Source organism: Pogoniulus pusillus, chromosome 15, assembly GCF_015220805.1.
Source record: "Pogoniulus pusillus isolate bPogPus1 chromosome 15, bPogPus1.pri, whole genome shotgun sequence".
Taxonomy (NCBI): domain Eukaryota; kingdom Metazoa; phylum Chordata; class Aves; order Piciformes; family Lybiidae; genus Pogoniulus; species Pogoniulus pusillus.
The window spans coordinates 1038112-1149773 of NC_087278.1; the positions used below are offsets into that span (position 1 = coordinate 1038112).

Consider the following 111662-nt stretch of genomic DNA (forward strand, 5'->3'; position numbering starts at 1 on the left):
GGCTGCCTGCAGAAGGCGTGAGAAGTGAGGGCACATCTGAGCAGCCTGTGCCCAGTCCGGTGTGTGAGGAGCAGCCGCGGCTCCAGCCTGGCTCACAGCTGCAGTCCTTCGGGAGCAGCTTCTTGAGCCGTTCGGTCGTGAGGTGGCAAATTCTGTCACAGGGTGGGGTGAATGGTTGGGGCTGAGAGTAGTAACTCCCTCAGCCATCTGATTTTAATCCCTTACCATATGACTCGAAGTCCTTAGATGCCCTCTGCCGCCGTACACCAGAATTAACAGATGGCTCTTTGTAACCAACTTCAGGTTTGCCCGAGTTTGTTATTATCTCTCTGCCTTTGTAAACGGATGGAGGAGGGGAGATAATACCCATGACTATGACACAGTGTGCCAGGTCCTTTACAGAGTGTGAGCTTGGGCTAGACATCCTTTCTGCCTTGCAGTGCCATTGCCCTCTATCCCCAGATTTTCACTCTGCTATTTTTAGCATTCCTCTCGGAGCTCACGTCTGATAAATTACCCCTCTGGGAATAAATCTCATCCAGAGAGATGCCTGAGGCACAGCAGAGCTCTTCCCCAGCACTTCAGCCCCCCTGGTGCAGTGGAGGAGAGCTGCAGAAGCTGCTGCTGTAGAGCAGTCTCTGTGCTGGGAGGGAACTAAAGGATGCCATCAGATCTGTCATTTGCCTGAGACAGAACAGCAGGCAAGAGCCAGTCTCTAGCACGGAACAAGAGTGAAATCTGTCCCCCGTTTGTCTCTGTTATGACAGGTTCTGTGTGCTGGCAGGCACAAAGCAATCTCAAGTCAAGCTGAGCTAATCCTGTAGGGAGTCACTGAAGGCTCTAAGAATCAAGTGTTGCTCTTGTGTTTGAATTTGAGCTGGGCTGGTTTTCTCAACTCCTTTTCCCTTCTCCTGGAACACCCAACAGAGCAATCCCACCCTTAATTCCTCTGCCCTAATGCTGACTGGACTGAGTGGGCACGAGTGGGCACGTTCTGGGTGTTTTGAAACACGTCTAACCTTTGCTGAGGACACTCTGTCACTGTTCATTTCACTCTAGGTGGTTGCCAGGGCTGAGGCAGAGAGAAGCAGGCAGGAGGGAAGCTGGCCAGTGGCACATGTGACAGCCAGATCTGCTCCAGGTAAGTCAGGGGCACACGTGGAGGGGACAGGGAGAAGGACCTCTGCCAGGCTGGTTAGAAGCTAAAGCCTGGGCTGGTGGAAGGGGTGAGCTTGTACACTGTGCTTGCTTTCCCCCAGCACAGCCCTCTGCTCCGAGGGACACTGCTCTAGAAAATGCTGCTCAGGTTTTCCAGGAGCTTTTGTAACTCCAAAGGAACACAAGCCCACGGCAAAGCCTTGCTGTGAATGGGAGCTTTGTTCCTGGAAACACCTGGCTCTTTGTTACCCGTTGCACAAAAGGCTGAAGCATGGATTTGTTCTTGTGCTCTTGTTTTCAGAGTCTTTACTCCTTCAACCTCTCCTTTCTCTTTCTCCAAGAGAGGCAGGGAGCTGTGCCAGTGCCCCTGGCAGGTGAGCTCTGCGTGCCTCTGGTGGCAAACCTGTGAAGCCCTTCCAGCCTGTGTGCCAGGCAGTGTGCTCCATTGCTTAGCTTCTTACTGGATCCATATTTCCCCAGCTTCAGGTTCTTTCCATGCCATTCCCCCCCCTATTCATCAGGGAGTGGAATCCTCTGTCCAGAGGATGTAAATAACAGCTGTTTCCACTCCATTTGCATTTCTATCCTTAACACTTCCAGATAGATTATTTCTAGCAGCTTTCACAATCCAGTTCAAACTCCTCCTTAGACAGAGGTACCAGTGAGATCTTAGCAGAAATGCCTTGGGGCTGCCCGATGGGAAAGAGGCAGCAACAGTGAAACTCTCCAGCTGTTAGACTACAGCAACAAATGGAAGCTTATCTTGGAAGCTCTTTGGGCGTTTTCAGGATCAGTTCCTTTGGCTGAGAGTGCACCAGGTAAGGAGGTGCACTGCTGAAAATGTCTGTGCTGAACTGGTGCTGGAATTCTAACACAGAATCACAGAATGCAGCAGGCTGGCAGAGAGCTCCAAGCTCAGCCAGCCCAACCTAGCACCCAGCCCTGCCCAACCAACCAGACCATGGCACTAAGTGCCCCAGCCAGGCTTGGCTTCAACACCTCCAGCCATGGGCACTGCACCACCTCCCTGGGCAGCCCATTCCAATGCCAATCACTCTCTCTGACAACAACTTCCTCATCACATCCAGCCTGGACCTGCCCTGGCACAGCTTGAGCCTCTGTCCCCTTGTTCTGTTGCTGCTTGCCTGGCAGCAGAGCCCAACCCCGCCTGGCTACAGCCTCCCTGCAGGCAGCTGCAGGCAGCAATGAGCTCTGCCCTGAGCCTCCTCTGCTGCAGGCTGCACCCCCCCAGCTCCCTCAGCCTCTCCTCACAGGGCTGTGCTCCAGGCCCCTCCCCAGCCTTTCTGCCCTTCTCCCAACACCTTCCAGCACCTCAACATCTCTCTGCAATGGAGGAGCCCAGAACTGGACACAGCACTGCAGGGGTGGCCTGAGCAGTGCTGAGCACAGGGGCACAAGAACCTCCCTTGTCCTGCTGCCCACACTGCTCCTGAGCCAGCCCAGGATGCCATTGGCTCTGCTGCCCACCTGGGCACTGCTGCCTCCTCTGCAGCTCCTCTCTGCCAGCACCCCCAGGGCCCTCTCTGCCTGGCTGCTCTCAGCCACTCTGGCCCCAGCCTGTAGTGCTGCTTGGGGTTGTTGTGGCCAAAGTGCAGAACCCTGCACTTGGCCTTGTTCAGTCTCACCCCATTGGCCTCTGCCCACCCATGCAGCCTGGCCAAGTCCCTCTGCAGGTCTCTCCTCCCCTCCAACAGCTCCACAGCTGCTCCTAGCTTGGTGTCATCTGCAAACTCACTGCTGCTGGACTCAATCCCCTGCTCCAGATCATCGAAATTCATTTACCATAGGAGTGCAGCTGAAAAGGGAAGCAACCCAAGCCATGGCAAGCTGTATGAGGTGCACAGCTTCTTTGCCAGGGTCATTTGGTTTGGAGTGCAGCTCTTGTGTCCTGAGAAGAACTGAGAGCCAGCTTCTTGGGGTTTTTATTTTTCCAGCACTGTTTTCTTTTGTGGGCATTTCACTAACCCCAAAATGGCAACACAACATTTTTATTTGGTGATGCCTAAAGCAAGCTTGTAAGGATTCTGCCCTGTTACTGTGTTGTTGTTGTGGGGTTTTCTCCCTCCCCCCAGAAACCTTTGGAAGCCTTTCACCTCCTTACTTTGCTAAATGACTCAACTGCTTTAGGTTTCTTTGATCCCCTGAAGGTTGAGAATTGCAGCACGTTGACATTTAGTGACCTTTGCTGTGGTTCGTTTGCTCCATGTGGACAGCTGAAGATACTTGCTCCTACATCCAGATTTTGTTTGAAGTTACAGAAATGCACTTTCTCCTCTGCCTGTTTGCTTATCCAGAAGAAAAGATCCTTTTCTTTTAACAGGAGTCTCAGCTGGGGCCTCTACCCAAGCTGGACTGGGACAAACTTGATGATTCAGATTGTTTAGAGAGCAGTAATTATGTGTGTGAGTTGCTGGGTTTGCATATCTGGACAAGCCTGCAGCAGACTGATCCAGGCTTGGTAGTCTGAACAAAGACAATCTGAGCTCAGAACATCTGTAGAAACTGTGGGCCCCAACTACCTGATTTCAGGGGGCAGGCTTGTGTTTGAACCCCAGACTGTGACACAAAGAGCTTTTGCTTGCATTCAGCCTAGCTGGGGCTAGTTCTTCCAGAGCAGACTCCTGTATTCACATCCCTCCTTCAGCTCCTTCTGAAGCCCTCCCAGACCTAACATGTCATCCTGTTTTTTTCTGTCTATCTTTCAGCTTCCATGGAACTGCCCTGCAGCCTGTGAGGATGCTGCTTGCCTAGCCTGAAAGTGAGGGTAGGTATTCCATGCTTGGGACTGTGGTGACACTTGAGAGTGCACAGCCAGCCTGACCAGTTCAGAGAGCATGCAGGTTACAGTCCATCGAGGTGTGATGCTGGAAGTGGTGCTGGTGCATGCTCTCCCTGCTGGGCTGGTGCTTTAAAAGAGGGCAGGGTGGAACAGCAGCAAGTAGCAGAGGTGTGGGCATCAGCAGCCAGAGCTTGAGCTTGCTCCCTAGCCTGCAGCAGGAAGGATGTGCTCAGAGGGACCCAGAGTGTCCCATCTGCTGCGCTCTTGGGAAGTAGCAAATGAATCACAGAATGGTTTAGGTTGGAAGGGACCTCAAAGCTCAGCCAGTTCCAACCTCCTGCCATAGGCAGGGACACCTCCCACTAGAACAGGTTGCTCAAGGCCTCATCCAACCTGGTCCTGAGCACCTCCCTGGGTAACCTGTGCCAGTGTCTCACCACCCTCACTGCAAACAAAACTCACAGAACTTCCTCACACCCAGTTCCAATCTCCCCTCTGCCACTTCAAACCCATTCCTCCTCCTCCTCCTCCTCCTCTCATCACCAGACCTTGTCAATAGTCCCTCCCCAGCACTCCTGCAGCCCCCTGCAGATCCTGCAAGGCCACTCCAAGCTCTCCTGGAAGCCTCCTCTGCAGGCTGCAGAGCCCCAACTCTCTCAGCCTGTGCTCACAGCAGAGCTGCTGCAGCCCTCTCAGCATCTTGGTGGCCTCCTCTGCACTGCCTCCAACACTTCCATGTCCTGCTTGTGCTGGGGGCTCCAGAGCTGCCCCCAGGACTGCAGGTGGGGTGTGAGGAGAGCAGAGCTAAGGGGCACAATCTCCTCCCTTGCCCTGTGCCCACACTGCTCTTGCTGCAGCCCAGCACAGGGTTGTGTCTGGGCTGTACTCACCCTGCAGGCTCCTGTGGAGCTTTGCATCAGCCCAGCCCCCCAGGGCCTGTTCCTCAGGGCTGCTCTCAGCCATTCCCCACCCACCCAGGTGCAGGACCTTATGCCACTGTACTCCAACTGGTAACTAATCCAGGTCAAGGAAGACTTTTCCAGGCATTAGGTTCATTATTTAGCTGAAATCCTCAGTGTGTCTCCACTGAAGCAGAAGGCAAAGAGCACTGCTGCAGCACAGCTCTGGTGCAGCAGAGCTCCTCAAGAGGCTGACTTCTGCAAACTGTTCACAGAAGTACATCAGAAATGGGAGTGATGAGTGATGAGAGAACCCAGCAGCATTTCAGAGACAAAGATCTTCACATGAAACTGTAAAAGTCCCTTCTGTGGCATTGGTGAGTAGGAAATCTGTCTGTACCCCAGGGTTACACTGTCATTAATCTGTCACTTAGGGCAGTTGTTGTTCTGCAGGATGCTGGCTTGATGCAGTAGCTGAAATTAAGTCACTTCTCACTGTTCATTTAGATTTCCCATGACACTTTTCCATGGTGACTAAACTCCTCTGCTCTGGCAGAGGAGATGCTAAAAACCAGCTCTTCCAGAATTCCTTTTTTTCCCTCCTGTGATACTTCACTTTTGCTGCTAGGGAGATTCTCTTGCTGAGGAACTGAGATATTTGAGAAGGGTTTGCTGGCCTCATTTCAAAGAGTTTGCTGCTGCTGCTGCCTCAGGAGTGGGTTTCATCCTGACAAGCAGTAAAGCTGACTATAAGCACAACTGTTTCCCTCTTGCTTGCTTGCTTCCTTTTTCAGGAAGACCAACAGGCAAAGTGTCTCAGTCCTGTTGGCCATTCCAACCTCCTCTGCTGCCTCCAGGTGTTGCAAAGCTTAGGGATGTATTATCATTTCTCACCTCTATCCTGACACTTAATAGAGTGGCACTCCAGGCCATAAACTTCAGCTTCTCTAGAACCCAGCCAATGCCCTGTTGCTGACCAAAGATGGCATTTGGGCCCTGCAGCTTCCATATAGCTCCCACCTTGTAAGGTGCTGTGTCCTAACTGCTGATGAGAGGGAATGGCTTTCAGCTGGAGGAAGGCAGATTTAGACTGGATATTGGGAAGAAATTCTTTCCAGTGAGGGTGAGGAGAGACTGGAACAGGTTGCCCAGGGAGGTTGTGGAGCACAGAGAGTGAAGAGACCCTGGCACAGGTTGCCCAGGGAGGTTGTGGAGCACAGAAGCACCCAATGTGATCAAAGATCACATTGGGTGCTTCTGTGCTCCACAACCTCCCTGGAGGTGTTCAAGACCAGGCTGGATGAGGCCTTGAGCAACCTGGGGCTGGTGGGAGGTGTCCCTGCCTATGGCAGGGGCTGGAATTGGATGATCCTGAAGGTCCCTTCCAACCTAAACCATTCTATGAACAGCTGCAATTATAGCCAGTGGAGCCAACAGAAATGCAGTAGTGGCTTTAAGTAGCAGCAAAGCACTGAGACCTGTAGTGGAGCTGCAGAAATGCAGTCAGAGCCAGCAGCTGAAAGCCAGAGCTGTTCCAGCAGTGAAGGGAGAAGGGAAGTCTCCTAGAGGTAGGGCTGGGTAACTAGGGAGCAGGAAGAGAGGGCTGGATGTGTGGGTGGGTGACTGCTCTCTCCCTGACAGGCATGAGGAACTGAAGCACAGGCAGGAAATGTGTCCCCCAGGTGCACCGGCAGTGGGGTCCTCCTCACAGCCCACTGCTGGCTCCTCCTTTCCCAGACAAGGAGGGTGCAGCTCTTTGTTTTATTCCTCGAATGGGCTGAGTTGGAAGGCAGCTTAAACATCATCTACTTACACCTCCCTGCCAGGGCAGGCACAGCTTCCCCAGTCCTGCAGAAGAACCTGGGCACTCCAACCGCTTTCAGACCTCTGAGGGAGTCCTTTTTCCGAAGGCCTTCCATGTTCCATTGGAGAGCAGCTAGGGCCTGTCCCTCTCAGCTGCAGCTGGAGCTTGTTTCAGCTGCAGCTCCCAGGGCCTGGCTGTGTTTCTGCTGCCTTCAGCCAGACGCAGTTGCTGCCGGGCAAGGTCGCCTCCTGGTGGCACTCCCGAGGAACTGCAGAGAGAAAAGGCAGCAAAGCTGCTTCTGGCACACTTAGAATCGTAGAAGGGTTTAGGTTGGAAGGGACCTCAAAGCTCAGCCAGTTCCAAGCCCCTGCCATAGGCAGGGACACCTCCCACTAGAACAGGTTGCTCAGGGCCTCATCCAGCCTTGAACACCTCCAGGGAGGTTGTGGAGCACAGAAGCACCCAACGTGATCTTTGATCACGTTGGGTGCTTCTGTGCTCCACAACCTCCCTGGGCAACCTGTGCCAGTGTCTCAGCACCCTCAACCTGTGCCAGTGTCTCAGCAGCCTCCCTGCAAAGAACCCTTTCCTAACACCTCGTTTGAATGGACATGAGGATGGGTTGAAGTGCAGTTGAAATGGTCACCATTTTAACAGCTGAGTGCATGGTGACAAGCAAAGCCCAAGAGGACTTTTAGTGAGATCAATCAGTGAGATCCAAAGTTTATACTACCCACAGCAGAGAGTTTGAAACTCTTCACTTTCAACACCCTTTCAGGTACTGGAAGGCCTCTAAGGTCTCTCCAGAGCCTTCTGCAGGCTAAGGAGCCCCAGCACTCAGCCTGTCCCTGCTGCAGAGCTGCTCCTCTGATCATCTTCATGGCCTCCTCCTCTGGACCCACTCCCACAGTTTGATGTCCTTGTGTTGGGCTACCAGAACTGGACGCAATGGTCCAGGTGGAGTCTCCCTCCTCCCCTATGGAGTAGCAGCTGAGGTTGCTCATTCCCACACCAAACTCCATGACCAGGTGGTCTCCATCAGCCTCCTTACCTCCTAGGTCTGGGCCACAGCAAGTGGAGGTGGTGTGAGAAAAACAGTTCAGAGATGTCCTCAGGGAGGTTTCCACTGGGGACACTCTGACTGGTTTCAACAGGCATGTAGAGGCCTTTCACACACATCCAGCAGGGATATTTTTTTTCCCCCCACAATTAAAGGGAATTGAAGGAATAAAAAAGTTGTTTGGTGATCACTTTGTTGAAACAAGTGTTCTTTAGACCACCTGTGAGCAGCCTTCCTGCCACTCAGCTGCTGGCACAGTCTGTAGGCAACACATGCTGGCAAATGGTGCTAACCTGACAGAAGAAACAAGACCCTTCCTAGCTTCCCCAGCTTGCCTTGCAAAGGAAAAGCACTCAGTGTGTGAGGGAGTTATTTTCTGAGTGTTAGGAGCTGCTAAGAAGCCTTACTGAAGGTCCCTGGGATCTCTGCAGGGGCAGTGTTCCAAGCTTGCTCCTCTGTCAGAAGCCTCATGCCTACAAGTGTAGACTAAAGAATGCTTTTCCTGAGGGCAGAAAAGCAGCTTGATGACATAGCAGGCTATAAAAGCACAAACTCTTAACCAGCAAAATGCTGAGCCCAGGAAGCAGAACCAAGCCACATTTCCTGAATTCAAAGCATTTTGTACTCTAAAGGGCAAATCCTCCCTGCTAGGTGTGCCAGAAAGAGCTGGGAGTCTTCTCAGCAATCCTCTTGCTGAGGCCAGGAACTCTTCCTGCCCTGAGTTACAGCTTTCCTCATTTCTGTGCTGCTATCACATCCTCACTGAAGTGCAGCTGAGGTGGGCTTAAAACAAAACCACAAAGCACCCCTCCAGGAACCACAAGTGCCCCCAGAAGTGCCCTCAGGTCTTTGGGAACGCTGGGTGATTCAGTTGGCATGCCTTGGAAGCTGCAGTTTAACCAAGCTGGCCAGGGTTCAATCCATGACAGCAGCCTCAAGTGCAAGCCCTTGGTTGATGCAGGATTGAACACGGACTCAGACACTTCAGCAGTGCAAGGGAAGTAAAACCATTGCCTTGTTTCCATGGACACCTCACAGTGTCCCAGCCATGCTGCTTGGGGACTTCCTCACTATTCAGCTGCATTTCAGTTAATAGATTGCTTTAAAATAACCCTCCTAAACCAGCCCATGAGCAGCCTCTGAGTTAAAGCAGAGTGCTCCAGCACCACTTCCATCCCGCTCTAAGGCCAGCACATGGGATCCTTGCTTCAGGGATGCAGTTTCTGGTCTTGCTGTCAGCGATTCGAGCAGAAACCAGCAGCCCAGTTCACCTGTGGCTGTTTTAGTGACAGCACTGACACAGAGCTGCCAAATCTCTCTGGGTTTTATTTCCAGTCAGGTGGGAGAGCAGAGTGCTGCCAGGAAGTCCTCTCAACTAGCGGTCTTTAGGAGGATTCAGATTCCTGCGTCTTCTGTGGTACCTGGAAGAGAAAAAAGGCTGCAGTGAGTGCAAGCTTTGGAGTCTTTGATTCTCATATCTCCCCCCCTGCCCGGGTGAGTGGTCTGGAGGTGACTCCTCAATAGAGGCCATCCCTGTTGTTCACGGGGTTACATAACGCTGCTTGCTCCCCTTGCTGTAATCCAGTCAGTGCTCCAGCTGAAGGGGTACAAAGGCTGCTGTTTGTTCCTGGTCCTTTGTCTGAAGTTAATTTCATTACATGGGCAGCTTTTCCTTTGGCTAAAGTGATTGCTACAGAACAAAAGAGACTTGATGTTTCAAGGAGTTCTGCCAGCCTCTACATTAAACAGTTTGTAGGCAAACCAATCCCCAAACTGATCCCTATTTTCCTCCTAATTGCACACCCTAAACCAATGAAGATCTTGTTTCATGCTCATTCCACTGACAGCTCCCCTTTGGCTAGAGAAGGTTCTACCACTTCATTCTTTGTATTTACAGAAAATAAAGCCATTAACAAGTTTTCTGTGGACAAAGCAACTCCCAAACGTTCTGCCTGTACTGAATCTCCAAGGCTACAAATTAGCAGCTACCAAGTGGCGTAACACCAGGGACTGGACACGAACCAGGAGGCCATTGGTTTGCAGCAGTGGATCTGGAGGCATCCAGCTCCTCTTCTAGGCTCAGTCTCACATCTTTGTACCTCTCCTCCCAGCTTTTGCATGCTGAAGTCTGCTGCAGCTTTAATAAATCACCTACAGAGGCAGCTAAGGAGGTGGTATGGAAGGTTCCTACTCTTCACAACTGCAAACTGCTGAAAGACACTGAGGGGCTGCAGCATGTCAAAGAAGGGCAGTGAAGCTGGTGAAGGGTCTGGAGGACAGAGCTGGGGGCAGCAGCTGAAGGAACTGGGGCTGTTTAGTCTGGAGAAGAGGAGCCTGAGTGGGACTCTGTACAACTCCCTGAAAGGAGGCTGCAGCCAGGTGGGGGGTTGGGCTCTTCTCCCTGGTATCAGGTGATAGGAGAGGAAATGGCCTGAAATTGTGCCAGGGCAGGGTTAGGTTGGAGATGAGGAAAACCTTCTTTGCTGCAAGAATGGTCAGGGATTGGCACAGGCTGCCCAGGGAGGTGGTGGAGTGCCCATCCCTGGAAGTGTTCAGCAAAGGTGTGGCCATGGCTTAGTGGCCCTGGTGGTGGTGGGCTGATGGGTAGAATCTTATCTTGGAGGGTAGAATCTTATCTTGGAGGCATCTTCCAACCAAACCAACGACCACCACCTGCAGAGGCTATCAGAGGAGCAGCACCACAAAAGCTTTCCCAATCCACCTTCCCTTTCTACAGCACTGCACTGAACAGTTCACATAGGAGCCCAGGTGCTAGCAGTGTCTTGTCTCCTACACTTATCCTAGGCTGCATCTAGTCCTCAGCTCGCTCCTGCTCCTGCTGCCTCCCCCAGGAAGAAGCACTGCAGACACTTACTGCCCCACAGGGTACCAGCGATGCTTTGTGGTGTAGAACATTTTGCTGAGCTCTTCCATCGTGGGACCTGTGCTGTTCTTCAGCTCATCTGCGTTCAGTCGAGCTTTCAGGACTTGATCAAGGCTTTCCTCTTTATTGTCCACTGGGTCTGGCCTTGGGATGGGCTATGGAAAGAGTACTGTGTGATTCTTTTTCTCCCAAAGCCAAGCTCCACAGACAGCATTACCACTGACTCTGATCAGCTGAAATCAAAGGAATACAGGAGAGTGACTAACTGCTGTTCACTGCCCTCCCACCTCCTCCAGCCCAAACAGGCACTGGGGAGCAGCTGGCCAATTACCACAGGTGCTACAGCTGACCACCTGCCCCTACAACCAGCACTGCTGCCCTCATCATAGCTGATCTCATCTTTATCACTCAGCAGCTGAATCATGAGCTTCAGCTCTGCAATTCCACAAGCCCTCAAGTCATTCCTGCTCAGAAATGTACTGAGTGACAACCAGCACCACTATAAAAAGCTTAAAGCCAATTTATACCTGGCACAAGAATGTCACTTCCTAATTGTGCATCTGTGAAGACCAAGATGATGCTTCTCAACCTGAAACTCTTTGCACTGCCACAAACCTTTCCTGGTTTAGTTGCTGACCCCTGTTTTTCCTGACCAATTTAAATATACTCCCTAGGCACAGAGTGCTAAAATATTAAGCAGAGGAAGAAGCAGAACTGTGTGGTTTTGGCCATACCTTTGTATGCTCATATGGAATCTCCAGTGAAGGGTGGTAGCAGACAATTGTCTTCAGATCTGATGTCACTGCCAGCTCCACTTTGCTATAAAAATGAAGAACCCAGACTCTTAAATCATAACCAATTTCAAATGCCATTGTAAACACCATCTGCAGAAGTTCTGAGCAACTGAGCAGTCTTAGTCCCAAGAAAACCAGATTTGACCCTGCAGTTTTGAGTCCTTAACTGTCTTCTATGAAATAAACCATTACAAACTAAAGGCCACAAATAGATGATCTTAAATTTCTCTGCCATCATCTTCAGAGCTGCTGCTTGGGTTTTCTGACTGAGGGGGGGAAAAAAGGACTGAAATAGCATCCCACCAGCCCAGGTTGTTCAAGGTCTCATCCAGCTTGGCCTTGAGCACCTCCAGGGAGGTTGTGGAGCACAGAATGTGATCAAATCACATTTGGTGATTCTGTGCTCCACAGGCTCCCTGGGCAGCCTGTGCCAGTGTCTCCTCACCCTCACTGGAAAGATGATGAACACAATGAACAAAAAGTCCTCCTGAGAGAGCAGAATATGTGCATGGTGAGTGCCAAGAGGCTGCAGCCAGGCCCTGCTGGCTGATGCCCAGTGACAGGCCAAGGGGCAATGGGTGGAAGCTGAGGCATATAGAGTTCCATGTGAACCTGAGGAAGAATTTTTTCACTATGAGGGTGCCAGAACCCTGGCACAGACTGCCCAGGAGGGCTGTGGAGTCTCCCTCTCTGGAGATACTCAGACCCTGCCTGGATGTGTTCCGGTGTGATCTGCTCTGGGTGACCCTGCTCTGGCAGGGGGGCTGGACTAGATGAGCTTTGGGGGTTCCAGACCCTGACATTCTATGATTCTCCAAGTCCTTCCTAAATTCCATGAGACAGTACCCTCCTAAAACCCTGTACTAGACAGCTGCTGAGTTCCTCACTACATTGGGATCACCTTTTCTGCTTCCAAACCTCCCATGCAGCAGCACGAGAACACCTGGACATTGTCATAGCAAGCATCAGCAAAAGTGAGTGCTCTTAGCTACTTCTGCTCCTCCACAAACAGAAGTGGAGGGGTGCTGGGACCATCACATTTAAAATGAGTCCTGACTGACTTTTAATTCTGCTTGGTTTAAAAACCCTTCTCACTGGAAATGGCACTTCAGTTAAAACTGGCAGAGGACGCATCTGATGCCATTACATGACCACATCAAGACACAGAAAGTCCCAGGCACCAGCAAGACATGAGAAGGACACACATCAAAGCAGTCTGAAGTACCAGTTGTAGTCTTCAGGGAGAACAGAGTAGGTAGATTTATGGCAAGCATGGCCCACAGCTTCACCTGCAAAACAGGAAGCAGCAAAACCCCATGAAACACACAGTAATGTGAAAACAAACCTCATCCTGCCTGGCTGTGAACACCCCAGGGAGGGAGCATCCACAGCCTCCCTAGGCAGCCTGTGCCAGGGACTCACCACCACTGCAAATCATTTCTTCCTCATCTCTAGCCTCAACCTCCCCCCTTCCAGCTCCAAGCCATTGCCTCTCATCCTGTCACTCCCAGCCCTTGTCAAAAGTCCCTCCCCAGATCTCCTATTGCCCACTTCACGCACTGAAAGGTTGCTCTAAGGTCTCCCTGGAGCCTTCTCCAGGCTAAACAGCCCCAACTCTCCCAGCCTGTCCTCACAGGAGAGGTGCTCCAGGCCTCTATCATCTCTGTGGCCTCTCCAGTTGATGTTAAGCAATGAGATTTCACTGCAGCCTTTCCTCACTACTGTTTCTAAGTCTGAAATGTTTAATCTTCCAATCTCCTCAGTGGTAAGAGGGGCAGAATTAACTGCCTGATTCATTAGAGGAGCATCATATGTGGGCCATGGAAGCTTTAAAGGCAAAAATCCCAACCCAAGGCATCCTTTAATTATTAGCAGAGAACACAGAGTATCAGACTTGATTCTGATCAAATCAAATTCACCTCCATGCTTCCCATCCTTTAAACAACAGGAGAAAGAGGCTCTCAAAGAGCAGCCTCAATGCAGAGCTTGTCACAGCTACTCACTCTGCAGCAGAGCCTGCTTGCAGCTTGCCACTGAGCGCATCCGCAGGCAGCTGGACTGCACAGCTCGAAGTGATGCTGCCATGCTGGCAGCAGAGAGCAAACCAGGCCTGGGCAAGGCAGAGCTCAGACAGATCCCACAGCTGCAGCACACCCCCTGGAAGAAAGCAGATTGATAGTTGTTCATGGTAAGGCCTGGCAATGTCATCTCCTGAACAACTTAAGGATCAATAAAAGTGGAGCAGTAAATTCTTCATCACTTGCCAGCTGTTTGGAAGGCCTTAAGAAGGTTGGACCAGAGGATCCTTGGGGTCACTTCCAACCTGCCATTCTGTGACTCTTATTATTTGAGATAGTAGCACTTTGATAGTCAAACATGGTACAAGATTTTATTTCCTGAGACATTCTTTAAACCAACACAGGATCAAGCAGGCTGGCAGAGAGCTCCAAGCTCCCCCAGCCCAGCCTAGCACCCAGCCCTGCCCAACCAACCAGACCATGGCACTAAGTGCTCCAGCCAGGCTTGGCTGCAACACCTCCTGCCATGGGCACTCCACCACCTCCCTGGGCAGCCCATTCCAATGCCAATCACTCTCTCTGACAACAACTTCCTCCTCACATCCAGCCCGAGCCTGCCCTGGCACAGCTTGAGGCTGTGTCCCCTTGTTCTGGTGCTGCTTGCCTGGCAGCAGAGCCCAACCCCACCTGGCTACAGCCTCCCTGCAGGCAGCTGCAGGCAGCAATGAGCTCTGCCCTGGGCCTCCTCTGCTGCAGGCTGCACCCCCCCAGCTCCCTCAGCCTCTCCTCACAGGGCTGTGCTCCAGGCCCCTCCCCACCCTTGCTGCCCTGCTCTGGACACACAGCATCTACAGGGCTGCTCCTAACCGTCCTTTAGGCCCCCTTCAGGTACTGGCAGGCTTCTATTCGGACCCCCCGGAGCCTCCTCATCTCCAGACCGAACAACCTCAACTTCCCTTCCTCTGACCTGGCTCGGAGGCCTCGATGTGTGGTTTCCTTACATCAGCCCGGCTTAAGCTCTCGTTAGCTACGAAGAGAAGCTGGGGTGGCTGCGGGGCTGCGGGACGCGGCCGTTCCGCGAAGCAGCGCTGGCGCTCGGCGGCCTGGCTGTGGGCTGCCCGGGACCGCCTGCCGACACCAGGCCTTCCGCGGCGCACGGGCCCGCCTGCGGCCGCTACCGGCAGGGAACCGCCACGGCCCACGGCCCACGGCCCGCCTCCCTTCTCCCCTCCTTCCTTTGCTTCTCTCCTCCTTTCCCCCGTCCTTCTCCGCAGCGCTCACCTGTGCAGGTGTCCCCACGCCCCGCTGGTGTCCCCGCTCCGCTCCGCTCAGCGCTCCGCCCCGCTCAGCGCTCCGCCAGCGGCCCGGACACCGGAGCGGCACACAGCAGCTTCCGCTTCCGGCGGCTGCCCGGCCCGCGGCACGCCGGGACCTGCAGTGCGAGACTATGGGGCCTGCCCCGCCCCGCCTCCCGCCACGCCCCGCCCCCCGCCACGCCTCTCCCTCCAGCCCCGCCTCTCCCCAGCCCCGCCTCTCCCTAGCCCCGCCTCCCGTCCCCCGCCCCGCCTCTCCCCCGCCCCGACTCTCCCCAGCCCCGCCTCCCCCCAGACCCGCCTCTCCCCAGACCCGCCCCCGCCCCGCCTCCCCCCAGCCCCGCCTCTCCCCAGCCCCGCCTGCCCCTGCCCTGCCCGGCCCCGCCCCGGCGGCAAACCCTGAGGCGCTTCAGGGGCGGCTGCGGTACCGCATCTTAGCTGGAGGCAGCGCCGAGGAGCGATCTAGGCTGAGCAGTGCCTGGCCTGAGAGCAGCCCTGGGGGTGTGGGGGTGCTGGCGGATGCGGAGCGCAGCAGGAGCCCTCAGCCTGCCCTGGCGGCCCGCGGCGCGACCGAGCCTGGGCTGTAGCCAGAGTAGTGTGGGCAGCAGGGCCAGGGAGGTGATCCTGCCCCTCTGCTCCGCACTGCTGGGACCCCACCTGCAGTACTGCATCCAGCGCTGGGGTCCCTGGGACAAGAGGGATGTGGAGGTGCTGGAAGGGGTCCAGAGCAGGGCCAGGAGGATGCTCAGAGGCTGCAGCAGCTCTGCTGTGAGCACAGCCTGAAAGAGTTGGGGCTGTGCAGGCTGGAGCAGAGGAGGCTCCCAGGGGACCTTCTTGTGGCCTTCCAGCATCTGAAGGAGGCTACAAAAAAGCTGGGGAGGGACTTTTTAGGCTGTGAGGGAGTGACAGGACTTGGGGGAATGGAGCAAAGCTGGAGGTGGGGAGAGTCAGGCTGGAGGTGAGGAGGAAGTTGTTCAGCAGGAGGGTGGTGAGAGGCTGGCAGGGGTTGCCCAGGGAGGTGGTGGAAGCCTGATCCCTGGAGGTGTTTGAGGCCAGGCTGGCTGAGGCTGTGGGCAGCCTGCTCTAGGGTGAGGTGTCCTTCACACCACAGATCACATTGGGTGCTTCTGTGCTCCACAACCTCCCTGGAGGTGTTCAGGACCAGGCTGGATGAGGCCTTGAGCAACCTGTTCTAGTGGAAGGTGTCTGCCTGTGGCAGGGGGTCAGAACTGGATGATCCTTGAGGTCCCTTCCAACCTAAACCATTCTATGAACTCTGAGTGTCCCCCTGATGATGATGATGATGATGATGATGTCCATTTGGTCAGCTGGGTCAGCTCTCCTAACTTCTCGTGCTCCCCAACCTACTCACTGGTGGGGTGAAGTGAGAAGCAGAGAAGGCCTTGACTCTGTTAGCACTGCTCAGCAGGAACCAGAACAGCCCTGCCTTGCCAACACTGTTTGCAGCACAGATCCAAAGCGTGGCCCTGCCCTGGGCTGAAGGAAATGAACTGTGCCAGCCCCCAGCAGCAGGTGATGTAACCATTTCTTGTGCTGCTAACCCACCAGTGCCATGGCCCAGGTTGTAACTTAAATCCTGCTTCTAAAAGCTTGCAGCTGAAGGCACTGCAGACCTGTCACTGTTGTCGGTTCAAAACTAACCCAATTCCCCTGCCAGAGCCTCCAGACTATTTTTAGCTGGTTTCTATAAGAAGGGTTTTTAGCAGACAGTAGATGAGGTCTACCTCTTCCCTGACACTTAATGTTCTGCAAGCCTATTCTTAGAAGCATGCTCTGACAGATTACAGCTGTCTGGTAGGGAGAGGGGAATTGCTTCAGGACAGCTCAGGAGCGTGGCTGCACACTTGTGTGTGTCTGCAGAGAGGGTTATTAATAACTGCCAAGGGCCCTGCTTGCTTCAGCACACTGTAGGCAGCAAGCAGCAGAGCTGCTCGCCCTGTGCTGGCTCAACAGAAAGGAGCTGCTGCTCTGTGTGCTGCAGAGGCACTCATGGTGCAAGCACAGGGCTCAGACAGCTGGGATCAGTGGGGCAGAGCCTAGTCAGGCCTGTGGCTAGTGGTGCCCCCCCGGGGTTGGTGCTGGGCCCAGCTCTGTTCAGTGCATTCAGTAGTAACCTGGATGAGGGGACAGAGTGGACCCTCAGCACATTTGCTGGTGGCACAAAGCTGTGCTGCTGACATGCCAGGAGGCTGTGCTGCATCCAGCATGACCTGGACAGGCTGCAGAGCTGGGCAGGGGGAAATAAGTGGCATTGGGTAAGGACAAGTGCAGGCTGCTGCACCTGGGGAATAACCTCATGGATCAGCACAGGATGGGGGCTGAGCTGTTGCAGAGCAGCTCTGGGAGAAAGGACCTGGGAGTCCTGGTGGACAACAGGGTGGCCATGAGCCAGCAATGCCCCTGTGGCTGAGAAGGCCAAGGGCATCCTGGGGTGCAGCAAGAAGAGTGTGGCCAGCAGGGCCAGGGAGGTACTTCTGCCCCTCTGTCCTGTTCAATGTTTCTGGGCAAGGCATTATTGAATAAAGACCAACAAATCAAAACTTATTTGCCACAGTGAAGGCTCCTCCCCACAGCAGCCCATTCTGCTGCCTCCCTGCAATTACAGCTCTGCTTCAAACCTCAGACTGCAGAGTGCTGTGAGGAGGAAGGGAGATTAGTCAGCCACAGGCTCAGCTGGCCGGGGTGCTCCCACTCAGTGAGCAACTCAGTGGCAGCCAAAGCTGTCACAGGAAGCTGGTCAGCAGCTGTGCTGAATTGTCCTGGCAGTAGTCATTGCATCACTGTCACTATTTCATTACCTTTTGTGCCTGGGGTAAGGCTGCAGAGCACTTTGTTGGCAACGGGATGGGTGCTTCAGTTTGTTCTCAGAACTGCTGTAATCCCAGCTAGGATGTGATGCTCCTGGGTTTGTGGGGAGGGGGATTCATAAAATCATGGGATGGTTTAGGTTGGAAAGGACCATAAAGATCATCCAGTTCCAACCCCCTAAAACAGGCAAGGGACACCTCCCACCAGCCCAGGTTGTTCACTCAACCTGGCCTCGAGCACCTACAGAGAGGTTGTGGAGCACAGAAGCACAGAATGTGATCAAAGATCACATCAAAGATCACATTGGGTGCTTCTGTGCTCCACAGCCTCCCTGGGCAGCCTGTGCCAGTGTCTCCTCACCCTCACTCTCTGTGCTCCACAGCCTCCCTGGGCAGCCTATGCCAGTGTCTCACCACCCTCACTGTCAAGAATTTCTTCCTAATCTCCAGTCTCAATCTCCCCTCTCCCAGCTCAAAGCCACTGCCCCTTGTCCTGGCACTCCAAGCCCTTGTCGAAAGTCCCTCCCCAGCTCTCCTGTAGCTCACTTCAGGCGGCTCTGAGGTTCCCTGGAGCCTTCTCATCTCTAAGCTGAGAAACCCCAAACTCTCCCAGCCTGTCCCAACAGGTGAGATGCTCCAGGCCTTTGTGCCCCGCCTTGGGTCCACCAGGTCCAGGTCCTTCTTGTGCTGTGGGCCCCAGCACTGGAGGCAGCGCTGCAGCTGTGGTCTCAGCCCGCACTGCCCGGCGGAGCGGAGCGGCTCCCATCGCCCGGCGGAGTGGAGCGCAGGAGCGCAGGAGCGCAGCGGCTCCCATCGCCTGGCGGAGTGGAGCGCAGGAGCGCAGGAGCGCAGGAGTGCAGTGGCTCCCATGGCCCGGCGGAGCGCAGGAGCGCAGGAGCGCAGCGGCTCCCATCACCCGGCAGAGCGCAGCAGCGCAGGAGTGCAGCGGCTCCCATCGGCCGGCGGAGCGGAGCGCAGCAGCACAGTAGTGCAGGAGCGCAGCGGCTCCCATCGCCCGGCGGAGCGGAGCGCAGCAGCGCAGCAGCGCAGGAGCGCAGCGGCTCCCATCACCCGGCGGAGCGCAGGAGCGCAGGAGCGCAGGAGCGCAGCGGCTCCCATCGCCTGGCGGAGCACAGGAGCGCAGGAGCGCAGCGGCTCCCATTGCCCGTCAGAGCGCAGCAGCACAGGAGCGCAGGAGCGCAGCGGCTCCCATCGCCCGGCGGAGCGCAGCAGCACAGGAGCGCAGGAGCGCAGCGGCTCCCATGGCCCGGCAGAGCACAGGAGTGCAGGAGCGCAGCGGCTCCCGTCGGCCGGCGGAGCAGAGCGCAGGAGCGCAGGAGCGCAGGAGCGCAGCGGCTCCCATGGCCCGGCGGAGCACAGGAGCGCAGGAGCGCAGCGGCTCCCATGGCCCGGCGGAGCGCAGGAGCGCAGGAGCGCAGCGGCTCCCATGGCCCGGCAGAGCGCAGGAGTGCAGGAGCGCAGCGGCTCCAGTCGGCCGGCGGAGCAGAGCGCAGGAGCGCAGGAGCGCAGCGGCTCCCATGGCCCGGCGGAGCACAGGAGCGCAGCGGCTCCCATGGCCCGGCGGAGCACAGGAGCGCAGCGGCTCCCATTGCCCAGCGGAGCGCAGGAGCGGAGCGCAGGAGCGCAGGAGCGCAGCGGCTCCCATCGCCCGGCGGAGCACAGGAGCTCAGGAGCGCAGCGGCTCCCATGGCCCGGCGGAGCGCAGGAGCGCAGCGGCTCCCATCGCCCGTCAGAGCGGAGCGCAGGAGCGCAGCGGCTCCCATGGCCCGGCGGAGCGCAGCAGCACAGGAGCGCAGGAGCGCAGCGGCTCCCATGGCCCGGCGGAGCGCAGCAGCACAGGAGCGCAGCGGCTCCCATGGCCCGGCGGAGCGCAGGAGCGCAGCGGCTCCCATGGCCCGGCGGAGCGCAGGAGCGCAGGGGCTCCCATGGCCCGGTGGAGCGCAGGAGCGCAGGAGCGCAGCAGCTCCCATGGCCCGGCGGAGCGCAGCAGCACAGGAGCGCAGCGGCTCCCATGGCCCGGCGGAGCGCAGGAGCGCAGGGGCTCCCATGGCCCGGTGGAGCGCAGGAGCGCAGGAGCGCAGCAGCTCCCATGGCCCGGCGGAGCGCAGCAGCACAGGAGCGCAGCGGCTCCCATGGCCCGGCGGAGCACAGGAGCGCAGCGGCTCCCATGGCCCGGCGGAGCACAGGAGCGCAGCGGCTCCCATGGCCCGGCGGAGCGCAGCAGCACAGGAGCGCAGCGGCTCCCATGGCCCGGCGGAGCACAGGAGCGCAGCGGCTCCCATGGCCCGGCGGAGCGCAGGAGCGCAGCGGCTCCCATCGCCCGTCAGAGCGGAGCGCAGGAGCGCAGGGGCTCCCATGGCCCGGCGGAGCGCAGGAGCGCAGCGGCTCCCATCGCCCGTCAGAGCGGAGCACAGGAGCGCAGCGGCTCCCATGGCCCGGCGGAGCGCAGGAGCGCAGCGGCTCCCATGGCCCGGCGGAGCGCAGGAGCGCAGCGGCTCCCATCGCCCGTCAGAGCGGAGCGCAGGAGCGCAGGGGCTCCCATGGCCCGGCGGAGCGCAGGAGCGCAGGAGCGCAGCGGCTCCCATGGCCCGGCGGAGCGCAGGAGCGCAGGAGCGGAGCGCAGGAGCGCAGCGGCTCCCATCGCCCGGCGGAGCGCAGGAGCGCAGGAGCGGAGCGCAGGAGCGCAGCGGCTCCCATCGCCCGGCGGAGCACAGGAGCGCAGGAGCGCAGGAGCGCAGCGGCTCCCATGGCCCGGCGGAGCGCAGGAGCGCAGGAGCGCAGCGGCTCCCATGGCCCGGCGGAGCGCAGGAGCGCAGGAGCGCAGCGGCTCCCATCGCCCGGCGGAGCGCAGGAGCGCAGCGGCTCCCATGGCCCGGCGGAGCGCAGGAGCGCAGGAGCGCAGCGGCTCCCATCGCCCGGCGGAGCGCAGGAGGGCAGGAGCGCAGCGGCTCCCATGGCCCGGCGGAGCGCAGGAGCGCAGGAGCGCAGCGGCTCCCATCGCCCGGCGGAGCGGAGCGCAGCAGCACAGCAGCGCAGGAGCGCAGCGGCTGCCATCGCCCGGCGGAGCGGAGCGCAGGAGCGCAGCGGCTGCCATCGCCCGGCGGAGCGGAGCGCAGGAGCGCAGCGGCTGCCATCGCCCGGCGGAGCGGAGCGCGGAGGGGGTGTGGGCGGTGCCGCCCCCGGAAGCGCCGCGGGGCTGCTTCCGGCCGCGCGCCCCGCCCGAGCCGCAGCGCGAGGAGACAAGATGGCAGGGCTGCCCCGCAGGATCATCAAGGTACCCCCGCACGGCCCCGCACCGCCCCGCACCGCCCCGGCACGGCCCCGCACCGCCCCGCGACCGCCGCCGCACCGCCACCGCTCCCCTGCGGCGGCCACGGCCGGGCCGGCTCGGGCGCCGCTTCCGGTGCCCGCGATCAGGGCCGCGCGGGGGCAGGGCCGCTCCAGGCCTCCTTGGCTGGCCGAGGGGGGGGCGGCTGCGGGAGGCGCTGAGGCGAGCGGGCCGCGCCGGGCCTGGCCTCCTCATCTCCGCTTCCCGCTGCCGCTGGCGGAGGTTCCTCGGCCCGGCGGCGGCGTGCGCGGGCGGTGGGGAGCGGCCGGGCCCTGCCGGCGAGCGGGAGCGGGCCCGCGTCTGTGGCGGTAGCCGCCCGGGCGACTCCGGCGCTTCGCAGCGCTCAGTGCCGCCGACCGCCGGGTGCTTGGCGCGCCCGCTCCTCGCCCCGCAGCTCGGAAGGGCGGCGGGCACGCACCCCCGCCCGGTTCCGCCAGCGCTGTGGATCCTCGGCGCTCTGCCCTGCCCGGCCCCGGCTCCCTGGCTCCGCTCTCGCAGCGCTGGGGCGGAGGAGCGCGGCGGTGGCCGTGCGGTGTGCGGGTCCCGCCTTCTGTGCGAGAAGGGACGAAGCACAGCGAGGCCTCGCCCGGGGCTCCAGCCGCACGGCAGGGACATCCGTACCGGCGCGCACCAGGCCGGGCCGGTGACTGCTTCCTGCGCCCTGAGCAGGCCACTCCGCATTTACCTGGTGGTTCAGTGTCCTGCTTCGGCTTTCGTTCACCAAGCTTTGCATAGGGACTCTTAACCTTGGGGTCCTTTCAGCTGACTCTCCCATTGCAGTTTCAGCTCCAGTCTTGAGTGCTTTGGAGTGGCTCAGCAGAGCTGCCTCTGCAGAGGAAGCTATGAACAGAGCTTGGTTCTGTAGCTAGCCTGCTGATTTGCAGTAAGGTGACTTGAAGGCCCCAAATTGGTGATGGCTCCTTTTGTAGAAGTCGCTAAGTAGGGTTTGTCAGCCTTCAGCAAGCAAGGAGCATCCTGTGGAGGCAGCAAATGTCGCAAGTGGTGTCTGGCACCGCAGGGCTCCCCTGGCTGAACATGCGACGGTGGCAACCCTTGGAATGCACCTGGGGACAGAATGTCACCGAGGGCATGGAAAAGAGAGCCAGATGTCTCAGAGAAGGATGCAGTGCTGTCTGGAGCCGGGGTAGCATGGCAGGAGCAGTGTTTATCGTGCGTGAGACAGGCTGAAACATGATCACTGCTCAGAGCTGTAAGCGGCACTGAGTAACGAGGACAGATCTTCCGGCGTGAGTCTGAGGCTCGTCTGGCTGCTGGAGTGCACAGCATGCAAAGCTGGGTGCGTTTCAGGTGTGAGAGGGAGCACTGATTCGTGATTCAGCACAGAGCTGTGCTGAGAGCTCAGTCGTGATGCTGCTGGCTGTTACTTCTGGGGTTAAGAGCTCTGGACAGTTCCCCTGAATACAGCCAAGGAGTGCACCCACCTGTGTGTGCATTTCCTCCTTGGCAGTTCTGGGATTTTCATGCTTTTCTAGGGAAAACCTGGAGCAGTTCACACTGCTCGCCTCAAAAAATGGAAGGTTTCTTCTCCTGGAGGAGAGGAGGTGGAGGGCAGCAGGAGGAGACACATAGAAACTCCAGATTTCCTCTGGCCAAGCACCCTGAAGGGTTTTGGGGATCATTTTCTGCTAGAGGGTGGGGGTGTGGTGGGTTGTGTATCCGTGTGTGCACGGAAGGGCAGCTGTCTGCAGCTGCTCTCTGGCTTTTAAGTCTTGGTTGGGTTGTGTTAGGTGGTCAGGCCTTGAGCTGTTGGATCTTGGGTGGGTTGTGTTAGGTGGTCAGGCCTTGAGCTGTTGGATCTTGGGTGGGTTGTGTTAGGTGGTCAGGCCTTGAGCTGTTGGATCTTGGGTGGGCTGTGTTAGGCGGCCAGGCCTTGAGCTGTTGGATCTTGGGTGGGTTGTGTTAGGTGGCCAGTTCTCTGTCTCCTCTGCTGTGCCTGCCCTGCCAGATGTTCCCATGGCCCAGGACTTGAATCTGACTTGTTACTGCAGCCTGAACGTGCAGAGTCGTACTTGGAAATCTTGCAGGTGCAGAGGTGCAGACCTAGAGAGGCCTACTCGAGTCTTCAGGAGCCTTAAGTGAGAACAGTTTTGACCTCTTCTGACCTGGCAATCTTGATGTTAAGAGTTAAGTCTCCTCTTGCTGGTTGTCTTGGAGGGAGTGAACTCTTGTTAGTGAGAGGCTGATAGAAAAGCGAAGTGGGAGATGGAGGTAGGAAGGAGCTGTAGAAGGATGAGACAACTCCAGTAACAGGGAGATCTGATTTTCTGATGCCCTGATGAACAAGTGGCTTGGGTTACTGGTAGGAAAAGACCTTCTCCACATGCAGCCTTTGTGTTGTGCTCAGCCAGGCCTGCCAGGGGCTGGCTGGGGACAGCAGGGCCTATCTGGACTGTAATGAAGTACAGAATCCAGTCAACTGCTCAAAATGCAGCTGGCGTTCCTCGTCGTGACCGGCTGCTGGCAGATGGCCTGGCTCTCAGGTTGACTAGCAGCCCTGCCTCTGTGCAGCCTGTCATCTAGCTCAGCAGGAGAGCAGTAGCTTTCCTTGTCTGGGCAGAGAGCTCTGCCTGCTATTTCCAGTACTTCCCCTAAATTCAAAGTTTTGCCCTCAGATTACTCTGCTTAGAAACAGAGACCTGGAGCAAGCAGAGGGAGAGGATGTGTAAGCTCAAGACATGACAGGACAGCAGGGCTGGCTCCCAGGAGGATGGGAGCCCCATGGAAAAGACAAGGAGTGATGGGGGCAGGTTACTGCTGGGGAGATTCCCATTGGGCTCCAGAAGAAAATGTTCCCCATGAGTACAGTCAGACACTGGAGTCGTCCCCCAGGGGCAGTGCTGGAGTCCCCTGCACTGGGCAGTTTGAAGACTCAGCTCAGCAGGCTGCTGGGGCAGCTCAGTGCAACTCCAGCCTCACCTAGAAAGGTTGGAACAGATGATCCTTGGGGTCCCTTCAACCTGGCATCCTGGGATTCTTCTTCAGGGTTATGGCTTGGCACAGCACAAATGGTGAGTAGAATATGATAGTTTTGGGTCTCTAAAGACCCAACTGGAAAGCCTTCTGTCTTGTGAACAGAGAGCAGGTATTCTTGTTCAATTGAGTAGCCCCAACGACCAGGGGTCCTTTGAGAATCCCTTCAGTGCATGGATGTGTTAATGCAGCTAACTCAAAGCTGTGGTGTGGCACAGTTAGGTAGGTGTCTGGGTTTGATGCTGTAGGCTCTGTTCTCCCCAGGCAGCCTTCCAGAGCGAGCCCTTGCAGCATGCACAGTAAATAGCCCCAGCGATTCACTCTTCTCTTGCCCCCCTGGTTCCCTCCAGCCTTGCAGAGTCACGTAGTGCCAGTTGAGGAAGGAGTTGAATTGCATCTGAATTCCTTTTTTTTCCTCTGGCTGACATTCAAACCTCCTCCTTGCTGTGTCAAGTGCAGTTGGTGCCTCTGAATGGGACGGGCAGTGCTTCTTAGTGTCAGCCTTGCAAATCCTTTCTCTGCCCCTGCTGCTTTCACTGCTGCAGTGATCTCATCATTCATGATTTCGTGTCCAGGTCTGTATGTTGGCTGCAGCCAGCTGCTAAGGAGCATTTGTGTTACAGTCACTGCAGCTGCTCACATAGTAAAGTAAACCATCTGAGGCAGGAGCTGAGACTGCTTTCTTTTGCTTGCCTTTTTTTTAGATGAGTTTGTCAGTGTTGAGTTATTGAGGCATTGAGTTCTTCCTCCACAGGGCAGTGTTTGCTCTCTGAGAGCTTTCTGTGCTGTTGAGAGGGGGGATTCTCTCCCTCTGTTCTGGTGAGACCTCACCTGCAGTACTCTATCCAGCTGTGGGACTCCCATCACATGGAGATGGAGCTGGCAAAGCAGGTCCAGAGGAGGGCCACAAAGAGAATCAGAAGAGGGCTGGAGCATCTCTGCTGTGAGGACAGGCTGAGAGACTTTGAGGCTGTTCAGCCTGGAGAAGAGAAGGCTCCAGGCAGACTTTAGAGCTTCATTTCAGACTCCAAAGGGGACCTGCAGGCAGGCTGGGGAGGGACTGTTCAGAAGGGCCTGTGGGGGTAGGCTGAGGGCAGTGGTTTGAAACCGGAGCAGGGCAGAGTTAGGTTAGGAGGGAGTTGTGCACAGTGAGGGTGGGGAGAGACCAGGACAGGTTGCCCAGGAACGTGGCTGAGGCTCCATCTTTGGAGACATTCAGGATCAGAGTTGATGTGTCCCTGGGCAGCCTGCTCTAGTTCGAGGTGTCCCTGCTGAGTGCAGGAGATTAGCCAAGATGCCCTTGGAGGGTCTCTTCCAACCCGGTGCAGTCTGTGGGTGTTTACTGTGGGCTATTCCCACGTTGCTGCCAGTGAGCTCCTGCATGCAGCAGTGTGCAGGAATCTGGGTATCATCTGAACTGCTGACTCATAAAATGCTCCTTCAAAGAGTGGAATTTCCAGGAGGATTTCTGGTGGTGTGAGTGGTGATAAGTGCCTCCTGCACTCTGCTAGAGCTCAGTATAACCAGCATTTAATGCTTTAAAAGTTAGGAACCAGCCATATAGTCTGCAGCTCCTGGAAGGTTCTGGATGGTTTTAATCAGTATTACTGGCAGTAGACTTGAACTTTCTTGAAAGTTCCATCTTGGAAGCTATGGGCTTCTGGGACATGGACATCTGTCTCCAGGGGAAGATTGAAGTCACCATCACTTTTTGATTTCTCTGCCTCTTCTGTGTTTTAGCTTCCTGGATTAAAAACAACCCAACAAAAAAAGTCTGGCTACAAACTCAGCACCTCCCTCTGCTGTTCTGCATTTCTTTGGTGCTTAGGCATGAACCCCATTCCTCCTGGACACTGCTGTCCCTTGGCACTTGCCAGAGGAGCTGTATTTTGGTCTCTGTAATGTCACTGCCCCTCGTGTGATGTCTGAATCTAGTGGGTACCTAGAAGGCAGGACACTCTGGGAATTTTTGGAGAGGTTTTTGGGCTCTTAAACCACCTTACTCATAGATTGGTTGGAAGGGACCTTGAAGGTCTAGTTCCAGCCTTTGCTGGCATTTCTTCCCCTTTCCTCCACAATAAATGTAGGAAGATACCACATAGACTCTGCAGCCCTCTTGGAGTTTCCTTGCCAGGCAGCTTGTATGGCATAGGCTGGCTGTGGTGGCAGCAGGGATGAACAGGCAGGGGCTGGAAGCCTGAAGTTTGGCAGGGCAGGTCTTGTGTGGAGGTGTAGGATGGAGTCTGAGGAGGAGGCTTGGGCCTGGAGGACAAGAACACTCTTCACAGAGTCACAGAAGTGTTTGGGTTGGAAAAGCTCTCTAAGATCATCCAGTCCAACCCAACACCATTGCAGTTAAACCATGTCCCCAAGGGCCATAGCCACAGGTTTCCTGAACACATCCAGGGATGGGATGGGGACTCCACCACCTCCCTGCGCAGCCTTTTCCAACCTGTTCCTCACTATGGGCTGCAGAGGAATTTTCTCCAGTGCTTGGAGCACCTCCTTCTGCCTTCCCTGGCCCTGGTGTCTGCAGGCTTGTTTTCTCATGTACTTTAACTCCTCTCTGCTCTTCTTCACAGAGAGAGTGATTGGCGTTGCAATGGGCTGCCCGGGGAGGTGGTGGAGTGCCCATGGCTGGAGGTGTTGAAGCAAAGCTTGGATGGGGCACTTAGTGCCATGGTCTGGTTGACCGGACAGGGCTGGGTGCTAGCCTGGACTGGATGATCTTGGAGGTCTCTTCCAACCTGTCTGATTCTGTGATTCTGTGTCTGCTGTATTGAGAAGGGACAAAAACTGCTCAGCAACCGCAGAGGTGCTGTTACTGATGGGCTCAGCCCTGGCCAGTGGTGGGTCCACCTTGAAACCAGCTAGCATTGGCTCTGTAGGACATGGGAGGAAGATTGTAGCCATTGTGGGTGCCCACTCCCTGGAGGTGCTCAAGGCTAGATTGAGCAGCCTGGGCTAGTGGGAGATATCCCTGCCCATGGCAGGGGGTTTGCCTAGATGATCTTTAAAGTGGCTTGCAACCCATTCTCTGATCCTGTGACTGTAATGCCAGTGTGCTCCACCAGTGTAATTGCAGGAATGGTTTCTGCTGGTAGTGAATTCAGTTGTGCCTCACTTCCCTGTGGCTGGAGATGCACCATGAAAAAGCCTGATCTGTGCCAGTACATAGATAATCCTCTAGGAATTTGCATCCAATCTCAGCTTCACACTTCCAAGCTCCTGTAACCTGTGAAAATTGAAGAGTGAGGTCATTCCTGAGGGAGAGTGATGCTGACCTTAAAAATGCTCCTCTTAACCTATTACTGTTGCTTGGCAGCTTCCAGGAGTTGGGTTGATGATGGATTTTAATTGTTTCCTTCTGGGAACTCGCTGTTACCTGGAGTGCATTTGGCCTTCTCTCACTGTAAATGACTTTGCAAGGGTTAAAATTCATGGAATGGTTTGGCTTGGAAGGGACCTTGAAGGCCATCTGCTTCCAACCTCCCCCTCACCGTGGGCAAGGACACATCCCACCAGCCCAGGCCTCATCCAGCCTGGGCTTGAACACCTCCAGAGAGATTGTGGAGCACAGAAGCACCCAGTGTAATCTTTGATCACATTGGGTGCTTCTGTGCTCCACAACCTCCCTGGGCAACCTGTGCCAGTGTCTCCTCACCCTCACACTCTGTGCTCCACAACCTCCCTGGGCAACCTGTGCCAGTGTCTCCTCACCCTCCCTCTCTGTGCTCCACAACCTCCCTGGGCAACCTGTGCCAGTGTCTCCTCACTCTCCCTCTCAGGAATTTCTTCCTATCTCCAGTCTCAGATCTCTTCCAGCTTCAACCCTTTGTCTTATCACTACAAACCTGTTCCTTACGTGCTCATAGCTAATGAATTGGTAGACCCTGGAGAAAACAAATCTCTGCCAAAATCACCGAGCTGTTTGGATTGGAAAAGCCCTCTGAGCTCAGCAAGTCCATGGCCATTAAACCATGTCCCCAGGTGCCACAGCCACCCATTTCTTGAACACCTCCAGTTAGGAAAAAGAAAGTTTTGAATGAAACCTTTGTGGCTTTTTTGGAGACAGTTTTATCTCTGTAGGTAGAAGACAGTTTTGACTGATGTTTCACTTTCTCCTACTGCCTCCCCCTCAGAAATCAAAGCTAACACATGCCTGTGGCTTACCTTCTTGTGTGTAACTGAGCCCTTCTTGGTGGAGGAGATAAGTGTGAGCTTCCTCCTTATCCTGCTCTGACAGAATAGGAAGGAATTCTGGCTTGGCCTTGTGCTGGTACCCTGCTTTTAAGTTTCTCCCTTTACTTGGTATTTCATACCTCAAAATTAATCCTTCCTGTTAAGATGTGGCCAGACTAGAACAGCACTGGTGGCTGCAAGGGTTTGCTGCAGGCAGAAGGAGGACGTGAACCAAATGCTTGTGACCAGCAGGAGTGAAGTGAGTCCAGTTCTGGGGCTTCCAGCATAAGAAGGACATTGAAGTGTTGGAGGTGATCCAGAGCGGGTCACAAAGATGATCAGAGGGCTGCAGCAGCTCTGCTGTAGGGACAGGCTGAGAGAGTTGGGGCTGTTTGAGCTGGAGAAGAGAAGGCTCTGGGGAGACCTTAGAGCTGCCTTCCAGAACCTGAAGGGGGGCACAGGAGAGCTGGCGAGGGACTTGTGACAAGGGCTGGGAGTGATAGGATGTGGGGGGAATGGCTTTGAGCTGGAAGAGGGGGGATTCAAACTGGAGATCAGGAAGAAATCTCTTTTCCTGTGTGTCTGGGGAGACACTGGAACAGGTTGCCCAGAGAGGTCATGGATACCTTTCCTGGGAGGTGCTCAAGGCCAGATTGGATGAGGCCCTGAACAACCTGGGCTAGTGGGAGGTGTCCTTGCCCGTGGCAGGAGAGCTGAAACTAGATGGTCTCTAATGGATGGAAATGCTGAAGTTGCAGAGAGCCAGCACAAGGCACAGAGGCAGCACCTGTACGGTAGAGCAGGGAGAAGATCTCAAGGTGATGAGGCTGCAGTCCCTGCTGAGCAGCCTTACTGCAGAAGCAGATGTAGCCTGGGCTGTGCTGGCACGCAGGGGGTTGTGCTGCTGTGTTAAACTTGGACCAGGGAGCTGGTCTGGCTCAGGACTCTGCAGTGCAGGTTATTGCTTAAGCCAGACCAGCTCTGCGATCTCCTTTGTTGTTTGGCTTTGCGAACGGTAGGGGTGCGTGGAACAGCAGCAGCACAGATCGGTGCTGCTGCTGCTGCCGAGGGGTAAACCTTGTGTTTTGTGGGGAAAGGGAGAGGTGGAGGGAGGTACCTATGGAGGTGAGGTTGCTCAGGAAGGACTGAGAGCCATGCTGGAATGGTGTGCAGGAAAGCATTTTGATTCAGCTGTAAATTCAATAGCTTAAGCCCCTGGAGAGTGAGCTAAAGGCTTGCACTGACTTTGGGTCCTTGAGAGTGGAGTATCAGGTGCAGCTTGTTCTTAAAGACTCTTTGCTTTTGGTGGTGACCTTTCATCTGCTTCAGAAGTCTTCCTGGAGAGGGAATGGATTTGAGCTTGAGGAGGGTAGATTTAGACTGGACAGGAGGGGGTAATCCTTTCAGTGAGGGTGGGGAGACACTAGCACAGGTTGCCCGGAGAGGCTGTGGATGTCCTCTCCCCAGAGGTGTTCAGGGCTGGGTTGGACAAGACTTTGAGCCTCTTGGGCTAGTGGGAGGTGTCCCTGCCCATGACAGGAGGTTGGAGCTGGATGATGTTTAATTTCCCTTCCAAACCAGACCTCTTTATGAACCTGTGACTTGACAGCAAGTGTCTGATCTCCTCTGGGAAGCAAGTAGTGAGCAGACTGATGAGCGCTGAGTTGACCTGAAAGAGACCTGTTCCCATCACATCAGCTCCCACACAGATGGGGGCTGTGGTACCCTCCAAGTTCACAGAACCATGGAGCTGTGTAACTGAAGCTGGGGCTTCCCTTGTAAGTCTCATTTCTTTTGGAGAATCTGTAACCTGCAACATCATCTGTGGAGTCTGAAACTGTCTGCCACATCCTCTCTAGAAGTGCCTCTGGGGTGTAACCTCTGTGGTAGCAGGTGATGCTGAAGGTAGATTGCTCCAGTGCTGCAGAGAGAACTGAGCTAGTAAAAGAGCTGCTCAGAGTACCAGGGAGGAGCCATTCCCCTGAGGCTTTGTGGAAAGATGCAGTGTTGTGCCTTTTAACATGTGCCTTTGAAAGATTTAATGAGGAAGGAGGAGCTAGGCTGCTCTCACTGGTGTCCTGGGACAGGGCAAGGGGCAGTGGGTACAAGCTGGAACCCAGGAAGTTCCACTTCGGTGCTGGGAAGACTCCTTTGCTGTGAGGATGACAGAGCCCTGGAGCAGGCTGCCCAAAGAGATTGGGCTCATCTGGATGTGTTCCCGTGTGACCTGCCCTGGGTGGTCCTGCTTTGGCCAAGGGGGTTGGACTGGATGATCTCCAGAGGTGTCCCCCAACCCCTACCGGTCTGTGTTTCTGTGTTCTCTCTTTTTAAGGTAGCAGCATAAAGCTGCTGGTCACAGAGATGCTTTTCTGTAGTCTCACCACTACAGAAGGTTGCCAGATGACTATTCTAGCAAGAAGGAAGATAGACAGACTCTTTTGGTGGTTAAAACCTGTACCCCCAAATGCTTTCCTGCAGGGCTGCTCTGTCTCATCAGCCCCAGCCTGATTTTGAGGCTTGCCCTTACTCAGGTGCTGCACCTTGCACTTTGCCATATTGAACCTCATGCGATTCTCCTCAGCCACCTCTCTGACTTGTCCAGATCTGTGTGGCTGGCTCCCCTCCTTAAGCACAGCACTCTCTTTTCTGGAGGCTTCTTGTCCTCACAGCTTGCAGTAAAAACAGGTTGGGAGCTTCTCCTCCCTTGGATACAATTATTTTTCAGTGTAATGTCTTCATAGAAGAGCAAGAATGCAGCCTGTCAGCTGCACCATCTGTCCCATCCCTATCAGCTGTCATCCTGCTTCAGGCCACCTGTGGTAATAAGAGGAGATTTGCTTTTGCTTGTCAAAACACCTTCAGCACTTCTGTGCTTTGTGACCACTTCCTCAGAAATGAGAAAGCTGAACTGGAGGGGGGATACAGCCAGTAGTAAATGGCAGTGATGTGGTGGGGCTGTACCTTCAGCTGGGCTTTAGGAACTTCCTTTAGCCACTGGGAATGCTGACATCAGCTGGGAAAACGTGGAGTAAAAGCAGGAGCAAGAAGAGGTCTCAATCTGTAAACACTGCAGCGTGACAAGGAGAGATAACTGCTTAAGGCAGCAGGAGATAGTTCACTGAAGGCTTTAGAGGTCGAAATATGTCCTGAAATCTCTTCTGTGAGGCTGAGTTCAGACTGCTGGAGGAGAGCTAATAAGGAGCACTGTGGGATCCTCTTCTGGAGCAGGGTTAGTGGATAGGAGTTTGAGTTCCCATAGAGGAGAGCTAATAAGGAGCACTGTGGGATCCTCTTCTGGAGCAGGGTTAGTGGATAGGAGTTTGTGTTCCCATAGAGGAGAGCTAATAAGGAGCACTGTGGGATCCTCTTTTGGAGCAGGGTTAGTGGATAGGAGTTTGAGTTCCCATGAGGACAAAATGAATTGCTCTCTTACAAAAGCATTTACTGCAAACAAATACATTTAAACGTAAAATAATAAACAAAGGCTCCTGCAAGTGCTCTGCTTTTCAAGAGCAGGTGGCCAAGAGGGCCAGCTGCATCCTGGCCTGGATCAGCGGTGGTGTGGCTGCATTAGCTCCTGGCAGGTCCCTCGCTGATACCTTGCAAGTGGTGTTCATCATCTCCCCTGGAAAACAGCTTCCATTATGTGGTGGAGTTGCGTGCTGAGGGCAGGCAGTGAAGCATCCTTGCTTTTAAAGCAGTTTTCATCCAATATTCATGTTCCCCAGGGGCTGCTGAGCAGCCTCAGCATTTGTGCAGCTGTGTTCAGCAGAACTGCTGTCTGCCCTCCCCCTTGCTGAGGGGTTTTATAGCAAGGTGACCACAGCCAGGTCACGAAGAGCTGTCTGAAGGTGCTGAGGTGCTAGCAGTGGTGTAGCCCCCTCGGTGCCTCAGTTAGGAGATCATTTCCTTCCTCGTTCGTGGGTGCTCTCATTGTTTGTTGTCCAGTGGCAGGATGTGCAGCCTGCAGCCAGGCTCTGCTCCCGCAGCCAGGCTGGCAGGCAGCAGTGCTGCTGCCAGGGGACTGCTGAGCGTGGGGCGTTTGGAGCCAGAACTGGCTGCCTGCTGTGCTCGCAGCGTGCTGGTGGTGCTGGGGGCCAGAGTGACTGATGGGAGCCGGGGGCTGCTGAGATCAGCCCGACCATTAGGATGTGTTACTCGGAGAAGGAAGCATTTAGATTGGGAAAGACCTTCAGGATGGTTGAAGGAGTGAAGCTTGGGGAGGGCAGATTGAGAGTGGAGAAGGAAGAAATTCTTGCCAGTGAAGGGGGTGAGACATTGGACCAGGCTGCCCAGGGAAGCTGTGGATGTGTCCTCCCTGGAAGCATGATGCCTTGAGCAACCTGAGCTAGTAGAGCTGTACCTGCCTATGGCAAGGGCTTGGAACTAGATGATCTTGAAGGTCCCGTTGGAGCCAGCCCATGCTGTGATTCTCGCAGCAAAGGTCCTTTAACACAGCCAGTGTTGCTGTGGATGCAGGCAAGCAGCTCCGAGTGAGGTTGAAAAGGGTTTGTGCCTGTTTGTCAGACAGTTGGTGCTTGCTTTTAAAGCGGTTGGAACGTGTCTGTACGAGGGGCTGAGTTTGTTCCGTGGCTGCTTCTCCCCTTAGGAGACCCAGCGCCTGCTGGCAGAGCCTGTCCCCGGGATCAAGGCGGAGCCGGATGAGAGCAACGCGCGTTACTTCCACGTGGTGATCGCAGGGCCGCAGGACTCCCCCTTTGAGGGTGGGACATTTAAACTTGAACTATTCCTTCCTGAAGAATACCCCATGGCAGCTCCAAAAGTACGTTTCATGACCAAAATTTACCACCCTAACGTAGACAAGCTGGGAAGAATATGTTTAGATATCTTGAAAGGTAAGTGCTGCCTCCTCCTCTTTCTTATGATCTTACTGAGAGCAAGAGACTTGTAATTGACCCTAAAGAGAGCTGTCGTTAACGAGTCCTTTGCTGCTGCTACTCTAGCCGGGGAGAGGGAGGCTTGCTGGCTGTGTGGCTGATGCTGCCCCTGGTGTTTCACCCTGCTGTAAATGTCTCCTTAGATAAATGGTCCCCAGCCTTGCAGATCCGTACAGTTCTGCTATCAATCCAGGCTTTGTTAAGTGCTCCAAATCCAGATGATCCTCTAGCAAATGATGTAGCTGAGCAGTGGAAGACCAATGAAGCCCAAGCCATAGAAACAGGTGATGTATCTTGCACTACTTTTTCTTTGCCTCCCCTCCTTTTAGGAAGTAGCTGATTGCTAATTGGTGACAGTTACTGCATCCAGGCACAGTCCAGGTAACCTACACACATGTGCCTGCAGTGCTCTCTTGAGGTCCTAGAGCTCCTGGAAGTCATAGAATGGTTTTGGGTGGAAAAAGCCCTTTGAGGTCATCCAGTCCAACCATTCTCTGCCTCTACCAAGGCTGCTGCTAAAGCTTGTCCCTGAGCACCACAGCTCTGCCTCTTCTAAGCACTTCCAGGGATGGGGATTTGGTCACCTCCCCAGGCAGCCTGGGCCAGCCTTTGGGAACCTTTTCAGTCAGGACATTTCTTCTCATATCCAACCTACACCTCTCCTGGGGCAACTTGAGGCCATTTCCTCTTGTCACATCCCTTGTCTGGAGGAGAGACAAGCCCCCAGTTGGCATCAGCTTCCTCTTGGGGAGCTGCAGAGAGCAGTGAGGTCTCCTCTTCCCCAGACTGAGCAATCTCATTTCCCTCAGCTGCTCCTCACCAGCTCTGTTCTCCAGACCCCTCACAAGCTTCATTGCCCCTCTCTGGACCTGTGCCAGCACCTCAATGTCTGCAAGTCACTGCCCATGCCAGTGCTCAGTATGTGACTACTTCTTATGTGCCTCTAAGGAAACAGAAATCTCAGAAACTGCCCTGATAAACAACAAATCAAACCAACCCAGGATGTCAGCAACTGCCCTGATAAGACAAACAACAAATGAAACCAAACACAAAACCTGGGAGACTGCCCTGAAAATAAAAAGAAACAAATCAACCTAAAATCAACCCAGAAGCTCAGAAACTGCCCTAAAAAAAAACTCCCAACAAATCAAATCAAACCAAAGCTCTAAGAAACTGCCCTGAAATAAAAAACCAAATCAAACCAACCTAAAATCTGAGGAACTGCCTTGAAAAAAAACCAAATCAAACCAAACAAAAAAACTGAGAAACTGCCCTGAAAATAAGCAACCCAAATCAAACCAACCCTAAAGGCTCAGAAACTGCCCTGACAAAAAAAAGCCCAAATCAACTCAAACCAAAACCCAAATCAAATCAAACAAAAAAACCTGAGGAACTGCCCTGGGGAAAAAAAAAAAATCAAACTAACCTAAAATCTCAGAAACTGCCCTGCCTAAAAACCCAAATCAAATCAAACCAAAAACCTGAGGAACTGCCCTGGAAAAAAAAAACAACAAATCAAACTAACCTAAAATCTCAGAAACTGCCCTGACAAAAAGGAAAATCAAATCAAAAATCCCTGAGAAACTGCCCTGAAAAAGAAGCCAAAGCAAAAATCTGAGACATGGCCCTGAAGAAAGGGAAAAGAACACCAAAAAGCCAAACAAAGTCAGAAACTGCTCTGAAAAAACTCTGAGTGCCAGCAAGTGCCCTGGACAAAGCAAACCAGAGCAAGCTGCTGAGCCCAGAGCTGTGGGCAGTGCCCCTGTGCTCTGCCAGCTGCTGTGTCCCAGGGATCTCTCAGCACTGCAGACTGCTTGAGCACTGCCAAATGCACCTTTGCCTAAACCTGTTTCCTCTTCCTTTGCAGCCAGAGCATGGACTAGGCTATATGCCATGAATAATATTTAAACCTGCTTTCAACATCAAGTGTGCATCACTTCTCCTCTTCTGCCAAGACCTCTTCCTTGTTTTTTGGGGTTTTGTTCTGATTTCCTTTATTTTTTGGTGTTTTGTTTGCATTTAATGGACACAGTCTTAGAAAACCATGACAGAATAAAAGCCCAGCCATCTCCAGTCCTTTGGTGATTAAATGCACATTAGCAACCCTGTGTCTTGTCCTAATTCACTGTTGTACCGCATGAGCAGAGGCTAGAAGCAGCATCTGGATTGTCGTGAAGTCGTTTGAAAGCAGCAGCAGCACATCTCTGCTTTTGATCAGTTTCGGTCTCCCTGCCCCCCTGCCCTTGGTCTCAGTATAAGCACTGTGAATGACGGTAGGCAAGGGTTAGCTGCAGGGCTTTGTTTTGATTTCGTGGGCTCCTCCTTCCCCCCCCCCCCCCCTTTTTATGGTGATGCTAATTGCATTGGTAAAAGCAGCTAACCAGTTCTAGACTATTCCCTCTAGCCCAGTCTAACTTAGCCGCTGTAGGTGGAGAAGCTTCACTGTCTGAGCGCCCGGCTGGGAGCGCGAAACCATCCATCACCCTCCCTGATAACGTCGTGGTTCTGCTGTTGAGTGTAGAGAAACAACCCCCCGAGGAAAAGCTTGTGAGCATTCTGTATGGCTTGTCTGGAAACAGCCCCTCCTGTACATCTTCTGTTCTAGTAAAACGTTGGTTTGTAATTCTACTTTGGCCTTTGTACAGTCTCTTTTTGCTGTCTTCTCCCTGCTCTGGCAGTCACCGGAGGAGCAAAGGCGATGCCCTGACAGATCCAAGCCTCCAGAGGTGGAAGGAGCAAGCTTTCAGCTCTCTGTTCTCTGCTGCTTTCTTGGTTAGTTGGTGTTAGGTGGCTGACCTTGCCCTGGCCGAGCTGGCAGGGAGCTGTGTGTGCAGTGGCTTTTAGACCCCAGTCTCTGCTGGTTCTCACCAGCCCTTTAGCAGTCCTTGCGGTGCGTTCCCGGGGAGCTCCTCGGGGCGGGCGGAGGCTGAGGGCGGCGACCTGCACCGCTCCTCTCTGCTGCTCCTTGTCGCCTCTTAGGCTGCACACTTCTCTCCCTCCTTTAGTCCCTGCCCTCTACGAACACAAATCACCGGTGTGTAGAAGCAGTTGCCAGCAGCTTGTGTACCATCTGATGTGTGCTTAACCACTTACTACAGCCTCATGCCACTGGTTTTCTCTACAGCTCCTAGTAGCTACTTGCTTGAGCAACTGCTCCGCTTCCATAGCGACAAAGCTGCTTTAGTGCAGGGAAGGGAAGTGATGGAAGAACTTCCCTTTCATCCTTGGTTTTTTTGTGTCTGCATCTTGTCTGGGAGTCCAGCATCTTCCCTGAGCACCTCTCTTTTTGCTTCCTTCTAATTTTTTTTTATCCCTGTTCTCTTTATTCCTCTCCCCTCAGAAAAACAAACACAAAAGAGAGAGGAGAGGGGGGAAAAAAGGCTCAAAAAGCTTTTGTTGAGGCAGAGCTGAAGTGTGTGAGCTTGTAGTGGCTGCAGTAGGGAGTGTTTAGTCAGGCAGCTCAGGAGTGATGGTTCTGTGGTCTGTTGGTTTTCTCCCTCTTTTCCTTCAGTGTCATCTGAAATGTCTCTAGACTGTGGTGTATTTATTGTGCTCTAATGTAAGATGAAGAATATCTATTAAAACTACATTTTCCAACAGACAGTGCTCTCAGTGCTCACTAACTGCTCTTGTCCCTCCAGCTGCTCTTTGTGACACACTGCAAGCTTGGGTCAGAACTCAGCTTTTTCACCAGAGTGAGCTATAGAAGGATCACAGCATGGGAAGGGTTGGAAGAGACCACTGGAGATCATCCAGAGCAGGCTCACGCAGGGCAGGGCCCCCAGGAGCACAGCCAGAAGAGTCTTGGAAGTCTCCAGAGAAGGAGACTCCACAGCCTCCCTGGCAGCCTGCTCCAGGCCTCCAGCACCCTCCCAGTGACAAAAGTTCCCCTGGCACCTCATTTGCTCCAGATTGCCCCCAGTGCCCCTTGTGCTGTCCTTGGCCATCCCTGAGCAGAGCCTGGCTCCAGCCCTGCACATCTTTAGCACAGCAACGAGGGCAGCCTCAGGCTCCTCTGCTCCCAGCTCCCTCAGCTTGGCCTTACAGGAGATGCTCACTGCCTGCAGCAGCTTTGGGGCTCTGGGCTGGACTCTCAAGCAGTTCTCTGAGGTCCTTCTTGAAGCCAGAACTGGACACAGTTCCAGATGTGGCCTCAGCACAGCCCTTCTAATCCAGCCTAGGACATCCTTGGCCACAAGGGCACACTGCTGGTTCGTGGGCAGCCTTTTGGCCACCAAGACCCCTGGGGCCCTTTCCCCTGTGCTGCTCTCCAACATGTGAGTCCCCAGCCTGTACTGGTCCATGGGCTTGTTCTTCCCCAGCTGCCAGGCTCTACCCTTGGCCTTGTTGGATTCCATTTAGTTCCCACCCCTCCCTCCAGCCTGTTGAGGCCTGGCTGAATGGCAGCACAGCCTGAGGGGTGTGAGCCACTGCTCCCAGTTTGGTGCCATCAGCAAAGTGCCCTCAGCCAGGGCACTGATGAATGTATTGAATAGTCCTGAGGCACTCCACAGGCCTGCAGCTGGAACCTGCTCCACTGACCACAGCTCTGACTTCTCTCCTTCAAGCAGTTCACATCCACCTCACTGCTGCTTGTCCAGAGGATGCTGCCTCATGCTGTCAGATGCCCTCCTGAGATCAAGATAAACCTCAGCCACTGCTCTACCATCAGCTGCCCACCTGGTGATGTCCTCAGCAAAGGCTTGCAGGTTAGAATCATAGAATGGTTTAGGTTGGAAGGGACCTCAAAGCTCAGCCAGTTCCAACCCCCTGCCAAAGGCAGGGACACCTCCCACCAGAACAGGTTGCTAAGGGCCTCATCCAGCCTGGTCCTGAGCACCTCTAGGGAGGTTGTGGAACTTTCTCTTCTCCCTGAACCCCCTGGTGGTGTTCAGGGCCCGGATGGATGAGGCCTTGATCAACCAGTGGGAGGTGTCCCTGCCCATGGCAGGGGGATTGGCACCAGATGCTGTTTAGGTCCTTTCCAGCCCAGCCCATTCTGGGTTTTGTTGCTTCCTTGGGTTTGGTTTGTGTTGTTGTTGCTTTCCCCCTCCCTGTGTCTCAATGTGCCTGGTTTAGTACCAGAGTTTCCTCCTTGTGTGCAGGTTGGACACTTTCCAGCCCAGTCCAACTGATAGGTGGAGTCAGCTCTGGCAAACTTGCAGCATGAGTTGGCCCAAGCTGAGTCACTGCAGTCTGCTGTGCTGGGGCTAGCAGCAGGTATGGCAGCAGGGCATTCCAAGAGGGGCACCCAGCAGTGGTAGCTACCTCAGCTGGGTGGTGGATCTGTAAGCTCCCCTCAACACTCAGGACAAGGAGGAGGGGCTGAGCAAGTTGCCCAAGTCTCCATTTGTCTGCAGGGCAGACGAGGGTAAAACCTGCTCTGGTTTCAAGGGTGGTGGTGGAAGCTGGCAGCTGAACACCACCCACTGCATGACCTGTGCTAGGACAGGGGACTGCAGCCCGAGCTGACTCACCTCTGTTGCCAGGGAGGTGTCACTGTTGATCACCCTGACTACTCTAGGAGTCAGAGCCATGGAATGGCTTGGGTAGGAAGAGACCTTCAAGATCATCCAGTTCCAACGCCCCTGCCGTGGGCAGGGACACCTCCTGCCCACCCAGGTTGCTCAAGGCTTGGCCTTAAGCACCTCCAGTGAGGCAAGAGCCACTGGGAGGCAGAGAGCCCTGGTTTGTGTGTGGCACACCCTGTGGGCCTCCCCAGCCTAGGAGAGGGATGCAGGAGCTGACATGGACCAGGACTTTGCTTGCTTTTGTTTGTAGAGTAGGAATCACCTCACAGGAGGAACCAGCCCTGGCTGGAGCCCCTATTGTGGCTGTCACACAGCTGCAGGCTGGGCTCTTGCCTTCAGTTAGAGAATCATAGAAGGGTTTAGCTTGGAAGGGATCTCAAAGCTCAGCCAGGTTTGACCCCTGCCATAGGCAGGGACACCTCCCACTAGAACAGGTCACTCAAGGCCTCATCCAACCTGGTCCTGAACACCTCCCTGGGCAACCTGTGCCAGTGTCTCACCACCCTCAGCCTTCTCTCCAGGCTGCACAGCCCCAACTCTCTCAGCCTGTGCTCAGAGCAGAGCTGCTGCAGCCCTCTCAGCATCTTGGTGGCCTCCTCTGCACTGCCTCCAACACTTCCACGTCCTGCTTGTGTTGGGGACTCCAGAACTGCCCCCAGGACTGCAGGTGGGGTCCAAGGAGAGCAGAGTTGCTGTGAAGGAGTTTTGGTTTGGGCAAGCTGAGAAGTCCATGAGGGCTGCAGCCAGGCTTGCAAGGCCACCCAGACATGGAGAAGAGCTCCTGGCTGAGCTCTGGGAGGTGCTTGCTGCAGCAGTTCTGCTTCTCAGCCCAAATGCCTGCCCTGCCTTCAGAGGTGCTGCTGTGGTTCTAGCATCAGCTGCTCATTGTGATGGGCAGGTAGCACTCAGCCATTTCTGGAGGGGTGTCCATGGGCTTATGCCCCATGGACTGCTGTTAAAGGAGCTCAGAAGACACAGCAAGATGATTCCAGTGGCATTTTAATTCAGTTGCTGGGGCTGTTTGCCTGCCTTACTCAAAGGCAGGTTGTGCCAGAGGTGTACCCAGGGAAGCAGGCAGGCACTGTTTGCTGCCCACCCCTCAGAACCAGTGGTTTGGAAAGCAGAGCTGCCAGTGGGAGCTGGTGGAAGCTGAGTGTGGGCCCCCAGGCAGAGAGCAGCTGGTCAGAGAGCTGCTGCACACAGGACAAGAGCAGCAGCCACAGGACTAATCCAGCTTTTATTCTAGCACTTCTCAAATATAAAAAGTCAAAATTCTTACATCAATCTTGGAAGAAAATCCATGCAAGCAGCTCCAAATGTTTACAGCTTCAGCTGCCCTCCCACACCCCCCAGCCCCTTCCCTTCCCACCCTGCCGGTTAGAACCCAGTGTTTGCCTCGGGCTTCTGCCCAGCACCCTGCCAGGTGCTAACCCCAGGCTAAGCCAGGGCTGCAGGAGGCACCAAAAGGAGGAGTTTTCCTCTCCCTTTAACGGCCTCTCTGCCCCCCCTCAGTGTCTTTCGTGGTGTTCCAAAGCACTTCCTTCAGGCTCCACCTGATGTTCAGCTTCCAGGCTGCTTGTGTTTGCTGCCACCAGCATGGAGCAGCCAGCAAAAAGCAGAGCTGCAAAGCAGACCTGGTGAGAACTGACCACTGAGCACCTGCCCCTTCCCTTGCTTTGCTGGACAACTCAACCTGAACAGAGTAATGGCATGAGGAAGGAAAAACATCAACCCAACTCAACCCAAACGTGCTCTGTGTGGAAGAGGTTTGGCCCAGCTGAACAGAGATGCAGGTGGAAAGCAAACACAAGCCACCAAAATGCTTCCACTGAGGTTAAAACCCCAACTTGGAGCTCTCCTTTGGCCCAGCTGAACAGAGATGCAGGTGGAAAGCAAACACAAGCCAACAAGAAGCTTCCATTTCATTTGGTAGGTAAAGTAACCTCCAACCTATAGCACTCCTGAGCCTCTCTGTCACCACTTGCTGAGGACAGAAGCCACCCTGCATTTGCTCCCTGTAGCATACCTGAAGTGCTTTCAGTTTACCCTTTGAGAGGGAGGAGAAAACCAAACCAAGATGATCTCTGGAGGTCCCATCCAAACCCTCACACTCTGTGATCCTGAAAGGCTGCACAGAGACCGAAGAGGTTTTTACACAACAAATGCTGGTTAAAAAGACAAATGAAAAGTGAGAATAACAAAGGAAGACTCTGGCACTACTGAACAGCTCCCAAGTGTGTGTGGCCAGCAGGAAAACAGCCCCAGGAGCTATGGGCAATCAGCTCTCAGCTCGTTAGCAACAGCAATACTGTACAGAGTTTACATTGTCATCAAATACATCGTTCAGGAGTTACAAAAGGATCATGCAGGACAGCAGAGCTCAGGCAAGCCTGGCTTGCTTTCACTCCAAGGAGCTGGAATGGAGACAGAGGCAGTGAGAATGGGTTTGGTAAATGAGAACTCAACACTCTGGACTCACTCCTGGTTCAGCCTTCACAGGTTCTAGACCACCTTGGTTTACAAGCAAGCCTGCAGGTGTTTGCTCAATTGAAAGTGTTCCGAAAGGGAGCTCAAGGATTGACTCTTAAGGGCAGCTTTAGACCCAGAGCCACCCTGGCAGGCTCTGGGCAGGACTTCTACCAGCAGACGTTTTGCAGTGTGCCCAATTCCTCCTCCTCCTGTTTCATCTGGCAAAAAAGTGCTTTTGACAGCCCAGAGGTAAAGAAGTGAGCTGAGCAAGTGCTGCCTGCAGCAGGGGGGCTGGAATTGGGGGAGCATAAGGTCCCTTCTGAGCCAAGCCCCCCAGGGAGGTGCCAGTCTGGCTCAGGCAGCAAGCCCATGCTCACCTGCACCACTGCCATGCCAACACTTGAGCCTCCCAGCTCAGGGCTGAAGGCAGGAATGGAGCAGCTGTTGGCAACATTTCTACCTTCAGGTGCACCTGAGCAGGGAGCTCTCTTCTTTCCACCTGGGGAAGCGACCTGGGATGGGAGACAGAGGGATGGGCAGCAGCATCCTGCCCAGCACTCCAGGAGGCCTCAGCTTTTGTGGCTCATGCCTGCAGCATTCCTGCCTCTTCCAAGAGCTCAGCCTCTCTGTCTCCCTGCTTCACTGCACTTCCCTATGGCACAGGATTGGCTTTCCTGAGGAGGTTAACCTGTGGCAACATCTTTTGGTTGTTTGGTTGATTGGTTTGAATCCTCCTTCAGGAAAACAGAAGTGTAACAGCACACACACAGAAATCATAGCAGCATCTCACACAGTCTGTGTTAAAAAAGTAGAAGTTAACCATTTGTGTCTTGAGTAACAAAAGGTTTAAATTACATTTCTCTTCCATTTTACACCCACTATTTACTAGCTGGACTATGTACAAAAGGGTTAAGTCTTGTGGAAGGGGATGAGCTTCACCCAGAACTGATGGCAGGCAGGAGGGAAAAGGCCTACCTCGACCTCTGCTTTGGCTGGCTAGAGAGGAGGGGTACAGCTGGGAGTTGATCCTGGGGACTAATCAATGGGATCTGGATTGTGTTCTTGGAGGAGGAGAAACCACAGACACTGAGAGTGACCCCCACAGGAAAAACAGACCAACACTGGGGTTAGTGCTCAGCTCTGTGGCTGAAAAAGAGAGCAGAGAGACTGGAACAGGCTGAGACTGGAGAGGAGGAAGGAGTTCTTTGCAGTGAGGGTGGGGAGAGACTGACACAGGTTGGCCAGGGAGGTTGGGGAGCACAGAGAGTGAGGGTGGTGAGACACTGGCACAGGTTGTCCAGGGAGGTTGTGGAGCACAGAAGCACAGAACGTGATCAAAGATCACGTTCTGTGCTTCTGTGCTCCACAACCTCCCTGGAGGTGTTCAAGGCCAGGCTGGATGAGACCCTGAGCAACCTGGGGCTGGTGGGAGGTGTCCCTGCCTATGGTGGAGGGCTGGAAGTGGGCAAGCTTTAAGATTCCTTCCAAGCCAGCCCATTCCATGAATCTCCAAGCTATCAGCTGTACCTCCTGGCTTCCAGCTAAGCTTTTTCCTCAAGAGGCAGCTTTTGATTCCAGAATGAAATGAATTTTAAGAGATTAAATACCTATATATAATTAAGATTCAACTGACCTTAAATCAGTTAACAATGGTTAAGGATGAAGTTAAACCCAGAGCTTTCAGCACACCTTCTAAGACAAAGGAAAATCACTTCTCTGCTAGGGTAAGTTCCAGCCCAAGAGGTACCAGGAGCAGAAGACCTGAACCCATGCTTGCAACAAACACTTCTGCCACCTCCTGCAGCTGCTCCTTGGGCAAGTCCTGCTTCCCTCTGACCAGTGCTAAACCACAGCAGCCTGCAGGAACACTCCACCCAGGATGCTTCTCACTGCAGAGGAGGTGGTTTGGGAACTAAACACTGACCAAAAGGGGAAAAAAAAACTCAACAGAGTGGGGGGGTGAAGTCTCCAATGCTCTTCAGGCAGCTGTGCTGAAGCAAAAGGGTAGTGGAAAGTTTTGGCAGCTTCAAGATGAAGTTGTTCCTGCTCCAGTAATAAAGAGGAGGCTGAGGGAGACCTCATTGCTCTCCACAACTCCCTGAAAGGAGGCTGCAGCCAGGTGAGGGTTGGGCTCTGCTCCCTAGGCTCAGGGGATAGGAGAGAGGAAATGGCCTGGAATTGTGCCAGGAGAGGCTTAGGTTAGGGGTGAGGAAAAAAATGTTTGCTGCAGGAGTGGTCAGGGATTGGCACAGGCTGCCCAGGTTGGTGCTGGAGTGCCCATCCCTGGAGGCATTGCAGACAGGTGTGGCCATGGTGGGGTTGGATGATCTTAGAGGGCTTCTCCAACCCCCCCAAGCCCATGAATCTGGGACATGAAGAGAGCAGAGGACAAGGCAAGCTTTTGGAGAAGGGAGGCCAGCAGTGCTCAGCGTGGGGAGCCTTTGCCCTGCTGGGCTGAAGGTGCTTTAGTGCAGCCACACTTCTGCACCTCTGCCTCCAACAACAGCCACAACAGCCCCAGCCACTGCAGCTGTGGACCCTAAGGCAAGAGGCAAGCTAAGAGCAGCTGCTGAGATCCAGCCAAGCTCACTGAAAGGCCTTTCAGGTAGCACTTGAAGCAGGTGGAACTGGATGATCTCTGAATTCCCTCCCAACCTCAACCATCCTATGGATCTCTGCTGGGGAGAAGTTCTAGGACTGCTGATGTGCTCCAAAAATCACATCCAGTCTCTTCTAGGCAAGGACTGCAGTGGAGGTAGTGCCTACTCCTGCCAAGCCCTAAAGAAGCTGAGCAGCACTGAGATGTAGGTTTCATTTTAGCAGATGTGGAAATTTAGAGACTCAAATTTCCCTTTATTAAAAAAAAAAAAAAAGGCCTATTAAGGCATCTCAACAGAACAAAACAAATCCAGCTCTGGCTTTGGTTTGCTGCAAGACTATTTTACATGGGAGGGGGGGGAAGGAACAAACAAAGCCCATGGACACTGTGCCACACTGACAGCTCTCAGCTGGAAGGGACAGTGGAGGTGCCTGGGTGTGAGCACTGCTGTCTCCCCTCCTGATGGCAGCCAGCCAGAGGCAAGTCCCAAGGTTTATCTCACAGTGGAGGGCAGCCCAGAAGTCTGTGCAGAAGTGACATACAAGGAGTTAGTGTCTGGCAGAGGAGGAACCACGGAGTTGCCGTTGGTGGGGGAGCAGCTCAGTTTCAGTTTTTCCAGGTACTCTGCGTGAACAGGCTTGTGGCACTGCAGGACCTTGATTGCATCTTCCACCTTGAACCATTCTCTTTTCCTTCCTGGAGGAGGACAACCCACAGAGAAAAAACAGAGTTAGCAGCAGCAGGCCCTGGTAGCTGCTCATTCCCTTCACCTCCTGCTTTTCCCTTCAGGAGTTCTAAAGACAGGGTGAAAAGACCTGGAAAGGCCTGAAGGTGTCCCCTGCCTGTGGCAGGAGGCTGGAACTGGATGATCTCTGAGGTCCTCTCCGACTCAGACCATCACAGCACTGCGTGCTAGGCTGGGCTGGATGAGCTTGGAGCTCTCTTGCAACCTGCTGGACTCTATGACTCTCTACCCCACAGCTCAGCACTGAGCAGGCACAGCCCAGTGCTGCCCTCAGCTTCAAGAAGGGAAAGGAAATCCTAAGGTTATTGTTTTTCCCTAGGAGGAGAAGCAGTGGGAAGAGAGCCTCAAAGCTTGAGCTGTGCTGGAGAACCACTTCTACTACAGCTGTTATGCCCAAGAAGTGCCTGCAGGTGAGCCACACTCACTGCCAAGCTCTGCAGGGACACAGGCAGGAGACACAAGCAGAAAAGGTGTAGAAGGTAGGAAATGATTCCAGAGTTTGCTATCAAAATAGGTTAAGAGAAGAACCCCTAAACAGTTAAATAAGTGATGAAATAAAAACCACACAACATAAAAAAGAATTAACCTCAGGAAAAAATGAACCCCAAACTAAAGAATGAAAATAAACTCAAATCAATGGGAAAAACCCTAAGGAAAAAACCCAAACCAGCCAAATACACTGAAAAAATGAAAATGAACCTCCAAGAAATGAAAACAAACAGAAAAAAGGGAAAAAAAAACCCAAACCCAAAACCCCCAAATAAATGAAAAAGAAAAGGGGAAAAAATAAATGAAAATGAACCTAAAGTAAATGAAAATAAAGAAAAAAGGTTAAAATCTATTTACAAAACCCCAAAATATCCAAATGAAAAAGGAAAAAACAAATTACTCAAAAAAGCCCCAAAAATAAACCAAAAAAAGGATTAAAAACAAATTCAAAACCCAAATTAATGAAAGAAAAGGGAAAAAAATTAAGAAAAATGAACTCCAAATAAATGAAAATAAACAGAAAAGGGGAAAAAACCACAAATTAAAAAACATAAAAACCCAAATAAATGAAAAAGGGAAAAAAATGAAAATGAACCTCAGGTAAATGAAAACAAATAAAAAAAATCCAAGTAAGTGGAGGGGGAAAAGGAAAAAAAATCAAAATCAACCCCAAATAAACAAAAAAAGAGAAAAAAACCTAAATTAAACTCCAAAAAGCACAAATAAATGAAGCAGAAAAGGGGAAAAAATAAATGAAAGTGAACCTCAAAAGTAAATGGAAATAAAGAAAAAACCCAAAGAAATAAATGGGGGAAAAAAGGAAAAATGAATAAAAATGAACCCAGAGTAAATGAAAATAAAGTCCCAAATGAATGAGGGAAAAAAGGAAAAACAAATGAAAACGAACCTCAAGTAAATAAAAATGAACAAAAAGCCCAAAGAAATGGGGAAAAAAGGAAGAGGGAAGGAAAATGAACTCCAAATAAAACCCAAAGAAAGAAATGGGGGAAAAAGAGGGAGAGTAAATGAAAGTGAAGCCCAAAGAAAGAAAACTCCAAAGAAATGGGGAAAAAAAGGGTAAATGAAAATGAACTCCAAATAAACAAAACCCAAACAAATAAATGGGGAAAAAAAATCAAAATGAGCCCCAAATAAACAAATAAAACCCAAAGAAATAAAAGGGGAAAAGAAAAGAGAAAAGTAAATGAAAATGAACCCCAAATAAACAAAACCCAAAACAAATAAATGGGGAAAAAAGAAGGAAAATTAAATGAAAATGAACCTCAAATAAACAGATAAAACCCAAAGAAATAAATGGGGGAAAAATAGTAAGGGTAAAGGAAAATGAAGCCCAAAGAAAGAAAATCCCAAATAAATGGGGAAAGAATAGGAAGAATAAATGAAAATGAAGCCCAAAAGAAAGAAAATGCAAAGAAATAAATGGGGAAAAAGAGGAAGAGTAAATGAAAACGAAGCCCAAAGAAATAAGTGGGGAAAAAGAGGAAGAGTAAATGAAAATGAAGCCCAAAGAAAGAAAATCCAAATAAATAAATGGGGGAAAAAAAAGGAAGCTTAAATGAAAATGAAGCCCAAAGAAAGGAAACCCCAAATAAATGGGGGAAAAAAATAGGAATAAATGAAAATGAAGCCCAAAGAAACAAAACCCAAAGAAATAAATGGGGGGGGAAAAAGGGAAACTAAATGAAAATGATCCCCAAAGAACGAAAAGCCCAAATAAAACTAACCAATTAACTAAAAAAATCATTACCTTCCTTAAATGAGAAGCCCAATGAAAACCTAACAAAAGCCCCACCCACCCAAATGAGGAGCACTCCAACGAAAATGGAGCAACTCAACAACCCCAACCCAGTGTGAACCCTCACAGTTAAAGGAGAAAATTAAACGGGGACAGAATTAGATGGCAAAAAACCCAGACCCAAGTAAGTAACTGACACCAAAGCACCAACCCCCGCTGATTCAACAGGAGACATCAAGAGCTGAGCTGGAACGGAAGCAATCCGAGCCAAAGCCAAGGATGCAAACGAGCTGCAGAACGCCCCAGAGGCAAAGCCATCCCCGCGGGGGCTGCAGCCCAGCAGGGGCTCACCGATGTTGACGGAGTCCTCCCAGTCCTCCAGGATCTCGGTCACGGTCAGGACATAGACGTAGGTCCTGTGCTTGCGGTCTTGGTTCTGCTTGGGTAGGAGAAGGAGCTTTGAATTGCCACCCAAAGCCACCCTGCACGGGCAGGCTGGAGGAGGAGCTCCCACGGGAGGAGCTCTGCCAGCCGGACCTGGCGTGGTTGTCACCAGCTCAAGAGTCCAGCTGTGATGGACAAGAGTCCACCTTCAGCCCACAGCCTGTGCCAGTGTCTCACCACCCTCACTCTGTGCTCCACAGCCTCCCTGGGCAGCCTGTGCCAGTGTCTCACCACCCTCACTGCAAAGAATCTCTTCCTGTCACCAACTCAAGAGTTGAGCTGTGATGGGAACACCACAGAGCTGCTGTTTGGCTCAGCCAGAGCCTGCCCAGGCATGGCTGCAGCAAAGACTGGGGACCAAAGGATGCTCCTGGGCAGCCACTGAAAGTCAGCAGTGCTGCAGTGCTCAGCTTCTCCCTGTGTCACAGAATGGTTTAGGTTGGAAGGGACCTGAAAGCTCAGCCAGTTCCAACCCCCTGCCACAAGCAGGAACACCTCCCACCAGCATAGGATGCTCAAGGACTCATCTGACCTGGTACTGAACACCTCCAGGGAGGTTGTGGAGCACACAGGCACCCAATGTGATCTCCGATGTGATCTCCAATCACATTGGGTGCTTCTGTGCTCCACAACCTCCCTGCAGGTGTTCAAGGCCAGGCTGGATGAGGCCTTGAGCAACCTGGGCTGGTGGGAGGTGTCCCTGCCTGTGGCACTGGGAATTGGATGACCTTTGAGGTCCCTTCTAACCGAACCCATTCTGTGATTCCAGGCAAGCTGACAGATGACTCCAGTAAAGCCCAACCAAAGAGAGTCCAAAGAGTGTCCCCAGAAAGCCATGAGGGATACTTCAGAAACCCTCTGAGCTATCAGTGCTGGCTTCACTTCTCCCCCCCCCACACCTCTGGATGTGCTAATCTCATCTTTCCAGGAAAATCCCAAGCCCTTTGACATCCTCCTGTCCAAACCCTCACACATGATGGATGCAAACCAGAGGGAATCACCTCTCTGGAGTGGCATTTCCAGCAGCACAGCCAAGCCACAGGCAGCTAACAAGGACTGGAGTTTGGTGTGGATCAGCTCCCACAAGAACAGAACTGGGAAGGGTATTTTCCAAGTGAAAAAAGAAAGAGCTCACCTCAAAGATGCCAAGCAGCCTGCCCAGCTTGCCCTTGACTCCAGCCTACAAAGCAAAGAGGAGAGAGTTAGCATCTGCTCCTGGCTCTTACCCCACAGCCAGACCCAGCCTGCTCCTGCAGCAGGGTTAGCTACCCAGGGCTGCAGGCAGAGCTTTAAGGCAGCCTTGGTCTGGCTGCCCAGAGAGGCTGTGGAGCCTTCTCTTAAAGGCAAGGTTTTGGTCAAGGCTTTGAGACAAGGTTTGGCTGCCCAGAAAGGTTTTGGAGGTGTTGAGGGGGAACTGAAGGAGCTTGGGGGTGATCTGGGGGTATTTTGGGGAGCTCTTAGGCAGGATTTGGGTGCTTTGGTCAGGCTCTAACACTGAGGTGCTTTTAGAGCCTCTCCCACAGCCTGGGCAGTAAGGCTTAGCAATTGTCTGCTGCCCCCCAGCAGAGCACTGCTGTCCACTGGCTGCTGCCTCGCTGGGCTGCGGCAGGCAGGGGAAGGAGCTGGAGTAAGTGACCCCTGGGGGTCCCTGCCAAGCCCCTCCATGCTCCCCCCGGCCCGGAGGGGCTGCGGTGCTGGCAGCCTGCAGCAGCCTTGCCCTGTGTCTCCTGCAGATGGAGCAAGAGCTGTGCTGCAGCTGCCAGCCTGGCAGGGCAGAGGCTTGCCTGGCACCTGGACGAGTTCAGAGTTATTTTTAACCGGGGGCTCTGTTGCATGGACCTTTCATGGGCACAGTGCAAGCCTCTCCCTGCTCTGTCTTGCTCTTGCAGACCCAAGGGTTTTAGGAGCTCGACCTGCTGCCACCACTTCTCAGCTGAAAAGCCTCTGATCTGATCGTTCAACTACCCACTCCAGGCCTGCAGCACCCAGACACTGCTTAGAGGTTATCTGCTGACTGGAGCAGATTCCTCTCTCTCCTCCGAGGGGCCTTAGCCAATACCATTGCCATGTGCACACCTGCAGCACATGGACCTTCAGGGTCAGCCCCTTCCCTCTCAGGATCTCCATCCACACAGGTCTGGGGGCCAGGGGGTGGGTTCTGGTACCCATTTCACACACACACTACAGCTACAAACCAACCAAGATGCTCAACTCTTGGTGTGATGGAGGAAGAGGAGGGAGTGGGAAGGTGCTCCTGCTATTTAAGGGGATGGACATCTGGAATGTTATATCGTTCTGGACTCCTCAACTCAAGAAGGGCCTCAGGGAACTGCCTGAGAGAGTCCAGGACAGAGCCCCAAAGCTGCTGCAGGCAGTGAACATCTCCTGTGAGCACAAGCTGAAGGAGCTAGGAGCAGAGGAGCCTGAGGCTGCCCTCGTTGCTGTGCTAAAGATGTGCAGGGCTGGAGCCAGGCTCTGCTCAGGAATGCCCAAGGACAGCACAAGGGGCACTGGGTGCCAGCTGGAGCAGAGCAGGTGCCAGGGGAACAGCAGGGGAAACTTTGTCACTGTGAGGGTGCTGGAGCCTGGAGCAGGCTGCCCAGAGAGGCTGTGGAGTCTCCTCTAGAGCCATTCCAACCCCCCTGGCTGTGTTCCTGTGTGCCCTGCCCTGGGTGCTGCTGCTCTGGCAGGGGGGGTGGACAGGATGAGCTTCCAAGGTCCCTCCCATGCTGTGACTCTGTGACTCCATCAGCTTTTGCCAGCCTCACCACTTGTGCCATTTCTCTCTGACCACACCTGTGCAAACAACTCACTTCCATCTCTCAAAGGCTACCCAATTAAAAGGCCAACATCCCCATTAACTACCAGAGCAGCTCCTCATTTAGGAGAGGTTCAAGACCTTCCTGGGACTGCTTCATGCTGCAGTTGCTTGTGTTCTACAACCAGGTTTGTAAGAGCTCCCTGCACCTCAGGAACAGGCCAGGTTACCTTACTCAGGGATATGCACCAGAGTGGCTCAGGCTGGCAGGGGGCTTAGAGCTCAGCCCCTCCAACCTCCTGCCATGCCCTGGGACACCTCTCAGCTACACTCAGCTGCTCAAGGCCTCACCCAGCCTGGCCTGCAACACCCCCAGCAAGGAGGCAGCCACAGCCTCCCTGGGCAGCCTGGGCCAGGCTCTCACCTCCCTCACACTCAACAGCTTCTGCCTCAGCTCCACTCTCAGCCTGCTCTGCCTCAGCTCCAAACCATTGCCCCTTGGCCTGCCTCACACCCCCTCAGCACAGCTCCCTCTGCAGCCTTCCTGCAGGATGCCTTCAGCTCTTGGCAGCAGCTCTGAGGTGCCCTGGAGCCTTCTCCTCTGCAGGCTGCACCCCCCCAGCTCCCTCAGCCTGTGCTCACAGCAGAGCTGCTCCAGCCTTTGGGGCATCTCTGTGGCCTCCCCTGGCCTCACTCAGCAGCTCTGTGTCCTTGGGGACACCAGAACTGGAGGCAGTGCTCTGGGTAGTGTCTCCTAAGACATCTGTGAGCTGCCTGTTTGTAGTGCTGCAGCACAGGACCTGGACCACTGCTGGGGACACCATGTGTGAGGCACCAGCACTAACAATGCCACTGTCACCCTCAGCAGCAATAGCTCCATTTTAATGACTGAGTGGAACCTGAGGCCTAGTTTGTGGCTGAGCCAATCCTGCAGAGCCCCAGCTGCAGCCAGTGCCAGTCAACCTGCTCTGCCATGGATTCATTCACCAAACCAGCAGCTCACTTCCCTGACACTGGCCTTAGGGTAAAAATAGTAAGGACATCCATCTCTGGAAAGGTCAGCAGCACTCTGCAGGGCTCCAGGCACAGCCCTCACCCCCACACTGCCTTTCCCTTCAAAATGCCACACCCAGTCTCCTGGCAGCACAGCTGTACCTGAGCAATGCTTTAGTTTCAGGTAGCAGCTTTTAGAATCAAAGAATCAGTCAGGGCTGGAAGGGACCACAAGCACCATCCAGTTCCAACCCATGCCCAGGGACACCCTACCCTAGAGCAGGCTGCACACAGCCTCAGCCAGCCTGGCCTCAAACACCTCCAGGGAATGCTCCTCAGCTACACAAACTATCAAAGCCTTCCAAGTCTGAGCCTGCAGAATGACTTTCAACAAATGATTTCTTTTGCTTCTTAAACCCCTCAGAGTTTGGTGGAAAGAATAACACAAAAGCAAATCTTTCTACACCTGGCAGCAGAGCTGAGAGCTGAGCAGGGCTGGCAGCCTGGGTCTCAGTCCAGCAATCCATGAAAACCAACCCCACAGCACACAATAATGACAGCAAAGAAATGAAAGGGTGATTAAAAGCAACAAACATTAACAGGCCAATAGAACAGGAATCATCCACTGGGAAGAGGGGACTGGAATTTGCCCTAGCTTCTGAGCAAAATGCCCCTGCAAGCACCACTCAGCAGCTGTGTTTGAGGAGCTCTCCACCTTCAGAAACAGCTCCTCCTGTGGCCCAGCAGCAGCGAAGCTGCTGGCATTTGGAGTCACCCACAGGATGGCCACGAAGCCTCTCACTGCAGTGTGGCTGGCAGCAGATGTTCCAAGGAGCTCCAGCACAGCTTAACAGCAGCACACTGAGAGACACCCAAAGCATGTGCCTAAGCCACACAGAGTGCTACAGTGGCTCAGGTTCTGAGCAGGGAGCTCAGAGCTCAGCCCCTCCAGCCTCCTGCCATGCCCAGGGACCCCTCTCAGCTACACTCAGCTGCTCAAGGCCTCACCCAGCCTGGCCTGCAACACCCCCAGCAAGGAGGCAGCCACAGCCTCCCTGGGCAGCCTGGGCCAGGCTCTCACCACCCTCACACTCAACAGCTTCTGCCTCAGCTCCACTCTCAGCCTGCTCTGCCTCAGCTCCAAACCATTGCCCCTTGGCCTGCCTCACACCCCCTCAGCACAGCTCCCTCTGCAGCCTTCCTGCAGGATGCCTTCAGCTCTTGGCAGCAGCTCTGAGGTGCCCTGCAGCCCGAGGACAAGAACAAAAGAGCTCTGGCAGGGCTGCTCCACATCACAGCAGCAGGTACTCCTACTCTGCACTTCCAGTTTTGACCTCTCCCCCCTATTGCTGGTGTGAAAGCACATCCAGAGGAGAAGAGATCACTCAGAGGTGTCTCTGTTTGCTGTTGGCATGAAGTGCCCAGGCAGTGGGCAGTCTACTTGGACTTTCCCACTGACAGAGATGTCTGCACCAAGTTTATGATATAAGATACAACATCAGTAATGTTCTGTGCCCATTTCTTACCTATCTCCACTTAACCTTCTCCAACACTCATAGCACCACTGCAGAACTTTGCAAGCAGAGCTCCAGCAAAGCCAAGACTTGGAAGTGTTCCTCAGACCCATGTGTAATAGAGACCCAGGTCACAACTCCTACTGCTACACCAGCCTGGTGAGCAGAACTGCAAGCCAAGAGGGGAGAAGGCTTCCAGGAGAGCTTAGAGTGGCCTTGCAGGAGCTGAAAGGGGGTACAGGAGAGCTGGGGAGGGACTACTGACAAGGTCTGGTAATGAGAGGAGAGGGAGAAATGGGTTTGAACTGGCAGAGGGGAGATTGGAACTGGATGTGAGGAAGAAGTTGTTTGCAGTGAGGGTGGTGAGACACTGGCACAGGTGGAGGGTGGTGAGACACTGTCACAGGTTGCCCAGGGAGGTTGTGGAGCACAGAAGCAGCCAATGTGATCAAAGATCCCATTCTGTGCTTCTGTGCTCCACATCCTCCCTGGAGGTGTTCAGGACCAGGCTGGATGAGTCTTTGAGCAACCTGTTCTAGTGGGAGGTGTCCCTGCCTGTGGCAGGGGGTTGGAACTGGCTGATCCTTGAGGTCTCTTCTAACCTAACCCATTTGGAGCAGCTCTCAATAGTTGGTCTGGTCTGAGCTCCACAGCAGCTTTGGTGACATTACCTGCACACAGGTCACTCTCAGGACCATCCTTTCCTTACCACCAAGCACAGAGGTACAGTTCAGTCCAGCCTGACATGGGGCACAGTTTCCTCTCTAGTAGAGGTGAGATCTCAAATGAAGAGGTTTTCATGTACCCAGGGCTGTTAAGTGCTGCAGGCTACAGCATGAGGCAGTCAAAACCTTGGGACAAGAAGGCCTGCAAACCCCAGCACTGCTTCTGACATCCTGGGTGAAGAGGTTCAGAATTCCCTCTTTAATTCCCACCTGGAGACAGCAGCAGCAGCAGCAAGCAGCTGCATTTCTGGGGCTGTGTTTTGGTTACCTCTTCGTACACCTCTCTGACAGCTGCTCCTCCTGGCTCCTCTTCTGGCTCCATGCCTCCCCCTGGGACAATCCACTGGTCTGGGTACCGGCTACTGCTCACCAACAGCACCTGGAAACGATTGCAGACTGTTAAACAGAGCTCCCCAGGCAGGGAGCTGCCTGCTGCCTCAGCAACCAGCCCCCTCAGCTAGCCAGAAAGCAAACCTGGGGGGCAGCCAGCAGCGGGGAGGGGTGACAGGAAGGGAACTGTCCCCACCCAGCGTTTGATGCACAACAAAAACCTGCTAACGACTCCTCCGGTGTGCAGCAAAGAGGGGACTGTGCCCCTTGGCTCTGCTCAGCCCTCACCTCCAATCCTGCCTCCAGGGCTGCTGGCCCCAGCAGCAGGAGGACACAGAGCTGTGGAGAGAGCCCAGGGGAGGCCACAAAGGTGCTGGCAGGGCTGGAGCAGCTCTGCTGTGAGCACAGGCTGAGGGAGCTGGGGGGGTGCAGCCTGCAGAGGAGAAGGCTCCAGGGCACCTCAGAGCTGCTGCCAGGAGCTGAAGGCATCCTGCAGGAAGGCTGCAGAGGGAGCTGTGCTGAGGGGGTGTGAGGCAGGCCAAGGGGCAATGGTTTGGAGCTGAGGCAGAAGCTGTTGAGTGTGAGGGTGGTGAGAGCCTGGCCCAGGCTGCCCAGGGAGGCTGTGGCTGCCTCCTTGCTGGGGGTGTTGCAGGCCAGGCTGGGTGAGACCTTGAGCAGCTGAGTGTAGCTGAGAGGTGTCCCTGGGCATGGCAGGAGGACATGATATCTGAGGTCCCTTCCAGCCTAGGCCATGCTAGGACACAGATAAGCCTGAGCACTGAGGCACTTCCATCACACACAAGCTAAAAGGAGGCTTGCAGAAAGGTATCTTTTGGCCAGGCAAAAAAGGGACCTCTGAAAATAGTTCTGATCTCCAGTCCCAGCCAAGCAGCTTCACAGTTACTGGAGTGTGATGTTAGCACAGCAGGCTTGCAAGAGTGCAGAGCTAAGGCTTTGAGGAGAGTACTTCAGTGGCCACTGGCCAAGTTGGTTTCTTCTGTAAGAGCAAAAACTGCAGCACATTGAATTTGAAACTGCTTCTAAATTTAGCAGTTCGTTGGGTTCCCTCCCCAAGATACTTCAGTTCCACTTCACAGCAGTGACTGCAACCCTCCCTGACAGCCAGAGCTGAGGCTTCAGCCACTGCTCCAGCAGAGCAGCAGACCTCAAATCTGGGATGACTTGAGAGAGTGACTGGCACTGGAATGGGCTGCCCAGGGAGGTGCTGGAGCCAAGCCTGGCTGGGGCACTTAGTGCCATGGCCTGGCTGACTGGCCAGGGCTGGGTGAGCTTGGAGCTCTCTCCCAACCTGGCTGGTTCCATGAGAATGTGCAGCAGAATCACAGAATGGTGGAGGTTGGAAGGGACCTCTGGAGATCACTGAGCCCAACCCTCTGCCAAGGCAGATTTACCTTGAGAAGGTCACACAGGAACACGTCCAGGTGGGTTTGGGATGTCCCCAGAGAGGAAGACTCCAGCACCTCTCTGGGCAGCCTGCTCCAGCACTCTTAAAGCAAAGAAGTTCCTCCTCGTGTGTTGATGGCACTCTTGACATCCCAGTTTGTGCCCACTGCCCCTTGTGCTGTCACTGGGCACCACTGGGCATAGCCTGAGCCCATCCTCCTGACACCCACCCTAGTGAGCAGCGCTCAAGAGGTTTCCCTTTCAGGCTCTTTTGTCCAGGCTAAACAGCTCCAAGTTGCAGCGAGCTGCTCCAGGGTCCCCCCCCCAAAGCAGCGAGCTGCTCCAGGGTCCCCCCCCAAAGCAGCGAGCTGCTCCAGGGTCCCCCTCCAAAGCAGCGAGCTGCTCCAGGGTCCCCCTCCAAAGCAGTGAGATGCTCCAGGGTCCCCCTCCAAAGCAGCGAGCTGCTCCAGGGCCCCCCCCCAAAGCAGTGAGCTGCTCCAGGGCACCCCCCCAAAGCAGCGAGATGCTCCAGGGCCCCCCCCCAAAGCAGCGAGCTGCTCCAGGGTCCCCCCCCAAAGCAGCGAGCTGCTCCAGGGTCCCCCCCCAAAGCAGCGAGCTGCTCCAGGGCCCCCCCCCCAAAGCAGCGAGATGCTCCAGGGTCCCCCCCCAAAGCAGCGAGCTGCTCCAGGGTCCCCCCCCAAAGCAGCGAGCTGCTCCAGCCCCCAGGCCCAGCTCAGTGAAGCCTACTCAAGCAGCTGTGTAGGAACAAGCTTCACGTTCCAGGCAGTGCTTACACCAACCCCACCCTGAAGTCACAGGACAGCTGTGAGGAGCCGAGGGAGGGAGTCACTGCCCCAGCCTGTGCAGGCAACTGAAGCCCAGCAAGAGGTAGCTGAGTGGAAAAGGGGCAGCACGAACTGGTGCCAGCTGGCTGCAGTGACAATCCGACCCTCACCACCTACCCTTCTGCTCCCAGCGTCCCTCTGCAGCCCAAGTCGGTAGGGTCAGACACAAACACATCTCAACTTAGTCACTACAACCAAGGGCTGCAGCTCCTAAGGATGCTTTGCTATCAGCAAAGCCCCCAGAGAGAACACAACTCTGCTATGCCGCAGCATGGGAGGGGCTGGAAGGGACCAGTCCAACCCCTCTGCTAAAGCAGGATCACATCCAGGTGGGTCTGGAAAGTCTCCACAGCCTCTCTGGGCAGCCTGCTCCAGGCTCCAGCACCCTCACACCAAACAACTTTCTCCTCAGGCTGAGGTGCAGCCTCCTGGGTTCCAGCCTGTACCTGTTGTGCCTTGTCCTGTCCCTGGGCACCACCACACAGAGCCTGGCACCTTCACCCTGGCACCCACCCCTCAGGTATTCCTGGCCACTGCTCAGGTCCCCTCTCAGCCTTCTCCTCTGCAGGCTCAGCAGCCCCAGGGCTCTCAGCCTTTCTTCCCAGCAGAGCTGTTCCAGTCCCTTCAGCATCCTCGCAGCCTCCACTGGCCTCTCCCCAGTAGGTCTCTGTCTCTTGCACTGAGGAGCCCAGAACTGGGCACAGTATCCCAGGTGTGGTCTCAGCAGGGCAGAGTAGAGGAGGAGGAGAAACTCCCTAGACCTGCTTGCCACACTTTGGCTTATGCCCCCCAGCCTATTCCAGGCCCCACCATGCCAGCAGCTGCAGAGAGCTCCAGGCCTGGGGTGCTGCCAGCCACACACATCAGAGGCTCTGCTGCTGAGAGCAGCACTCAGAGCAGTGCTGTGGCAGCGAGCAGCAAAGCTGAACAAAGAGATGCTCACAGCCCAGTAAATCATCCCCAGTTGGTGGAATGGTTTCCATCAGCAGGCAGTGCTTAGTTAAGGCTAACCATAAAACTCTTCCTTACTACTAGGGGATAAATCAGGTTGCTGCTTCTGGCAGTGCAGCACAAGCCCAGGAACTCTGGAAGCATTCTATGAGTAGTTGATGCTTTTATGGAGAGCAGCTGAGTCCCTCTAACCTGATCAGTGGTTTGCTGGGCTGGGCTTGTGTCCCTCTGAGCTTGAGATTAGCCTTCTAGAAGAGAGCAGGAGCACGGACACTAACCCCCATGAAGGCACAGCAGCTCTGGTGGAGAGGACTTACAGCTACACACAGAATGAACTCTCCAGTGCTACAGCCTGGGAAGGTCACTCTGGCACCTCTCCCAACCTCCACCAACCCTAGGACAACAGCATCTGCCAAGCATCTTTCCCTATGTGCTTTACTGCAGAATGCATCTGGTTGGAGGAGCCCCCAAAGGTCATCCAGTCCAGCCCTCAGCCCAGCACTACACCGTGTCCCTGAGCACCAGGTCCACATGGTGCCTGAACAGCCCCTCAGGGCGTGGGGACTCCATCACCACCTTTGTGGCCCCCTCTGGGCCTACTCCAGCAGCTTTGTGTCCTCCTCCTGCTGGGGACAGCAGCACTGGAGGCAGGACTGGAGGTGAGGTCAGAGCAGAGCCAAGGGGCACAGTCCTCTCTCTTGCCCTGCTGCCCACACTGCTCTGGGTCATAACTTCACTAGGCTCAGAAGAACACAACCAAAGCACTTGTGCCAAAATCACTTCTTACTTGCAGTGAGGGTGGGGAGACACTGGAAAAGGCTCCCCAGGGAGGTCATGGATGCTCCCTCTCTGGAGGTGTTCAAGGTCAGGTGGGATGAGGCATTGAGCCACCTGGGCTGGTGAGAGGTGTCCCTGCCTATGGCAGGGGGCTGGAACTAGACAAGCTTTGAGGTCCCTTCTAACCCAGACCATTCCATGGCTCCATTTCCAGGGAGGGTGGTGGGACACTGGCCTCCAGCACCCTCACACCAGAGCCCTCCTGGGTTCCACTTAGTGACCACTGCCCCTTGTCCTACACTGGGCACCACCACACAGAGCCTGGGCCCTGCTTCTTGCCCCCACCCCTCAGGTATTTGTAACCACTGCTCAGGTCCCCTCTCAGCCTTCTCCTCTCCAGGCTCAGCAGCCCCAGGGCTCTCAGCCCCTCCTCATCACACAGAGCTCCCAGCCCCTGCAGCATCCTCAAGCCTCCATCCGTGCCCTGCAGTGGTTCCCTGCCCCTCTGGAACTGGAGAGCCCAGGGCTGGACACAACACTTCAGCTGTGCTCTCATGAGCAAGGAGCAGGCTTGGGCCTTCCTGAAAGCACTCTCAGTAGAGAGCCTGCTCACAGCCCACGCTCCTCCTGCAGCTCTTTCCTAGTCAGAGAAGGGGCTGGGAGGCACCTTCAGCATCACCCAGTTGCAGCCCCCTGCCCTGGACTGGGTGGAACACTCCAGCAAGGAGCAGACTCTGGCCTTCCTGAAAACAGCCTCAGTAGAGCTACTCCTTTCCACATCCCTTCCAGGTGAGCAAGGCCAGCTGAAGACTCCAGGGCAGAGGAAGAGCTACTGCTCCTGATGCCAGCCCTCCACCCTCCAGAACAACACCAAGTGCTTTAAACAGCCAGGGGAAGGGACTGAGCTGCTGCACCCCGACAGCACCACAGCAGCCGAGCAGGGATTCCCTGGGGCACTCAGCAGTGCCCAGCACCCAGCCACACCACCTCAGCCCAGCCCAGGAGCTTCTAGCACAGCATTTTACAGCCAGGAGAGCAAGCAGCAGCCCCCAGCTATGGCACAGGCCAGGAAGAGGAACTGGCCCAGCAGCAGAGAAGCAGGGGAACAACTAGCAGCACGTGGAGCCACACTCACTGGCTTCAGCACAGCATCTTGCTAGCAGCCCAGAAAGCTGGGTCCTCCCAGCTCTGGTGAAGCAGCACAGTGCTTGGCCAGCAGTCAGGGCCACTTCACCAGCACTGAACACGAAGGGTGACAAAATACACTCAGATGTCCTAATGGCACTTCAAAAAAGCCAGGCCTGCAAATGGCTTTTGCTTTGAGAGGTCCTGATTGTAAGGCCATGTGGTAAGAGAGAGAGAAAGATCAGCCTTTCCCAGCCTGCCTGCTGCAAAAAGGATGCAGGAAGGCTGTGAGGAGGAGGACCAGCAGCCCTGCCATGACAGGAGAGATGGGATCCTTCAGCAGAGAAGGCTCAGGCAGACCTTACCAGCATGCACCAGGATATGAAGGCTGCTCCCAGGAGGATGGAGACTCCCCCTGGAGAAGGAGCCCTATGGAAAAGGGCTGGGGACAGGTTACTGCTGGGGAGATTCCCACTGGGCTCCAGAAGGAAATGTTTCCTGTGAGCACAGTCAGACACTGGAATCATCTCCCAGGGCAGTGGTGGAGTCCCTGCACTGAGCAGCTTTAGTACTCAGCTTGGCAGGCAGCTGGAGCAGCTCAGTGCAACTCCATCCTCACCTGGAGAGGAGGAGACCGAGTGGAGACCTCAGCAATGGTTCTCAGTGTGTGCAGGTGAGGGCCAGGAGCTGGAGCCAGGCTCTGCTGGGGGATGCCAGTGCCAGCACAAGGGGCACTGGGGGAAGCTGAGGCAGAGGAGGTTCCAAGGAAACATGAGGAGGAATTTTTCCCTGTGAGGGTGCCAGATCCTGGCACAGGCTGCCCAGAGGGGTGTGGAGTCTCCCTCTCTGCAGATACTCCAACCCCACCTGGCTGTGTTGCTGTGTGATCTGCTCTGGGTGCTCCTGCTCTGGCAGGGGGCTTGGACTGGCTGAGCTTTGGAGCTCCCTTCCAGCCCCTGACATGGTTCTGTGAAACCCAAAGGACACAACCATTGTTAATAACACTTAAACACTGACCACCAGAACAAGGCAGAGGAGACAGGGAGCTCTTCAATGCTGATATCCTACAGCCCAGGAATTAACTTCCCTAAATCAGAACCACAGAATGGGTCAGGTTGGAAAAGACCTTAAAGACCACCCAGCTCCAACCCCCCTGCCATGGGCAGGGACACCTCCCACCAGCACAGGCTGCTCAAGACCTCATCCAGCCTAGGCTTGAACATCTCCAGGGAGGTTGTGGAGCAGAGAAGCACCCAAGGTGATCAAAGATCACCTTGGGTGCTTCTCTGCTCCACAACCTCCCTGGGAAACCTTTGCCAGTGTCTCTCCACCCTCAACCTGTGCCAGTGTCTCCCAAGTCCCATCCAACCTTGCCCTGTCAGCTGCAAACTCACTGCTGCTGGACTCAATCCCCTGCTCCAGATCATCAATAAAGATGTTGCACAGGGCTGTGCCCAGCACTGCTCCCTGGGGCACACCACTGGTGCCAGCTGCCAGCGGCACCATTCACCACCAGCCTCTGGGCCCTGCCCTCCAGCCAGTTCTTTGGTGGCTCTCCAGGCCACCAAATGCTGACAGGTTGGACTCAAGGATCCCAGAGCTCTTTCTCCCAACCCCAAGTCCTGGGTGTAGCATCTTTACCTCTCAAAGCAGAGAACAAGGCAAGCCTTGCAAGCAGCAACAACAAACAGCAGTAAACATGCATTAATTTTGGTTCCTAATAATTAGGCTCTCTTAAAGCCATTCCCAAAGCTAATTTGATTTTGCTGCTCCCAAGCCCATATTCTATGCACAAACGAAGGAGAAGCTATTTTTAAATGCCTTGAATATCAACCCCAAGTGCATCCCAGTTGTTTTGGCATCTGCCACACTGCTCTCTGTAATTGACTGTGGTGCTGAGAGCTCTGCCTCAGTGTTCAGCCAGCAGTGCCTGGTGGCAGACCTAAAAAAGGAGATCATTTAATGTGCAAAAGAAAAAGTTTTCAAGGATTTTAGTTGCAATTTTTTCCTCTTTAGTTGGGGATATGAGTCAAGAACTGGCAGGGGGCAGGGCCCAGAGGGTGGTGGTGGTGCCACATCCAGCTGGCAGCTGGCACCAGTGGTGTGCCCCAGGGATCAGTGCTGGGCACAGCCCTGTGCAACATCTTTATTGATGATCTGGAGCAGGGGATTGAGTCCAGCAGCAGTGAGTTTGCAGATGACACCAAGCTAGGAGCAGCTGTGGAGCTGTTGGGGGGTAGCAGAGCCCTGCAGAGGGACCTGGCCAGGCTGCATGGGTGGGCAGAGGCCAAGGGGATGAGACTGAACAAGGCCAAGGGCAGGGTTCTGCACTTTGGCCACAACAACCCCAAGCAGCACTGCAGGCTGGGGACAGAGTGGCTGAGAGCAGCCAGGCAGAGAGGGCCCTGGGGGTACTGGCAGAGAGGAGCTGCAGAGGAGGCAGCAGTGCCCAGGTGGGCAGCAGAGCCAATGGCATCCTGGGCTGGCTCAGGAGCAGTGTGGGCAGCAGGACAAGGGAGGTTCTTGTGCCCCTGTGCTCAGCACTGCTCAGGCCACACCTGCACTGCTGTGTCCAGGTCTGGGCTCCTCCATTGCAGAGAGCTGTTGAGGTGCTGGAAGGTGTTTGGAGAAGGGCAGCAAGGCTGGGGAGGGGCCTGGAGCACAGCCCTGTGAGGAGAGGCTGAGGGAGCTGGGGGGGTGCAGCCTGCAGCAGAGGAGGCTCAGGGCAGAGCTCATTGCTGCCTGCAGCTGCCTGCAGGGAGGCTGTAGCCAGGTGGGGTTGGGCTCTGCTGCCAGGCAGCCAGCAACAGAAGAAGGGGACACAGCCTGAAGCTGTGCCAGGGCAGGTCTAGGCTGGATGTGAGGAGGAAGTTGTTGTCAGAGAGAGTGATTGGCATTGGAATGGGCTGCCCAGGGAGGTGGTGCAGTGCCCATGGCTGGAGGTGCTGCAGCCAAGCCTGGCTGGGGCACTTAGTGCCATGGTCTTGTTGGTTGGGCAGGGCTGGGTGCTAGGTTGGGCTGGCTGAGCTTGGAGCTCTCTGCCAGCCTGCTGGATTCCATGATTCCAAGGGTGATGGCTGGACTCAATTGTTGAGATCTTCCCCCCAAGCCAAACAGTTCTATGGTTCCTCTCCAGCACCTGTTCTGCAGCTCAGAGGACAGACTGTGCCTGCCATTACTGTTTTCACTTCCAGCAGACACCAGCTCTGGAGCTCACCTCCAGCCATCTTCTCTCTTCAGCCCAAAAGACAGCACTGAGGCAGCAAAGCAGGCAACACTTCAGTGACAGTAATCTGAAAGATCTAAACCACTCAAAAACAATCCCTAATTCCAAAGCTACTTCCACACTCTTTGAACTTCTTCCAGGATATTTCTCATGTGAAATGTGGAGATCTCAGCAGACAGATCACAGCAGGAAGGCCACAAAAGCCAAGCCAAAATGGGATGCACAGCACTGAGGTGCTCCAAATAGAGTCTCTTCAGGATCCAGGAAGGAACAGGAAAGAAGTGGGAGCAGCCCTGCAGAAAAGGGCCTGAGGGTGCTGGTGGGTGAGAAACTGCACAGGAGCCTGCAAGGGGCACAGGCAGCCTGGGCTGCACCCAAAGCAGTGTAGGCAGAGCTGGAGAGAGGGGATCCCGCCCCTCTGTTCTGGGGAGACCTCATCTGCAGGGCTGGGACCCTCAACACAAGACAGACATGGACCTGATGGAAAGGGTCCATGGGCCAAGACAATGATCAGAGGGCTGGAGCAGCTCTGCTGTGGGGATAAGCTTAGAGAGCTGGGGTTGTTCAGCCTGGAAAAGAGAAGGCTCCAGGATGACCTTAGAGCTGCCTGCCAGTACCAGAAGGCTGTGGAGGGACTGTTCAGAAGAGCCTGTGAGGATGGGCCAAGGGCAATGGTTTGGAACTGGAGCAGGGCACAGTTAGCTTGGACATCAGGAGGGAGTTCTGCACAGTGAGGCTGGGGAGAGACAGGCACAGGCTGCCCAGGGATGTGGTTGAGGCTCCATCCCTGGACACATTCAAGATGAGAGCTGACGTGTCCCTGGGCAGCCTGCTCTAGCTGGAGGTATCCATGCTGAGTGCAGGACAAGATGCCCTTGGAGGATCCCTTCCAACCTGGTGCAATCTGCTCAGTCCTGCACAGTGCATCTGCACAGCCACCAGCCTCCTCTCAAGCAGATGCTTGCAGCTGCAGCAGCAGCTCTCCAGACAGGGCAGAAGCTTTTGACAGGCTGCAGGCACCCGAGACAGCTGACTCAGCAATCTCCAGTCTGGCAGCAAAGACTGTTGGTAGGTCTAACTGGGCAGGGTGCTGGAGCTGAAGAGCAGGAGTTCAGCAGCTGCATTTCAAACTGCCTGCTGGGATCAGAGAATTGTGTTGGCTGGAAGAGGCCTTGGAGATGATGGAATCCAAAACAACTGCACTGAACTTGGCTTCAGCAGTACTCTAGAGTCCATCTCTGGTTTAAGTGCAGAAATAAAGAAGTGAGCAGGAAATGAATGGAAATGCAACACAGGTTGATAATCTATCCTCTGTCACCACAGCTGACCTGCTGCTTCACTCAGCTCACAGAATGCCAGGCTGCAAGAGACCTCAAGGACCACCTGGTCCCACCTTCTCACATGTGTAATGTGTGGCTTCAAGGAGGCTGCAAAGGGAGCATGAGAAGGGCCACACAGAGAAGAAACAGACCAAGAAGCCACAGCGAGCAGATTTTGCCAGGTCATGCTTAGCCATGGAGATATGAAATGGTTTAGTGACTGGCCTGAGATTCAGGGGTGGCAGGCACAGAAAGCTGGCACTGAAATCTCTGTCTCCACATCCAGGCACAGAACCATGGAATGGTTTGAGCTGCAAAAGACTTCCAAGATCACTGAGCCCAAACATCAACTCAACATCACCATGGCCACTAAACCATGTCCCCAGGGGCCATGGCCACAGAGGTCTTCAGTACCTCCAGGGATAGGGACTCCAGCACCTCCCTGGGCAGCCTGTTCCCATCTCTGACCACTTCTTTAGTTAAGTAATTTTTTCCTCATCTCCAAGCTAACCCTCCCCTGGCACAACTCCAGGCCATTTCCTCTCCTTCTATCACCTAAGGAGCAGAGCCCAACCTCCACCTGGCTGCAGCCTCCTCTCAGGGAGCTGCAGAGAGCAATGAGGTCTCCCTCAGCCTCCTCTTCCCCACACTGCACACCCCCAGCTCCCTCAGCTGCTCCTGCCCAGCCCTGTTCTCCAGACCCTTCCCCAGCTGTGCTGCCCTTCTCTGGACTTGCTCCAGCTCCTCAATGTACTTCTTGGAGTGAGGGGCCCAGAACTGAACCCATTATTAGAGGTGTGGCCTCAGCAGTGCCCAGCACAAGGGCACCACCACATCTGATGACGTCAAGAGGGGATCTCAAGCTTAAGCTGGTGCAGGAGGATGAACATGATACAGAAAAGCAAATTGCCAGCCTCATATGCAGGGCACAAAGAACTTCTGGTAGGAGTTGAAAGCTCACAAGGTGGGAAACAGCTTAAGACACTTGGATAGCAGCACCAAATCCCAGGACAGCTGGGCTAGAGGCTTACAGCCAGAGATGGCTCCTGTCACTCTGCCCATACAAAGGCAGCTCCTTCCTCTCTCCTGCTGCAGCCAGAGAAGTATCAGCCACCTTTTACACAACACAACTCCATCTAAAGCACCACAGCTGTGTGACTGCAGGAGGCAGAAGGGACACCGTGGGGACCAGAAAAGAGCAGGCTGCTTAACCTGCATCCCAGACCCGAGCCAGTCTTAACCCTACCACTCTCAAGTGTCTACTTCACACTACCACGGAATGGGCTGGAAGGGACCTCCAAAGCTCATCCAGTCCAAGCCCCTCTGCAGTCAACAGGGACATCCTCCACTAGATAAGGCTGCCCAGAGCCTTGATCAGCCTCAACTTGACTATCTCCATGCATGGGGCCCCCAACCCTACCCACAAGATGCCAGAGCCCAGCCTGCAGCCAGCCTCATGCACAGCACCAAGGAGTGCTCCTGTGCAACAAGTGTCAGCCACTCTCCCACACAGCCCAGCAGAGCTGCTACCATCACCCTCAGCCTCCCAAAGGACTCTTGGTGGAAGCAGCCACTGGTTGGACAGGATGACCTTTGGGGGTCCCCTCCAACCCAGACCATTCTGATTCGTGTGGAGGCCAAGGCTGAGAGCGCAAGAAGCTGCAGCAGGAAATGAGCAGATGGAAATGTCTGAAGATGACCCCAACCATAGATTTCCAACTTGGATCCATGCAAAAAAAGCACAGCAGTGGCTCAGATATCTGAAGTTAAATCAAGTTTGAGCTGGAGGAGCATCCAAAACTAACTACCAAAGACATGTACATGGGAAAGAATGCTGCAGCATCAGAGGTGCTGGGGAAACCAAAGGTAAGCCAGGCAATAGCAAGAGGCACAGCATGGGAGGGGTTGGAAGGGATGTGCAGAGATCATCCAGTCCAAAACCCTGCCAAAAGCAGCATCACCTAGGGCAGGATACACAGGAATGCATCCAAGTGGGCTTGGAAACTCTCCAGAGGACACTCCACAGCCTCTCTGCAGCCTGCTCCAGGGCTCCAGCACCCCCCCACCAAAGAACTTTCTCCTCTTGTTGAGGTAGAACCTCCTGGGTTCCAGTTTGTGTCCCTTGGCCCTTGTCCTATCACAGGACAGCACCAAAAAGGGCCTGGCCCCTGCTTCTTGACCTCTACCCCTCAGATATTAATAAGCACTGCTCAGGTCCCCTCTCAGCCTTCTCCTCTCCAGGCTCAGCAGCCCCAGGGCTCTGAGCCTTTCTTCATCACACAGAGCTCCCAGTCCCTGCAGCATCCTCACAGCCTCTGCTGGACTCTCTGCAGCAGTCCCCCAGGCGAGGCAGGAAGCAGAGACACTGCTGGTGGGCACCTGTCCCCTTTGGAGAGCGAGGAAAAGAGACTCAGAGTGCCCCCGAGGCTGCAGGGACGCCAGGCAGGGAACGGCACGGGTGAGACCATCACACACAAACGTCTGCCTCCACTCTAGGGCCTCTGGTGACATCAGGCCTCTCCCTGCTGCCTTATCACAGAATGCCAGGTTGGAAGTGATTCCAAGGATCATCTGCTGCAACCTTTCTAGGTGATAGTGGAGTTGCACTGAGCTGAGCCTGCCAAGCTGAGCCTTCCAACTGCCCAGGGCAGGGGACTCCACCACTGCCCTGGGAGACAAATGGCTCAGGGCAGAGCTCATTGCTGCCTGTGGCTACCGGCAGGGAGGCTGTAGCCAGGTGGGGTTGGGCTCTGCTGCCAGGCAGCCAGCAACAGAAGAAGGGGACACAGCCTGAAGCTGTGCCAGGGCAGGTCTAGGCTCGATGTGAGGAGGAAGTTGCTGGCAGAGAGAGTGATTGGCATTGGAATGGGCTGTCCAGGGAGCTGGAGTTGCCATCCCTGGAGGTGTTGAAGCCAAGGCTGGCTGGGGCACTTAGTGCCATGGTCTGGTTGGTTGGGCAGGGCTGGGTGAGCTTGGAGCTCTCTGCCAGCCTGCTTGGTTCCACGATTCCAGTGTCTGTGCTCATGGGAAAGGTTTCCTTCTGGAGCCCAGTGGGAACCTCCCCTGCAGTAACCTGTCTCCACCACCCATCGTGGGTCTCCTGGTAGGGAGGGAGTCTCCATCCTCCCGGGAGCCAGCCCTGATGTGCTGCTAAGGTCTGCCTGAGCCTCCTCCTCCTCCTCCCGGGGCCGAACAGCCGCAGCTGCCTCAGCCTCTCCTCATGCGGCATTGCTGCCAGGCCTCTGACCTTCCTTGGCTGCTCAGCTGATGTTTAAGCAGAGCATTTGCCACACTGGCGGCTGGGACAGGCCACCAGCTTCTTCCAGCAGCGCAAGCGGGAGCAGAAAAGCCCCAAGTCTTAACCTCTGCAGCCGCCAAACGCACAAGCCGAGGGCCAAAGCCGGGCGCGGCTGCGCTCCCAGCCCAGACAGCCCACGGCGGCGCTGGGCAACGAAACCATCAGCAAAGGTGCAGCTAACGGCCGGGGCCAGTGACCTTGGCCGGGAGCACCGGGCAGCTTCACGGCACCTCCCGGCTCCGCTGCAGCCCCCGCCCCCGGCTCAGCCCCTCACGGCCACAGCGGCAACACTCCCCGCGCCCGGCCCCCGCCCCGAGCTCCGCGGCCAAACACCTATCGGTAAGCACCGCTTCGGTGCGGGCCCCCCCGGTTCCCCTCTCCCCCCCCCCCACACACGGCTAAGAGTGTTTATCTTAATGCCCCCCCGGCTGGCAAAGGCTCGCTCGGTCTTCAGGGCAAGCCCAGCCCTGCCCCGGCAGCGCCATTACACCTTCACCGCTGCTCTGCGGGCACACAAAGCACCGCCGGGGCTGCAGCCCGCCGGGCCCCGGGAGCCGCCGCCCCGCTCCCGCCGCCCCGCTCCCGCCGCCCGCCGCCGCCGCGCACAAAGGAGGGCGCCGCCGCGCACGTGGGCGCCGCCGCACCGCACCGCACCGCCCCAAGATGGTGGGCGAGAGGCACGGCCCGGCAGAGCCCAGCGCCGGCAGAGCCCAGCGCCGCTGCTCCGGGGTGCCCGCACGCCACCGCAGCGCCACCGCCTTGCCCCGGCTCGCTGGCAAGGGAACCTGGGCACAACGCGGGGTGCCCAGCGGGTGCCCCCCTCCCGGCAGGCCTCCGCTCACCCCTCCGGCCAGACAAAGGGCCCCGGCACGGCGGGCACGGAGGGTGACAGCAGAACGGGAGCTCCCGCCCGGCCCGGCGCCTCCTGCCCCAGCGTACCGCGGAGCTCACCTCGTCCTCCCGCTCGCTGCGGAAGCAGAGGCACGCCGCCCGCTTCTTGTAGCCTTCCCGGTCGTACGTCCGCGTCTGGTTCGCCTTGAATTTCATCATAGAGGCGGTGACACGCCGGCTGCCCCCGGCCGCCGCCGCCACGGCTCCGAGCGCCGCCGCGCCCCCCGGGACGCCGGTGCGGGCGCCCCCGCCCCGCTCAGGGGAGAGTGGGTCAGGAGGAAGCTCGGTCCCAGCCGCTCCTGTCACAGCCGCGCCGCGCCGCTGCCGCCGCCCCAGCAGCCGCGCCGCGCCATGGAGGCTCTCCCGCCTCGCCCCGCTCGGCCCGGCCCGGCCCGCTGCTGAGCCGCCGGCCCCGAGCGCCGCGGCGGCCGCCCCTGCGCCCACTATTTAACCGTAACGCACATTCCTGCGCCCGAGCGCGCCGCGCCGCACCGCGCAAGCGCCGCCGGGCCCGGGGGAGGCGGCTGCCGGCGGCGGGCGGAGCTGCAGAGGTAAAGGGCCGGTCACGGCCCGGCGGAGGCTGTGCTTAGTCACTGGCGGGGTCCCGCCGGCGGCTGTGCGGAAGGGGCTGGTACGAGGCAGGGCAGAGCTGACTCCTCCTCGGTCTCTTCCTAGTGCTGCGGGCTGGCAGGAGCGGCCTCGGGGCTGTGGCAGGGCCCCGGCTCGGTGTGGGCCCACGCCTGCCCCCGCCGCCCCTCCGGCCGAGGCGGGGCCGGGCCGGGCCGGGCGGGCGCTGCGGGGCAGGGCTGCCCCGGGGCAGGCGGGAGTGGGTCGGCTGCCGGAGGAGCCTGGCCGCGGGCGGGCCCCGGCACCCGCGGGGCTGCTGCGGTGCCCGCTGGCTCCAGTCCCCTCAGCATCCTCACTGCTCTCCCCTGGACCCTCTCCAGCAGATTCCCGTCCCTCTGCAACTGGAATTGTTCCTGGTAAGGTGCAAGTCCTGCACTTAAACACCAAAACCACCCCAAACCCCATCCCAAAAATTCAGAGTGAGGGCATTGCTGTTCTTGTCGGTCATGGAACCATAGAATGGTCTGGGTTGGAAGTGATCTCCAAAGCTCATCAGTCCAACCCCTTCTGCACTCAGCAGGGACATCCTCCAGTAGCTCATGGAATGGTTTAGGTTGGAAGGGATCTCGAGGACCATCCAATTCTAAGCTCCTGCCAGAGGCAGGGACACCTCCCACTTAGAACAGGTTGCTCAAGGCCACATCCAACCTGATCCTGGACACCTGCAGGGAGGTTGTGGAGCACAGAAGCACCCAATGTGATCAAAGAGCACAGTCTGTGCTTCTGTGCTCCACAACCTCCCTGGGCAACCTGTGCCAGGGTCTCAGCACCCTCCCTGCAAACAACTTCTTCCTCACATCCACCTTCAATCTCCCCTCTGCCACTTCAAACCCATTCCTCCTCCTCTTATCATCACCAGACCTTGTCAGTAGTCCCTCCCCAGCCCTCCTGCAGCCCCCTTCACATCCTGCAAGGCCACTCCAAGCTCTCCTGGAAGCCTTCTCCTCCCCAGGCTGCAGAGCCCCAACTCTCTCAGCCTGTGCTCAGAGCAGATTTGCTCTCGTGTGACTTGTACCTCCCACCCCTAAAAGGCAAACAAAACATTTGTCTGCCAGAGCAGAACACGACCCAAACCCTCTCCCTGTTGTGAAACTGGAGGGTTTGTTTTGCACGTATCAGGGAGGGGAGCGCGGGAAGACAGAGCTGCAGGAGCCAGGCTGCCCCTGGGCTTCACAGGGTCACAGGTGTCAGGGGTTGGAAGGGACCCAAAGGGACCATAGAGTCCAAGCCCCCTGCCAGAGCAGGACCACACAATCCAGCTCAGGGCACGCAGCAACACATCCAGACAGGCCTGGGAAGGCTCCAGGGAAGGAGACTCCACAGCCTCTCTGGGCAGCCTGTGCCAGGCTCTGGGAACCTTCCAGCCAAGAAGTTTGCCCTTGTGTTGAGCTGGAACCTCCTGTGCTGCAGCTTCCATCCATTGCTGCTTGTCCTGTGCCAGGCAGCAGTGAGCAGAGCCTGTCCCCCCCTCCTGACCCCCAGCCCTCAGAGATTTAGAGACATTGATTCAATCCCCTCTCAGCCTTCTCCACACTGAAAAGCTGCAGGAGCCAGGCTGCTCACAGGGCTGCCAGCTGCTCCGCTTGGAATCACAGAACCAAGCAGGCTGGAAGAGAGCTCCAAGCTCATCCAGCCCAACCTAGCACCCAGCCCTCCCCAGTCAACCAGACTGTAACAACTGCTCTCTGTTTTGTCCCTCTAGTGTGTGAATCCTGAGGAGCAACTGATGGCTATGGGATTTGTCGCTGGAAGGAGCTGCCACCAAAGGTCAGCTTCATTGAAAGGGCTTCTATTTGCTTGCTTTTCTCTGGATTTTGCATTTATCAGGCTGTTCCCTGGGGGCTCCACCAGGCTGTTCCCTAGGGGCTCTACAAGGCTGTTTTGCTCTGGAGAGCAGTGCATGGAGCAAGAGTTGATCACCTCAGACTTGCTCTAGAGAAGCCTCACTGAATAGTCTGCCTGGGTTGGTTTGGGAGGCTTTGTCTTAGGGGTTTCCTGTGAGTGTTCCAGTGTGGCTCTTCAAGAGTGATCCAGAGAGTCAAAGAGTGATAGTTTGGGTTGGAAGGGACCTTAAAGATCAGCCTGTTCCAGCCCCCTGCCAGGGGCAGGGACACCTCCCACCAGCCCAGGTTTCTCAAGGCTTCATCCAGCCTGGCCTCGAGCAGCTCTAGGGAGGGGACATCCATGCTTTCTCTGTGCAAGCTGTTCCAGTGTCTCCCCACCCTCATTGTAAGGAATTTCTGCTCCCCCTCTGCTCTGCCTTGCTGAGGCCACATCTGGAATGTTGTGTCCAGTTCTGGGCCACTCAGCTCAAGAAGGACCTCAGGGAACTTGGTTGAGAATCCAGGACAGAGCCCCAAAGCTGCTGCAGGCAGTGAACACCTCCTGTGAGCACAAGCTGAGGGAGCTGGGAGCAGAGGAGCCTGAGGCTGCCCTCATCCCTGGTGCTAAAGATGTGCAGGCTGGAGCAGAGGAGGTGCCAGGGGAACAGGAGGAAAAACTTTGTCACTGTGAGGGTGCTGGAGTCTGGAGCAGGCTGCCCAGAGAGGCTGTGGAGTCTCCTGCTCTGCAGACTGTCAAATCCCACCTGGCTGTGCTCCTGTGTGCCGAGCCCTGGGTGCCGCTGCTCTGGCAGGGGGCTTGGACTGGGTCATCCTTTCAGAATCACAGAATCAGTCAGGGTTGGAAAGGACCACAAGGATCATCTAGACCCAACCCCCCTGCCATAGGCAGGGACACCCTACCCTACAGCAGGTTGCCCAGAGCCTCAGGGTCCCTTCCAGCCCCTAACTTCTGCAGTTCTGGGGTTCTGGCTGTGCTCATTGTGAAGTGATGAATGAAAGTGAGCAGCAGAGCTGAGAGCACAATGTGAGGTGCAAAGACACTTGAGATGAAGTTCCAAAAGCTCTAGATTCAGACACAGCTTCCCATCTAGCTCTGGATGCACTTTGAGTGGAGCCTGCTTCAGTGCAGACCTATTTTTCCTTGAGACCAAAGAAACAGGTTTAAAAATTGACAGGGTAATTAGATTTACCACTTGCCTTGACCTACATTTATTGCTGAGATTAGAAACTGCAGTGTTCAATAACTGTGTTCTGGCAACTTTTATGTAACTTGCTTTTCCACTCTGAGTTTATTGTGGTTAATAAAAAAGAAGTGTTTGCTTTGGAGGGACTTGCAGTGCTCTGTTTAACATTTGCTCTGCAGAGAAATGGCTACTTAGGTACTCCCCCCCCCCCCACCTCTGCAAACAGCAGAACAAATTAATAGCTTTATGCTAGGGAAATCATAGAGTTAGAGAATCAAGCAGGGTGGAAGAGCTCAGCCAGCCCAACCTAGCACCCAGCCCTGCCCAACCAACCAGACCATGGCACTAAGTGCCCCAGCCAGCCTTGGCTCCAACACCTCCAGCCATGGGCACTCCACCACCTCCCTGGGCAGCCCATTCCAATGCCAATCACTCTCTCTGACAACAACTTCCTCCTAACATCCAGCCTAGACCTGCCCTGGCACAGCTTCAGGCTGTGTCCCCTTCTTCTGTCCCTGGCTGCCTGGCAGCAGAGCCCAACCCCACCTGGCTACAGCCTCCCTGCAGGCAGCTGCAGGCAGCAATGAGCTCTGCCCTGAGCCTCCTCTGCTGCAGGCTGCACCCCCCCAGCTCCCTCAGCCTCTCCTCACAGGGCTGTGCTCCAGGCCCCTCCCCAGCCTTGCTGCCCTTCTCCAAACACCTTCCAGCACCTCAGCATCTCTCTGCAATAGAGGAGCCCAGACCTGGACACAGCACTGCAGGGGTGGCCTGAGCAGTGCTGAGCACAGCACGTTCTCTGAATCCATAGCTCAGTCCATGTGCTGCTAAAGTTTAGGCTGCTAAAGCTGGACCTGGCTCAAGTGTGGTCTTAGCATTTAGCACAAGAGTTGGGGCTCTTCAGCCTGGAGAAGAGAAGGCTTCCAGGAGACCTTGGAGTGGCTGAGAGGACTTCAGAAGATGGAGCAGTTGTTTATTTATAAGTCATGCTCATGCATCAAGCAGCTTTTATATAGGAGTTCTCCCCCTTAGGGCCAGGTCTGCACCTCAATCTGCTGTAAAATACACCTGTCAGAGAGTCCCCTGACTCCAAATCCTGAAGAGAGGAAGGCTAGAGAGGGACTTTGCATCAGCGTGTCTAGCAATAGGACAAGGGGCAAGTCTACCTGTGGCTTTAGACACTTCCAGGTTTGGAGCCTCCACAGCTTTTCTAGGCAGGAAGCATCACCTACATCCTGCAGCATCACCTACATCCTGCAGCATCACCATCCTCATGGGGAAGAATTGCTTCCTAACATCCAAGCTAAATCCAGCTTCTTCTAGCCTGAAGCCATTACCTCTTGTCCTGTCACTTCCTGCCTGTCAAAAGTCCCTCTCCAGCTCTCCTGTTGTCCTGTTTGAACACTGGAAGGCCTCATTGCTACCTGCAGCTGCCTGCAGGGAGGCTGTAGCCAGGTGGGGTTGGGCTCTGCTGCCAGGCAGCCAGCAACAGAAGAAGGGGACACAGTCTCAAGCTGTGCCAGGGCAGGTCTAGGCTGGATGTTAGGAGGAAGTTGTTGTCAGAGAGAGTGATTGGCATTGGAATGGGCTGCCCAGGGAGGTGGTGGAGTGGCTGTGGCTGGAGGTGTTGAAGCCAAGGCTGGCTGGGGCACTTAGTGCCATGGTCTGGTTGGTTGGGCAGGGCTGGGTGCTAGGTTGGGCTGGCTGAGCTTGCAGCTCTCTGCCAACCTGCTGCATTCTGTGATTCTATGATTCCTTGTTCTGTTTGGGCACTACCACACAGAGCCTGGCTCCTTCCTCCTGACACCCACCCCCCAGGGATCTGTAGACACTGATCAGATCCCTTCTCAGCCTTCTGCCCTCCATGCTAACCAGCCCCAGGGCTCTCAGAGAGCCTTCCTTCACAGCAGAGCTGTTCCAGTCCCTTCATCATCCTTGTAGCCTCCGTTAGACCCTCCCCAGCAGGTCCCTGTCTCTCTTGAATTGAGGAGCCCAGAACTGGACACAATATTGCAGGTGTGGCCTCAGCAGGGCAGAGCAGAGGCACAGGAGAAGCTCCTTAGCCCTGCTGGCCACACTTTCCTTGATGCCCCACCAGGCTCCAAAGTGTTTGGTAGTTGCTTTGTACCATTAAGAGCTGCATCAAGGCTGGGAGCCTTGGTCCCATTTCTTCTGTCCCAGTCTGAGGGCAATCTGCTTGAATGGACTTGGCACTGCAGCCCCACGTTCGTTTATGATGTTGACTTGGGCATGTTTTGTAGCCAGGTTGCTATTTGAGCCTCTCTCCTGCTCTGGCACTGTGTATATCCAGCACAGAGCAGCTCTTCTGATAGTGCACCTCTTCCCTTGGCTATCAGCACCTGGTCATTTGTGGTAGGCAAAGATGGGAGGCTTGGCCAAGCCACCCTTTATCCTGTGCTAAACAGGGGGGGGGGGGGAGTTATTTTGTCCAGCTGTGGGCTCAGTGAGTACCTGAGATAATTACCAAAGGTAGTTCAGAGTGAGAAGTAAACAGTGATTAAATGTTATTCTTATGCCTGGTCGAGTTTAGAAGGGCAATCTTGGTGGCAGGGCACAGCTGAACAGCGTTTGGAGTGGAAAAAGTGATCGGTGCAAAGGTGTGGTGGCAGGGGTGGAGGGCAATAACCTCCCCCCCAGAGGTCCTCTCCACAGCTTTCAACCCAAGGCTTCCTTCCAAAGCGTTGGCTTTTGACCCTGCTGTGTTTAGTCAGGCTTAGCCTTGCTCATGCCCAGCAATCTCTGAGAGAGGATGGGTCAGGGCTGCAGGCCGGTCTGGGTGGAGTACCCACCCCAGGCTTTAGTCAGAGTTAGTCATTGTCACCTTTGTGACCCATTACAAGGGTGTCAGGCCGGTGATGGCTTACTCCAAGCCATCCTAGGCTCACCAACTGCTCACTGCTCCGTTTCCAAACAGGATGGGTGATGACTTGAGGGTGTTGCCAGCTTAGGAGCCAGTGGGCTATGAGCACCTCTATTGTCACGGCTTTGTTTCAGGCTGTGCTTTAGCTGCTCTTACACTAAGTGGAGTCGTCAGAGCTGTCTGCAGTTTAACACTTGAAGCTCTTAATGTTCAGAAGGTTGCCTTAAAGCTGTGCAAAAGGGCTCTGCTGGAGGCAGAGGGACCCTGAAAGGGCATCTTGTCCAGCCGCTGCACTCAGCAGGGACATCTCCAGCCAGAGCAGGCTGCCCAGGGCACATCAGGTCTGACCTTGGATGTCTCCAGGGATGGGGCCTCAACCACATCCCTGGGCAACCTATGCCAGCGTTACACCACTCTCATTGTGCAGAACTGCCTCCTGATGTGGCTGTGGCTGCCTCCCTGCTGGGGGTGTTGCAGGCCAGGCTGGGTGAGACCTTGAGCAGCTGAGTCCAGGTGAGCTCAGCTCCCACTGGAACCATCAGGGGTTGGGTGCTTAAGGGCAGTGACAAATGTGGGTCTGACTTCTGTCTGGGCTGCATAACAATGTCCCTGGGAGGAAGCAGGGATGGGATGGCGTCAGCAGCACGTTCTGGCCCCTTTGCCATTCTCATGCTGGTCCCACCCGTTGTTTGGGCAGTGCTGGTTGGCTCTCAGACCACCAGCAGTGAGGAGCTTGCTGACAGCTTGCTCCTTGTGCCAGGCCAGCTGAGCCTTCCTTTGCCAGCAGCCCCAGCAAGGCTTCCTCCGCTTCCTTGGGCCACCTTTCCCTGACTCCCCTGCCAGCCGCATGCTGTGCCTTGGCTCCCACCTCTGCACTGCCAGGAACGTGCCTCTGGCTAGGAAAGGGACAGCTTCCCTGCTTGGGAGAGCTCCTTCCCTCTGCAATGCTTCTGCTTGTGCCATGTTTGTGTGCAAGCAAACCTAAACGTCCTCCTTCCCCCAGTAAATAGGAGCAGGGGGGAGGGTGGAAAGGGGAGGGGAAAGGAAGGAAGAGGAGGGGGGAGGGAAAGTGAAGGGCAAGGGAAAGGCAAAGGGGAGAGGGAGAAGGAAAGAAAGGAAGGGAATGGAAAGGAAAGGGAAAAGAGAAAAAAGGGAAGGGAAGGGAAGGGGAGGGGAGGGAAGGGAAGAGAAGGGAAGGGAAGGGAAGTGGAGAGGAAGGGAAGTGGAGAGGAAGGGAAGTGGAGAGGAAGGGAAAGGAGAGGAGAGGAGAGGAGAGGAGAGGAGAGGAGAGGAGAGGAGAGGAGAGGAGAGGAGAGGAGAGGAGAGGAGAGGAGAGGAGAGGAGAGGAGAGGAGAGGAGAGGAGAGGAGAGGAGAGGAGAGGAGAGGAGAGGAGAGGAGAGAGGAGAGAGGAACTCCTCTGGACACAGCACTGCAGGTGTGGCCTGAGCAGTGCTGAGCACAGGGGCACAAGAACCTCCCTTGTCCTGCTGCCCACACTGCTCCTGAGCCAGCCCAGGATGCCATTGGCTTTGCTGCCCACCTGGGCACTGCTGCCTCCTCTGCAGCTCCTCTCTGCCAGCACCCCCAGCTCCCTCTCTGCCTGCCTGCTCTCAGCCACTCTGGCCCCAGCCTGCAGTGCTGCTTGGGGTTGAGCCTGGAGAGGAGAAAGCTCCAGGGAAACCACACAGCTGCCTTCCAGTATCTGAAAGGGAGCTCTGGGGGGGCTGGGGAAGGACTTTTGGCAAGGGCTGGGAGTGATAGGACAAAGAGAACAGCTTGAAGTTTGAGGATGGGAGATTTAGCCTGGAGCTTAGGTAGGAATTCTTCTCAGTGAAGACGCTGGAACAGGCTGCCCAAGGAGGTTTTGGATGCCCTCTCCCTGAGGCCTTGAGCAACCTGTGCTAGTGGGAGGTGTCCCTGCCCATGGCAGGAGGCTTGGAACTGGATGGTCTTGAAGGTCCCTTCCAGCCCAGCCTGTTCTGTGGGTCCATGTATCACAGATCTGTGAGTCCCCAGGCCTGGAAGCTCTCTCAGCTCCCAGTTGCTGAGGGCAGGCTCTGAAGCCTGTGTCTGCAGGGGAGGGGAACAGCTGGCAGGGCATTTTTCCGCACTGCTTTGGGACTTGCACTTCCCCCAGGACCAAAATAGTTGTGGGACAGGCTGCAGTGGCCCACTTGTTTTTCTTAGCAGTGAGGGGATGGGAGGGCTCTGCTGGAAGACTGTAAATAAATCTTTTCAGCTGTTGGGCTATGTTTATTAGCAGGGAAGAAGGGAGCTGCTGCTTCGGTAGAGCCTTAGAGCTGCCACGCTAAAAATAGCAGCTGCAGCAAAGGGTGAGTGTCCCTTCCTGGGGGGGCTCTGTCCATCTGGGTGCCACTGACAGATCACACCCAAAGGAGAAGACAAATCCATTTTGCTGAGGACCAGCAAGGTCTGTGGCCCCAGTGTGTGTTTCTCTCATGATGCTCAGGCTGAGAGAGCCAATGGCATCCTGGGCTGGCTCAGGAGCAGTGTGGGCAGCAGACCAAGGGAGGTTCTTGTGCCCCTGTGCTCAGCACTGCTCAGGCCACCCCTGAAGTGCTGTGTCCAGTTCTGGGCTCCTCCACTGCAGAGAGATGCTGAGGTGCTGGAAGGTGTTTGGAGCAGGGCAGCAAGGCTGGGGAGGGGCCTGGAGCACAGCCCTGTGAGGAGAGGCTGAGGGAGCTGGGGGGGTGCAGCCTGCAGCAGAGGAGGCTCAGGCCAGAGCTCATTGCTGCCTGCAGCTGCCTGCAGGGAGGCTGTAGCCAGGTGGGGTTGGGCTCTGCTGCCAGGCAGCCAGGGACAGAAGAAGGGGACCCAGCCTGAAGCTGTGCCAGGGGAGGTCTAGGCTGGATGTTAGGAGGAAGTTGTTGTCAGAGAGAGTGATTGGCATTGGAATGGGCTGCCCAGGGAGGTGGTGGAGTCACTGTCCCTTGCCCTGTGCCCACACTGCCCTTTCTGCAGCCCAGCACAGGGTTGTGTCTGGGCTGCACTCACACTGCAGACTCATGTTGAGCTTTTCATCACCTCAGACCCCCAGGTCCTGTTCCTCAGGGCTGCTCTCAGCCATTGCCCACCCAGCCTGGAGCTGTGATAGTGACAGTGGAGGTGAAAATAGCCCTTCACTTATTAATGGCACCAGGAAAGTCAGAGTGAGTCTTCCTGAGCACCATGTGGCTGCAAATAGCAGTGGAGAGCCCCAAAGTGCCAGTGGCTTGCTCAGTGTAAGAGTCCTTTCAGCCACTTTGGTAACTCTCTTACCTCCCTGCCCTTCAAAATGTTAGGGAGAGTGGGCAGAATAAAATGTGTTGTTACAAGGCTGTGGTAGCTCTAGATAGAAGATGATGAACTTGTACCTCACCAACAAATATATCCCAAGCTCCAAGCTGCCATGGGATCAGATTTCATTGACATCAGAAGTTATAAGTGAGCTCTGAATTAGCTTTTCCCCTCCTTCCACCTACCAAAGTTCTTCTAAACAGATTACATCTCTTTGGAGTTATATTTGCTCTGCTATAGGCTATTTTTGATCTGTGTCCATCTGCTGGAGGGTAGCAGAGCCCTGCAGAGGGACCTGGCCAGGCTGCATGGGTGGGCAGAGGCCAATGGGGTGAGACTGAACAAGGCCAAGGGCAGGGTTCTGCACTTTGGCCACAGCAACCCCAAGCAGCACTACAGGCTGGGGCCAGAGAGGCTGAGAGCAGCCAGGCAGAGAGGGAGCTGGGGGTGCTGGCAGAGAGGAGCTGCAGAGGAGGCAGCAGTGCCCAGGTGGGCAGCAGAGCCAATGGCATCCTGGGCTGGCTCAGGAGCAGTGTGGGCAGCAGCACAAGGGAGGTTCTTGTGCTCCTGTGCTCAGCACTGCTCAGGCCACCCCTGCAGTGCTGTGTCCAGTTCTGGGCTCCTCCATTGCAGAGAGATGCTGAGGTGCTGGAAGGTGTTTGGAGAAGGGCAGCAAGGCTGGGGAGGGGCCTGGAGCACAGCCCTGTGAGGAGAGGCTGAGGGAGCTGGGGGGGTGCAGCCTGCAGCAGAGGAGGCTCAGGGCAGAGCTCATTGCTGCCTGCAGCTGCCTGCAGGGAGGCTGTAGCCAGGTGGGGTTGGGCTCTGCTGCCAGGCAGCCAGCAACAGAAGAAGGGGACACAGTCTCAAGCTGTGCCAGGGCAGGTCTAGGCTGGATGTGAGGAGGAAGTTGTTGTCAGAGAGAGTGATTGGCATTGGAATGGGCTGCCCAGGGAGGTGGTGGAGTGCCCATGGCTGGAGGTGTTGGAGCCAAGGCTGGCTGGGGCACTTAGTGCCATGGTCTGGTTGGTTGGGCAGGGCTGGGTGCTAGGTTGGGCTGGCTGAGCTTGGAGCTCTCTTCCAGCCTGCTGGGTTCTATGATTCTATGAATGGACAGAGGAGAGGGGAAGACATTAATATGCTTTTTGTACACCCTTCTGTGTGCATGAAGGATGCATTGAACCTGGAGCAGGTGCAGAAGGAGGCTGTGAGGGTGGTCCCAGGCAAGGACAGCACATGCAAAAGCCCATAAAGGCTTGGGTTTGGTCTGTTCAATAAACCCACATCTCTCTAAATATATGGGAGAGGAGAATATATTTAGGCTGCAAAACAATGCAGGGCTAAGAACATGTGGGTGTGAAGCAGGCTAAAATAAAGCAGAGCAAGGCTTTTAAAACCACCTAACCTTGGAGTGGGAGGTGAGAGAATGGGAGCCCTGCCTTCATTTAGTACTGATCAGCTAAAAACAAAGCAGCACTTAAACACTGAGATGATGACGAGCTGGAGGTGATTCTTCTCCATTCCATCCCATGCAGGAGAAGTGAGAGTGATAATGAGAGCAGGATCCAGGGATTTGAAGCTTGAGGAGGGCAGACTGAGACTGGAGATGAGGAAGAAATTCTTTGCAGTGAGGGTGAGGAGACACTGGCACAAGTTGAGGGTGGTGAGACACTGGCACAGGTTGAGGGTGCTGAGACACTGGCACAGGTTTCCCAGGGATGTTGTGGAGCACAGAAGCACCCAATGGGATCAAAGATCACATTGGGTGCTTCTGTGCTCCACAACCTCCCTGGAGGTGTTCAGGACCAGGCTGGATGAGTCCCTGAGCAACCTGTGCTGTTGGGAGGCGTTTGGAACTGGCTGAGCTTTGAGGTTCCTTCCAACCCAACCCATTCTGTAAATCTCTGCTTTAGAATTGACAAAAGGATTGAGCTTGGGAGGAACCCGTGGGGATTATCTACTCCAACCCCTGCTGTAGCAGAGAGAACTCAAACAGGTGGCTTAGGTCTGTGTCCCAAGGATGGAGACTCCACAACCTCTTTTGGGAGGCTGCAGTGAGGGTAGGAGTAATGTGGCAGGCAGAAATCAAACCTTGGTGAGGATCAAAGTAAAGATTGGTCTCTTTTTGTCAGAGCAAGCTCATCCAGCCCAACCTAGCACCCAGTCCTGGGCAGTCAGACAGACCATGGCACTAAGTGCCCCAGCCAGGTTTGGCTTCAACACCTGCAGCAAGAGCAGTGTGGGCAGCAGGGCAAGGGAGGGGATTCTGCCCCTTGGCTCTGCTCTCCTCAGACCCCACCTGCAGTCCTGAGTGCAGCTCTGGAGCCCCCAGCACAAGCAGCACATGGAAGTGTTGGAGGCAGTGCAGAGGAGGCCACCAAGATGCTGAGAGGGCTGCAGCAGCTCTGCTCTGAGCACAGGCTGAGAGAGTTGGGGCTGTGCAGCCTGGAGAGGAGAAGGCTTCCAAGCAGCCCATTCCAATGCCAATCACTCTGCCCTGAGCCTCCTCTTCTCCATGGGGCACTTAGTGCCACGGTCTGGTTGATTGGCCAGGGCTGGGTGCTAGGTTGGGCTGGGTGATTTTGGAGCTCTCTTCCATCCTGCTGGATTCTATGTCTCTATGATTGCACTCATCCTTTAGTGCTCTTTGCACAAGAGCTTCTCCAGCAGCTGCTGCCTTTAAAGTTCTTGATGTGGAGAGAGCCAGAGCTCATTGATCCAAGTGTATCTCACAGTTACAAGGAATTAGGGGCAGTGTAAGCAGCAGCTGATCATTGTTAGTAGCTTAGGCTCTTTCAGGCAGTTGGGTGTGGTGAAACATAACCTCCCCCAAATCGCCACCATCACCACCCCTCTTTTTCCAGCTGGGTTTTGTATCCTGTCAGTGCTGCTCTTTGCACCATGAAAGAATGCTCTGTGCAGGGGATAAAGCTGACTTTTGGAAACAGGATTCCTGAGTATTCAAATGACAGGAAGAGAAATCACATGAGGAGAGGGAGTGATTGCAGTGAGGTCAAAGGGAGCAGAGCAATAATGCAGAGTTATATTTGGTTCTGCAGGCAGCTCAGACACAGCCTGAGGCTGTCAGTGTCCTGTACTCCTCTGGTAGCTCTGTCATCTCCTGATGACAACAAAGACACATCTCCATGCCTGAGTGTTTAGCCACACATCTATGCCTGTGGAAAGAAGCAGTGATAATGATCAGGGAATCATAGGATGGTTTAGGTTGGAAGGGACCTCAAAGATCATCCAGTTCTAAGCTCCTGCTATAGGCAGGGACATCTCCCACAAGAACAGGTTGCTCAGGGCCTCATCCAGCCTGGTCCTGAGCACCTTCAGGGAGGTTGTGGAGCACAGAAGCACCCAATGTGATTTTTGATCACATTGGGTGCTTCTGTGCTCCACAACCTCCCTGGGAAACCTGTGCCAGTGTCTCAGCACCCTCAACCTGTGCCAGTGTCTTAACACCCTCACTGCAAACAACTTCCTATCATCCAGTTTCAATCTCCCCTCTGCCACTTCAAACCCATTCCTCCTCCTCCTCCTCTCATTCCCAGACCTTGTCAATAGTCCCTCCCCAGCCCTCCTGGGCATCTGAAGATCCTGGAAAGCCACTCAAAGATCACATTCTGTGCTTCTGTGCCCCACAGCCTCCCTGAAGATGCTCAGGACCAGGCTGGATGAGGCCTTGAGCAACCTGTTCTAAGTGGGAGGTGTCCCTGCCCCTGGCAGGAGGGTTGGAGCTGTCTGAGCTTTGAGGTCCCTTCCAGCCTAACCCATTCTATGATTCTCTGCCCTAGAAATGCTGCTTTCAGAGCTGGTGCTGGGGCAGAGGTGAGACCATGGCCAGCAGGCACTGCAGAATGATCTGTGGGGAACACTCATCTGAAAGTGCCTCTTGGAGGACTAAGGTTTAGCAGGGCTGCAGAGCAGCTCCTTGCTGCTGTGGGTGGATATCAGAAATACCTCTTCACAGCAGTGGGGAAGTGGGAAGAAGAAGTAGGCGGGAAGAAGAATATCCCATCCCTATTGAGCTAAACAACACAAAGCTTGAGGAACCTGGGCTTTTGTTTCAACCAGAACTACCCCAAAGGTTAAGGACAGGAATGATCAGAGGGCTGGCTTGCCTGGGACTTGGATGGAATCTCTGTGTGATCCACAGGGATGGGTGCTCAGAGCTTCTGGAAGGAGAAAAACGTTGCAGTGAAGGAGAAAGGATGACTGAATGTGTCTGCAGCTCTGGCAGCTGCCTCCAGAGATGCCTCTTGCAAGTGACCTCACAGATCATCCAGTTCCAATGGCACCAGAGCCAATGGCATCCTGGGCTGGCTCAGGAGCAGTGTGGGCAGCAGGACAAGGGAGGTTCTTGTGCCCCTGTGCTCAGCACTGCTCAGGCCACCCCTGCAGTGCTGTGTCCAGTCCTGGGCTCCTCCATTGCAGAGAGCTGCTGAGGTGCTGGAAGGTGTTTGGAGAAGGGCAGCAAGGCTGGGGAGGGGCCTGGAGCACAGCCCTGTGAGGAGAGGCTGAGGGAGCTGGGGGGGTGCAGCCTGCAGCAGAGGAGGCTCAGGGCAGAGCTGATTGCTGCCTGCAGCTGCCTGCAGGGAGGCTGTAGCCAGGTGGGGTTGGGCTCTGCTGCCAGGCAGCCAGGGACAGAAGAAGGGGACAGAGTCTGAAGCTGTGCCAGGGCAGGTCTAGGCTGGCTGTGAGGAGGAAGTTGTTGTCAGAGAGAGTGATTGGCATTGGAATGGGCTGCCCAGGGAGGTGGTGGAGTCTCTGTGCCTGGGTGAGTTTAAGTCGTTTGGTTGTGGTGCTTAGGGATACAGTTTAGGGTGGAGCTTGTACAGAAGGGATATTGGTTGGATTTGGTGATCCTTCTTTCCTGGAAGGGTCCCAGAGCCTGGCACAGGCTGCCCAGAGAGGTTGTGGAGTCTCCTTCCCTGGAGCCTTCCCAGGCCTGTCTGGATGTGTTGCTGTGTGCCCTGAGCTGGATTGTGTGGTCCTGCTGTGGCAGGGAGCTTGGACTGGATGAGCTTTTTGGATCCCTTCCAGCCTCTGACACCTGTGAGCTGTGATCACAGATCTGGAAGGTGAGAGCTTTCACAGAGTGACAATGGTAGGGGCTGGAAGAGACCTCTGGAGATGACCCTGTCCCAGTCCCCCTGCCTGAGCTGCATCAGCCAGGGCAGGGCACACAGGAACACATCCAGGTGGCTCTTGGAAGTCTGCAGAGCAGGAGACTCCACAGCCTCTCTGGGCAGCCTGCTCCAGGCTCCAGCAGCCTCACACCAAAGAAGTTTCTCCTCATGTTGAGGTGCAACCTCCTGGCTTCCAGTTTGTGTCCATTGCCCCTGGTCCTACCACAGGACACCAGTGACAAGAGCCTGGCTTCTTCTTGGCCCCCACCCTGCAGAGCTGTGTCAGCATTGCTGGGATGCCCTCTCAGCCTTCTGCACAGCAGCTCTGGTTGCTCAGCTGTCTGGAATCAATGGGAACTGTAGCAGCTCTAACAAAAGCTCTCTGAGAGGAGTGAGTGCATGCCACAGGCTTGCTGGGTGGGATTCATCCCACCAAACACAGACAATTCCTCTTCTGGACTTCATTTGCTGTGTGTGGAGGGAGAGAAGCCTGTCTAGGGCTTGGGTCTTTTCATTTTGCAGCACCATTTATCTCATCCCAGTGTCACTGGCTAAAACAAACCAGATGAATCACTTGTTCAATGCCTGTTTTCTCTCCACTGCTTTCAAAGGAGGCCTGAGATGACTCTGCCAGCTCCAGCAGCCCATGCTGGAGCTGACTACAGCTGGTTCTGGTAGGTTACTTTAGAACTGTTTGAACTTTCCCAGCTTTTTTGCCCCTGCAACTCTCAGGGGGCTGAAAGCTGAGCAGGAATCCAGGCAGACTTGTGCTGTCTGGAAGTTGTTTTTCCTGACCATAGAGCAGAATCAGAACAGAGTGGCTGAGGCTGGAGGGGAGCTCAGAGATCATCTCCTGCAACCTCCCTGCCGTGGGCAGCGACACCTCTCAGCCAAACCTGCTTGCTCAAGGCCATAAAAGAGATTCACAGAATCATGGAATCATAGAACCCAGCAGGCTGGAAGAGAGCTCCAAGCTCAGCCAGCCCAACCTAGCACCCAGCCCTGCCCAACCAACCAGACCATGGCACTAAGTGCCCCAGCCAGGCTTGGCTTCAACACCTCCAGCCATGGGCACTCCACCACCTCCCTGGGCAGCCCAATCAAACCACCACATCCAAATCACCCTGAAACACATTCAGAGTGGGTGACTCCACCACCTCCCTGGGCAGCTCATTCCAGTGCCTCTTCCCCTGGGGAGCCAGAACTGGGCACAGCACTGTGGGAGAGAACATTGGGAGGGGATTCTGCCCCTTGGCTCTGCTCTCCTCAGCCCCCACCTGCAGTCCTGGGGGCAGCTCTGGAGCCCCCAGCACAAGCAGGACATGGAAGTGTTGGAGGCAGTGCAGAGGAGGCCACCAAGATGCTGAGAGGGCTGCAGCAGCTCTGCTCTGAGCACAGGCTGAGAGAGTTGGGGCTGTGCAGCCTGCAGAGGAGAAGGCTTCCAGGAGAGCTTGGAGTGGCCTTGCAGGATCTGAAGGGGGCTGCAGGAGGGCTGGGGAGGGACTATTGACAAGGTCTGGTGATGAGAGGAGGAGGAGGAGGAGGAATGGGTTTGAAGTGGCAGAGGGGAGATTGAAGGTGGATGTGAGGAAGAAGTTGCTTGCAGTGAGGGTGGTGAGACACTGGCACAGTTTTCCTAGGGATGTTGTGGAGCACAGAAGCACTCAATGTGATCTTTGATCTTTGATCACATTCTGTGCTTCTGTGCTCCACAACCTCCCTGGAGGTGTTCAGGACCAGGTTGAGCCCTTGAGCAACCTGTTCTAGTGAGAGATGTCCCTGCCTGTGTCAGGGCAGCTGCAACTGGCTGATCCTTGAGGTCCCTTCCAATCTAAACCACTCTGTTCTATTCTATGACCAGTCTCTGCTCCCTGCTCCAGAACTGTTGCCCCTTAGCTGCCTGGCACAGCTCTCCTCTTTATCTCTGGCATGAGGTCAGTGACCAGGGCAGCACCACTGGCTGCATTCAGCACTCTGCCCCTGTGCTCCCTGCCTCTGCTGCCCAAGGATTTCCTAACTGAGGGCTCTGCACTGCGCCAGCTGCTAGCACCAGGCTTGCCCTGCCTCTCAAGGGCTCCCTTCACACGTAGCTCTGCTGGCATCTCTGCTTTCCCCCTCCCTTCCTTTGCCTGACCTGTAAACAGTGTGGAGAACACTGTGGTGCTCTGGGGGGAGGGGGGGGGGGTGTCGATGTTTGCCCCTGCCTGTGCCTCGGAGCTGTGCTTGCACAGGTGTCTCTTGCAGCACTCATTCATGAGCAGAGCCACACAAGCTGACAAGTTAATCATTCCCCCTTGGCTGCCACAAGCCAGGGCAGCTCAGGCTGGGATGTGCACTGTGCTGGCAGAGCTGCTTTGGGATTGCTCATTGCAGCAGGGCAGATGGGGCTTGGACATCAGGAGGAGGTTGTGCAGTGAGAGTGGTGAAACACTGGAACAGGTTGTCCAGGGATGTGTTTGAGACCTCATCCCTGGAGAGATTCAAGGTCAGATCTGATGTGTCCCTGAGCAGCCTGATCTAGTTGGAAGTGTCCCTGCTGCCTGCAGGGGGGTTGGACCTGTTACAGGATCACAGCGTGAACCAGCCTGGAAAACACCTCTGAGGTCATCGAGCCCAACCTGTCACCTAACCCTTCTGATTAACTAACCCGTGGCACTGAGTGCCTCCTGCAGCCTCCTCTTAAGCAGCCTAGACCTCCCCTGGCACAACCTCAGGGCCAGTTTCTATCTCCTGAGACTAGGGAGCAGAGCCCAACCCCCATCTCTCTGCAGCCTCCTTTCAGGGAGTCAGCGACAGCGAGGAGGTGTCCCTGAGGCTCCTCTTCCTCACAGAGCTGCCTCTCAAGAAAGGTAGATAGGATAAGTGCTTCTGGCCAGCTAAGTTGTGCCAGGGCAGGCTCAGGCTGGATGTTAGGAGGAAGTTGTTGGCAGAGAGAGTGATTGGCATTGGAATGGGCTGCCCAGGGAGGTGGTGGAGTGCCCATGGCTGGAGGTGTTGCAGCCAAGCCTGGCTGGGGCACTTAGTGCCATGGTCTGGTTGGTTGGGCAGGGCTGGGTGCTAGGCTGGGCTGGAGGAGCTTGGAGCTCTCTGCCAGCCTGGCTGATTCCATGACTCCAAATGCAGCATGGTCACCCTGCCCTGTGCTCTGGAGGCTTTCACCCCAGTGAGGGAAATGCAGGCCTGAGCTTTCTCTCCTTGGCACTCCCTGGCTGTACATCATGTGTGAGGCTGAATGTGAGGCCCAAAGCCAAGCAGAGTTGTGAGCTCCACAGCTGGTGCAGATGTTAGGGTCTGCACTTCAGTTCCCCACCTCCAGAATGGGTGAGGTAGGACAGTGCTGGTGCACTCTTGCTGATGGCAGCATGCATGTTCCAAGGCAAGGCTGAAGCGCTCCAGTGGTGCAGTCTCCTGCACCGTTGCCTTGTAGCTGTGCTGCTTGTTGCCATAGCAACCTTCAGCCAAGCATCTCAAGGCTCTTCAGGAGCATCCATGAATTCAAGTGAGGAGGTGAGGGCTGCTGCTTGCCCTTGTTTACAAACAAGGAGAGGCAGAGGTTAAACTGCTCCATCAAGGTCGTGCCAATAAAAGCTGACTCTGTGCTCTGTGCTCCGGCCCCGGGCTGAGCTCTCCTGCTGGGAGGGCAGTGCAGGGCTGAGAGGGAAGCCTTGCACAAAGTCTGGTCCTTCCAAAAGGTACATTCCAGCTCCGATTGCCTCACTCAAGTGACCTTATTTTTATCTCTCTGCCTGCCTGAACTCTGCCCCTCTGGAAACATCAGATCCAGTCCCAGCAGGAGGAGCAGGATTTTGACAAGAGGTTTGCAAGTCTCTGACAGGGCAAAACTGAGCCTCTGCTAAAAAGGAAAACATTCTTTGCTTGGATGCTTGCTAATCCTTCAGGTGGTCAGATCTAGAGGGTGCCTACTTCACCCACCTGGATCTGCTCCAGTGTGGCCTGCCCTGGGTGACCCTGCTCAGGCAGAGGGAGTGGTCTGGGTGATCTCCAGAGGTCCCTTCCAACCCCTACCATTCTCTGATGCTGTGATTCTGTGATTCCAATGCCAATCACTCTCTCTGCCAACAACTTCCTCCTAACACCCAGCCTGGACCTCCCCTGGCACAGCTCGAGGCTGTGTCCCCTTCTTCTGGTGCTGGCTGCCTGGCAGCAGAGCCCAACCCCACCTGGCTACAGCCTCCCTGCAGGCAGCTGCAGGCAGCAATGAGCTCTGCCCTGAGCCTCCTCTGCTGCAGGCTGCACCCCCCCAGCTCCCTCAGTCTCTCCTCACAGGGCTGTGCTCCAGGCCCCTCCCCAGCCTTGCTGCCCTTCTCCAAACACCTTCCAGCACCTCAACATCTCTCTGCAATGGAGAGATGAACCTTTAAGGATCTCTTAAGGACAAATAAAAGAGCAAGACAGGAAGAGAATTAATTTCTGTCTGCAGGATCCACTTTTTTAACTCCTCTGTCCAGTGAGCCCAAACTCCTTTTCCTTTGGCTGCCTGAGGTGGGAGGCCCAGCAGAATTTCTGCCAACAGAGCATGGAGCCCAAAGCAGAAATGCAGAGCAGAGGAACATCCTGTTCTTGTCTGCCTTGCCTGCAACCAGAAATGCACAGAGCTTTGGGCACAGTTGGAAGCAGAAAACCTGTTGCCTGCCTTCCATCTGAGCAGCTGCTTGGTGGGGAAAGTTTCCACATGGGTCACTGCAAGAGAAAAAAGAGTCAGGTGGTGACAGCCTGATGGATGAGCTTGGCTGGCATGGTGCCCTGTGCCACTGCCACTTGCCTGCACAGTGGCTGTCAGGCACGTTTGGATTGCTGGTGCTGCCCATGCTCTGAAGTTCCAAACCCAGAAGGATCACCTGGGTTCCTGAAGAGCAAAAACCACTCAGCTCCTAAGTGCTCTGCCAAAGGAGTGGGGCAGGGGAAATTCAAACGAAGTGGATGGAAAGCTCTTGGTGAGAAAGGCTGCAGCTGCTGCTAGATGGAAAGGCTCCTGCTGCTCTAAGGAGCTGTAGCTGAAGTACCATCTCCAGGCATCACTGTGAAGCTGGGCTGGTTTGTTTCAAACAAGTGCCATCAAAACCCATACAGGACTCCTCCTAAACGTGGTGATGATCCCAGCACCCCTCCACTTCTGGGTGTGGAGGAGCAAAAGTAGTTCAGAGCAGTCACTTTGACTGGTGCTTGCTAAGACAACGCCCAGGTGGCTTTGTGCTGCTGCATGGGACACCTGGAAGAGAAAAGCTGATCCCAGTGTGCTGAGGGACTCAGCTCCTGTAAAGTACAGGGGCTGGATTTGGGAAAGCTCTGTTCTGTGCTTGTCTGCCAGGGCCTCACAGAGGAGACAGAATTGTGCTCCTCAGCTTCTCCAGCCCACTGCTGCCAGCTCTGTGAAGCTGCTCTTGTACCTGGTCCTTACCTGCTGCTGCAGTTGATCCTTACCTGCTGCTGCAGTTGGTCCTTACCTGCTGCTGTAGTTGGTCCTTACCTGCTGCTGCAGTTGGTCCTTACCTGCTGCTGCAGTTGTTCCTGTGAGAGAGGTCAGCTATTTTACAGCTGGTGACTAAGCCTGGCCCATCCCAAACCATGAGGAGAGAGCCAGTTGAGGTGCTTTGCCCCAGAAGATGCTGTCACTGCTTAGGTCAGATCCTTTTGCTAACGTCACACCCACAGAGCTATTTTTGCCCAGCTCTGTTCAGGATCATTCAGGAGCTCTGGGAGGGCCAAAGCTGTACTGAACAGGTGTGAGGACATTAGATGGGCAGAGATGAGCTCATGGATTTTATATGCTGCCATGCTCACACTTTTATTTATCAAATGAGTTCACTCCCCCTGGCATTTTGCTCACTCTGTTTCTCTCTGCTCTGTTGAGATGTGAAATGAAAGTAAGCAGCACCAACAGCAGAGTCACTGAGGCTGGAAAGACCTCTGAGATCACCAAGCCTTCACCATCAGGGTGGGGAGAGCCTTTTAGGGGTTGCCCAGGGAGGTGGTGGAAGCCTGATCCCTGAAAGTGTTTAAGGCCAGGCTGGATGAGGCTGTGCACAGCCTGATCTAGTGTGAGGTGTCCCTGGGCATGGCAGGGGGTTGGAACTGGCTGAGCCTTGTGGTGCCTTCCAACCTTGCCTGGTTCTGTGATTCTGTGGTTCTGTGATCTATGATTCTTGATTCTATGGTTCTGTGATTCTATGGTTCTTGATTCTATGGTTCTGTGGTTCTGTGATTCTCATCACCCCCCAGCCTGGTCTGATATCAAGGATTGCCCCAGCCTAGGTGCAGGACCTTGCACTTTGCGTTACTGAGCCTCATGAGACTGCTCGGAGCTGTCCAGAAGTGCCACTCCCAAGGTTTGGTTGTGTGGGTGGAGCAGGTGCTGAGGTGGAGGTGCAGCCCTGGCCGGGGAGCAGAAGAGGCAAGGACGAGCACTGAGCTCTCTGCCAGCCTGAGCCACTCTCTGGTTCTGTGATGAAGCCGCCCAAGTAATCACTGCTTGGTAGCTCGCTGCCTGCCCACATTTCAGGGAGGCTTTGGGAGGTGGTGCTGGGACTGGGCTGTGGCCTGAGAGCCCTGCTGGGCTTGCTGGGCTCAGCTCATGAGCTCACCACCAGCACCCACTCACCGGCTAGAACAGTACCCACTGGTGGCACTGGAAAGGCAGCGGTGAGGAGCGAAGCCGAAGAGCCTCCTTCAGCGAGCCCAGTGGGCAGCTCTGGGGCAGCGATGCTGCAGCCCTGAGCTTTGGAACAGCAACTGCTGCATGCCCTGCGGCTCCCAGGGCGTTTGCAAGTGGAACCTGCTGGCTGCAGCCACGCTGCAGGCTGCACAGCACAGCTCAGGACCTGTTGGCAAACACAGAGAGTTGCAGCGTTTGTTTCTGGTGTTAGGAGTGCAAACAGCTGTTCGGGAGCAGTGATACATCCAGGCTGTTGTGTAAGCAGAGGGAATGCCTGCCTGCTGCTGCCTGCTGCCTACCCATGCAGGGCACAGTGCCCAGGTTCTCCTGACAGGGGCACCCACTGTCAGTAGGGAACCCAAAGCCTGTCTGGTCCTTCCCTGCTTTCCTCTGCTCCTCTATTTCCCCCCCGGCTTCCTCTGGGCTACCTTAACCTGCTTTTTGCTGACCTGAATCTCAGCTTCTCTTGGCTCTTATGCAAAAAGCCTAAAAGCCACAGGAAGGTTTTGCTGCTCTGCAGCTGCTGGAGTCTCCTGGTTTTACTTGAGGCAGGTTTGGGAAAGACCATCAGAGACTGGGAAAGACATTCACAGGCTGCAGTCTCTTCTCCCAAAGAAGACAGAGGTCCTTGGAGCATCTTTGGGGCCTGCTCTGAGCTCTCTCCAGCAGTTTTGTGCTGGGGTGAGTGCAGCCTGAGGTGAGAAGCAGAGAGAGGCTCTGCAGTATCCAGAGCTGGAAGTTCTGGGGTGTTTGCATCAGACATCGCTCAGCAGGCTGCAGTGCTGTGCTCAGCTGCTGCTCAGAGGCCTGTCCCACCTGCTGCAGGGTGGCACCAGCTCTGCAGTGACCGAGAGGAGGCTCGGGTGGGGCAGGAGTGTGAGGCAGTTGCAGGAGCAGGTAGCTGGAGAGCACAACAGCTTTGCCTGGCCAGGTGGCGGAGCCTGCTTGGTTGTGCTGACAGCAGAGCAAAGCAGGATGATGCACTGCATAGTTTGTTCCAGTTACCAGATGGGACTGGTTAGCTCTGGCTGAGCAGACTGGGCTGTGACTGCACCTTCCCTCTCACCAGCTTTTATCCTAACTAATCTTACCTTGCCTTTGTTTACAAACAGCAAGCAACAGCTCCCTGAAACAGCTCCTTTCTACCTCTATGTGTGCTCTGCAGTGTGGTTTGCAGTGACTAGGAAGCTGCTGTGTCATGGCACAAGCACTTCTGGCCTCTTTAGGAGGAGAGACCAACCTCCACCTGGCTCCAAGCTCGTTTCAGGGAGCTGCAGGGAGCCAGAAGGTCTCCCCTCAGCCTTCTTTTTCCCAGGCTGAGCAGCCCTAGGTCCCTCAGCCACTCCTCCCTCGAGCTGCACCAGCTGAGGTTTACGGTGGCCACGAGGAACAATTTCTTCCCCCAAAGGGTTGCCAAGGCCTGGCCCAGGCTGCCCAGGACAGTGATGGAGTCCCCATCCCTGCAGGGGTTTCAGAGCCCTGTAGATGTGGTGCTGAGGGATATGGTTTAGTGGTGACCTGGCAGTGCTGGGGAAGGGTTGGACTTGACGAGCTTAAAGATCTCTTCCAACCAAAGCCATTCTGTGGTTTGTCCAGAAAATCAGAGGACAGGAGGAGCACCAAGCTGGCAGCAGGGCAGGACAGGCAGGTGAGGCTTAGGAAAGCTGTCCAGCAGCAGGTGCAACCAGGGCTGGAAGTCTGAGAACTCCAAGGAAAAGGGAAGCAGGACAGATGCCATAGGAGGCACTGCTAGTGGCAGTGGAGCTGCTAACGCTGGAGACAGCCTCTGCACTTTGCTAGGGGCAAGGAACAGGCAAGGGAGCTGTGGCTGCTTCCCTCTCTGCTCTTTTGGCCTGACTGCTGTGGAGGTGTCTGAGAGAGCAATGAAAGGGCTCTGCCAGTGTCCCAGATGCTCTGTTCTGTGGTCAGAATAAGCAATTGAGTTGCTCTTCTGGGAGGCCCCCTCCTTTTCGTTTGTTGCTATCATTCACATCAGCCAGGCCCTTGTTCATCCTCTGTCTTTGCAGAACTCTTGGATGCAAGTGCCAGAGCATGCAGGACTCTGCTGTCTGTGCCAGCTTGCACTGGCATATTGCTGACTAGTGCCACTGCAGGAATGATCAGACTGGGCTTGAAGCCTCCTCCCAGCCTTATGGGGGTTTATTCCATTGCTTTTCAAATCAGTTGCAGAAAGTGCCTGCAGATTAGGAGGAAGCTCCTCATAGAGAGAGTGATTGGCACTGGAATGGGCTGCCCAGGGAGGTGGTGGAGTGCCCATGGCTGGAGGTGTTGCAGCCAAGCCTGGCTGGGACACTTAGTGCCATGGTCTGGTTGGTTGGGCAGGGCTGGGTGCTAGGTTGGGCTGGCTGAGCTTGGAGCTCTCTTCCCACCTGGCTGATTCTGTGATTCTCTGGTTCTATGATTTGCCCTTGCATGGTCTGGGCACACTCAGTCCATGTTGCTGAGGCTCAGTGTCAGTGGTGAGAGAGGAATCAAACCCATGGGAGAAAGACAGAGTGAAACACGTGAAAGGAGAGGAAGAGTGAGGGGGGAAGGGGCCAGAATAAAAGCCCAGTCTGAGCAGTCTGTGCCTGCAGCTGGTTGGAAACATTCTGCTGTGATGAGGTCTGTGCTTGCAGATGCTGTACCTACCTGTGCATATCAACTCAGTGCAATCTTTGGTGGGGTTAAGAGCAGTAAATGATCAACTCACAGTTTCCAGATTGTCTGGAGGTTAATTTGGTTTGGTTTTTTTGGGGGGGAGGGAGTGCTTAGCTTGGGCTGTGTGCTGTGACCTGTGACAGGATCTTGCTGGAATATGCCAGCATGGGTGGCCTTCAGGAAGGCAGGCAGGCAGATGGTTAGTGATATGAGGGCAGTGCAAGGGGGAGCAGAGGGGAGCTTGAAAGTTAACCCCTCCGCTTTATCATCACAGAGGAGCAAGGTGGGGGTGGGCTCTGCTCCCTGCTCTCAGGTGATAGGAGGAGAGGCAATGGCCTGGAATTGTGCCAGGGCAGGGTTAGGTTGGAGAGGAGGAAAAACGTCTTTGCTGCAGGAGTCAGGGATTGGCACAGGCTGCCCAGGGAGGTGCTGGAATGCACATCCTTGCAGGTGCTCCAGAAAGGTGTGGCTGTGGTTTGTTGGCCGTGGTGGTGCTGGGCTGATGGTTGGACTGGGTGACCTTAGAGGCCTTTCCCAAGCCAAGCAGCTCCCTGACTCTGAGATTTGCTGGGTGTCATGGTTTGGGAGTTCCCTGCCCACCCACACTCATCAGGTCATCCAGGCTAGACTCATCTGGCTGGGAGTTAGGGAATGAAGCTTCATATTGACAGCTCAGCACAATACACAGGCAGATAGGTACAGCAGATCCCAGATACCTACAGCCACATACAGAAATGGACAAGTTAAAGGCCATGGGATCCTAGAATCAGTCAGGGCTGGAAGGGACCACAAGGATCAGCCAGTTCCAACCCCTGTGCCACAGACAGATCAGGCTGCCCAGAGCCTCATCCAGCCTGGCCTTAGACACCTCCTGGGCAGCCCATTCCAATGCCGATCACTCTCTTTGTGCACAGCTTCCTCCCAACCCGGGGATGTTTGCAGCCCAAGGGGACACAACTCGGTGTCCAAATCAGCGCAATTACATTTGCTACCTTCGGAGCGATTCTCCCTCTGACATCCCGCGTGAGGGATCCATTTTCACATCCTGCCTAATTCTGGCCAGCTGAGCAGTTTCCTGCAGCAGCAAAGAAGCCAAACTTGACACCACCCAAGGTGGAGCCATCCTGTAACACACTCTTACCTATCCTGAGAGCGAGGGGTGCAAAACAGCTGTCTGCTGTAACCGTACCCTGCTGCGAGCTGCGCCGCGCTGCTGGCACACTCTGAAGTCATCCATTCTTTTCAGGAGGCTTTGCTTGTCCCTTCTGCCTAACCACTCAGAAATAGATCCATATTAATAGCTTCTTGGTAGGCAGTTGATGCTGAAAGACATTCCTGCTATACTGGGGAGTTTGTCCATGCAATACATGTCCACTGTGGTAAGCAGGGGAAGGCAGAATTTAGAGGAGAGATTCTCAGCCTCGAATTATTCGCCTAAGCCTCGCCTATTTTTGTCACTGTCAGCTACTTCTTCAGCACTGCTGAGTAGATGTAGTGGTGTGGGAAAGGCATCAAGGGTTACAAACATCTGAAGGGTAGCTGGCAAGAAGGGGTCAGGCTCTCAGTGGTGGCCTGATAGCACCAGGGGCAATGGACACAAGCTGCAACCCAGGAGGTTCCATCTCAACACGGGGAAGAATTTAGCTGTGTGGGTGCTGGAGCCCTGGAGCAGGCTGCCCAGAGAGGTTGTGGAGTCTCCTTCTTTGGAGGCTTTCCAAACCTGCTTGGACATTGCATTCCTCTGTGTGTAGGTGATCCTGCTTTGGCAGGGGGGGTGGACTCAGGATGCCAGGTTGAAGGGACCCCAAGGATCATCTGTTCCAACCTTTCTAGGCGAGGCTGGAGTTGCACTGAGCTGCCCCAGCAGCCTGCTGAGCTGAGTCTTCAGACTGCTCAATGCAGGGGACTCCACCACTGCCCTGGGGAGATGATTCCAGTGTCTGTTCCCATGGGAAACATTTTCCTCTGGAGGCCAATGGGAATCTCCCCAGCAGTAACCTGTCCCCATCAGCCTTTGTCTTCTCCGTGGGACTCGTGTACAAAGGGAGTCTCCATCCTCCTGGGAGCCACCCTTGATGTGCTGGTCCATAGCAATAATGATCTCCAGAGGTCCCTTCACCCCCTACCGTTCTAGGACTCACTGATCTAAAGAGGAGCCTCTCAAGGTAGCTTCCTCGAGGGTGGGACTCCTGCAGAACCCGAGGAAGCCTTTCTCCAGGTGTCCCTCTCTGTCACGGAGGCTGCGGCAGGGCTGCCAATCACATCCTTGCTCTGCTGAGAGCTCTTGGCGGGGGAGAGGCGATGGCTGCGCTGCGGCATTGCCCCTGCTGGTGATGGCTTTTCATGGTTGCTTACTCAGGCTTCCTCTGCCGCCGATGTTAATCCCATCTGGAAGCAGAATGGCATAAGGTGGTGCCTGTGCTGGCACAGCCAGAAACCTCCTATGGCTGGACGAGGACAAAGTTGTCCTTTTCTAGCAGCTGAGGAAGCCATGAAGAGGAGCACAGGAGGCACTCCCTGAGCAGTTCAGACCAAGGGGAGGGTGTTGCCCAGGGCAGCACCGAGGAGGGAGTTGTTGCCCAGGGCAGGCCCCTCCCTGCCTGCAGTCCTTGCAGGCTCTGCCTGCAGGCAGATTCCCAGCAGGCAGGGATTAGGATGCGGTCCTTGGCCGAAGCTCTCCTGCTGACAGATTGCTGTGACCTTGCCGTGCCTCCTGTGCTGATCTCGGTGGCACTGCTGGAATGTGACACTGTGGAACCCGAGCTGCCGGCCGCATTATGCCACTAGCAGGCATCCAGAGCATTGTGTTCCGCCGGCGATGCGGGCGGCAGATAGCTCTGGCTGCTCTCCGCGGTGTCACTTAGAAGGCTGAGGTCTCAATCATCAGGCAGCCGATGCCATCACCCCCTCCCGGGGCTGCCTCGGGCAGGCGTGGAGCTGGGCACGGGCTCGCTGGGGCTGGCTGCTGCGCTCCGCAGCTCGGCTGCCGCCGCTGGCTCCTCTGCCGGCTGGAAGCGCCGCGGGGCGCAGGCAGGGGACGTTTTGCACCTGTGGCAGCAGAGCTGCGCGGATTGGCGCTCACGCCCGCGGGAGCGGGTCCGGGAACGTGCGCTTGGCTCAGCGGGTGCGCAGGGAGAGACCACTTCAGCCCTGCGAGGGCAGGGAAGCGCCGCGCTGCGGGCAGCGCCTGTTCGCTTGCGCTCCGCCAGCGCCGCGGCAGCTACCGCGGGCAGATGCCTCCCTGCCGGCCGAGCGCTGCACAGGCTGCTCCAAAGCCGACCTGCGGCTTCTGTAAAGGTCTCCTCTCTTCCTCTTCCCCCCTTGTTTTTGTTTAATGCCATTTTTAATTACCGGGGTTTTACGAACCTATTTTTATTTGCTATTTTGTCTTTTGTTATTTGTATTTTTTTGTTACTTTATTACTTCCCATTTTAATTTTTTAGCCAATTTCACTTTTGGTCATTTTTGTGTTTTCTTCTTTCCTTTTTTTTTTTTTCCCCCTTCCCCCTCCTCAATTTCACTTTTGGTCATTTTTGTGTTTCCTTCTTTCCTTTTTTTCCCCTTCTCCCTCCTCAATTTCACTTTTGGTCATTTTTATGTTTCCTTCTTTCCTTTTTTTTTCCCTCCTCCCCCTCCTCAATTTCACTTTTGGTCATTTTTATGTTTCCTTCTTTCCTTTTTTTTCCCCCCCTCCCCCTCCTCATTTTCACTTTTGGTCATTTTTGTGTTCCCTCCTTTCCTTTTTTTCCCTTTCCTCTCCTCAATTTCACTTTTGGTCACTTTCCTGTTTTGTTATTTTATTTGTTGTCAATCTCACTTTTTATCATTTTAATTTTTCATCAGCTTCAGTTTTTGCCTTGTTTTGGGGTCGATTTCATTTTTTGCTATTTTGATTCTTTTTTTTAGTCCATTTTCATTTTTGGCCCTGTTTATGTTTTATCAATTTTTTTTGGTCAATTTCCATTTTTGTCATTCTTATTTTGGGTCGATTTTTTTTTTTTTTGCTATTTTCATTTTTGTTATTTTCCTTTTTTTTTCCTCCTCCATTTCCCTTTTTTGGTAATTTTATTTTTTTCCTTACTTTTTTTGCCGCTTCCATTTTTTGTTGCTTTGATTTTTGTTATTTTCAAATTTTTTTGCCATTTTGACTTTTCTTCTATTTTGACTTTGTATTTTTTTTTCTTTCTCCTTGGTTTTATTTGCTTTGCTGCTACCATTTTTAGTTTGGGGTCACTTTGATTTTTGTGCAATAATCCCAAAGCTGAGCAAAAAAAACCCCAACAAACTGAAGGAGAAAACAACTCCAGCTGGAACGATGTCTGTAGCACTTTGTTGCCTCCCTTTATGGACAGCAGTTTCCCAACGTCACTCCTAGGAGCTGGAATTCTGTGCTGTGATGCCCTCATTAGGGCAGCTGATGACCTTCAGCACCTGCGAACTGCCTTGGAACCAAGAAGGAACAAAGAGCAAACCCGGCCCAGGGTGAGCACAGGTTGGAGCTGCCAGCATCAACCCACCCCACACAGTTCCTTTCGGATGGGTGCCTGCATGCCAGGCTGCCGCCAGGGAGCTTCGGCAGGGCCTGGGCACTGCCTGGCCCGCTGGAATTCACAGCCTGCTCCTGGCCTCCCAGGCAGGTGGCTCCGAGCCAGCTGCAAAGCAGCTGCGGCCACCTGCAGCGTCGCACACGAAGCGCTGCATTGCTCAGCAGCTTTGAACCCCCCCCGGGCCTCTTCTGCCCCCTGGCTCAGCCTAAGCTGTAGGAGCATGCTTGGGCTCCAGGAGAGAGCCACAGAAGGGCAGGGCTCGAAGGGAATTCCAAAGACCATCCAGTCTGACTGCCCTGCCAAAGCAGGGCCACCCAGGGCAGGTCACAGAGGAATGCAACCAGAGAGGTCTGAAAGGCTCCAGAGAAGGAGACTCCAGCACCTCTCCGGGCAGCCTGCTCCAGGCTCTGCCACCCTCACAGCCAAGAAGCAACTCCTCATGTTTAGATGGAACTTGCACGTGGATCCCATTACCTCTTGTCCTGGCACTGGGCACCACTGAGAAGAGTCTGGCCCCATCCTCCTGACACCTACCTCTTAGATATTCATAAGCATTAAGGACTTTTGTGTCTCCCCCCCAGATATTTTTGTTTTCCCTCCCAATTCTTTGTTTCCCCTCCCATTCTTTTTTGCTTTCCCCTTCCCAATTTTTTGTTTTCCCCTCCCATTCTTTTTTGTTTTCCTCTCATTTTTCTGTTTCCCCTCCCACTTTTGCCAAAGGAATTGTCCCAGGCAAGAGGCAGCTCTCCCACATCCCTGTAAATAGAAGGATTCTTCCCTAGGCTCCCTGCACACAGCAGGCTTTAGTAGCTACTAAGGTGCCACATTCAACCCTAGCAAGATGTCAGAAGCTGGCCTGGGTTTTGTTCTTAGAGGTTGGATAAACCTCCCTCCCCCAACGTTAGACCCCTCAGAGGTTAGGGCTTCAGGCTGTGCCCCAGAGTGAGAGGCAGTGCCAGATGAAGAGGTTCCTGCTTCCTTCTCCTGGCACCTCCCCATACTCTGTCCTTCCCCAGCAGTGCAAGGAGCTCCTCAGTCGGCTGGCACACAGGTCCTGAACCAGATCAAGAGACTCATCCAGGTTAAAAACTAACCTCTGGTTTGGTTTGAGCTCAAATTTCCTCCTGGCAGAGCTCATGGCAGGGTGTCAGAGGCAGCAGTGCAGGCGGCGCTTGGCCAAAGGCAGCTGAAGGTGGAGCACCAGGATGGGACAGCTCTGCTAGGGCTATGGCCTCAGATGTGCCTTCTGCCCTGGAAAGAGCACAGCCTTCTCCTTGCCTTGCTCCAAAGGGGCCTGAGACCTGCACAGCTGCTGTTTAACCACTACTTTATCTTGCCTTTTTCCCATGAGAGAGCGTTCTGGGGGCACTCTGTGAGCACCTCCAAGTCTCTCCTTCTGCTTGCAGACCCCTTAGATCTTGAGGCAGGCTGATTTTTCCCTCCTGCCTTATCTCCAGTCGATGCTGAAGCAGTCATTTTATGGAATTGCTTAAGCATAGCATGGCCAAAGGTTGGGGAAGTCATAAAACCACAGGCAGCTAAAGAGTCTCCAAGCCAAAGAGATGTCTGAGGAGTGATAACCTACTGGCAGCAGCTGTGCAAGTGGAGTGGCAGCCTCTGTTAATCATTGTGAGCTGTCTCCTCACAGCAGTTTAGATATTGGCACCAAGGAGTGGTCCAGTCCAGCACTCACAGAATGGTTTGGGTTGGAAAGGACCTCAGAGCTCAGCCAGTTCCAAGCCCCTGCCATAGGCAGGGACACCTCACACCAACTTGTGCTGTTGCTCAAGTCCTCATCCAACCTGGTCCTGAACACCTCCAAGGAGGCTGTGGAGCACATCTTGGATCACATTCTGTGCTTCTGTGCTCCACCATCTCCCTGGGCAACCTGTGCCAGTGTCTCACCACCCTCACTGCAAACAACTTCTTCCTCACATCCACTTCCAATCTTCCCTCTGCCACTTCAAACCCATTCCTCCTCCTCCTCTCATCACCAGGCCTTGTCAATAGTCCCTCCCCAGCCCTCCTGCAGCCCCCTTCACATCCTGCAAGGCCACTCCAAGCTCTGCTGGAAGCCTTCTCCTCTCCAGGCTGCACAGCCCCAACTCTCTCAGCCTGTGCTCAGAGCAGAGCTGCTGCAGCCCTCTCAGCATCTTGGTGGCCTCCTCTGCACTGGCTCCAACACTTCCATGTCCTGCTTGTGCTGGGGGCTCCAGAACTGCACCCAGGACTCCGGGTGGGGACTCTGGTCCAGCCCCCCTCTCTCTTCCTCCTGCAGGCACCAGGTCTGTTAGCCCCTGCATCCTATGGTCCCTCCATGTCTTATCTTGGAGATCTCAGCCCTTGGCAGTGAATGCTGTCCTTGGCCACCTCCCTGCTGTCGCTGGCTACCTTCCATCCCTAATCACCTTCCTTCCATCCCTAATCACCTTCCTTCCATCCCTAATCACCTTCCTTCCATCCCTGCCCACTTGCAGCAAGAGTTGGGTTTTTTGGTTGGTTTTTTTTAAGTGATTCCTGTGGTTTTTTGCAGTGATTTCAGCATTTCAGACCACTCCTGCTGAGTTCAGCCACCTCCCTGCCTGCTGTCTGTAGCTGCCTTTGCAGTACCTCCTTTCCTCTCAGTTCCCAGCTGCTGGGATCACAGTAGCCTTCTCCTGTCCCTTTCCCTCCTTCCCCCATGTTTTCCAGGTCTCTTTGAACATCCCACTGGAGCAGGCCCAGAGGAGGCCCCCAGGATGCTCAGGGGGCAGGAGCACCTCTCCTGTGGGGACAGGCTGGCAGAGTTGGGGCCGTGCAGCCTGGAGAAGAGAAGGCTCCAGGCAGAGCTCAGAGCTGCATTTCAGTATCTGAAGAGGACCTGCAGGAGGGCTGGGGAGGGCTGTTCAGAAGGGGATAGGAGGAGGGCAGTGGTTTGGAGCTGGAGCAGGGCAGAGTTAGGTTGGGCATCAGGAGGGAGCTCTGCACAGTGAGAGTGGTGAGAGACTGGCACAGGCTGCACAGGGAGGGGGTTGAGGTCCCATCCCTGGAGACATCCAAGGTCAGATTCGATGTGTCCCTGGGCAGCCTGCTCTAGCTGGAGGAGTCCCTGATGAGTGGAGGGGGTTGGAGAAGATGCCCTTGGAGGCTCCCTTCCAACCTGATGCATTCTGTGAAGATCTAAGATGAGCAAAAGGATGGAGGTGAGCAGAGAGAGCAAGAGCTGAAGGTCATGCAGCCTGTTAGTAGCACCCAGCATGCTCCTTATCAGACCATTTTGCTCTCACCTCTTCCCTAGGCTCCCTCTTGAGCTTTGGATCCATTTTCCTGGAAGCCTCTCTCCCTGCTTACCTCACACTGCATCCCAGCCCAGGCTGGGCACTTGCTGGGGCCACTCAGCACCTCGCCTCGGGTGTGAGAGCTGGCAGAGGGGCAGATGATAGCCCCTTTGTCAAGGCTGGCTGATGGAAAAAGGCCCAGAGCCAACGTGCAGTGCCAAGCCTGATAGGAGGCTGACGTGCAAGAAGCTGAGGAAGCAGAGAGGAGTCCTGCCCCAGTTACACAACCTGGGCTGCTCTGCAGCACTGTGCCTCAGCACCTGTCTGCCACTGCCCTGGGCCTGCAGCCCTGCTCAAGGCTCGTGGGCAGATGGCACTAAGACAGGGCTTTTTATAGGTGCTGGTGCCCAACTCAGGCTTCCTGAGAGCAAAAGGTGTTTGGGGGGTGGAGAGATCTGAGGCACTTGCCAAAGCATACCGTTAAAGGTGCTTCAGCTTGGGAGGCTTCCCAAGGGCAGCTACGTGGGAGCTGAGTGAGGGCTATCAGCTCTCCTGGCTCTGGAGGCACCAGGTGGTGCTGGAACAAGGTGAGGAGCACTGAGAAGAAGAAGAAAGCAGGAATCTAATGGCCACATGCCCAGAGGAGGCAGGATGTGGGGAATCACAGAATGCAGCAGGTTGGCAGAGAGCTCCAAGCTCACCCAGCCTAGCACCCAGCCCTGCCCAACCAACCAGACCATGGCACTAAGTGCCCCAGCCAGGCTTGGCTGCAACACCTCCAGCCATAGGCACTACACCACCTCCCTGGGCAGCCTGTGCCAGTGTCTCACCACCCTCACTCCAAACAACTTCTTCCTCACATCCACTTTCAATCTCCTCTCTGCCACTTCAAACCCATTCCTCCTCCTCCTCCTCCCATCACCAGGCCTTGTCAATAGTCCCTCCCCAGCCCTCCTGCAGCCCCCTGCAGATCCTGCAAGGCCACTCCAAGCTCTCCTGGAAGCCTTCTCCTCTCCAGTCTGCACAGCCCCAACTCTCTCAGCCTGTGCTCAGAGCAGAGCTGCTGCAGCCCTCTCAGCATCCTATCAATTTCCTGCAAGGCTTCCAACTTCTCTCTGCAAAGAAGGGGATGGAAAAGCTTCCCCCAGGTGATTTTTCTTGCCCGGAGTGGAAGGTGAGCAGAGCTGACTCTGCTTTGCAGTGCTCCTCACACATGGCTGCACTCTGTGAACTCAGACTTCCATAAAGCAGATGTCCAGCTGGAAAATGGAAGCTGTGAGGATGGAGATCTGGCAAAGCATTCAGCACTAAAATAACTCAGCCTGGAATGGGAATTGTCAGACAATGCTAATTATAGGTGTGGGAAGCATCCAGAACAAGTAGCATGGCAATTGCTGCTGTCTGACTCTCTCTGGTGTGCAGTTTAATGCTCTTACACTTCATTGCCTCATTTTAAAGCAGTTCACCAGCAGGGGATGGTTGTTGCCATCTGGAACAGAGAGGGAAAGCAGAGGAAAGACTTTTCCATGGGCTTGTGATTGCTCTCTCCTCCTGAACTCACTGAGGAATGGAATTTAAGGAAAGAGGGAAGAGAGGAAGGAAGCTCACAGGGAGAAGGTGGAGCAGGGATCAGAGCCAAGAGATGCACAGGCAAAAGCAAGACTAATGATTTTAGAATCACAGAATGCAGCAGGCTGGCAGAGAGCTCCAAGCTCACCCAGCCCAACCTAGCGCCCAGCCCTGCCCAACCAACCAGACCATGGCACTAAGTGCCCCAGCCAGCCTTGGCTTCAACACCTCCAGCCATGGGCACTCCACCACCTCCCTGGGCAGCCCATTCCAATGCCAATCACTCTCTCTGACAACAACTTCCTCCTAACATCCAGCCTAGACCTGCCCTGGCACAGCTTGAGGCTGTGTCCCCTTGTTCTGTTGCTGGCTGCCTGGCAGCAGAGCCCAACCCCACCTGGCTACAGCCTCCCTGCAGGCAGCTGCAGGCAGCAATGAGCTCTGCCCTGAGCCTCCTCTGCTGCAGGCTGCACCCCCCCAGCTCCCTCAGCCTCTCCTCACAGGGCTGTGCTCCAGGCTGCTCTCAGCCACTCTGGCCCCAGCCTGTAGTGCTGCTTGGAGATCTCTTCCAGCCTGGCTGATTCTCTGAGCCTATGACCCTACACAGCAGCCCAGGCAGCACCCGTGGGGGAGGGGGGGGAAGGTCAGAGCAATCAGCAAGCCTAGCCCTAGCTAGCCGGGGGGCCAACCAGGCCCCCCGGCCTTTGATCCCCTCCACCAGGCACCAGTGTGCACCAGGGACACTCACCTGTGGTGACAGGAGGAGGATCCTCTGCCCAGTTGGGCAAGCTTGGGGCTGCTGCCTGTCCTGGGGCTGCTTAAATAGGGCAGTGGGCAGGGAGGGCAAAGTGGCCACAGCTGGGGTGGGAGGAGGCTGCAACAGAGCCCAGGTGCTGTGGGTTTGGTGTAGGGGAAAGGGGAAATGAGTTGTGGGGTAGGAAAGCAGAGCTGGTGCTGAAAGGAGGGAGCTGGAGAGGAAAAGGATGGAGATGAAAAGAGGGAGATGGAGGGAAAAGGATGGAGATGGAGAGGAAAGGAGGGAGATGGGGGAGAAGGAAAGAAAGGAAAGGAGGGAGGTGGAGGAGAAGGAAAGAGAGGAAAGGAGGGAGATGGAGGTAAGGAAAGAGAGGAAAGGAGGGAGATGGGGGAGAAGGAAAGAGAGGAAAGAAGGGAGATGGAGGAGAAATGGGATAGAAAGAGAATGAGAAGTGGACTGTGGACATGGAAAGCTGCTGCTGCTCTGGCAGGGCTTGGGCTGGTTGAGCTTTTGAGGTCCCTTCCAGCCCCTAACGTTGTGTGCTCTCTGAGCACTGGGCTTGGCACAGCACGGACAGAGCTGCAGCCCTGGCTCAGTCAGGCCTTTTCCTTGCTCTCTTCTTCTCTTCCCTCTCCCTCCTCTTGCCTGCTTCTCCCTCCACCATGCTAGCACAGTTGTGAGTAGCACTGCAGAGTGAGTTGGGCTGGGGACCTCTTGCAGCAAAAGAGAATGGTTAGGATTGTGTTGGAGGTGCAGATTCAGTTTCAGCTGAATCCCTCCCTCAGGAGGCCACACAAACGTCTGTGCTGGCAGAGCTCCCTGAGGGGCAGGACTGGAAGTGGCAGGAGTGGCTGTGGAAGCCTCACTCCTGGGACAGTGCTCCCAGAGAAAGGCAAAGCGGAGCAAGGACCCAGCGTGTGCTGCAGGTGGACCTGCTCTGAGCAAGGCACAGGACTGGCTTTGCTCCAGGGGTCCCTTCCAGCCTCAGTGGAGGCCCTGTGAGGAGGCTGCTGAGCTGCAGCCTCCTGAGGACACTGTGATGTTTCCTCACTTTACATGCACTAAGCCAGGAACACAACCCCCAGGCCAGCCACAACTTGAGTTAATTGTGCACTTGCTGGAAACAGTAAAGGCAGAAAACAGTTTTGCTCCCAGCCAGGCCTCCCACTCATGGCAGCAGCTCCTGCAGCTCTGCTGTCTCAGGCCACAAACCACTGGGGAGATGTCCTGGAGTCCTGTACCCCTAAATTCCTCTCCTGCCCGGACTTCAGGGGGAAAGGGGAAAAGCCGCCTGGTTTCCCCCCCCCCCTCGCCTGCCCTGCAGCCGAGAAGGGGGCGGCGACTGCCCCGTGAGTTCCCGCGCTGGAGCCAGGCTGGGATTGGCCGTGCGCTTTCGCGCCTAAAGTGTGGTAACTCTGCCCTTTGTCTAGCGAAGGGTATAAATATTGGGGGTCTTCCCGCCTTTGGGGTTCCCGCTTTTGGATTTTGCCTGTGCCTGGACGAGTTCGCTCACTCTCCTGTGCCTGGACTGCAGAGAGATAAGGACTTGCTTTGGTGTTAGGCACACACCTTTGTCTGCCTAACGACCCTTAACGACCCTTAACGACTCCTGCAGCCGCTGGAGGAGGAAGACAGACCGCACGAGCCAGCCTGAGTGAGTTATTTGGCTTAGCTTAATTTAGTAAGAAAACCGCTATTAATTAATAGCAGACTCCTTTTCCAAAAACTGACTTCCAAATATATATAGTCAGATTATTAATGGTATCCTCGTAGAATTCTCATGCAACTTAACCTGTTTATTAAACGAAATTAATCTTTGTATATATAGTTGTGGGGGCGGGTTTTGTAAAAATAAAAAATATCTATTTTTGATAAATTTTCTTCTCGGCCACGAATTAATCCTGCCCTCCGCAACATGAGAAAACAGCAGTTCTGCACTCTGTGAAGTGGAGGTGGCAAGGGAAGGACATGGCTGAGAGCAGCCCTGAGGAACAGGCCCTGGGGGTCTGGGCTGATGCAAAGCTCCACAGGAGCCTGCAGGGTGAGTGCAGCCCAGACACAACCCTGTGCTGGGCTGCAGCCAGAGCAGTGTGGGCACAGGGCAAGGGAGGGGATTCTGCCCCTTGGCTCTGCTCTCCTCAGACCCCACCTGCAGTCCTGGGGGCAGTTCTGGAGTCCCCAGCACAAGCAGGACATGGAAGTGTTGGAGCCAGTTCAGAGGAGGCCACCAAGATGCTGAGAGGGCTGCAGCAGCTCTGCTCTGAGCACAGGCTGAGAGAGTTGGGGCTGTGCAGCCTGGAGAGGAGAAGGCTTCCAGGAGAGCTTGGAGTGGCCTTGCAGGATGTGAAGAGGGCTCCAGGAAGGCTGGGGAGGGACTATCGACAAGGCCTGGTGATGAGAGGAGGAGGAGGAGGAATGGGTTTGAAGTGGCAGAGGGGAGATTGGAACTGGATGTGAAGAAGTTGTTTGCAGTGAGGGTGGTGACACTGGCACAGGTGGAGGGTGGTGAGACAGTGGCACAGGTTGCCCAGGGAGGCTATGGGGCACAAAGCACAGGGTGTGATGGCAGATCTCATGTGAGCCTGTGTGTGGAGCAGTGTGAGGATGAGAAGTGCTGTGTAAGCTCCAGCAGGGACACTGGCACATGGAGCCTGTGGCCTTGGCTAACCTCTGGCCAGTGTGGAGCCTTTGCTCTTGGAAGCAGCAAGCAGCATTCCCCCAGCACATTGCCACTGGCAGCAGGAAGAGGCACTCTGGACAGCAGAGCCCTTGCAGTGCCCGTGGTTGGCACGCAGGAGCTGGCAGAGTTTCCACCATAAACACTGCTATCAGGAGGTTGTATCTCAGCTGTAAAAGCTTGCTCCAGGCTGAGTTTTGGCAAACAAGACCCAGCAAGATAATCCTTTCCCAGACACTTCACTCTCCAGGAGAGCTCTGCAGCCATGGAGAGCAGCAGGGCTGCAGGTGTGTGCCCGCTGCAGGAAGCAAGCAGCCAGCCTTGCCAGAGCTCTTGGTCCAGAGCCTTGCTTTTGCCTCCAGATGCCCCCAGGGCTTCGACTAAAAGTGCCAGGGAGGCACAGGGCTGAGCAGATAAGCTGCAGCCACTGAGGAAGCCAGGGAAGGGCTGCCCTGGGAGCAAAGCCAAATCTCCTGGGAGCACAGGGCAGGGGAGGAAGCACTTTGGGACACAGAGGGAGAGGAGCAGCTGCTGGAAGCTGCCAAGGTCCTACCTGGCCATACAGAATCACAGCAGCAGAGAAGTGATGAGGTTGGAGGACACCTCTGAGATCATCAAGTCCAAGCACTTGCCTGCAGCTCTCCATCTCCACCACTGCTCTGCCACTAACACACAGCCCTCAGCACCACATCCAAGTGGCCTTTAAGTACCTCCAGGGCTGACTGCAGCAGCCCCTGGGCAGCCTGGGGCAGTGCCTGAGAACCTTGCTGGGAAGAAGTTTCTTTCCCCTCAACTCCAACACATTTCCCTTTTAGACTCCAATTCCTTGAGTCGTTGACTTGCACTCCTGACTGGATGTCTCCAGGTCTTGTTTGAGGCTGCCCCTTTGCTCCTCCTGCTTGGAAAGTTCCTGTTTCCCTTGCTGCAGGGCCTCAGCTTCCTCCTGCAAACCCAATGTAGCAAACACACAGACAAACAAGAGGAAAAAATCTGCTACTTTTCTGATTCTCCTTCCCAGGTGCTTGAGGCTGTGTCCCCTTCTTCTGTCCCTGGCTGCCTGGCAGCAGAGCCCAACCCCACCTGGCTACAGCCTCCCTGCAGGCAGCTGCAGGCAGCAATGAGCTCTGCCCTGAGCCTCCTCTGCTGCAGGCTGCACCCCCCCAGCTCCCTCAGCCTCTCCTCACAGGGCTGTGCTCCAGGCCCCTCCCCAGCCTTGCTGCCCTTCTCCCAACACCTTCCAGCACCTCAGCATCTCTCTGCAATGGAGGAGCCCAGAACTGGACACAGCACTGCAGGGGTGGCCTGAGCAGTGCTGAGCACAGGGGCAGGAGAACCTCCCTTGTGCTGCTGCCCACACTGCTCCTGAGCCAGCCCAGGATGCCATTGGCTCTGCTGCCCACCTGGGCACTGCTGCCCACCTGGGCAGCTCCTCTCTGCCAGCACTCCCAGGGCCCTCTCTGCCTGCCTGCTCTCAGCCACTCTGGCCCCAGCCTGTAGCACTTCATGAGGTTGCTGTGGCCAAAGTGTAGAACTGTGGCAATGGTGCAAGAGAAAACAGAGAGAGGCAAACCTGTGCCCGAAGATGCAGCTTGCTGCAGAGGTTAGCTGAGGAAATGGAACATTTCCTCTTCATTCCAACGCCTCACGCTGCAGTGCCTGGGAATTGCAGGCACTGAGTGTTCCTTTTCCACTGCTGCATGTCTGGTGCTTAACTATTTATGTTGCAAGCCTCAGACCTGCTCTGGCTCCCCAGGAGACAAATGCTGAAGTATTATTAGACCTCAGTGGGTGGGGGATGGGGGGTGGTGTGTGTGGAAAGCTCTTAGGCTAATTTTAAGGTATAAATATTGTATGCTTGATGTCAGCCCCGAGGTGTTTCACAGGCTGGAAGCTGTGCTGCACACTCTGCTGGCTGTTCTGGGAGGAGGACCGACTCACAGCTCCAAGATCATAGAACCCAGCAGGCTGGCAGAGAGCTCCAAGCTCACCCAGCCCAGCTTAGCACCCAGCCCTGGCCAAGCAACCAGACCATGGCACTAAGTGCCCCAGCCAGGATTGTCCTGAACACCTCCTGGAGTGCAGAGACACCCCAGGGACTGTGGCAGGGTGGAAACACAGGACAGATTCCTGACTTCTTGTAGGGCTCAGAGTGTGCCTCATAGGATGGCAGGGATTGGAAGGGACCTCTGAAGATGACCCAGTCCAACCCTCCTATCAAAGCAGCATCACCCAGGGCAGGGCACACAGCAGCTTGACCATGAGGGTTTGGAAAGTCTGCAGTGAGGCAAACTCCACAACCTCTCTGGGCAGCCTGCTGCAGGCTCCAGCACCCTCACTCCTCTCGTTGAGGTGGAACCTCCAGTTTGTGTCCATTGCCCCTTGGCCTCTTGGAGGGCATCATTAGAAAGTGTGGCCTCTTCTCTGAGCTCTTGGCAGCTTCCTTTGGTGCACTGAGAGCAGGCTTGGTGTAAATTGGCCATGGCTGTTTCAAAGCCTGCAGGCTTTGCCCAAGCTGCTCTCCAGACTCTGCTGCTTTGCAGGGAGATGGCAGCCCCTGGAGCAAACCCAAGCCCCTGCAGTCCAGCTGCTCCTGCACCTCATTAACTCACACAGCCACAGCATGGAGGGGTTGGAAGGCAGCTGCAGAGGTCACCCAAACCCTGCCAGAGCAGCAGCACCCAGGGCAGGGCACACAGAACACAGCCAGATGAGGCTGGAAAGGCTGCAGAGAAGGAGGCTCCACAGCCTCTCTGGGCAGCCTGCTCCAGGGCTCAGCACCCTCACACCACAGAACCTTCTCCTTAGGCTGAGGTGGAACCTCCTGGGTTGCAGTTGGTGTCCTCTGCCCCTGCTCCTAGCGCTGGGCACCAGTGCCAAGAGCCTGGCCCCTTCTCTAGCCCCCAGCCCTCAGCTGCTCAGGTCACCTCTCAGCCTTCTCTCCCGCAGGCTGAGCAGCCCCAGGGCTGAGGGAGCAAACGAGCAGCTGTGGATCCGCAGCTCTCTTGGCCGTGCCCTGCGGGGCAGGAGCTGCTGCAGGGTGGCTGCTCTGGCCCGGCTGTCACTGCCTGAGCCATCCGGATGCTCTGCCTCGGTCTCTGCCTGCTCCGGGTGCCGGAGGCTGCGAGCTGCGCTGGCTGAGCAAGAGCAGGAGCCCTGCTCCCTCTATGGGCTGTGCTGGCTGCTTCACCCCGGGCACCACCAACTCCTCCGGGACCTGCTCTGCACTTGTGTTTGTGTTCAACCCAGAGGTGGCCTCTGTGCGGTGTGTATAGAATCACAGACGGGTGGGGGTCGGAAGGGACCTCTGGAGATCACCCAGTCCGAGCCCCCTGCCAGAGCAGGGGCACCCAGGGCAGGGCACCCAGCAACACAGCCAGACAGGCCTGGAAAGGCTCCAGAGAAGGAGACTCCACAGCCTCTCTGGGCAGCCTGTGCCAGGCTCTGGGACCCTCCCAGGCAAGAAGTTGCCCCTTGTGCTGAGCTGGAACCTCCTGTGCTGCAGGGCAGTTGGACAAGATGACCTTTGATGGTCCCTTCCAACCTGATGCAATCTGTGACTCTCTGAGAGGAAGAATCAGGAGAATGTGAAACATGTCCTGGTGTTGCATGAGAACCAATCTGTGGAGTGCTGCCAAGCCTGGAGTGGTGTTGGCACCGCAGCAGTGTGCCAGAGAGCATCCCTGGGGTAGGACTGCTCCCCTGCAAGGCAACTGACTAAAACACAACTCAGCCCCCATCAGCTGTTCCCAGTCAGGATCCAGTGAGTGCTGGTGGTTGTTTTTCACAGCCTTCTGTCGAGGTGGAGCCTCCTGTGCTGCAGCTTCCATCCCCTGCTCCTGGTCCTGTCCCAGGGAGCAGTGAGCAGAGCCTGTCCCCTCCTCCTGACCCCCATCCTCCAGCTCCCTGCCAAGCGGAGCCATTCTCTGGTTCTACGACCCAGCCCAGCCTGCCTCCTCTCTGCCCCGGTGGGAGCAGCACTGCGTTGCTGCCATCACTCTGCCAAGCACAGGAACCTGTCTTCAGAGCAAGCCTGTAAATAACAAAGCTTATTTTTAACTTGGATCAGCTCAGTGACCTGATTTGCTGCACAGCCCCAACAGCAGCGCCAGAGCAGCGCCGAGCCTGAAGCAGCAGCCAGCGGCCAGGCAGGGATGGCACAGAGCTCTTCCCAGGCTGGCTCTGCAGCTGAGATCCCACTGTGTGGAGCTGCAGCTGCCAGCCACCTTTGCTCTGGCACAGATATCAGAGGGAATTTCCCTGCAGAGCCTGAATTAATGCTTTAGGGAAGAGCCGACACATGGGCGAGTTACATATTAACCACTGGAGATGACCTTTCAGAGAGTGGCAGAGGAACAATCTCACTGAATGACTGACACAGGGAAATGGCATTTTGTTTCCATGATGCAGGGCACAGGTATTGACTCCTAGGCAAAGGCTGCCCAGCTCTTCACACTCAATTGTGCTGCTTTCAGTGCTTAAATGGATCCCATACCTGCTTCAATCCATCCCATACCCGCTTCAATGCATCCCATACCTGCTTCAATGCATCCCATACCTGCTTCAATGCATCCCATACCTGCTTCAGTCCATCCCATATGTGCAGTGTGTCCAGGTAGCCAAGAAGGCCAATGGCATCCTGGGCTGGCTCAGGAGCAGTGTGGGCAGCAGGACAAGGGAGGTTCTTGTGCCCCTGTGCTCAGCACTGCTCAGGCCACCCCTGCAGTGCTGTGTCCAGTTCTGGGCTCCTCCATTGCAGAGAGATGCTGAGGTGCTGGAAGGTGTTTGGAGAAGGGCAGCAAGGCTGGGGAGGGGCCTGGAGCACAGCCCTGTGAGGAGAGGCTGAGGGAGCTGGGGGGGTGCAGCCTGCAGCAGAGGAGGCTCAGGGCAGAGCTGATTGCTGCCTGCAGCTGCCTGCAGGGAGGCTGTAGCCAGGTGGGGTTGGGCTCTGCTGCCAGGCAGGCAGGGACAGAAGAAGGGGACAGAGGCTCAAGCTGTGCCAGGGCAGGTCTAGGCTGGCTGTGAGGAGGAAGTTGTTGTCAGAGAGAGTGATTGGCATTGGAATGGGCTGCCCAGGGAGGTGGTGGAGTGCCCATGGTTGGAGGGCTTCTATGAACAATAGGACTCAAATAGGTCAGTGGTGGTGCTCCTGCACTGGGCACTGCTGAGGCCACAGCTCCAATACTGGGGTCAGGTTTGGGCCTCTTGCTGCAAGAAGGACACTGAGAGGCTGGAGTAGGTCTGGGGAAGGGCAACAGAGCTGGGGAGGAGCAGCTGAGGGAGCTGAGGGTGTTCGGTCTGGAGGAGGCTGAGGGAGACCTCATTGCTCTCTGCAGCTCCCTGAGAGGAGGCTGCAGGGAGCGGGGGTTGGGCTCTGCTGCCTGGGCTCAGGGGATAGGAGAGCAAATGGCCTGAAATTGTGCCAGGGGAGGGTTAGGTTGGAGAAGAGGAAAAATGTCTTTGCTGCAGGAGTGGTCAGGGACTGGCACAGGCTGCCCAGGGAGGTAGTGGAGTGCCCATCCTTGGAGGCGTTTGGGAAAGGTTGGGCCATGGTTTGGTGACCGTGGTGGTGCTGGGCTGCTGGACTGGGTGATCTCGGGGGTGTTTTCCAGCCCAAACAATCCCATGATTCTAGGATTTACTGGAGAGTGCCTCGGAACCTTGCCAGCGAGAGCTGACACCTGTGAAGCAAGAGGACAGGAATGGCTGTGGCAGCATCCCGGCTTCCCAGGGCGGGATCCGACAGGGCTTGCTTGCGGCAGGCGCTCGGCTCCGCAGCCTCCTGCTCTCTGGGGCAGCTGGGGAGGAGAGCTCTGTGTGACTCAGGGGCAAATCTGCCCAGGGTCTGGTTACACTCAGAGCAGCTTTATTTTCTTACATGACCTCATACATATTTATGACTGAGGTCCCCTTGCATGCTCCTGGGCTTGTCAGAGAATCGTAGAATCAGCCAGGCTGGAAGAGACCTCTGAGCTCATCCAGCCCAACCTAGCACCCAGCCCTGCCCAGCCTCTGTGGGCAGCCTGCTCCAGGCCTCTGCCACCCTCAAAGTCAAGAAGCTCCTGCTCATGTTTAGATGGAACTTCTTATCTTCCTGTGCAGGCAGCAGAGAGGACACAGCATAAAATCACAGAATGCAGCAGGCTGGCAGAGAGCTCCAGGCTCAGACAGCCCAGCCTAGCACCCAGCCCTGCCCAACCAACCAGACCATGGCACTAAGTGCCCCAGCCAGGCTTGGCTGCACCACCTCCAGCCATGGGCACTGCACCACCTCCCTGGGCAGCCCATTCCAGTGCCAATCACTCTCTCTGTGAAGAATCTGTTGCTGAATCGAGATGAGGAACAACCTCTGCCACCTTTCCATCATCTTGGGTCTGCTCACAACAGCCTCCCCAGGTGTGCAGGGAGGAAGCTGCCACTGCCCAGCCTTGCAGGCATTCTTTGCCACCACCCCCCCAGGATGGTGCAGTGCAGCAGTGCCATGGCCTGGCCCTCTGAAAGGCACTGCTGGGACTGCTCGCAGCCTCCTTGCCTTAAGGGGGAAATGCTGTGTGCCCTGAGCTCGATTGGATGGTCCTGCTCTGGCAGGGGGGGTTGGCCTGGATGATGCCTTTGGGTCCCTTCCAACCCCTGACACCCTGTGAGCTGCAGAGCCGTTGGGCTGCACAGCCCCAGCGCTCCCAGCCTGTCCTTAGAGCAGAGCTGCTTCAGCCCTCTGCTCACCTTCGTGTCCCTCCTCCGGACCCGCTCCATCGGGCCCAAGTCCTTCTCCACCGGGGGTGCCATGAGCTGGACTCAGCAAGCCCCGGTGAAGTCTCGCCAGAGCAGAGGGGCAGAGCCCCCTCCCAATCTGCTGTCCCCTGCAGCTCTCCTGCCACATCTCAGCTGGCTTCTTGCCTCGGCACCTGCGGGCAGAGCTCCCTTCTCTGCCGCAGCTCCCGGGCTGCGCTCTCTGTCTGCTTGGGGAAGCCGGCACAGGAGTGCGGGAGCCGAACGCCCCCCCGGGCGCTCAGAAAGCACCTCCTGGCTCACGGCACAGGGCACCTCTTGGGCGCAGGGGCTGGGGGCAGCCGCTGCCCCTTCGGGACTCCATGTCCAGGTCACTCCGAGCACGTTTGCCTCCAGAGCCCCCCCTGAGCAGCGTGGCCTCAGCGCGGCCGCTCCTGCAGCGCCGACAGGCTCGGAGCTGCTGCTGCTGCCTCACGGACTCAGCCCCCGGCCGCGAGTTCCATCTCACTTCGTTTCCTTCCCGGCCGAGACCAGGGAAAGGCGAAGGGCATGCAGCTGCCGGGGCCGGGCAGCCGCCGGGCCTGCTCCCTGCACCGGGCTGCCAGGGCACCGCACGGCCGGGCGGGCGAGGGGCACACACCGCCGCCCTCTCCGCCTCCTCCCGC

The 111662-nt window shown here is 55.4% G+C and overlaps 3 protein-coding genes and 2 long non-coding RNA genes across 9 annotated transcripts; 2 read left to right on the forward strand and 3 right to left on the reverse strand.

Annotated features, from left to right (window-relative positions):
• Positions 1-9027: 9027 nt before the first annotated feature.
• On the reverse strand, positions 9028-14747 carry MRPL42 (mitochondrial ribosomal protein L42). Its single transcript, XM_064154906.1, has 6 exons — positions 14699-14747; positions 13403-13556; positions 12625-12688; positions 11340-11424; positions 10597-10760; positions 9028-9142 (listed from the first exon to the last, which is right to left on the reverse strand). Exons 2-6 carry the CDS (start codon positions 13482-13484, stop codon positions 9097-9099), a joined length of 441 nt encoding a protein of 146 aa, XP_064010976.1. The 5' UTR covers positions 13485-13556; positions 14699-14747; the 3' UTR covers positions 9028-9096.
• Positions 14748-20751: 6004 nt separating this feature from the next.
• On the forward strand, positions 20752-36577 carry UBE2N (ubiquitin conjugating enzyme E2 N). Of its 2 annotated transcripts, none has more exons than XM_064154907.1 (4): positions 20752-20853; positions 32690-32936; positions 33122-33262; positions 34846-36577. In XM_064154907.1, the coding sequence occupies exons 1-4, from the start codon at positions 20824-20826 to the stop codon at positions 34884-34886; spliced, it is 459 nt and encodes a 152-aa protein (XP_064010977.1). In that variant the 5' UTR covers positions 20752-20823; the 3' UTR covers positions 34887-36577. The 2 variants fall into 2 exon arrangements, with proteins under 2 accessions (XP_064010977.1, XP_064010979.1); XM_064154909.1 differs by lacking the exon at positions 20752-20853 and adding an exon at positions 22178-22204.
• A 996-nt stretch (positions 36578-37573) lies between these two features.
• On the forward strand, positions 37574-45024 carry LOC135181660 (uncharacterized). The gene is made up of 2 exons (XR_010304955.1): positions 37574-37687; positions 44642-45024. It is a non-coding gene; the product is annotated as an uncharacterized LOC135181660 (long non-coding RNA).
• Positions 43784-67573, reverse strand: NUDT4 (nudix hydrolase 4). 4 transcript variants are annotated; one of them, XM_064154913.1, is made up of 5 exons: positions 67216-67573; positions 53270-53380; positions 48147-48191; positions 46919-47003; positions 43784-44273 (listed from the first exon to the last, which is right to left on the reverse strand). In XM_064154913.1, exons 1-5 carry the CDS (start codon positions 67324-67326, stop codon positions 44071-44073), a joined length of 555 nt encoding a protein of 184 aa, XP_064010983.1. In that variant the 5' UTR covers positions 67327-67573; the 3' UTR covers positions 43784-44070. The 4 variants fall into 4 exon arrangements, with proteins under 4 accessions (XP_064010983.1, XP_064010984.1, XP_064010985.1 ...); XM_064154914.1 differs by having other exon boundaries at positions 46919-47006; positions 67228-67571; XM_064154915.1 differs by having other exon boundaries at positions 67228-67570.
• Positions 67574-100596: 33023 nt separating this feature from the next.
• On the reverse strand, positions 100597-101742 carry LOC135181514 (uncharacterized). The gene is made up of 2 exons (XR_010304899.1): positions 101586-101742; positions 100597-100757 (listed from the first exon to the last, which is right to left on the reverse strand). It is a non-coding gene; the product is annotated as an uncharacterized LOC135181514 (long non-coding RNA).
• Positions 101743-111662: the final 9920 nt, after the last annotated feature.

What these genes read in the sequence shown, in the direction of transcription:
- UBE2N (XM_064154907.1), top strand. Translation starts at nt 20,824, where the DNA reads ATGGCAGGGCTGCCCCGCAGGATCATCAAG. An exon ending in TGCCCCGCAGGATCATCAAG is followed by an intron (nt 20,854 to 32,689) that starts GTACCCCCGCAC and finishes TTCTCCCCTTAG; the next exon opens with GAGACCCAGCGCCTGCTGGC. An exon ending in ATGTTTAGATATCTTGAAAG is followed by an intron (nt 32,937 to 33,121) that starts GTAAGTGCTGCC and finishes ATGTCTCCTTAG; the next exon opens with ATAAATGGTCCCCAGCCTTG.
- NUDT4 (XM_064154916.1), bottom strand. Translation starts at nt 67,326, where the DNA reads ATGATGAAATTCAAGGCGAACCAGACGCGGACGTACGACCGGGAAGGC. An exon ending in AGGACGAGGTGAGCTCCGCG is followed by an intron (nt 53,381 to 67,215) that starts GTACGCTGGGGC and finishes AATCGTTTCCAG; the next exon opens with GTGCTGTTGGTGAGCAGTAG. An exon ending in GGCTGCTTGGCATCTTTGAG is followed by an intron (nt 47,007 to 48,146) that starts GTGAGCTCTTTC and finishes CTCCTACCCAAG; the next exon opens with CAGAACCAAGACCGCAAGCA.
- MRPL42 (XM_064154906.1), bottom strand. Translation starts at nt 13,484, where the DNA reads ATGGCAGCATCACTTCGAGCTGTGCAGTCCAGCTGCCTGCGGATGCGC. An exon ending in CTCCCTGAAGACTACAACTG is followed by an intron (nt 11,425 to 12,624) that starts GTACTTCAGACT and finishes TCATTTTTATAG; the next exon opens with CAAAGTGGAGCTGGCAGTGA. An exon ending in CGCTGGTACCCTGTGGGGCA is followed by an intron (nt 9,143 to 10,596) that starts GTAAGTGTCTGC and finishes TTTCTCTTCCAG; the next exon opens with GTACCACAGAAGACGCAGGA.